Genomic DNA, 144,179 nt, shown 5'->3' on the forward strand with positions numbered 1-144,179 from the left:
AATCTCCGACTTTTAAAACGAAAAAGTAACTGAACCCACATTCCTTATACAGGTCAGGGAAACGGGATACTATTGTAACTCTGCTTAAAAAACATCAGAGAGGGAACTGAAGAAGCACCAAGTGAATTTGTCCTCCACTTTTTCGTTAACTGTCAAAGTGATTTATAACAATTCAGACAATGCCAGTCTTCCTCATTAAATCAAGTGGTGGACTTAATAAAAAATACCTTGCCTTTATCTTTATCCTTCATGCCACTGGTCAGTGTTTTCCAAGTCAAAAGGTATAACAAAACAAGGTTTGCAGGAAGAAGTAATGCCTTTTAGGAAGCCAACTGAAAAGTTACAATACCGTCTCTTTCAAACCATTATGATGACTACAGCATTTCTATCACTAGTAGTGAAAGCTGCAACACAAAAGACTTCTACCAAATTACATTTATAGTGACAATCCAATGACTGCTTTTGAAATAGCCATTTCAGTCATTTTGTGCATGTTGTCTGACTTTTGGGACTATATTAGAATATGGATATGAAAACCATGATTAAATTATACTATTCTAAGGTTCCTTCCAGATTCCTATTGTATTATTGTCAGTAGATCCATTTCCACGGGTCTTAGTAATGTTTGGATTATAAACCGTCTATAGCTTCCCCATTGAAGTCAGAGCTCCTGTGAGGTGGTCCTGCAATCATCCGTGTTTTCAGAGAGTGAGTGAAGAACAGACATAATGAGGATGGGATACATTTCCACATTAATCATCAAAAAGTTATGTCTCTAGCCTAAGATATTTGTCAACCTTCTTCTAAACACTTTGGTGAGAAACAGGCACACCTGGAAGGCAAGTCCACAGACAGTGTCTAAAAATGCATGTAGCAGATTCTCGCTTTAGAAGCGCTTCTCTCTTGTCCCACCGGTTACTGAGGAGCCTAGAAAACAAGCTCAAATAGGCTCTGATTTGAGAGGTTAACTTAGGTGAGATAAATTCTAACCAAAGCACAAGTTAATATTGTTCTATCTTTTCTAATTATTTCTTTCTAAATCTACCTTTTAGAATTATTTCTATAGTTTTAAGCTAATTTTCTTTATGCAGACCAGTTTGATATTGAATAGCTTGCCTCACCATTTACCTTGGGAGTCTTTAAAGCAATCTGGTAAAGTATTCAGTCCCTGTTGAGAACTCCTCATTTTCAGCTTTTGGCCTGTTATTCTTTCTTTACACCCTCTCTTACTATAAGAAGTAATTATTTTCCTGCAGTGCACATGAATTTCCACTAGAAAACATGCCTTATGCTTTCAACTCTCTGCTCTTCATTTAAGCTACCTAAAGAACAGAGAATATCCAACAGAAGGATATCATCTCTTTGATGCTATTGAACGATTTGTTTGGCCTTTAGTCTAAGAAGTTTGGACCTTGCTGATCCGGATGTTCCCAAGAGGTGGTTGCATCCAAATTTTCACCTCATATAACCTTTCTTAGCTTGTGAATTGACAAGATCATAGTGCATGATTGTATGGTTCCTCTTAATTAATTTGCCATTACATTTCCACAGTCTTGAGAGAGAAGAAAGAGATTTTTAGTGCTGTATTCATTTTCTAATACCTGTCCCTCGGCTGCAGTCCTGAAGTTAATGGTCACTAATAGTGTGTTCTTTGTCTGCCCAGTTAGCAGGGTCATCATTTTTCAAGAGGTCTCCAGAATGTAGAAATGATTCTTCAGTTACTGCTTTTTTTTTTTTTTTTTTTTTTTTTTAACACACACCATTTCTATGTTCCTTTTTCCTTTATAGCCTACAACTGAGATGTTTTGCTGTGCCAATATTTTATTTTCAACACAAACCGATTCTTCAGTCATCAGAGAGTGAACTTTGCATGTGACTTTTTTTATTAGACAAAGTGACAGTAGGAACTGGTATAAAATTATCCTAAGCAGAGGGTATATTTTGATCTGATTTTAGTATATACACAACTCCTAAAATATTTCTTGTGTTTTTTTCCTCCAGGGTGACATCACTGACGCTTGCAAACAGAGTAGGATAACTATGGCTTTTTAATAACAGCAAAAACATTACAATCAAAAACATTATCCAGAATGAGGTGTTCTGATTATTTTGGTGAAGAGGATACATAAATAAATGTTTGTTTTCAGTAGAATTTTGGGAGGTTTTATTACTTCTTTTTAAAAAAAAAAAATTACAAAAAGTGAAAAATGACTTTGCTATCCAGGAATAGAAATAGTCTGAACTTTGGAAATAGGAGGAAAATTAAAGGAGAGAGAGGAAAAAAAAAAAAAAAGGAAATGGGCCTTTAGACTTCATCGCCAGATTTTGGGCTGTATAATGGGAACTTGTGTGGCTTCCTTCAATGTTGTACCATGCTGGAGGAAAAACAACAGCTTGAAGTGGGCTTTGAAATACACTAGTTATGATAAAAAATATATTCATTTCAATAGGCTGAGGAAGGCTGTCATCTATTTATACATTTGTAAAGGAAATTGTTCCTTTTTCAAACACGGTGGACACCTCTATTTTTCTAAAGCAGACCTCCTTCATCGCCAAACTATTTTGTTCACCTTTAAAAGAACAATATCCATAATCAGTTGTCTTTATTTCGCAGTTTAGTGGATCAAGACATATAAAACTAATATATTTCCTTGGATATGTGTTGTTTCTGTCATATTGCTGATGAAAAGTCCACTAGAACTTCACATCTTCAGACACTGATAAAAGGGAAAAGATTTGGGGTTATATAAGTGTTCTGGAGTTTGGAATACAACTTTATAAAGAAAACGGTTTTCCACATAGCAAGGAACCGCAGTCCTACTCACAGATTTCCTACTAAAGATGTATTTAAAAGCCTTCAGAGTGCTCTAGGAAAGTTAAATTTCAGCTGACCTACATCTTGCATTATTGCTCTTGATCTTTTAAAAGCTTCCAATTCCCTTTTATAATAAAAAACCCACCAAACTTCCTATGTCATAGCTATCCCTTTCAGAAAGCTGTATAATTTAAAATATTCACCAGCAGCCTGATAAATGCAAGCGAAATCAAACATACTTTGCCAAGAATTTAGGTATTTTTCTATAAATAAATGGGAGAAGCTTGTGTTAAACAAACATGAAACTTAATCATGTGTGGTAGGATTGCTTCAGGTGCTTAGGTATTTGGTAAATACTCTGAAATAATTTTAAAAAGTAATACTGTTACATTATTGACATATTTTACATTCAGTTCTTAGATAAAAGTATACACAGGTATTCAGCCATTCAAGATCTGATCATCTGTTATTTCAAGTTCGATATGATTTATCTACCTTTCTAAAAGTACTAAGAAAGCCTATTTCTTCACATTCTATATTTTTTAGAGAGTTTACTGTTTATGCAGGCTGGTCACAGTTGAGTATAATGTATCTATGTGTCAGAAATTGGAACAGGCAGTAGACATTATAGATGAATTGCCAGGAAATTACCCCAAGTGTGCTGACTTCCCAAATTTCTTCAAATGACTTAACAGGCTTGACATGGCAGCTCAGTGTTCAGTTTGCTTAGGGGACTTTAGGAGAATCAGCGCTTCCAATCCATTGCTAAGGTTTGGGGTTTTCAAATTTACATAGCAATAAGGAGCTTAGGGAATCTGTAACTGGCAAGGAAAAAACACTTAAGTCAGTATTATTACCAATAACAGTGTTTAAGTTCATTTGTACAATTCAAATTAAAAGTCTTTACTCTTCTAAGAAAAAATTAAACAGGCGTATCGTATTATTATTGCTGAATTGTTGATAAGCAGCATCACCTTTGATCTGAAAGACTTTCAGTTCACGGCAGCACTGGCAGTAGCAGACACGCTCATTCTTGATGAGACAATGAAGTGTGTAAAGGTGACAGGCTTTATGGCAAAAGGCATCGCATACCTTCCACAAATCACTCATTTGTCTAATTCTGGATGGTATAATTCTGTGACCTATGAAATTAAAAGCAGAAACCTTGATTTTCTCTTTATAGGTCCTTGCATCATCCCAGATAGAGAATGGCTGTCATGACTACATGAAATTAAAGGCATTTTGCAAACCTAGCATTATTCTGCTGAGGTTAAGGAATTCCCCTCAAATGAAACACATGGTGGTCTAGCATCTGTGAACGTACATATACAGCTATGAGGTGAATACAATGAAACAAATGTTCTTGTTTATTTTTATATTTTATATAAATTTATAAATTTACCCTCACTACATTTTCTGCTATTATTTCACAAAGCCATTAAATTTGCAAAAAAATGAAGCAAATAAGGATTGCCCAGACTTAGTGAGCGACGGAAAAAATGGTCTCCAACCAGATTCTTATAATTTGGAAATAATCGAACTTAAGGTATGTCAAACTGTTTGTCAAACTGTTACTGTTACAACTAAAATGTTATTCATGCTGTCAGAGCTTGGCTGATTTCCAAAACAATGGTAGTCTAAAAATAGGAAAAAAAGTAACAGAAGTGAAAATTACTGAAAAATTATGCCACATGAGATAGACTGCTGAAGATACCAGGAGGTAATTGGTTTGACTATACCAATGTCCCTTTTTCACTATGATGTAACTATAGAGCAATTAGGTTATTCTTGTAAATGGCATGGTGGCTACAGCTGTAAAAAGACATCACTGCCATCTTCTGGTAGTAACTCATTTGGCTTACCAGCATGTGGGGTTTTATTTATTTATTTCTCTTTTCATAGAACACTACACAGGCATTCAGGTTTTTGTTTGCAAGATCAGAGAAATGTAAGCATTGTGCTTTAGCATTTGGAATTTGTTTTGATGAATTATTTTATGCTCCTCCAGAATTCCTGAACTGCTATATGACTTCCACTGGTGAAACATTCTGGAAATTGATTTTCCTTTGAGATCGTAGACAGTATAAGCCCAAAAATGTGAACTTAATAGCAAAATCTTTTGTTATATTTCTGTCTCAAAGTGTAGGCTACCTAATGGGTGAATGTATGGAAACAGAAACAGAAATTTCACGAAGATCAGGTTCAATTGAATGTTGGGCTAGTATAATCACACCCATTTGTATTTGCTGAGGATCTGAATCTCCTAAACTGTTTATAGTTATATATTTGTCTGTGCGACAAAATGTGCTTTCTGCTTCCTCCAGACCCATCAGTGCCTCAGCCTTACCTCTGATAACTTGGTGGATACTGTTTATCACTAATCAGCAAGCAGAAACAGAATAGCAGCAGTCTATCTTGCTCCAGGAGTTGTAGCTTGATTTGTGACATGACCTTTACTCATCTTTACCATCAAACGTCATTGCTGCTTATAACTAATAACACTGATATTAATAATTAGTTCCAATCTTACTTGACGATGTATCAGTAATGTCCTCTCCTAGAGAGCAGGAAATCACCCTGAGTGTAAAGGGGAACTATGGCGTGTAATATTAAATGCAAGACCCATTCCCCTAAATGTTTGTTTGGAAATCACTCATCACATCATTGGAATTTCCATAGATACCAATTTAAAAAATAAATGTTGCATTTTTTTCCACTCTCAAAAACCTGGCAGTTAATCCACTTACAGACATTTTTGGGTGGAAATTTAAAGACGGGGAGAAGAATATGGACTGCTTTTGCACAATGTTTCAAATATGTGAATCGTTGTGTCCGCACACAGCAACAGTGAAGTATTTCAGGTCACCTGTTCCATACAAACAAACTAAAAGTTTCTGGTGAGATGAGAAGGTTGATGGTCTGGACTGAGGTAGTCAGAGGTTGCGAAGGTTCAGTGGGAGCTCCAGGCAGCACCAAGCACTCCGGTACTTTGGCCTTCCCGAACTAGGCAGTGGGGGTGAGAACTCGCTGGCCCTGCTGGACGTGCAGTAAAGGCATCCAGAGGGTTTCCATTCATTTGGGAAGTTACCATGCCGGCAGGAACAGTGAGTTACCCTGGTGGTTTGGATGGCTCTTCAGTTTCCTGTTTTTTTTCCTTAACATTCTGCACCCTGTTAGAAACTGGACAAAAACTGGCCCAACTGTGTCTACATAGGCAAAGGTTACTTTTATGTAAATGCTGCTGTGAATAGCAGTACAATCTCCTGAGGCTGATTACTGCATTAAACCAGCATTTGGTCCAGCTTGATAGCACAGTTCTTGGGGCCTTGCAGGCTGGAGTTCAGATCTGCTGGCCACAGAGCAACCTTTATTTCTGGCCCCTACTCACCACACTGCAAAACAGGGTGAGCCTTACCTTACCTGTGGCACCTCCTTACCTGTGCTGCCTGCTTCCTCACTGAGCTGCAGCCCCAGCACCAGCATCTGTACTTGACTGGGTTTTCAGAAAGGAAAATATATTTCCCTTGTACTTCTTCTGTATTGCAAGCCTAGCCTCGATTTGCAGTCTATATCTTTAAGCATATATCCTCCATTCACGTGCTCACAGCCACTATAAGACTAGGATCACTCTTGGAGATATTTCCCTTTCAAGGCAACCAGTCAGTCCTCAGATGAAGAGATCTGAGACAGTAAATTTTTCAGTGGAGCTGTTCTCCATCAATGCAGAAGCCAACAGTCTTTAAACCCAAAGCTGGATAGTAGGTTTTCGCTGTCCATTCATGCCAGTGACAGATGCCTGGCAAACAGGAGCTGCTTGTCAGTTCCCAGACAGGAGGCACAGAATGTACACTTCTGGTAAAGGAGCAGAAAGGCTGTTGGTTGACACAAGCTTTTACACAAGCACGCATTTTCATACAACGTCATTCAAAACCTTTTACACTGCAGCGCATCCCCCAGCTGCGAGCCAGCTGGTGATTGTCAGGGAGGAAGAACCAAGGTACAGTAAAATGCTTCTCATTGTAAGCAATTTTGCAAAAATGTGTTGCAGTTTTAAAGAGCACTCCTGAAGCAGACATCTCTTTTCGTTACCTGCTGGTTTTATGGTTGGGATTCTTTTTTCATATTATCAGCCCGCTGCCAATTCAGCAATTTGTGGTTTGTTAGTATACAGTAATGTTCTGAACACTAATCTAAAAGCAAACTGAATAAAGAGATGCAAAGAAAGGGTTGCAGAACGAGCCTCCTTTTGTTGTTCATCCATCCAAGCTAGTTTTATTTTTAATAATCAGTACTTTCCAGGCTTCCAGGAAATCAGGTTAAAAATCATGGGAACCAATTCTTATCATTTAGCCATAAACAGTGTAATACTAAAAGCAAATCCAGTCCCATCAATTCAGAAGTAACTTGCTGGAAGTAGCAGGTTACTGTGCTCATTTGAGTGCTTTTGAAAATACATCAAAAAGTTAAGGAAACTCAACTGATCTTTTCTTTTCAAAATTCAGTGTGATCCTGAAGTTTGCAATAATCTCTGTCTACCACAAAATGTAGCACACTGTAATAAATAGCAGAGATGTAGAGGGAAGAACCTGTGGCATGGAAAAATCAGTGACAAAACTAATGGGAGAAATACTGGAAGGTCCCAGATTCTTGGACTATTCCTGGCTTAGCAGTCTGTATTAATGAATATGAAAGGAAAATTATGGAACTGCAGCACATAGCGAACTCTGCAATAGCTATTAAACCTTATTTCCATTTAACTTAGTCCTTTCTCCAAACTTTTTATAATCTTTTCTATATCTTTACTCTGCTTAGAAGTTGAACTGGACTGTGGCACGTACCCAGGTGTTCTTAAAGAACTGCACATTTTATTTTTAGCCTATTAATCTTAAAAACTCATTATAAAGTAATCTTCCTCCAGTGATCTTCTCTTTGCAACCAGTCCTAGTAGACTGGCAGCTAAAATAGTGGATAAAATTTCCAACATTTCTGGTTTTCTGAGTTATTCATCAATGAAAGCAGCACTTGTACCAATACAGTTATTAAAGCCTCAGTGGCTTAGCCTGCAGTTTTTCAGAACTTCAGATAAACTGGCAGTAGTTAAATTACTGTGGGTTTGTAATGGTAGCATTCAGCTTTTGTTTATAAGTTATTTCTGTACTGTGTTGGCTTTACTTCAAAGTTAACTATGAAATGCCAGGTTTTTTACTTGTGTTATTGTTTCTCCTGGTTTTACTCACAATATTCGGGGGGGGGGGGGGGATAAGAATTGGCATATACATTAATTATGGGAATATTTACATATTAAATTTGCATATTTAAAAGTAATGAAGCAAGCATAATAAATAAATCTAGAAGTCCTGATGGTTCTCCTGGTTCTATATCAACATAATCATTTTAAGATTATTAGCAACTCTGAAATAATAAGGACTTTAAACTTTCTTCATGAGCCAGATCATTAGATTATGTGAACCATCCTAACTCCAGTCTAGAATTTCTTGGATTCATTTCAATCTTTTTCCTTTCTTGGTTAATTCATATGTAAGTCAGCATTATGTGGGGCATGAACTAGAGCCCAGAGTAGCTGTCCCTCTATGCGTCGGTCCAAAAAGGTGTTTATAATCTTACTCATATTGTAGCAGTTGGATTAGTTGTGTGCTTACACTTAAAATATGTTCTAACTCCCTTCTGAGCTGGGTACCAATCCCTCTGAATACTGGGAAGAAGAATATGGAGATGTTAGGGATCTTGTGTGACGATAACTGTTTCATTGGTCTGCAGAGCTCCTTCTTCAGGTGATTGTTTTTTTATTTGTTTAGTGTATTTTTAAACCTAACAAAATTTGAGATGTATCTTCTGCTGTATCTACAAACCAGTGGGATAGGAATTCTCAGGAACTGACTGTGGTTCCCTGCTACTGGGAACCATTCTTTGCTGGTACTGGCAAAAACTGGAGGAGTCTAAAAAAAAGAGAATATTGGGGCTTTCATTCTTCCCGTGAAATATTATTCCATGATCAGTAGGATATTTTTCCTTTCAAATAGGTAATGATGCCGGCACCTTTCCAAACATTGTTCAAATCTGGCATGTATGGTACAGCAGTGCTCTGCACGTCTGGCTGTAAGAGACATGATGTCAGCTTTAGTAATACCTTCCAACTGCATTATCTTTCTGCTTTTATATTCTGCTTCCAGACTTTTGGAATTCCTCATCAGCTACTAAAACACAATGTTCAAACTAGAGACCCATTGATCATTTTAACTGCTTGAGTGGCCAGAAGTCACCCTTACTAATCACCATTGCCTTTAGTCACTATCACTGAACTAATTACGGGCTGATATTTTTGAACCCCTGAAAAATGCTGAATGGTTGAAAGTAAAAATAATACAATGCAAACAAAATGAATCCTGAAATTGCTTCATTCTTCGGTAAGAATCACAAGGTCTAATGATGTCAATATAATTACACCACTCTAGGAATGTTTGTAAAAAATAGAAATCACAAAGGAAAAAATGTAAACCCCCACTTTTTTCCACCAGTTTTTCTATGATTACAAGCCTTCAGATTTTTCTCAAAATAAAGTATCTAGTAAAACTACATGTTAAAGATCTTTAATTTTAAAATGCATTTTAGTCATTCTGACATTTATATAAAAATATATAAAGATGCCAAACCCCTTAGTACATATATGTGCATTTTTTTCAACTTTTACAAATATTAAGCAGATTTAGGAAGTGGAAAGTGACTACTGTTTGTTACGAACTGTATTCATAAATCTGCCTTGGATGGACTTAAAGTTGATATGAATAAATGACTAATGGACTTGAATTATTGAACTGGTGCTTGCTGTTCATAAATAACACACTTTTCCTTAAAGCTGACTATATTTTGTATTGCAAGCTTAGCATCTAAAAGCTACTGCATCAAAATGAGTCAGGACTAAGAAGCTTTTTCAGAAACTGCCAGAATAGATGTCATATATTAAAAAAAAAGCAGTGTTTCTATGGCACAAGTATAGGCACATTCCTTATGACATGTTTATCTGTAAAATATGATTCTTCTGGATTTTACTATGTCTCTTCAAGACTTCTTTCACAAATTCAACAGGCTGGACAAACATTATACTTTCAAATAGAGTAGCTTGATAAGAATTGAAATTAGTATTTCAATATGTGTCCCATCTATTGCAGTGCTTTTCTAGAACTGAGCAAATAAATATTAATCAAACCTTGCAACACTCATTAAAGTCATGTATGGCATACAGAGATCATTTTGTCCACAACTGAAGTGCAGTATCCTCTCCAGTAAGCACTTTCTTTTTTTTCTTTTAGAAACCATGCATGAAATATATTTGCAACCTATTTCTTCTTGAATGTCAATAAAATAAATCCAATAACTTAAACCTGCGCTTAAAAGTTATGTAAAAATTGTTGGAAGGCAGCATAGCTTCTTGTATACAGCCATCTCTGTAATCTTTTATCCTGTGTAAGACTGCATAGAGATCTAAACAGCTGTTTGTTTTAGAAAAGCATTTTTCTTCCTGCTCTCTGTTTGTTTCTGAAACCGTTCTCCAGGCTGCAATAAGGGTTATTCCTCTACACTCGTTTTTTGTACTTTGATTAGTGAAAGAATTATTCTCGATTAGATTTTTTATAACATGAGAAAACAGTTCTTATAAAGGTGTCACTGATGCTTTTGCTTATTCTTTTTTAACTTCTGTCTAATAATTTCTGCAAGCTCTGAACATTGCTACCTTTCATGTGTGTAAACAATAGCACGTGTCTATGAGTACTATTTTCATGAACAAATTTCAGGAAATAACTTTGCAAGGGACAGTTGTGTGAGCTTTATTCAAGAAGCAAGCAGCCACTGGACTCTACAAAAAGCATTTTTGAAAGCAATGTACAAAGCTGACTGAGTCTACAGCCAGTCTCTAGAGCTATTTTCTCCTTTGCTCTTCCATACACATTGATCCATTCCAGATTTATTACCAATGAACTTCCCAAATGTCATTGTCTCCAATTAGAGATGATGAAACTTGATGAACGTTTTCGTACATATACCCCATTCTCTTAATCTGGTACATTTTGTCATTCTGACAGCTAAATAAATCAGATAATTTTGGCACGGCTTGAATTGCCATTTAAAGTCTCATGGTTCTGTTACCTTCTACTGCTCACATCCATTTTTATTAGCATATAACAAAATCTTTTCCATTTCGCTCATCACCATCTCAGTCTTTAAGAAATGGAGACTAGCAAATTTGTTCGAATATTATTATTAAAGGTTTATGCCAAGGACATTTCAGTAAAAGGGAGATCCAGCACTGGTGACACAGTTGTACCATTCCTGAAATGGAGTACTTAAATTTTTCTTTCTTCTGCTTCAATATTCTGATCAGCCCTGGAGAACAGAACTGTTGTTGTAACAGTGCAAGGTTAACAGTTATACTCAACGATCTTAAAGGTCTTTTCCAAGCTAGATTCTAAAGGTATATTCTGCTTCCATTTATCCATGGAGGTTTAGCTGAGGCACCATCTGCTGGTGGTTCTGACAGCAGCTACCAAGTGAAATATCCATCATGGACATGGATAAACATTTCAGGCTCTTTTGGGGTAAGATCTTCTCTGAGTTATGGGTCAAAGTGATATTTGGGCATTGCTTATGACCTTTTTTGTGACTGAGCTGATGCAAGTGGCTCTGCAGATGGATAAAAATTTACCTTGGCTGCTCCTTTCAGGATAAGAAAAAAGTACTCTGAATGTTTTATGAGTTACTTAACATGTCTATTGTAGGTGTTGAAAATTTTTACAGATTAATCTTGTTAGAATATTGATTGAAAATTTTCTTTAAAAATTAAAACATTCTGTAATGTGAGTCAATATTGCTGTTGTTTTGTGTCTGAGGAAAAGAGAAATTTACTTGTAACACTCCCTTTCAAACTCCTTTTGAAAAGAGGGTTAAATTATTTTTCTTTCCAAACCTATTGTTATTATATGATATAATTGATTTATTTAAAATATAAAATAATTAAATCTTTAAACTTTGTTAGAAAAATTTTCACTGATCTGAATTTTTTTCCTGTCAGTCACAGTTTTGAAACTTGGCACCCATTTCTCATATCGGAAGAAAAACAAGTATTACAATCTCACAACAGTCTGTGGAAAAAAGTGTCTTTTCTCTTCCCATTTCTTCTACAGCTTGGGAGGGCAGTAAGTTTGGACACAACCACTTTCTAAATATAAGCATATCTAAATAGTGTAGTTGTACCCAGAATATACTAGTTAGAAAGACTCCTGTTTGCTTACTCTGGTGTCTTAACCTAAATCTGCTTTGCCACCTGTAAAAAGGTCAGGTCTTTTTGCATATGATTCCCCACAAAAGTCTAACCTGGATTTAGCACAGGAATTCAGAAACAAGTGATTAACAGTAACAAATATACAGAATATAGTGCAATGAAAAGACATGAGCAAAAGTGATACTTAATATGTAATGTTTTTAATGGCACTATTCTCTTTAATATTATCTTAAGTGTGGTAAACCAGCAAAGTTTTCTGAATCGGGCTATAGTGAGTCAGAGTTCCAATGAAAACTGGTTTAACATCATTGTCAAGAAGCAGCAAACTATAACAGTCACTTCTTTACACAGAAACTTATAAAATTCTCATATTGGACAGAACTGCAAACATATAAAAATAGGAGTTATTAACAAATAAAATACTCTGTCAGAATAGCTCAAGTACTGGGATTCAGGATTAGGGAAGAACTAATCTAAGCCAGGGTCTTCGGCACTGCACCAAGTCCCAGTGACTCAGCTAGCAGCTAGGAAAATGAAGGCAGACAGCTGGAAGTGCGTGGAGAAAATCCACCCTCCCAGCCTGCAGAAAATAAAAATAAAACCAGACTATTCTGTGATAATTACTCCAGTATAGTGCCCTGCTTTCCACTCCATGGAGACCCTGGTGCACAGAAACTGTTTATCTGGCCCCATGCTTCTCATCGCCCCTCACTGGCCACATACATGACCAATGAAAATACCTGATAGTGTTGACATGGTTCAGGTTTCCTACTCAGCTACTTTTCCTGGGTGTCTTCCCTTTGCTGTCATCAGTACTCTACCAGATCTGCAGCAAAGGTGGAAGCCAAAGCCTGCTACTCCTCCTAATGGTTTTAAGTGAAAGACAATTAAAAAAGACAGATTATTTTTTCTTAGGAACAAACTATTGCATAAGACATCTGTATTTAATTAAAAACAGAAAAGACACACAAGGTCAGAAGATCTATTTCCACCATAGTCTTTTTCACAGACTTGGAGATTCCCCAGAGCTGGGGGGTATCTGTCCCGCAGCAATTCACAGCACTGCTGCAGGGGACGGTGGTGTATTTGCAAGGAGTGGATGGCTGAAAATGCCCAAGTCTTACTCACAGAGGTGAAATCTGTGCTTAGAGGATCCCTTCTGATCAAGGAGATCAAATCTAAGCATTTTGGCCAAATGTATCTGCCCACGGTGCAGAGTTTAGCCTGTAAACAGCAGTGTTTACAAACACGGGGCTTTCATGCCTCACTACCTAAATGATGAAGTACTCAGTCTCCTCCTTAAAAGCTTAAACCTATCCCAAACAATTCTCTTTGATTCTGGTAAAAATTCAGAGCAGGACAGTTTGGTCTGTACAGTCTTAGCACTTTATATTGTTAAATTGTCTTCCGATATCTATACTCCCCCCACCTCCTGCCCTCCTTTAATGTTCAAATTGCTTGTCTGTTTTTCTGGAATGAATAACAAGAAACTCAGTGGGAAGAAAAACAAATTTGTTAGAGCCTTTGTACATGTTTCTTTTTTAAAGTTTCCTGTTGGCTTAGGCACATTGTGTTCCTCTGTATCACATCCTTTTAGAGCCATATGTGGAAGCAATAAAGTATATCCCTGCCTTCAAAGATACAGAGCATTTGTTTAGCTGACTGACTAAGGAAAATACTATGAACTCATTAACAAATATGGTTATATGTGGTCACTTAATCATAGAGAGCAGGCTGCAGAGCAGAGCACAGGAAATATTAGTCAGCACAGGCAATGGATAACTGTCAGTTACTGATCTCAGGATATCTTGCCAGGGGATGGCAGACAGCAGGTTAGCAATAAAATACATCACGTCTGCCAGCAGTTTCCATTAAGATCAGATTTCCAACCCTAGAAATGTTTGCAGATAAAGGTGATGATTGCTGACTAAATGCAAAAGGAGAGTTTTCTTCCTTAAACACAAGATACTGCCTATTACAGCCACAGCTCATGTAGAAAGAAAAATACACGGGATCAGGAAACCTGTTTTTCCAAATGCCTTTTCCACCAGTTCAGAGACACATACATGTGTACCTGCACTGCACATTGGTGGGTAGTCCTATCTAAAGGAAGAATGAAATTTAAAAACTCCTTTTGAAGTATCTTCCCATTTGCTCTTCGTATTGCATTAGTGTGCATCAATCAAGAATGAAGTGTTTTTCTCACGCTGCACAACGACGATATGCACTGAAAAGAGACTTATTTTGCAGGACTATGAAGTGCACATGCCTTGAACACTTCACAACCAAAACATTTGATGATAATATCTTTTTTCTTCTTGGTAGTAACGAAAGGATTTATGTTTTCATGACAGATGCCGTCTCACATAAGTAATGCCTGAGAATAATCAGGCTAACAGATTTGCTTGTCCTGTGGAAAGAGATGAAGTTTACGAGGGAAGTAAGACATGTAATAGCCCAATTATGCTACAGAAGAAAAACTTAAAAAGAAACAGCCTTGTCCAGACTTGGATGAAATACACAGAATCAGTATTTCTTTCTAAACTTCCATTATTTTTACAGGTAGAATTAGAAAGAGTTTCATTAAGCATTGAAAATTATGATTACATTTTATAACGTCTGCTTTTTGGGACCTGAGTTGTGTGAGTTTGGAAAGACTTGCAAATATTTGTGACTTTTTCTGTCTTCTCAATCTGTAAATTTTGGCAAAGCTCATATTTTTTTCTGGGTTTTATTAACTTATGTTAGATCGACAATTTTCAATCTCTGACATAAAGTAATAGTTACCTTCGTAGTAAGAATTGTCTGTGTGTCCTGACAGCAGCCCCTTAGTGCCTCTGCCCTGAAACCTGCCTCCTGGCATGGGCAGTGCTGAGATGCCACGTCCCTTCGGGGGGCTGTCAAGCTGTGCAAAACCACTGCCTGTAAAACCTCAGCTTTATCTGCTTCAGAAGCTGGAATGTGTGTTGATGAGTGAGTTCAGGAAGATAACACTAGGTCCCCCAAGCAAATCATAAAAGTGTAACCCCCACAGGCTAGCTACTGTGCTAGTAAATCTCTACATGAAAACGTCACCAAGTCTCACCATAAATCTCTACATGCACATCACCAGGTCTCAACATAAAAATGTGATTAGTCAGACTAAACAGAGAGGTCTCTACCGCACCTTGCCTTCACAGTCAATAGTCAACAGAGATTAATATAAACAGTGGAGTGCAGGACACAGTTCATGTCATTTTAAATAAGCTGTCTAAAATTTGCTAAAGAAATTAATCCTTAAGTACACATTATATTTTCTTCTTTTGACTATAAAGGCAGACAGCTCAAAAAAGGAAACCAAAGGTTAAAAAGAATGACCAGAAAACTTAAAGAGGGACTCAAGCTGGCATCTTGAGGTTTCTTAGTATTGATAATCATTAATCATTAATAGTGCTATTAATAATAGTTACTTATAGTAATTAATAATTTTGTTTTTAAATTCCCTTTTTTCTCTACCTCAGTGACTATGGACAGTTTTATTGAAGTTTGTGATACAGGTGGCAATTCATTCACTATCCTTCACAGAGAGCTCGAAACTATAACTGAATCCAAAGAAGACCACGAAGAAATGGATTGTTCTGTGTCTGGGGTTGTAGTCACAAGGTTTGTGGTGAATATCAAAAAGGTCACAGAGGTATAGCAACCAAAAGCAGATCATCTTTCTTAAACTGAAACCTTATGAAAACAAGAGCTACATACATGTATATCTTTATGTTTTATATGTCCTAAGATTTATGGTTGACCCAACTTCATCTGAGGATAGTAACCAATGGTCATTTTCATTTATTTTAGCAAAATCTTGATATTTTTTATTATAGATTGCTTTGAGTGTGGCAACACTGTGCTAAGTCTGAGCTATGATGCATATTCCATGATGTATCATTTTTCTTTGGTTGCCCTTGTCTGTTCAGCTGCTCTACTTGCTCAGCTGCTGCTCTGTCATTGAAAAGAACTGTCACCAGTTCCATTATAAAGTGCAGATACCATGATAGAAATATATACCAGTAACTTTTCTACAAAGATTTTAAAAGATCTCATCTCTAGTGTTATTTTGCACACATTTTACTACGAATGAAATTTTACAGATCATTAGTCCAGAATGTGAGCTAGTTGTTTGACAAAATGAATTAAAAAATCTAGGTTTATTTAATGTAGAAAAGTATGATCTGCACATGTGCTGTAATTATTTTTTGTTAGAAATTCATAAGCGCTATTTATCAGCAGACTTGCACTGCATAATTAAAACCTCTGTTATATGGTACTGTACGGACGTGAGTACTACGCAGCCTAAAATCTCTAAATTAGCTGTTGAAATATAATGCATGTATATGGACAAATGAAAGAGTTCTGCAAAAATAGAAAGCTGCTCAAACACCTACTGTCATCAAAATACAGGAAGCTTCTTACCAAGAAATGACAGCTTGTGTTAAACTGTGCGTTGCCCTTGTACTGAATAAAGGAAATAGAGAAATTATCTTTACAGCTATGAAAAACAACCTTGAATTTCAAAATAGTCACAAATATAATTATGTTTCATTTTATTACACTGAAGGGTTTGTTACATATATTGTATAACTTTTTGTTGTTGTGAGAGAGAGAGAGAGCAAGAGGTCATTTATGGCTTCTAAAATTACATACTATGCTCCACTATGTTGAACTCAGTCCTAAATATATGTAACTTATGGAAGTCAGTACAAATAGTCTGTCTGACATCATGCACAGTTCTGGCTGTTCGTTTACCCACCTTTCCAAAACAAATGAAAGACTTCATTTTTTTCCTCCCTCTTCCTTTAACTACTACACAGACATGAGATAAGTAGGCTTGAGTCGTAAGAACTGCCCTCCCTGTACGCCAATAACAAACATCCTCTTTGTTTTCAAAAGTTTACAAAAGCCAAGTTTCAGTTCAGGATGAGGATGTCAACTTCCCTTTAAGAGCAAAAAAACCAAGGAAAAAATAACAGTACCTTTGAGAAAAAAAAAAATCATTAGTTTAAACACCATCTAAAGATAGTGTTGGGTTTCTTCTTTTGCTTTTGCTTTCAATATTTTATTGAGGCTTTCCCTATCAAAGTGCTCAGGCAGTGCCAGAAATATTTTCCTTTAAGGTTTAAAATTCCTGGTATACCATAACAGAGCCTTGAAGAAATAACACATAATTATGCTCTGCTTTCTTTAAACACAAAAACAATGAATCTGCATTCTGACCATGATTTCTAGGAATGAAGAATATGTGTATGTGTGTGTTTTCTGAATAGGGCACTTATTAAGATTTTAATTTGCTGTCAAGGACAACTTACCATATCAAGATGAAACTATTTTATGATTCATTTACCAAGTGTGACTGAGGCAGCTGAGATTAATTTAATCTGTGGTTGTGAGCATTAGTATTCATAAAGAATCAGAAGCACAAATAGAAGCATTCAGTCTTTCTTTTCTCTGAAGGGATAGGTTTTCTGTTGTCTCTGTAGTGAGGATCACACTGGGTTGTAGATTTTTAAACATCTTTATGTTAAAATAGAAACACTGAACTGAACTAATAACACTTGCAAAGATCTACTGCTGCTCCTTAGAGACAGGCTTGAGTGAAATATTGTCAAAAATATATACAAGTGTAATATTTACACCTAGAAAGGAGTGTTTAACCCCAACAGTCCCTGTCATTTCTCATTTAGCCCAGGAATGAAATGTTTGGACAGTGTCTAATCTTAATTTGTAATGGATTTAGAATGGATTGGGGAAAGGATGGGAAATAGTTAACTTACAGTAAACTTTCATTTTTATGTGTTCCATATCCTGCAGAGCACAAGAGCAAGACCAATTGTAAATTTTGCCAAATCAACAATATATAAGAAAATTTGTTTCATAAAAGCAGAACAGTATCATTGCTTAATGCACATGAAACTACAATGTAATTAGTGTTTTATTGGTCACAGGAGCACAGCTGAGCCAGGACTGAAAGTAAAATTTCTATGACCTAGCTAACATTTTTTCCCTAAATAGGAATGCAAAGGCAGGCAGGGCTTTATGAACCAAAAGACCTCCTTCATTATCTATCCACAGCTCTTTGAACTCAAACTGCTTCTGTGACGGCAGAGGCTGAGGGAGGAGGATGCAATTCTCTTCTTGCGCACCTACCCAGCACAAAAACTGACAGCTGCTATGGCTGCATCACTGTGAGCCACAACATGGTCTCAAAAGTGCCAAGGCTAGCCTGTCAAAGAGAACATGAAGGGACAGATGTTCTGGTTGATTATATGATTTGCACATTGATGTAACTCCTTTGACCTTAAGATTTCTCCTGATACCTACAAGGGTGATGAGAAAAAATGTTGGTAGCAGCACTAGTCAAGAAAACAATATTTTAAAAAGGGAATTGTACAGAGTACCTACTGAGGACTTTCCCCAAAGACGCTGGTCTCTTATAGGTCTTCAAGTACGTAAACTAATGCCTGTTAAATATACCTTCAGATGCCAGCAGAATAAGAGATATAACAACTCAGACTGTGGCAGAATTTATTAAACAAGAAATTACTAGAACCTACAGAAGTTATAGATTTGAACAGGAAATGCATTCAAGAATATAATGATTTAATGACTTCATATTTTATCTAAGGTTTTTCTTTTATTCCAGTGCCAATTTTGCATTTCAATCTAGACAACCTTCAGCAACTGCATGTATATTTTAAAGCTCTGGCTCACAGAATACCAGACTGATTTTGAAACAGAGCTCACTGGGAATACAAATATTGAGGGCTGTTGGTTGTGTAAAGCAAGTTAATTAAGTAAAATACTGATTCTTTAACTTCTGTAGACATAGCCATATGACACTAATAATAGTTTGGAGACAGGAGACAGCAGAGGAGACAGTGAAGGAGTTTCTAGGCTGAAAAGTAAAATACATGTACTCATTTAAGAGAAACTCATTTAATTGTCTGGGTGTATTTAAATAACCAAGGACGTAATTGTTGTATTGTAGGTCTTCAAAAGGAATAATAAATGAAGTTATACAGTAATAGGTAAGCAGATTAATTCAATAAAATCTAATATTTCACAGCTAAATTGTGTGCCTATTTTTATCCACCTTACATACATTAATCCTAGACTACATGAAAAATTCTACCTTTGACAATTCACAGTATGCAGTGAGATGCCTTTTTTTCCCCATATTCATCCTCATATCCCATACATCTATTACAACTTCAGTTAAAAACAATATCTGAATTCACAACATAGGAAATATCTTCTATCTTCAAAGAAAATCAACCTGGTTAATTTTTATGTTCTTTCCTTATTTCTATATCTATAACTGTACATTATAACACTGGTGGGAATTACTAGGAACTTCTAGTTCAACCTTTTGTGTAAAATAGGACACAGACCCTTGCTGAATTAACTCCTATTTATAGAAGACCATAGGAGAAGGAAGGAATCGATCTAGATTTTGCAATATTTGTAAGCCATGGTTTTCCCCAAAGACATCACCACCAAAAAAAGGATTTGTGTTATCATTTTGAAGCTAACATTCAACAGCTACAGCAAGATGGACCATCCAGTCTTTTCTTTGCCTTTAGCTTTTCTGTTTCACTCTAGCAAACTTCCATAGGACTTGCATGTATAAAGAGAAAATAAGTAGTGCCTTGCTGTCACACATCAGCAGGATTCATTGGTGAAAGTATTTGGCTTAAAACCAGAAGTCTTATTCTTATATTTAAAGACTGACATCTCTTTTTAAAAGATCATCATCCAGACTGCATTGAAATTAAGACTCAAATGTTTTCTTGAACTGGGATCAAAACAGCCTGAGTAGTAAGATAATAAAAATGAATGCAATTGTCCTTTAAGAATACTATCTGCTGTACGAAACTAAGGCACTTCACCACATGATAGTGGTAGATTCCTTAAAAAGAGTGAAGGAAAGCAGTTCCTCAACCAAATGCTGATCTAAATTTTGGGTTGGGTTTGGAGTGGTTTGGTTTTTTTGTTCCGTTTTGTTTTGAATACTTTTTTACTCAAAGAAATTATCTAGCCACTAACACTGTCAACAGATTGGAAATTCTGGCCCTAGGTCAATCTGTCAGAAATTACAACAATGCCTCTGCTGTGTGAGGAGGGAGTGAAATCTGTCTCACAAACATCTTCAAAAATCTTTCCGTTAATGCCTCTACTATTTCTGATGGAACAGTAATTGAATTTTGAACCACAGAAAGATCCGCCAAGAGTTTTGGTTTTGGAGTGCTGCACTCCAAAATAGGAAAGTGCCACTGGAAAGCTGAAAACAGTTGGATGTTTTAATCTGTAGCTATTTTTCCATCATCCTTATTATAATGTACTCTATAAATGTTATTTGGGGAAAACTGCTTAGTACAGTTAAAAATAATGAAAAGAGCAGCTAAATAAAGTAATTATTTTTTTTAACCCCTCCTATAATGTGTACATATATCTTTATTTAAGATATTTGATTTTATGTTTCATTAATTGAAGTAAAGGCAAGGTGATTTTCCTTAATTTGCACCTGCTTTAGTATGTTTACCAGTTCCCCATTCCAAACCTACTGAACTCAGCAGAAAAAAATGCCCAGGATTTCAAGTGAATTTTGATAAAAACTTATTGAACTTTTCACCTGACTTGGAAGTTTAGTTATTTCAGTGAGAACATAACCATAGAATTATAGACTCATAGAATGGTTTGGGGTGGAAGGGACTTTAAAGATCACCTAGTTCAAACCCCACTGCCATGGGCAGGGACACCTGCCACTAGACCAGGCTGCTCAAAGCCCCATCCAGCCTGGCCTTGAGCAAAGCCAGGGATGGGGCATCCACAGCTTCTTTCAGGAACCAATTCCAGTGTCTCACCACCCTCACAGTAAGGAATTTCTTCCTAATATCTAATCTAAATCTACCCCTTTTTAGTTTGAAACCATTACCTCTTGTCCTATCACTACAAGCCCTACTAAAAAGTTTGTCCCCACCTTTCTTATAATTACTAGTCACAGTGAAAAGATACATTTGAAATACTGTGCTCCCCTACAGATTGGTAGGGGTTGTTTGCTTGGGGTTTTTTTCTATATTGATGCATATGACTAAGAAAGAGAAGCCAAATATTCATGGTGGGAAACTTAATCCTTAGAAAGATGTCTTTAAAAAAAAAAGTATTGGAGTTCACTTACTTAAAGTTAGCAGAACATCAGTTCCCAGTATTATTCTTGAACCATATGAATAGGGTAAATTTTAAATATTTTACTTTTGAGTTCAGTACTATATGGTGTTTAAAAAGGCAACTGCATCTAAAGTAGTTCACAGTAGAAGAAGTAAGTATAATAAACAACAGTAGAAAACTATGGCAAGGAAAGAATTTTAAAATATCTGTCTAAAATTTATCCAAGAGAACGTAAAGGGAAGACTAGATCTCAGTAAGTGGTTTTTTTTGGATACAACCTTTAAGTGGTTAAGTCCATGATAATGATCAACAAAAATGCTGTTAAAAATTAGATAGATATCTCAATTTCTGCCAGAAGACTTTCTAAAGACTTTCTGCAGCACAGGGCCAGAATTGCTGTGACCTTGGCTGTGTTCATCATCTTGCCTATGGAACAGAGCCACATTCCTCTTCCTGATCCTGCCCCAGCAACACAGCTACCTATTTATTTAAGAAATTTGAAAATCAAGCATAGTAATAGGTGTATAAAGACTGTTATGGATTTACAGCTTGAATTTTCCCATTTCAGGCAGCTTCAGGCTGAATCTCAAGGTGAAAACTGAGGTTTTTTGCACCACAAATCTAAATGTAGGTTCCTCATTTGGCTAAAATTCCATTTTGCAAATGTATGTTGTCTTTAGCTCCTGCCAACAGTACCTTCTCAAGATCTAGAATGGCTTCAGAGGATTCATTAGACAATAAAGACAACATATGAACCCGTGGCTGAAAGCTGAAATTCAGTCTGTTTAGGGAGCAAAGACAGCTCACTTTTTTAACAGCAATTTGTCTCCTAAGAAATTCGGTAGTTGAAAATTTTCTACTTATCTAGTTATAGCTTAAAGCATTGGATAACTGGGCTTAAAAGCATTGGCAGGTAACATGAAGCAGGGCTGAAAGGGGCAGCTGACATCTTTGCAGAGATGTCACAAGAAGTCAGATACACAAAAAGGGGCAAGAAGCAAAGACTGAGCAGGAGTCACCTGTTTTGCTCTGCAAAACTTTTTGCTCTGCAAAACTTTTAAGTAGCCAATGTATTTGAATATGTACTTCCACTGTTAAATGTGGCATCTGTAGACAGGCCACATGATGCTTCTCAGGCCTCTCCCTTTTGGAGACATATCAATTTCAAAGACCAACTTTATATTCTTAGCTCTGCTGGCAAATCACATAGTCATTACTCTATGCATGACTTTATTGATAAAATATAAGTAACAATTGGTACAAACCTATCTATTTGTGGATCACTATATATATATATAAAATAAAAAGATTCTGCAAAACTATAATTTGCTCTTCTTATGACAGTTCCCTTCCAACGGTCTCATTTCATCACTATGTGTACTTCCTTTTCAGCTGTGACTAAATCCTCCTCTATCATTTCCAGTGCGACCTTCCACACTTAACACAAATCTGTGCTAAGCTGTATGCATTAGAATGCAAAGCATGCATTCTAAGGTAAATTTCTTAAAAAAAAAAAAAAAATAATCCTAAAGAGCAACAGTAAAAGTATTAACATGGCTAAACCTGATCTCATTAAGTGCAGAGGTTGTGCTACAATACAGGTAACTTCACAAGGATATAGTACTGCTAAATCAATGTATTTCCTAATATTTTTGTTGGTCTAACATATCTGCCAGTGACCAGAAAAATAGGAAAAAATCCATAGGGCTGACACACCAAATTGACAGCATAGTTATCAGAAAATAAAACTTTCTTAAGCATGTAAGCTAACTTCCATTTTCCCTCGCTGACAGTGATGTTGCTGTGCAGTCAGAGGGGAGGGATGAGTTACAATGTAGTGACTTCAGTGATTCCGTTGTAACACTTCAGTGTTCTGACTCACTCAAATATCATACAAAGAAAACAATTTTCCATGTTCTTTTTCTTTTCCTCCAGATGTGTCCATAGCCTTTACACAAAGCCTAAGTTTCAAGTAAATGTAATATTCCCCTTGGTCATTTTGCCTTCACATAGTTTTTAGTCTAGACATAGACTATTAATGTCTATTTACTTTGGGCCATGTTTTGATGCTCCAGTTCAATAATACTGTACATCATGAATGACATTTTGACACCATTCTTAGTTTTTTGCAGCTTACTTGCATGACAACAGATTTTAATACTTTCTCAATTAACTCAATGGGGCAATGTGAATATCCTGGTGTGTGAGTGAGTTAGATCTGGACAAGCCTTGAAGCAGCTAAGGGATCCAGATCCTTACAATCTGGACCCACCAACATAATTTACACCCACGTTATTTATGTGGCATTTACAGAAAAAAATGCAATCCTCAGAAACCAAAGTCTGTGGTATATTATACAAATAAATCTGGTTTAACTCAAGGCAGTTAGCAATTTGGCAGTTAAATATTTCTTTTAGGGACCACTGTAACATTCAAAGAATGAAAGCAAAATCCTCTTGTCCTGATAGAAAAGTCTCAATCCGCACACATTTCCAGCAACACGGAGGCTCTCTTTTCCCTATTTTATCCAGATAATGAAGGTTCTGGATGTTACCAACTGCTAAATCCTGTCATTTCAGGATCATCCTATTGTACTGGAGAATGTTGTTACACATTGCATTGGTCTGCAGCAATTCCAGAAGACAGATTTTGCAACCTGAGTCAGTCCAGCTGAGTCCAGCTGTGTCTGAGCTCACAATTTACCTTGTACACAATAAAAGCCATGATTAGAAAAAAAAACTCACCTCAGGTCTCAGATCCAAATTTCACTTAGCTCTAGGTGACAGAGAACTATACATTTACATGCATCCTGTTTGCAGACTTTCTGCACCCACCAATTTTTGTAAGCTATGTTTGGATTTTGCTTTGACTTTTAGAACATTATTCATTTTACTTTCTATTACCTTCCAGGCAACATTGAATTTTTATGATTTTTTCCTGACAGCTTTGATCTTGATATTTAGACCTCTATGTCAGCAGAAGTCTTAAACCCATAGTTTGTATATGCAAATGTTTATAAACTTTTACATCCTCATTTACTAATTTTTACATTAACAACTTTTACATCTATCTAAAGGAGAAGTTTGTCCTGGCATGTCATGCATACTCACCTACTTAAAAGGCAATTTATTTGAGTAGTGTATTATCTGTATTGTGCAACTTAGTGGACTTCTCACTAATATTTGGAATTAATTTCCTTAGGTCATGCAATCCAATTTTCTCTTACTGCTAAAAAATTCTTTGAGTAGATTGTCACATGTCAAGACTGATACTTCAGACTTTACCTCCAGGGTTCTGTAAGCATCCATACTGAGAAGAGAAATACTACAAAGAGTCAAATAGGTTTGTTTCTCCTTACAAATATGTATTCTGTAGCCCAACAAGAAGGCTACAAGTGTGCTCTGTTTCAGAGCGGGAAAATGGCCAAGAAACATTTCAGGGTCCTTAAAAATCTACAAAACCTCTTTATTGCACATGGAGAAGTGTCATGTTGGGTGCATAATCATGCATTGGGTAGACTGTCTGCAGCAGAGTATCAAGGCAGAAAAGGCTTTATGGCTGCACTAGAACTGGCATCGAGATTATTATGGGCAGACACTTTGGCAAAAGCAGTACTGGACAGGCAAAGGAACCATGCTGAGCAAGACAGGAGGAAGCATGCCAGACCTGTTTGTAAAGCAAATGAAAATATTATAATGGAATGGCAGAGGTGGACAAAGACACAAACTTCTCAGTAATGAAAAATCAGGAGGAACTGTTAGTAGTACAAGTTTAAAATACTCAGACTGAAGTTCAAAGACGGAAAGATGAAACTGGAAGTGGAAATAAACTGAAAGAGAGCTCTGAGCTTTTTCCACACAAATAGTAGGGATCGTATGACACAGCATTGAGACATATGGGTATAATAAGGAAATATGATGTAACAGGGATAACTGAAAGTTGACTATATTAGGAAACTGACTGGATTATGTAAATACTCCAAGGCCACTAAGTTTATAGAAAGGATAGTTTATATAATAAGAAATATTTATAGACTTGGACCTCATGGTTATGTAGAAAGAACAAGACAGAAACAATTGCAAATGTCAGTTATACCTAGTTCTTACACAAACAAATGCAAAATTTTTTTATCAGTCCAAAATATCTCCAAGTTCAAGGTACACAAGCCTTACTTCAAAGAATACCAAAAAAATGGTTACCTGATAGTATATTTTATTTTTAACACAACATTTTTATTATGTTTGTCAGTTTATATTTTTATCTGGTTTATTTTCTGGTAAAAATCTTGTAGTTTATTTTTTTCTGAGAAGTGTGAGAATTTTATGATACTATATTACCTGCCTTCCTACTGAGGAGTGTCTGGACCAATTGTCTTAATTTCATAAACAATACAACAGTTTGTCATGCCTCTGTGCTCAGCTGCCTGATGTACGAGTGTTGCTCAGATGTCTATCCAAAGTCTTAATGAAACCTAAAACATCAAATGGAATGAAAACATAAATTTGCCATGATTCAGCAATCCTTCAGATGTATATATAACTTCCATATAGAACTTAGCCTGTCATGTAAGCCTTCATCCAGGCACCTTTCCTATCCAGCAATACACTCTTACATTTTTAAGCCTCACTGAAGTCAGTAGATAGTAACCTTCCTGTTCAAATTGCTAAGAACTTCTTAGACATCAACTAATGTGCTTTACTAATTAACATTTCAACATGAGTGAATGAGTTTGGTGACACAGAGACAAGAAACAAAACTTTTCACCTCTAAGATCTCTGTCATCTCTAGATGTAGATGACTACTAGCGACTGCTATGATTGTTGTTATTCACAGATAGAAGTAAAACAAATAGCCAGTTTCAACTTCATTCCTACAGAATCTGCACCAGAAAATACTTAAAGTCCTTCTGTTTTCAAAAGAAGCAGCACAGAGAACATCATATTCCAGCGGTAAGTGACTTTCTCCAGCCCATGCCAGTAACATTACCTCTAAATCTCAAAAAAAGCTCTACATTTGAAAATGCTGGAGATACTCTATTATTTAAGAACAAAAGTGAGTAACAGTTTTTTCGAAGAAACATATGCAAAAGAATTAATTAACCAGCTGTTGGTAATTTCAGTAATCTTATTTATATTGCTACAACAGTTTATGATATGCAGCTTCTTATTCCTCACTCTAGCACACCAGCTGCAACTCAAATATTTGGGTTTTTTTCAGCAAGTGTAACTGATGATATGTCCAGTCCTGAGAGTTGAATGCAACTAGACAAACTTTTCAAAATAAAAGATTACCATTGCCACTGAAAAATTTCTGAGTTCAATGTACTTTAGAAAAATATAAGATGGGAGAGAAAAGCTGTCCACGTGTTAGGGTCACTAGCAAATATGGAAAATAATATCATACACTGACATCAGCCATAAGTTTTCTGAAATATCCTAGCATAGATGAACTTCCTAGCATAATGGGTAGGAAAAGTATCTCAAGATTTTCTTCAGAATAATATTTGAAAAATCTGAAAGTATAAAATCGGAAGGAAATATCCTATGAATAAAAATATTAGCTTTCTTAGGTGTCAGAATTCATGTGCTAGAATCTAAAATATAAGGAGTTTACTGAGAGAAAACTTAGAGAGGAAAGGTTTCAAAGGAATCTCGTCAAAAGGAATTGCATACTTTTCTGTTCTTGTTTATAAAGGCTATTACAGCTAGTTTGGTTTGGTTTGGGGGGGAGAAGGGGGGGGATGTGCTGTGCTTAACAAATAATTTCCTGCTGCTATAACTCTACTTGCAAGATATAATCAATCTCAATCACATTTGAGTAGTGTCACCACAGGGCATTTAAGTAGGCCAGCATATGGTTAACATTTGTCTGCATTAATAAAATATCCACAAAACCTTCCAAAATTTCATGGACCGTCAGTCACATCAAACTTAGCTAAAGCTTTCATGACAAATTTATAATGTGGGACAAATGACTTGTAAATTGTACATGTTTTGAGTAGCCCTGTAAAAATGAGAAACAGAAATCAAAGTTTTAGTGATTGCATGCCAAATTCTGAATAAAGTCATGAGAACCAAGAGGGCAAATGCCATCCAGGAAGGCCTGTGGTGACATTAGCTAAATGGATGACATTATATTAGAGAAAACTGTGGTTGTTGCAGGTTATAACCAAAGCAAAGATAGGGTGAAGAAATCCTACGTTCCTTGTAGGAAACTGGTCAGTGAATCCAAGGACATCTGCAAACATACAATTCAAGCCTCTCAGACAATGACAGTCTTGCTATCAACATTTGGCTTTAGAGTCAAGAGAACTTGGCCTTCCTGTCAAAATCTTATCTACATCCACTAGCCATCCTGTCACTCTTGGGGGCTTTTGAGACATCAGTACCATTCAAAGAAAACCTCCTCCACTCTTCATAATCAGTACAGAGAATTTTTCTGTGCCTGTGCGTTATATTTGTTAATCTCTCTGCTCTTAGCAAAAAAAAGAGAAAAAAAAAGACAAAGAAAATTCAACTGTTCTACCAACACTGTCTGTAACCTGCTAATCAAAAAAGCAAATAGGCAGATTCAGATACTCAAGACAACAGCAACTGAAAACAAGATGTCATACAAAACAAATGTAACTGCTGGGCACCGCAGGGCAAGTAAAGCCCTTAGTTCCCAAAGTAGCTCTTACTCATAAATTGCCATTGCCAAATATCTGTGCACTCCTTAGGTATCTGGCTGTTGTCAGTAGTAGTGTGGGTAATTCAGGGATAAGTCCAGTATTATTTGGCTCAATATTTTGAAACTTACATTTGAGTCCAAAGTACTAAACTGTATCTCCCAAGGCTGAAGTAGTTACATCAGTTCAAATAAGATTTACAGGGTAGGTCAGCTGGAGACAGAATGGGTCAGAAACAGATGCCAAGATTAGTTCATTTTAAGAGTAAAACAGCTGTTACATTCCTTCACCCACATCTTTCCACAAAAAGTGTCAGCCCTCAGTCACAAAATGAAAAGGACAAACCAAAAGAAAATCCACACAAGGGAACAAAATACACTGAGGAGACAAGCAGCAGGAAGGCATAATCAAAAAATACCACTAAGGGCTCATCTGAGGACTTGTAAAGAAGAAATGTATTTCACCTGAAGACTTTTCTTTATAGATTGAATAACAAAATTTTGTATTCAAATAGATCGATGGGGCCAGGATCTAAGAAGGAAGTTCAAGAGACCTTAATATATTTAAGTAACTGTTGCCTCTCATGTCAAAACTGTTTCTTTCTTCTTTTTTTTTTTTTTTTTTTGTTTTCTTTAGGTTTTCTCAGTGCAATTGTTTTGGATATATTGTACAGGCAGAATTCAAGCATAAGATGGAAAAGGAACAAGTTAATTGTATTCTTCTGTATCCTCTTTCTCATTTAATACTATTAATAGTTTTAGCCGTCTAAAAGTATTCTTGTGAGGCTAACATAAACCAGTTCAGATTCCAATGGACCCAGTGGTAAAATGTCCAACCTTTAGGACTGTATTTTAAACAACAGTGAGTATGAAAGTGCTGGGAGGGGTGGAAGAAAGGAGAAATTAAAGTGAAAGAGTAATAACCATATGGTGGGGCTTTTTTTAGAAAATGGGTTTCAGAAAAACAACCTTTATTTAAACAAATGCTAGTAGAAGTAGAATGCCCATCAGGGCACTGAGAAAAACTGGACTGAAAATAGTAAACTAAGAGGATGAATCAAACTTCTCACAGGGTTTGGTACAGCTTGTTGTTTCCTTCTGGTCAACCAAAGTTAAATAAAGGAACTTGATAAGGAACCATTTGAGGCATATTTATTTTACACAAGAGCCAATATTTTTAAATAATACTGAGAAGTAACTGTATTAGGCTTGTTAGTATATGCTCTTCTGCTAAACATAGCTGTAGTGGGGAGGGGTGTGTGGGGAAGTCTACAAGTGCTCAGAGACGGTGCTAGCAGCTTGAGAGAGTTGGTTTTTTTTAGACATAAACACTGGTGTAAGTAAGTGAGCTTCTTTACTTATATTTGTTACGACCATAACAATTATGGCAACAAGAGGTTCGGGGGGGGCGGGCGTATTTGCAAAACATTGTTATTGAGCCTTATGGTAAATCTTATTCAATAGTAAATGTTTCATGTGCATGAGTACATGGGGGAGAAGATTTCTAACACAGTAGCAAAAAGAAAAATATCTTCTCAATCTAGAGCACCCATCCTAGCCTGAAATTAAGTTTTCTGTGTGTTCAGATGACTGTGAAGAGAAAATAAGTGTTTTTCTTAGTCAAAGACTACAAAAGTGAAACAAGCAGCCAATCTTCACCGCCCTATATTTGCTGGTGGATCTGGTATTTTTCTCCCTGGTATTCTATAGGCTTTTCTAATTTAATTTCTCAAATTTTCTGTAGCTCTTATTTGCATGATACAAGAGGAAAGATGTCAGTTTTATATTCCCTGGTTCTTGTCCCTCTTCCCCTGCTTTGCAAGTCCAGCTTTCCTTTTCATTTTTTTTCCCATTTATTAAATATTCATTTTCCCAGCAGCATAAACATCATACACAATAGGAATTTAATAATAAGAACTGAATAAAGAATAAAATCTACTCAGAAGCTGTAGCATTTAGTATCTTCTGAAAGCAACTGGATGCAACAGGCAGCCCTATAAAAACAGTGTGACTATGACATATATTTAGTAAGTATACCTGTGATGAAAAAATGGCAGCATTGTTTGTATAATGGGCACCCAAAAAGTCTTCACGGACATCTTAATAGGGACATGAAGATGGAGACAAAAGGTTCACCCAGCCCTGCAACCCGTCTCTGACCTCAGCCAGTAAAGGGATGCCTAGGGGTGACTGGAGCAGTAGATGCAGGACAGGTGACATTTCTTTGAAGCACGCTCAGCTGCCAGCAATCTCTATCTCAGGGACCTCCTGAGTCAGAAGTGATTACATGTATATTTAGGAGATCCAGTGGATTTCCCTTACATAACATTATAGGATTAAATCAAGGCTAATGCAAGACTGGGCTGCTCAGGGCTTTCTCCAGGTGGGTTTTGAGTGTCTCCAAAACCAGGTGGTTGCACAGCCTCTCCCAGCAGCCTGTGGCAGTTTGCCCTTGCTGTGAAATATTTTCCCTTGTAACTAACTAACTATGACTTTTCTTGCTGCAACCCTTAACTGCTGGTCTTTATCTTCTGGCTGTCCATACCTTTATGTTTTGGCTCTATTTCCACTCTTTTTTGGCACACAAGTGCACGATGCTTTCCTCTTCTCTAGGCTGAACAAATCCAAGTGGCTCAGCCTGTCCTCACACACCATGTGCTCCAGCCCCACAGCTATCTTGGTGGCCCTTCACTAGATGTGCTCCAGTACACCAGGGTATGTCTTAATGAACTTGCCTAATCCTGTAAATGTTTAGCATCCTTTGCATCTTATGGCAAGAAGTTATACAGTTTAACAGAGCACTGAATAGCCTTCTCCTTCGGTTTTCTTGAATCTGCCAGACAGCAGTAACATCCTGCCTAGTTTTTACATTAGAAGTCAGACTGAGCATTCACACTTCTCACCCTTTCTTACATGTTATAGACTTCAATCATACCTTTCTTCAGGCAACTCTTTTTTGATATTTTGGTCACATGCCACTTAGCAGTGAAAGGCCACAGGGCACAACACTGAATTCCACAGTAGGATGTCATGTAGTCCACTGTGGCTTAAAGTCCAGGCCACTGTGTTTTAAAAGTTGTCCTTAATCTTGTTTTTGCTTTTTTTCACGTTTGGACTGACAGGGGAGTAAAAATTGTTACCACAGATCTAACTGTGCATTTGCTGAGGTTTAAGTGACAGTGTGCTCATTGCAATTTACCACATTTTAAGAGTACATAGGTAGTGTACTCCTTAGTGCATCCTTCCCCCATCACCCTATAGTAGCTGTTGCTATGTCATTATTTTCTAGGCAAACCTATTTAGTTCCTTTACACAGCAATGAACAGAAGGAATAAGATACTACAACTTTTCACCCTTACTCCCTGCAGCCACTCTCACTCATGCAAAGCATGTAAGCTAGGAAAAGATGCTCCCATCTCATCCTTTCTGCATTAATCCTAGTTGAATTCCTGTCTCTTGTCTTCAGTGATAACTGAAGTTTCCTACACATGTTAACTGTTAATTTTCTTTAGCTAAAGCAATTCAGAGCAGCCATTGTTTCCCAACGGAATTGTCGTTTCTAAAGAATACTCAAAATTAAAGATAAATCTTGACTGTAATTTGCCTTGTTTCTGCTGTCTAATAAATAACTCAGTGGCTATGCACCTGCCCTGTCAAAAAGTGTATCTAAGAATTCCCTAAGGAAAAATCTTAACTGAATATTTCAGCATCTTGATGTACAACTACCTTTATCTGTCCCACACTGTTCCTCTACTGAATAACCCAAGGGATACTACAGTCTGCCACGCTGGTGGTGTGACTACTCTGAAATGTGCGGGGCTGGGCTGAGAAATGTGTCAGCAGAAGAGCTCTGAAAGGAAAGCTCCACATTAAATAATTTATTACAATAAAGTCAGTTAGTTGGTGTGAGCTTCTAAAATAAAATTACTACAAAACCCCACTCCCATCAGACTGAAAAGCGAATGCCAAGTCATATTTTGCAAAGACAAAGAAACACTGTCCTTATGTCCACATGAACATAATCCAGTCCATGCTAGCTGAGTTTCCTCTTCAAAGTCTGAAAAAAATTTAAGACAAATTAGATTGCTTGGATTTGTTTGGGTTTTTTCCCTTTTATAAGGCTCCAAGCAAATTAACTCCACGACTTTATCTCATTCCTTGCTTTCTGTCCTGGGTAGCTAGTCATCACCAAGATATGGACAAGCAAATAGACCTTTGATTCTTGTTCCTTAGTGCATTGTTCACTGCTGGAAATCAGAACTGAGCTTTTTTTATCTCAAAATGAACACTGCCGGGTCCTGGAAGCTCCACAGGCTGGGTAATTCAGCAGGAGCCAGGCTTTATAGACTGCACTGCTGATTCACTTAAACCTTGTAACCTGGCCTGGTTTTCAGCATTGGATTCAAAGAAATATCTCTGCAGCAGAAGCAGAGAGAAGGAACCTCAGAATTCCAAGTTTACTGACAAGATTGCTTAGAGCAGAGATCTCTCTGCTCTTCTCTTCTCTTCTTAGAGCAGAGATCTTCTCCACAGTTCTTATTTTATGCAGAAAGGCAGATCAATTGACTCTTGAGTGTATACTTCTTTCAATTTAAACCAATCCAAGTCTAAATCAGATACCTTCTAATCACTGCTCATCTTTTTTCTGTTTTTAAAGATAACATGGCCAAGAATCTGAAGCACAAAATAACTACCTTGTGTGTTGCTATCATATATATGGCCATGCCCAGCACATATTTGATTGCAAAATTAAGAACTAGAGAAGAAATCTGGAAAAGGAAAATATTAAGATTCAGCCAAGTGATCTGAATAAAACTGGTTTACAGTAGGTGAAAATTTCTAACAGCTTCATCTGTGGAGACTGCTGGCAAAACAACCTAAAACTCAGAATCGCAGTCAGGTAACAGAGGTTTAAAATGGTATCAACAAAGCCAGAGTAACTCCCCATGTGCCCATTCTTAGCTGGTGGCAATTGTGGAAAGGTACAATTTAGGGTAGCCTTCAGTGAAAAAGGCATATTTGCTGCAACTATTAGCATGTATATGTGGAGTTACAGGGGCTCAGCTGTCACCCATACGCTCTGTAAAACCTCTGGCCCTTGGTTCTTTATCTGCACCCTAATTCCTTGAGAAGAGTTCACATAACAAATAGAAAAAAATAGCAAAATTTCATGGAATTAATATGGGAAAAATACAGTTTTGACACTGTTGGAGTTTTTTTTTTTGCCCACTGGGAATGCATTATATAAACTGAAAAGGAGAAATAAAGCTGGAAAGATAATGTCTCCCATCAGAATTCTGCATCTGTGAGAGAAGTGTGCAGTGTGACAGCCAGCAGTAAGGGAACGTGATGACTGATGTGCCACAGGAATAACGAATTCTGTCATTTCCCTCACGGTGCAAGTGCCACAGCTCATTCCTATTCTCTCTGCATTCACGGGGTATATACCCATAGTCAGCACAGACCAGAAAAAAAAAAAAAAAATTTTTGCTTGGTTTGTCCAGGTCAGAGATTGTGTTTGCTGCCTGAAAACTCTATTTATACAAAACAGTTCAGTATATTAAAGATGGCTTTGTTCTCATATACTTATATAAAAAAAAAATTATTTTGAGTGTAGTTAATATACTCTTGAAAGGTTTTTTTCTAAAAACTACAGTCAAATTTTTATTCATGCTTGCTGTAAAAGTCATGCTGAAATATTTTTCAAGTTACTTTATATTATTGTTTTAATATGAAATAGATGTGTAGATCTATTTCAAAACAAATATATTAGTAATCTACTGTATTTTGGAATGAAATATATTTAATCAACAGAACTCATGACCCAGTATTATGACCAATTAATTTTGCATCAAATATATGCCATGAAAAATATAATCCTGGATTCCAAGTAGAAGGAACACAATTGCTAAAAGGCCACAAGAGGGAGTAAAGAGTTACTTTAAGAAATTTCAAGTTTGTGAAAATGTAAACCCCTGTATGAGCATGTATCCTGCGTGCAGTGAGCAGCAAAGGTAGCACAGGCAGAACTGGAAGATGGTTCCAGGAACCTTCAGTGTTATGTGGCTTAATAACATCTGTCAGTGCTCTAATGGGACGTTAGAAACTGAGACAAATTAATTATTCAGTTGATTTTTCCTCTCTGTTCTTTTTTTATACATCGAGAGAAGCAGCTTAAATCTATACAGACAGACTTTATTCAAGTTAGCAATAGCTTGAAAAAACAGCTTTCTTGTCTACCTGTGTAAGGTCACATTTTGTGTGCTGCTGCATTGAAGCTTTTGCTTTGTTTGACTGAAGCATCACCACAATGCAATCTATATAACAACTGTTAGGAAACATATCATAAATTTCATAAAGTTGACTATTTTTGTGATCCATCTAACCATAAAATCAGCAACTACAGATCCCCTTTCTACAGTAAAGACAGGACTGTCTTCCTACTTTTTCTCTTTATGCAGGTTCTTTAGTGTTCAAAACAGTTTAGTGTAGTCCAGTTCTGCATTTTGTCTCCCTGTGAGCTGCACGTGTTCAGTACATGTTCAGGCTTGTCAATAGGACAAGTAAACCAAATTTTGTAGTCTCAAAGGCTTTTGGAGCAACACTTTCTGTAGTGATCACCAGGAGCTTCATCCAGCTTTGCCAAGTGAAGCTTGGCAGCTTGAAGCATCGGCTCCCTACAGAGACTGCTTCTCAGTGTAGCAGCACTGGGGTGAACCCTGCCAGCCCAGCACCACTGGCACCTTCATGCTGCTTCACTCCAGCCCTGACACAGAGCAGGGATGCACACAAACACCACAGAGGTCAGTGTGTCATGCAGGCTAGCAATTCCTCAGCTCAGCAAATCGCTGGTGGTGTTCACAAAATGCCATAAGGATACAGCAGTCAGGTTATTGCCAGAGCAGGTGGAGAGAGAAATGAGGAAGCAACATATGGTCCTTGTATGCTGGCTGCACTGCCTCAGACCTACCAGGAGCCTGTCTGCAGCTCTTGCCACAGGCTAGGAAAGGACAGGAGCACAGAAGGGGAGACGTCCACCTTGCAGTCTCCAAGACACAATTTTTCTCACTCTTTCCCACCCACTGCCTGGGAAGATCTGGCAGAACCAGTGCTGTACTAACCAGCTTGATGGTACCGCTTCAAGGGTGAGAAATATGGCAAAACTCTTCATCTCTCCACTTGGCTTTCTTAGATGTGCTATGGTTTCTCTGGGCTTTTTATTTATTTCTTTTTTTACTGAAGGTCTGAATTTTCCTATAGGTGTTGGAATGGTCTGTGGCTTCTGTTGTGTGGCCATGCAAAGGTGTTCTTTGGTACTGCTGTTCTGAACTCCCTAAGTGTCTTCACTTGATGTCCTGTCCTCAGCTAGAGGAGTGGGCAATTTAGGTTCACTTTCCAATGCAGAACCACTTGGGTCAGAATTTGTCTTTTTTATAAGATATGAAAGCAAAAGTGACTGATAAATTGAAATGTGTATGAAGTGTCTTTTCGGTAATTGTTCTCCATGTTAAATTTATTTTTGTTTCATTTATTATTTGGTATGTCATGTAATTATGATTTAGGGATTGTTTCAGTCTTTGTGCAGTCCTGAATGCAGTCTTGTTTTTCTGTGCATTTGCTTTAGCATGAAAGTAGCTGTTTCTACCTTCATTCACCATCACATCTGAAATAAGCTTTTCCATGATAGTGAAGAAAACTGGCTGAAGTGTTTCTCTAGTGAAACTGCTAAACCTCTACGGATGACAACAGCTTTTCTTAGAGCAATTGTTACTCCTAGATCAGCACCTCTCAAGTCCTGATGACATTTCTGCAGGCTATATAATATTTTTTTTGCTGACTGTGCCTGGAAGCCCAGCTGTGAACATGTGAGAGAAAGCAATGCTATTGTGTTTCCACTTCCTCCCCATCAGCAAGCAAGGGTTGTGTCAGACCCCAATGGTACGCTGCTGTCTGGGAAGAAAATCAAATTTTCAGCACCAAGGTTTCCTAAGGTGATTATGCAAAGCTTGGCTAAGATTACTCAGGAAAGGGGAGGGGGGTGGGGAATGTATCACTGCATAGAAGTAGCAGATGATTATCATTAATTGAATGCATGTATTTGGCAACAAGGAAAGATAGTACACACTGTGCTATAACATACCAGATGGCTTCCCAGAGAGACTCTTCTTTACATATTAAGATGTTGGGAACAACACCAGACTAAGCAAACACAGAGATATTTTCTTGAGACTTAATGAAAGCTAAATATCCCCATATTAAATTTCTCAGCTAAGTCCTAAAATACTTTTTTTTAGAATGTGTGTGATAAAGGTGTCCTGTATCTACTATGCAGACTACCTGCAAGAGTGCTAGTGAGAAGGAGCTGGAAACCTGTCCAGGAAAGAAGCAGGTAGACCACACTGGTGAGTGCTTGTGAAATTGCTTGGAAAAAATGCCAATTCAGTCTAAAGAGTGTCACCTAAGCAACAGGTTTGTTAGGCATACTCGTTTTTTCCAAGACAAGTAACATGGACCTACCTTGGCACAAAGGTGAGCAGGATTAGTTTTCTCCAACAGAAAATGTCTTCCTTTGGGAAGTATAAAATAGATCACGGGGTGACAAGGTAGCTTACAGGCAGACTTGAGTGCTGACAAACACCTGTGATTTCTCCTCAGCCTGCAGAGCAGCCTGTTCAGGTGAGTAAATTAGTGAATGATGGAGGAGGCTTCTGGTTTTTCCTGTCCCACAGAGACAGACTTCACTTACAGCTTTGGGCCATTGTCCTGCAGGTAACTCATCATGTTCACTATATGTGATGGAAAAGGACTCAGACTGATGAGTCTCAGATGGGAAGCACTCTAATAATGGTGGTCAGTGGAAACACCTGAAGATGCTGTGGTGAGAGTTAAAGGACTCTTTTGGGGCAACTCTTGAAACTGTTAGAGGAGCAATTCTCAGGAGAGACCTAATTTCATGTAAGCCTACTTTGATGAAGTCTGAAGGTGGACCTGTCTGGTTTACATGTTACCTCTCACTTACAAAGTGTATAATATTTTTCTTTACCCTAATCGCTGTAATTGGCAGAGGGGAAACAATCTGAAGTGTCAGACTGGATGTTTAATGCTTCCAACCGTGGTCATTCCTACTGTTCTTCAGATGTCTATGTTCATATTACTGCTAACGTTTTGGGCTTTATTCCTCTGTATCTGTGCATTTACAGGGAAGAGCTGGGCTTGCAGAGCCTGTTCCCTTATTCTTTGTGTCTGAAAGAAGTACAGTACTTTTAGAGTACTTAAAATTGTTTATTGAAAAGAGGAGGGCAGTCCAGGGAACAGCTAGAAGAGGTTTTACATCAGCTATCGAAAAGTTATCTAATGTGTGCTAGATATAACAGAAATATCCCTAGATTTAACTGCACCATTATCTCCTTTTGACTACAGGCAGAACTATAGGCTATACAGCTTCAGCTTTGTTGTTACATAAGAAAGATTTTGGAAATGTAGGATTTCCCCTTCTAAATCCAAGATCAATAGACTTGTAAAAAGTTATCTTCTTATAGATTAGAGAGGACAGGATAAATTATTCATAGGGTCAGATAGAAAACAATGAATCCAAAGAAGTCATGACGATCATAAGGAGTTCTAGGGTTCGGCATGTAGGAAATCAGGTTATAATAAGTAGAAATTTGTGTCTTGCATCATTTTTGCAGATAATCTACTTACATGCTTTTCTGTTGTGCAGTCAGTAATAACAACTAGGAAAAACTGAATCCATACATATAATGAAAAGATGTTTAGTTCCAAGGCAAGCACTGTAAAAGAGTTACCTCTATTTTTGCTTTTGTTGGTTTCCCTGTTGAAATTTGCTAGTAAACTCAGTGGATATGATTGAAATAATTCTGATGTAGGTTTTTTTGTTGTTGTTGTTGTTTTTTTACTCAGTCAGTGCCTGCAGATATAGAGTGCTTGGAGCACTATCTTTTAAAAGACACCCTATTTATTTGTAGTTTAGTGCTGTATATATGATCCTAAATCTCAGACTTCTGAGATTTGCCACAAGTTTTTGTTTGGCTTTAATAGTGTGTAAAATGTATGGAGAAGTAGGAGAATTAAAATGAAATTTAAGACATTTCCTAGGTAGGAGTCTCTAAGTGACATAACCAGGGACTAACACACTCATCATCATAGAGTTCCTTGTTTATTTTACCATAGAAGATAAGTTAGGCTATAGGTAGCGTTATGAATTTTGACATTTTTTGCCAGTGTAAGAGATTGCATAGTGTATCAAGCTTTGAGTTATGGTTAATGAGGCCTTCTACTGCTATAAGACTTAGAGATTGCAAATACAGTAAACGGAAGAATTATTTGAGAGCTTTTAAAGATAATGATAGCTCAATGTGATTGACTAATACCAAATATTCCTTGGAAACATTTCCATTGGGATTTTTGGTTCTCTGTGAGAGACAGAAAAACTGAAAATGTGCATTTTTATCCAAAAGCAAAGTTATTTTTCACTGGAATTTAAATGAGAAAAACATATCTGGTACACAGGAGAAGGGAATAAATCTTGAAACCTCATAAACTAAGAAAAAAAATCCTGTTGCCAAACTACGCTCAGACCCTGTCTTCAGCTTCTATAGGATGTGAAGGGTCTTTTTATCACTTACATTGTGTTTGATGAGTATACTAAATTCTTACTTTAATTGTAAGCCAGCCATATGAAGTGAAATAGTCCCACATTTTTACCTTGTCTACTTACTTACGTGTTGTATGATGTAGGACTACTATATCAAAGTACTTAAAACCCTGTCAAGATAGTTACAACCCACGTGTTACAGGGAATTAACTGCGTTGATCAGGTAACTAATTTTCTCAGCAAATAGCACAGGAAACAACTCTGTAAACTGCTAGTACTGCTCACTGTTTATTGAAACACTGCAAGCACAATCCCCCCGAATCAGCAGTTGTGACCATGAACAAATGCTGAAGGGAAAAACTGTAATAATCTACTACCGTGAAGGATTGCTCATCTCTGAACCTTTAGGTTTCAAACTTGCTTAATCATAATAGGCCATAAATATGTGCTTTGTTCCCTACCACTGGCTCCTAGCCATAAGGTTTAATCTTGTCTGCCTCACAGTTTAGGAAGACACAGGCCAGATAGCAAAATCTGCTGTATCCACAAGTCATTTACTTGCTTGCAGTATAGGTTTTGCTAGATCTTAATAGGAGTGCACCCCAGATATCTGGGGAAGTGTTTGACCTGCTTGAGGGTAGGAAGACTCTGTAGAAGGATCTGGACAGGCTGGATCAATGGGCCAAGGCAAACTCTTTGAGATTCAACAAGGCTCAGTGCCAGGCCCTGCACTTGAGTCACAACAACCCCATGCAGCACTATGGGCTGGGGAAGGGTGGCTGGGAAGCTGCCTGGAGAACAAGGAACTGTGGGTACTGGCTGATGCTGAACATGAGCCATCAGTGTGCCCAGGTGGCCAAGAAGGCCAACAGCATCCTGGCCTGTATCTGAAACAGTGTGGCCAGCAGGACAAGGGCAGCGATCCTCCCCCTGCACTCAGCACTGGTGAGGCCGCACCTTGAACCCTGTGTTCAGTTCTGGGCCCCTCACTGCAGGAGGGACGCAGAGGGGCTGGAGCGTGTCCAGAGACGGGCAGCGGGGCTGGTGAAGGGTCTGGAGCACAAGTCTGATGAGGAGCAGCTGGGGGAACTGGGGTGGTTTGGTCTGGAGAAAAGGAGGTTCAGGGGGGACCTTATTGCTCCCTACAACTCCCTGACAAGAGGCTGTAGGCAGGTGGGGTCGGTCTTTTCTCACAGCTGACAGGTGACAGGACAAGAGGAAACAGCCTCAAGTTATGCCAGGGGATGTTTAGATTGATGTTAAGAAAAATTTCTTCACAGGGATGGTCAAGCATTGGAACAAGCTGCCCAGGGAGGTGGTGGGAGCACCATCCATGGAAGTGTTTAAAAACCACATAGAGGCGGTGCTTAGGGACATGGTTTAGTGATGGAGTTGGCAGCCCTGTGTTAATGGTTGGACATGATGATCTTAAAGGTCTTTTCCAACCAAAATGATTCTATGATTCTATGATTGTACTGTGCAAGTGCAAATGGACCAACAGATCCTCAGTTACAAAACTTCTTCAGGAGGCAACAACTGTAGGCAGGAGCTGTTCTGCTTCTATTGCAGAAATTGATTGCCTTGGCACAGAAAGGTTTTAACTCAGATGATCTCCACTACAAGTTCCTATTGCTCTTAATGTCCCCTAGTAGGCTTTCATAAAATTAAGAAATATTTTCAGAGAAGAGCAATCACATTAACAGCGGGAAAAACATATTGTTTAGCCAATATGCCACCTTAACTCAGAATATGTAGGATAATGGTGACAAACAGAAGCAGAGTTGTTTGGTGTGGATGAAACAGTGATTGACTATATTAGGTGTTGCCAGAAAAAAAAAAAAAAAAAAAAAAGGCGAAATTATTTTTATCCTTAATAATTGCTTCAATTACTGGTTAGAAATTCATGTTCTTTTTCATCATTTCTAAAAACAACAGGTTAATTTTTGATCCTATTACTTCCCAGTAAATACAGAATATATTGTCTGAAATGTACTGTTTTTCAGAAGTTGTGCCAAGTTACATAGCAGGAAAAACGGTTTTCTTAAGTGTCACATTTCAGTGTGTTGATAAGGCAGAATCAAGTGCCATAGTAAAAAAAAAAAAAAAAAAAAAAAAAAGCGCACTATAAGGAACATGTTTTTGCGATTCTTATCGTAAAGATCCTGTGATACTTTTCCCCTCACATAATAGCCTATAGTAACTGAACATAAACCGGATACATTCAGAAACTATACATTTAGAAAACCACGAGATGGCACTAAATACCTGTTAATAGAGCCAGCCGGGCAACGAGCGTCTGTTCAGACTTGTCACATGAAGGAAGGACTGAAGGTGCTTGTGCCATCGGTATGACATAATCTTCTGTAATAGTGATGCTCTCATTCACTCTTTTTTTTTTTTTCCTTTCAGTCTTGCCTGATTCAGAATAATGAAGATCAGCAGTTTCAAATTAATCAAACTTCAAGATATTATTTGTCAGAACATTTTGGTTTGCATGATTACATAAATTAACATATGATACACACAAGGCTAAGGCTCCAGCCTGCATATAAACTAGGGGAAAATACCTATAACTAAAATGCATTTCTTGGAAATAGTAGTTTCTTCCACCCTGGCTAATAAAGAAGAAATTATCTGTGGTTACAAGTAACAATGAATCTCTCCAAGTTTTTGTTTGCTGAACCTTCTGATACAGCTTGGTATGATCAGTCCTCAAGGACAGCCCTGGTTCTGTCTCTCTTAAAAATGTTCAATCATTTTGGAGGATGATTTAGAAGGAAAAAAATCATACGATAGCAAAGAACAATGGTTTAGTTTCTTTCAGGGTCAATAGACGAGCTGTTAAAGAGGACAAACCTGACAAATGTTTTGTGCCAGGTCTGTGAGCACGTTCCCATGGTGGATCACAATATGAATGCCATAGTTCCTTTCCTATGACCGTATGCAAGGTGCCAGGAATAGAAAGAGTTCAACATAAAGAAAATAGCTTCACAAGGCAAAACAGATTTACTACACTGACTGTATCACATACATGAGTATGTCATAGTCTGGTATTTATTGATAGACTCAGATAAAGAGGAAGAGAAGTAAGTAGTCTTTCACTCCAGCTTTGCTTGCTTTTGACATAAGCAAATTAGCAATGGGAGATTCAGAAAGATAGTATTTTTTTCCTAACCAGTGGTAATACGAACTTTTAATTCTAAAATTTTTACATGCTGCTGTTTTTCTGAAGAAAAATCTGATTTAGTTCATAAAGGGTAGGTCTTCCTATCAAAAGAATCCAATGAGAATGCTGATTCTTCACTGGGAATTCAGGTATATTTTACTGAACATATAAAATGACAACATAATGACAATTCCAGCTTCCTAAGTCCCAGTATAAAAGAGGCAGATTAACTGTCTCCAGAACTGGCTGATACTATATACATTTCCCCCCACCTCTCCCCCAGAAGGCATAGTTGAGTGTTCAGCTGGTCCTGTTGACTGGAAAAGATTTCCCTCTGATTTTTATTCCTGGGGGCTGTTTGAAGAAAACTCAGAGGAACAACTACCTGACTTTTAAAGCACTTTGTCAAATGGCTGATGTTTATCTTCCCATAAACTGGTTAAAATCAGCAGACTCAGATCTCATAAGCATCTTGTGGGTTAGCAGCAGAAAGCAACACAGCCACAATCTAGTAGAAATCTCAAGCATTCTGTGCAAAAAGACTTTTCAAAATGTGTTTTCCAGTTGGTTGAAAACAGTAGATGGAAATAAGAGATATTTTACTCTGTTCTTTTTGAATATTTATATGGCAGGTCTATTGTTTCCTTCATACCTTTTTAATGGGCTGATACCAAATTACTTCAAAGAGGTTGCATTTACGTTGCTGCGACCAGTTCACAGTTCAGCTGGATCTCAGGCTTTACACTGGTGGCAGGAATAGATTACAAAGACAAAACGTTCACGATTTTGCCCCTCTCTCCCTGTCAACAGATCTGTGCTCCCACCCCTCACCTGTTTTGTCCCTGTATTGCTGCTTATCCTAAACATCTTTCTTCTCTATAATAACAACTGGTTCCTCCATTGGTATTTAAACACTGAAATCCAGAAAGAGGGCCAGGAAAGTGTTCTGGAGATATATGAATGACATTTTGAAAAGATAATACAACAAAAGTACAAAGAATTGCCACCTACAACTCAACTGAAACACACATGTAAAAAAATAAACCTTATCTGAGGTATGTGTATTTGGAATTGGAACCTTTGTATTTACCGATACAAAAGCTTAGCAGCAACCAGACCCATTGTGGGACCACAGGAGGAGCAGCTGTAGATTCTTTATGTTGTCTTTTTAATTAATATCTCCCTGCCTTTGGTTTATTTGCACAGCAGCAAAGCTTTAAAAGATGTGTGTTGCTGCTTCAGCATTAAGTGAAGGATGAAATCCATTTTCTGTTTACCTTGACCTTTGCTTGGCTGTACATTTAGCTATACAAAAATTTTAACCTTCTTCTAAAGTAGCTTCTTAAAAAGATTTGTATTTCTTTTTTGAGACTCTTGGGTGGAGGGGATGTATAGGGTATGTCTATATTTTTTTCCAGTCCCTTAATCTATTAATGAAACACTTGGGCACACTCAGTCAACATTGTCTTGAGACATTTGGGGACTCACAGCCAGCTGCTTGTTGGCTGGATCAATATCAAAGGCAAATCTGGAGCAAGGCAGACTTTGGAGGGCCAAAGGAGGCTGTATAGAAAGAACCAAACCTGGAGAAATGAGGCCGCAGAACTGTGGAGCTTTCTTTCAATTAGTCACGCTGCACCACTTAAGTATATTTTTTCCTAACTCTACATACTTTACTTTTTTGCCTTTCAACAGGACAGTGTAGCCAAATTAAATAGAAATTACCATACTTACTAAATGGCAATTAGGGTTTGTTTGCTGCATTGCATTTCTTTCAAATTAATTTACTATATTGGTGACGAGTTAAACCATTTGATATGGTTGAATGTGCACATTAATATAATTTAAAGACCATAATGATTACCCATTTTATTACTTCTGTATTGTAATGCTGAATTAATTTATACCAGTTATAGCTGATTATTATGCTTATTAACATCAGTAAGTGCTCTTTAACAATCAGTTGAGATCTAACACTAACTGCCTTGTTAGAGCTAAATTAAATGCTGGAGACACTCTGCTTGCTCTGTTACCATATCCAGTTTCACTGCAGTTTTCTTCCTTCTACCTAGTAACCACAGAAGCTGGATTAACTGCAGCAATTATATGCCTCATTAGCAATAAACAATACTAGCTGGCTGTTGGTGGTTATTGTGCCACAGGTGCATGTAGCCATTACGGCTGTCTCAGCAGACAGAGGGGGATTCAGCAAAACCTCCTCTCTCTGGAGTGCCTAATCTGCAGTAAATAGAAGGTGTTTCAGCCTGCTAATGATGAGGCATGAGAGACAATGTTGACATACTCCATAAAACTGCAGAACAAGGCAAAATAAAAAAGTATGGTTGCTGCCTCTTTATGACAAACTAAAGATCCAGGACATCTACTTTTTAAAATTTATATATCAACAAACTGCAATGCCCACAGTTAATGTAAAATATGTAGAAACTATGTTTTTAATGTTCTTGACTTTTGCCTATACTGAATAGTGAATGCTGTACCACTTATCTAAAGGATGACGCACCTATGTTTAGTTAAAGTCGGGAAATGTCCAAGGACCCTTATTGCAACATGACGGATGCAGAGACTGCTAAGTCCTTGGGTTGGTTATTTTTAGAAGGGACATTTTGTCTTAGATTCCTGTTGTACATGCAACGTGGCAAAGATGGAGACTTTAAACATGGTCGCTAAGGAATGGAGTCTGAGCAGAGACAACTCCTCAAGGACATTGCACAGGCATGAGATATATAAATGAATTCTCAGAATTGTAATGAATATGTAAACTGTTTCCTGGAAAACTAATGAATAGGTATGAGTAGCTTGTATAAAGGGGGGGGGGCTGAAAAATCCCCTCGGTGTGCATGACTTTGGTGGAGTGATCCCACACACACCCAGTGCTGCCAAATAAAGATAACCTCCACTCGCCTGCATACTGCTGACTGATTCTTCGAATCAATACTAAATAGTTTCATGTGAAGAAATACGGCTACTTCCACCTGTATCAGAACAATCTAACCACTGATGAAATGCAAGGGGTTTTTAACTAGAAAAGTCAAGGCTGATATCAGAATTTTAAAATCATGCTGGAACTTGCAAAAGTTCTCTCCATTTCAGGAAAGCGTAGACATGTGTTCTGGTCCCTGCTCCAAATCCTTGTTTCCTTCATTTTCCTCACTGAGTTCTTGATGTGAAATAAAAATAAAGCTGAGATGAACTATACTGAGAGACAATATAGATGAAAGATTTTGCCATAAGAGCCTTTGCTGAAGCTGCTGTGATGGGAGATGTTGCAGATACAATAGCAGAGCAAAGGCAACTAAGGTGATCCCACAGGTTCCTGACACCTTGGTAAAGCCAAACCAGTAACCTGCTGTCTGCCTGGGACCCTGTAGCAAACACCTCCTGTGCAAATGGAGAAGTCCAATTTCTGCAGAAAGGTACTGGATTATTAGCTAGTCAAAATATTAAATAAAATCTGGTGACTGGAGATGCTGAATAAGGATATAGCACTTGGGGGAACCCTTGTCAATTATTTATAAAATATAAGGCTGTAGAAAATATAACATATATTGTGTTTCATAAAGCCAGAGTAAACGGGGTTTCATCGGGGATTATATGTGGTTGAAACTTCACATGGTATTTGCATGTCCAATTGGTGTACCATAAAGTTTTTAAACAGTCTTTTCACATGCGTATCCCAGTTCTAACAGTCTGCTTTCTCTGTATCTGTATTTTTCTGTGTGTCTGTGTATCTTTAATCAGTGTACAGACATGTTGCTAGCATGAGATAGTGATAAGATACAAGATGGCAGGAGAAGCAGACAATGGGCAAAGGTGCACAGAGCAATGGAAGAGAAAGCAAATAGTAACTACATTATCATTTCAGTTAGGTCTAATTTTTAAATGACAGATGCAGGCCCTTTCTGAGCCTAGCTCAGCTAAATAAGCCTGTAAATGCATATCCTTCTTTTTTGTCAGTTAAAGAGGAAAAGCTGCAGGTCTCTATGGCAAGGAGTGAATGCTAGTGCAAGGTACTAAAGACAAGAGTATTTTCTCTGGTGATATTACCCATTTCCAGCTTCTCTGTCTAGGATCACGCACCCAAAGCATACCCCTGGGATGGCTGCAGTAAGAATCCGGATACTCCTTTCCACTTCATCCTGAAATCTAATAACATCATGCACCACTGTATTTCCAGAAGGGTAAGAAAACATGCACAAAAAGCAGCTGCAGGAAGGCAGTCACCAGCTCCAAACTAGAGCAGGAGAGTCTAATCTCAGATCCGAAATAAATAAATAAATAAAAATATGAACTGCTGTCAAACACCTAAGTATACTTAAGCCACTCTATAATTGGGTTTGACAATGAGCCACATATGCCAAAATTAATCGTGATGCTAGTCTGTGTAAAAGAGAATGGCCTAGAAGGGCCAAAGAAATCTTACACTAATTAGAAGCAAGAATATAAATTGAACCCTGTATTTAGTGTGGAAGGCAATTCCTGTGCAGGATAAGTGACCCTCAGAAACCATGCCTAACCTTGCAAGGAGGAAGATGTTAAAGGATTCACTGCTGTTCCTAATAGCAATGGTGTGGAGGGTGCCTGAGCCTTTGGGCAGAAATGCTTGAAAAGCTGGAAATGGGGTTTGCAAAAAGCAAAGTACAAGTTAAATCCTTACAAATAAAAGCATAGAATAAAGTAATCAGGCCATCAAAAAGAAAAAATAATCATACTTGTGAAATACAGAAGTTTAATGAATTCTTTGACGCAGAAGTAGGAAATTGGATAATTAGGGGATCAACTGAGGAATAGGAGAGAAAACATTTATAGAAAACATACTGACACTCTGTTTTCATCACAGGATGTGGAGTTGGTTATATTTAAGGTGATAAAGATGATCAAGAGGAAAATCTGTTTTCTGGATTTTGTTAGCAAGAAGTCATGGAAGGTTTGAGACTTAAAGTTTGGATATACCACCATCTGCCACTACAAGCACAGAGGAACCCTTTCAGTCCGTATGCAGCTTCCAGACAGACCTGTCAAAGCTGGCAGGTTCACGGGCAGTAAGTTTCATATGTCTCATTTTTGGACCTATCATACATGCTCAGTAGATCTGCATGTACGTGACAAGCCTGCTGTATCACAGACAAATCCGGACAGTGCAAAGCTTTCCCCTTGGTATGCAGCAGAGCTGCTCTTTATAGACACCATGGTCATTTGTCTGGGATTTTTGAACATCTGGTAGCCCGGGCTGCTAGCCATCCTGAAATCTAGCAGTCTACCATCAAGATCCAGAAAGTTGGCAAGTGTGAAACATTTTTTCTTTTCTTCTGTAAGCGCGAGTTTTCCTCACAATTCTTTTAAAATACAGCACTCATTGCTGGCCTCTGAACATCTGCTCTCAGCTGGAGCAAAGAGGACACCAGGCTGCTACTACCGGGCATTTAATTGAGGTATATAATTCCCTTTTGGAGAAAGTGTGCTGGCAGCTGTTCCTTGGTAGCTCCCGACTTATGTGTTTACATGCATCATATTCACAGACTTCTTTATCCTCCAGTATTTGTCTAAGATTCAAAATATGACTTGGACCTGTCCTGGACACAGTGTGATTAGACTCTGTGGTGCCCTTCCTCTGACAAGCTGCCCAGATTTCATTTTTAGCTGGCTAAGTCCTACTGAATATCATGTATTTTCCAGTTGTTATATGAACTCCAGATGTTTCAATGAAGAGGCATATCTTGTTTGACAGACTATTGCCACTGTATCTTGCCTTACTGGTTGATTTTTGTTATGCATCCTATATCCTTAATATGTGATGAAGAGGTATAACTTAGTGGGTCAGATCATCAGATTCATACTTATACCAGTCCACTGATGCCAGGCTGTTTTACCCCTCTTGCGTGTCAGCCTTCTCCTTTCACTCCTTTCTTTTTGTTCCTTGTTTTACAGCAGCAGCTGCAGCCTTCAGCTGAAATGAGGCTCTCAGTGCATTAAGCATAATAGAAATGCATGAAGTAGACCACCACTCTTCCAGAAAGTTCAGATCCATGTTCAGACTGCCTAAGTCTCACAAAAGTCCTCATGTCCAGTGATTTCAAATGTTTATTTCAAAGTCATAGTTGTCTTTATTTGGATTCAGAAGCAAAAACTGAAACACCCAGCATCCTCTGATAGGTCTGAGGCAGAGCACAGAATACAAATGTTTCCTACTTTGAGATTTAAGTCCCATGCACTGTTATTTGTGTTCCCGCTTTCATCCAAGGATGTTAATATTTCCATATGAAAATTGTATGGTTTTCTTTAATCCTGTGTGGAGCAGTATTTAATGATGTCTCCCTACCAGCTTGCAGGCTTGCTGCATTTCCAATGTCAACTCAAGAAAAAAAAAAAAAAAAAGGCCTTTACCAGAGCCTGGCTGTTTAACCATGCTCTCCTCATGCTCTCATATGCACACTGCAGGCCTTCCTGCAAGCTGGTGATTGACAGGTTCCTGCAATCTTTGGAGACAGCCAGAGAAAGAGAATGAGAGACACACGTTCAGAAAGAGTTTCATTTAGTGTGTCAGAAATAAAAACAGCCCTTGAAATCTCTTTGGGAAAGGGGAGGGGGGGGGGGGATGACCAAACTGGTTTGCAAACAGCTGAAACTTCATCCCTTCCTTTTTCTCTCCCTCCATGTAGCACCCTTATATTTCAATGCTAAGTGCTTTTTAAATTCCTCCTGGGGTGACTTTATTTACATATTATAATGTGAAGTAATGAAGGGAAAGGGATGTTATGCAAAGCAATTGCCTCTCATTCCCCTCTCCTGAGTGCAAGGGCCAAGCACATTTCCTGCCATCTGTTTAACTCCATCTCCTGATGCTCATAATGAACCTGGCAGCACCGGGCAGATGGAAATAACTGGCAGGCATAGCTGTTTACTTGTAACGGCAGCCCTAATTTGTTAGACTTGCCAGGCAAGTCCCCAGTGGTCAGATATTTCATAGTGATGGAGGGTTATTAAAAGAGCTCAGGTGAAGAAAGCTCTTCCCAGCATATGGGCCAGAGCTGAAGGCTGAATTTTGCTGCTGTGCCAAAACAGCAGCAGAGCTCGACACTGCTATTAGCTGAATTGGGGCCAGGCTCGCTGACCTTGTCTGGTGACAATTCTCACTTGGTCCCACACTGACCTGGGTTTCGTTAGCTATACCGCCATCTGCCACAGATCATACTTATCTCAACTTAAGACCTCACTAAAGAACAAGAGGAGAAAAGTGATTAGGTTTCTGTGTGTTGGCTACAAGGCCATTTGCCTGGTAAAAGGCACACAGGCAGCTATCCCAGTGAAAAAGCCTTTTTTAGAAAATAAAAGGATAACTGAATAATGTGTGGATGTCATGAGAACACTCTAGGGAGTTGCTGGTTTGTTTATCACTCTACAGCAGTCGTATCTTTTCTCACCACCACCACCCCACCACCTCCCAGAAAATAATAAATATATATTTAGTGTCTAAATATAGTTTATATTTAGAACAACTGAAGTTGGTTCATTAATTAAAAAAATAAAAGCAGAAAGCGAGAGAGGATTAAAGAAATGGGAACCTTAGAGTCATTTAATACACGGGACTTAAAGGAACAATTCTTTTTCTGTTACAGGATTACTTTCCCTTTGTTAATTATATTACACCTGGGGCAAATTTTTGATGGTCTCATCAAATCTGGGGTAGACCATAGCTGAAATAAAAAAGAAGACAATTTTTTACAGAAGTAATTCCTGTTTCATAGAAATGTCTGACTAATCTGTTACATTCCAGCCAACCGAGCATTTCAAAATCATATTTTAAAGTACTTCATACAAGATGCAGATATAGTTTAGAAGTGAAGGCCAAGAGTATATAGAGATGCCTTCACATTTTTCTGGTTTAAAGACTGTATTTCACTGTGCAGACTATGTAGATGCACAATTACCCATTCTGCCAACGCGTCTGGCATTCCCTACAGTGAACTGTGGCCCCTTTGCATGCAAATGCTCCTTGCTGTTCTGGAACTACCAGGTTTTGAGGCTTGCTTGAAAGGTAAGGAAAATAAAGTTGCAGCATTCACTTTAAAAAACATAAGTATTTCAAGGGATGTAAACTTTTGAAAATAAAGGTATGTTCATCAGCCACATGGTCATCACCAGCCTAAGTCAGTATCCAGTAAATGCAATAAGCTGTATCAGTAGTGGTTTTTTGGATAAACTAATCAGCAAGTAACTCTGATTCCATGTGGTAAAACATAAGCTTGAAACAATCATTTGATATGGTGATGGAGAGACAGAATTCATCATGGCTTTACTGAGGTGTATTGCCTAAGACATAGCACTTTCCTTTTCTTCCTTCTTTCTCTTAGTATGTCATATTGTCTCCTGCAATGTCATGTCGCATGTGTAGTGCCAATATACTTCATCCAGGCAGAGCCTGACTAACTTTTTTGTGTAGGAAGGATGAGTTGATCTTGGACAGATATGTTTAACTGTGACTGACTTCAAAACAAGCACCCACCCAGGTAACCAGTATGATTTATTTCTCTTTTTATAGAAAGCAAGTCTCCATATTTTATGGCTGTTTTAAGACATTAATGAAAACATTAGACCTGAAAGTTACAACTCATCTCATTTGAAATGTTCAAGCATGATACACTTGAAATCCCGGTGTCATAGGCTGTGATCCTGCTGGCAGGTTTTTATGCAGTATTTGAGACATACACTGTTTTTTTAACAGCAGTAAGGGACTCCAGTTTCTTACCTGTATATCAAATGAGTTCCCCAATATATCACCTTTAAAACACATGCCAGAATCTTTGCTAGTATATTTAATAAATTTAATAATTTTCTTTAACTTAATTTTAATAAGGCTAATAATTCCTAGTAAATTTAAGAGTCACCTCCTCTTAGCTTTCACTGCCTGTCTACTTCAATCTGTGCATTAACTTTTAGCTGTCAGCTTATATTAATATCTTAGATTTCAGAGAGAAATGCAGATAAAAAGAGAAATATCATATGGAAAACATTTTTTCCTCTCTCCGCCCCGCCCCCCCCCCCCCCCCCCCAGCCCCCCAGTATCTGGGAAATTATTTATTCTTTTGGGGAAATATAACATCACAGAAAATTCATGCCCATTTCCATAATAAGGGAAAGAGAACTTTCCATTTAGCAGAAAGATAAGCCAACTGAAACCCACTGTTTCTGCTCTGGTAGACTTGTCATTTTGATAAATCAAAGGAGCTTTTAATCCAGGAATAAAATCTTATGTTTTAATGAATTTATATAATTCTTTTCTATTATTTCTTTTTTTTAGGAGAAAAAACAAAACCACCACCACCCCAAAAAAAAAACAACAACCAAACCCAAAAATGAAACCCCAACAAACCAAAAGAACACCAAACCCCAAAACCAATGAAAAAAAAAAGAACCTCAAATTTAAGTTATGGGTGTTTTAATCTTGGCATGTCAGAAGCCATATGTTCGCCTAACATCTGATCTTTGCCATGCTGCCCTTTGCTATTTCTGAATATAGCATAGGGGAGAAACTCCTTGTTAATGCTCCATGCTCCTAAGTGTGGGACTACTGCGCAAGTAGAGCTCTGCTGTTGACTTCTTCCCTTTCAATATAAGGGCCTTCATGGTGCAAAGTGATTAAATAATAAGCTTCTTGTTAGCAGATTATCACAGAAATCAGCCCCAGCACACCCATTTTGCAGAAAGGCCAACCTAGCAAGGTTCCTTCGTGAGCTTTCAAAGGAACCAGGAGGTTTGCAAGATATTCCATGTACTGAAGCACTTGAGCCCTGCTAATCCTGTAACCGGCTGCTCTTCTCCTAAAGCTACAGAAAACTTCTGAGCTTCTTATTCCATGCAATATACTACATCAACTGGAAATTTTAGCTTTCATGCTTATTTAAATAGAGTCATAATTCTTAAAGCGAAATCTCCATGAATTTTAAGTTTTCACTAAGATATCATATGTTTTTAAATAGCCATAAGTTAAAAAAAAAAAAAAGAAAAAAAAAAAAAAGAAAAATCTTCATAGCAGAGAATCTTCATGTTTCCAAAAGAGAAAATAAAAAAGAATATGTATTTGGCATCAAGACTGCTGCAAAATCATATGATTGAGTGCCTTCAAGTTACACAAGTTTTTCTACTATTTTACCTCACAAGTCAGTCAGAGGACATTGCTGTATTAAACTGTCAGGTGTTACTCCAAAGTCAAGAATCTTTCTGTGGCAAATACATAGCTAAGATATAAGCAAGAAATTCTCTGCTCTGAGGGTGGTGAAGCACTGGAGCAGGTTGCCCAGAGAAGCTGTGGATGCTCTATCCCTGGCAGTGCTCAAGGCCAGGTTAGATGTCTGGGGCTTTGAGCAGCCTGGTGTAGTGGCAGGTGTCCCTGCCTATGGCAAGGGAGTTGCAACTAGGTGATCTTTAAGGTCCCTTCCAACCCAAACTGTTCTGTGAGTCTATCATTCTGTGTGTTACAGCAAAAATAGTACAGACAGTTTTGACAAATATGGAAAATATCTCTCACATTCTTAAAGAAATAAACAGTAGAAAAACCTGGCCGCTGCTGAATGTTTGCCCAGACATTAAAGATTTCTGAGTATGAATAACTGTCTTATATTATTTTTCATACAATATGTAGTCAATGCTACTTAAAGAGAAACGGATTTTGCGATTAATAAAGGCTATTAATATTTTTATTTGATTTCTTGTTTTTCATTAGTTATTCCACCATTTAAAACAGTATTTGGGAAGGACCTAGTTCAAATCATCAAGTTAGCTCTGCATCACTGATGAATAGGTCTAGCTAGTTAAATGCGAACTAAATTATATCCAGTCCTGCAATATGCTTCGTATTTCTCTCTTACCTGTGGAAAATGTCAAAGGGAATGCAAAGTATAGTTGGTCACTGCTAATTATTTTCTTGTGAATGAACTTCCATGAATGTGATACCCTTAAAAACATTCAGGATACTGCTAGCAAAATAGCTTGGTGCTTTTAGGACTGCTGAGTTCCACTTTCTGTCTGAACAGGTATTTAGAAATAGTAGCCAAAAAAAGATATCTGCAAAAATTAATGGAGATAGGTGCAAACACACAGGGAGGAATACAGCAGAAAATGTATGAATACTTTGGAAAAATTACTTAAGACCAAGTCGTCCAAAGGAAATGACCTGTCATTCAAGGTAAATAACATACTTCATTAATTTTTTTGCAGGCTGGCCAGGTTTATATTCACAACTCTGTGTGTCAATTTTTCTTTAAAAGCAAACATTTGCCTTCATTTTGAATTCAGATTTTTAATCAGTTCTGTCAAATTTCAGGTATTATCACTATATATATGTGTGTGTTTATATGTGTATATGTATGTGTCTATATATATGTCAGCAAAATTATTAGTAACTATTCAGGACACTGAGTTAATAACAGAAAGGTAGTTTTCTTCCTGAGGTGGTGTTGGCTTGCACTGTACATATAAACGGTTTCTCGTGTAACTCATCACAGTGTTATTAAAGTAACACAGTGTGCTGATTTTGGCTGTGGTAGAGTTAATTTTCCTCACAGTAGCTAGGATAGGGCTATTTTGGATTTTTGCTGGAAACAGTGTTGATAATACAGGGATGTTTTAGTTCCTGCTGAGCAGTGCATACACCAATTCAAGGCTTTTTTGCCTCTCACCCCATCCCACCAGTGCAAAGGCTGGGGGTGCACAAGGAGCTGCGAGGGTACATAGCCAGGACAGCTGGCTCCAACTGACCCAAGGGATATTCCATGCCATATGGCAGCATGCTTAGCATATAAAGATGACGGAAGAAGAAGAAAAGAGGGAACTTTCAGAGTTATGGCATTTGCCTTCTTCCCAAGTAACTATTATGTGTGATGGGGACCTGTTTTCCTGGAGATGGCTGAACACCTGCCTGCCGATTGGAAGTGGTGAATGAATTCCCTGTTTTCCTTTGCTGGCACGCATGGCTTTTGCTTTACCTATTGAACTGTCTTTATCCCAACCCATGAGTTTTTTCACTTTTACTCTTCTGATTCTCTCACCCATTCCACTGGGGGAAGTGAGCAAGCCACTGTGTAGGGCTTAGTCACTGACTGGGGGGGGTTAAACCACGATACACAGTGAAACTGGGTTATTAAACAGCAAATGAAAAAAAAATAAATGCCAAAGCTTGTGAGTGAACTCAGTAAATTAAGGTGTTTATAAAATAAAATACCTTAATAACCTATTCATTTACAAATTTGTAGCATTCTTCAATTATTGTTGGTACTACCATAAAATACATTGGTCCAGAAAACAAAAGGTGTGTGCATTAAGTATAGAGAAACTATATTCATAACCCAAAAGCTCAAACTCTGTTTCATGCTTTTGGTGATTAAGCAGAGGTATGTACAATGTCACTTACTTATAATACTATAGGCTATGGTGTAATGTAGTTCTAGTCAAGCTCCCATTGAATATTGCTTGAGTATTTGCTTAATATAGATAACAGGGATGTGTACACCACTATTTAAAAATAAGTTGTTTGACAGTATCTCCATAAATTGTCTTTTTCTAAAAAGCACAGAAAGTGCCTAGCAATTCTTACTAACTTGAAGACCCCTAAATATTCATTAGCAAACCCACTAATTTAAGAAAATACTTTTCTTTCAGAAAGTAGCAAGAAGAATATTTTAAATAATTCCTGCATGGGTGTTCTTGCTTCTCCACAACTTTTCATTCTTCTTAATAGGTCCACACCATTTGTCACAGCATGGAAGGTGATAGGGCACTTTCCAGACTTTAGTATTGAATGACCAAAGAAAGAGGAAGCCAATATTTAAATATATTTTCTTTTCTTCTCCATGTTTTTGTTCTGTACAGGAATTTGAACAACTGGATAAAGCTTCATGTCTAACCTATAATAGCTTCCTCATTTCATTGACAGTTGTTTTCCTAAGTATTCCCAAAGGTCAATCAACCTCTGTAGGAACTTTTTCACTCCCGCATACTTTGAAAAGGAAGGCAATAGTTTCTAAATTATAACTTGAAACCCCAGGGGGGAAGAAGTATATATCCCCCATCATAGGTGGTGAACACTAGAGTTCATGAAAATGGGGAACCAGAGGTCAGAGGAAGAAAAGCAAGGTAAATGCTCCTTGGATAAATCTGACATGGCTGGCCATTTCTCAAAGCTTATTGGTATCTCCTGTTGAACTTGCAGTATGAGTACCCATTTGTTGGTAGAGGTATCATTACGCATTTCTGGAAAGACATACGCATCTTGCCTTGCAGATGTCCCTTCCCTTACAAGAACTGTAAGAAAACACTATCTTAATTCACCTACAGCACAGTTGGTCTTAAGACCACCATACTGTCAATACATGAGATAGGCTCAGGATTTAACTCATGTATTTGAGGGGGAAAAAAATGTTATCCCATTTTTTTAATGGGATTTATAATGATACCCGATTTATATTAATTATATAAATATTAATATAAATTAATATATTAATCATATAAATCATTAATATAAAATTATTTATAATAATACGTGAATATACATTCAGTGTGGTACTTGCACCCTGGAACTGAGAAGTATCTCCACAGTCTATTGGGTAATATTTTGCCTCTTTCCTTAGAGCAGAATACTGCTGTGTACCAGGAGATGTTTTTTGTTGTCACCTTTTCCTGGCTAAGCTAGTCTACAAGTCTCTCAGTGTGCACATAAGATGATCCAAGACCAAAATTCCAGCTTTGATTTTGGTTTTCTTTATTTTCCAGTCACATATCCCAGTGACATATTTGGTGGGGCTGTTTTCCAATACAGTGTCATCAGTACTGGTAATGGAATATGACAAATTCATGTAACAGTGGCAAGCAGGCTCAGGCAAGTAATTCTTTAAAGAAGTAGGCTGATCTTAGAACTCTTTCTTATGATGCAGTCTCATTACTCAACCCTGGAGCTACCTGTGAGCTCATCCTAAGAGCTCCTACGGTGAAGAATAGAAATATTCTTTTTTAAGTAGGATTTATTGAGATTGGCTAAATTTAGGCTAGTCTTATAAATGTAGTAGAGCTCTAGGGTTGAATTAGTCTCATCCGATTTTACTTGTCTAAAACTCAGGACTCCAGTGTTAGTCAGTTGTTCAGGCTGCCTATATAGCTGTCCTGGTTTCAGCTGGGGTAAAGTTAATTTCCTTAGTAGCTGGTACAGTACTGCGTTTTGGATTTGGTGTGAGAGCAATGCCGATAACACACTGATGTTTTTAGGTTTTGCTAAGTTACATTTATACTAAGTCAAGGTCTTTTCAGTTTCACAGGCCCTGCCAGTGAAGAGGGCTGGAGGGGCACAAGATATTGGGAGGGGGCACAGCCAGGACAGCTGACCTGAACTAGCCAAAGGGATATTCCATACCATACGATGTCATGCTCAGTATATAAACTGGGGGGAGTTGGCCGGGGCTGGCTGATCACTGCTCAGGGACTAGTCGGGCATCAGTCAGCTGGTGGTGAGTAATCATATTGTGCATCACTTGTCTTCTTTTATCCCTTCCCTTTGGATTTCATTCTTGTCCCATTCTTCCTCCTTTTCTTTATAACTGTTATAAATATTATTGTTTTATTATATTTCATTTCAATTATTAAATTGTTCTTATCTCAACCTTCAAGTTTTACATTCCTTTCCGATTCTTTTCTCCATCCCTCAGGGTGGGGGGAAGTGAGCGAGTGGCTGTGTGGTTCATAGTTACCAGCTGGGGTTAAACTATAACAATAGTCAATGGAAAAGATTTCCTCCCAGAACTTGTCTCTGAAGAGGAATAGTTCAGCCTTTGGAGATGTCTGTATCTCTCTGATAACTGTAGCACAGGCTGGACGCTTTAATCACTATAGTTAGGGTATACCTGTCTTCCTTAATCAGGGCACCCCAAACGCCTATGCAAAAACATCATGTTCCAGTTACAGGGCAGCTAATTTATTTTCCACTAATGTAAGATACATACTTTTTTTTTTTTTTTTCTTTTAGATTTTACAAGGCAATTATTCAGAGGGCAATACCCAGTGCAGGCAGTTGTCATAACTTGGTGAAATCACTACAGACTTTGGAGGAAGTGAGAATTACCCTTGGTAAAAGGTGCTTCAGAGACACACAGGAATTTATATTCTGTTGCACAGAGCATTACCTATGCAGAGTCATCCTGAGAAACGTAACTATAAACTGAGGCTTTTGAGAGCTTGCATGACATTAATGTCAAAGCTAGGTCTGGGTTACTAATTCAGACCCATGGTGGACAATACAGTCACAATAGCTCAGTTGCTCTGGAGACTAAGAAAATTCTAATATTCAGAGATAACATGAATATTATAATGTTGATTATCTGTATTATAAAACGGAAAGTGTATTGTAATTTCCTTTGGCAGCGTGGTTAGCATAGGAGGAATAATCTCAAAGGAATAGTGTTCTCTGTGACCATGTGCATGGATAGGTGGCTGTCAAGTTTATACTGCATTGTCTTCAAGCTGGCATCATGCCAGCCCTCAGGCAGGCAGGAGGAAGATATATGTGGAAAGAGGTAGTCAAATTGCTTCCCTATGGCTGCTTTATAAACATACATATGTTAAACACATTTATTAGGGCAGTCATCAGCAGCAAGTGCAAGGGCCCTTCTTCTCCCTCATGAGGGATAGCTGTTGCTTACATAGGAGTGAGAAGTTGGAAGCTGGCCCAGAAATCTGGAAAGCATATTCTGCCGGATTCCCCATGGAGGATCACTTTGCTGCCAACGTATCTTGCTCTGGGGTTTCAACACACCATCAATCTGGAACCTGGCAGCGACCATTCCCCAGCTCACCTCGTCTCATGCAGCGAGCAGACACAGTGCAACTATTTGTCTCAGATTGCAGCCCGGCCACTCATGGAAGGGAAGGGGGAGGGATGGAAACAACAAGCCTCCGGCAGAGCTGCGGTCTTGGTTGTGCAACTCCAGCGAGTTGCTTGTTGCAGCAACATGGCTATTAGAATGACAAGCTCGCTGCTTTTCATGGGACCACAAGCCATGGCAAGTGTTGCTGTTTGCACAGCAATATGGCCCTGAGAGAGGAGGAGGAGGAAGAGCCCAACTGGAGCTTTCAGACAAAGTGTTGTTATTTACAGTGTAAGCTGTGCTTATAGTTTGAAGACTCCAGAGAATTTTAGAAATCTCAATTAAATCTCAAATAACTTCTACTTAGAAGTGCAGCTGTTTTTCAGAGAGCGTTATGCTCCTTTTGGGAAGTTACTGATCTCCTTTCCGGGAGACCTTTACAAATGTGGAGGGAACATCAGTGATCCACATTACATTGATGAGGGACAGTAAGTGAAGTCAGCACATTCCCAGTGTGGTCAGCCCTGCACACATTCACAAGGTGGTGGGAAGCTTACAGTCCTTGGTGGAGGTCAGGTTGCTTGTTTTGTCCTTGCTCCCTTCCTCCTTGCTGTATTTCCATGACATATTTCCACGCGCATAAAAAAAAGACCCCACAATAACCAAGAGAGCTAGAAGTTTAGCTCTAAAAGCCAGTGATTCTTGATTTTCCTCCTCTTCCTCAAGAGCAGCTGATTATGCTCCTCATTTTAGCTGTGTTTGCTACTTCTGACTGACCCTCCTGAGTATAAAGCCCCTGGCGGTATAATTACTAGTTCAGTGTAGAACTGCTATCCAGTCATTAGTACAGCTGCAAATACTTGCTTTGGATTTAGTCCTAGCCACTTGAATATTAACACGCATTGAAATTTTTCTGTAGCTTAAGGCACATCATTACCATTGTCCTCTGCTTGCAATAAACCTGTTGTGTCTCCCAGTTCATACCACATAGTTTTTGAGAACTACATACAAATCTAGGCACTGGCTGCGCAACGCAGTTATGAGACTGGCCAAAGTTCGTACTTTCAATTAATCTAAACCAAAAAGTGGGAAGTGGTCCATCGGAGGGCGAGCGCTGTTCCACCTAAGCAGAACCAAAATACTTGTATAGCTTTGTAGCCTGCTTAGACTTTTACACTTCTCGTTTCACGCTATGAATTGGAGTGTGAAGCTGGACGCAAACATGCTAGAGGCTTAAGGCAAGGCGACACGCAGGCAAAGCGCAGTCCTCTGCTCGCTCTTCAAGACAGATGGGTGTGAGGTAGCTCCAATTTGAAGTCCATCCAGTTGCATTAGCTCATGCTGTGATTGAGCTAATTAGTTCTACTAAAAGCTTGAATCTGACAGTGCCCAGCTGGGGAGGCATGGCCTGAGAAAGGTGAATCCAGCTCAAACCCTGAAGTTGTATAGTAATTCAAATGGATGTTGCTTTTCCCTATAAAACACAAACCTGAGGGTCAGATCTGTAGTGGGGAACATTGATTTCAATCTGATGTCTGCTGGAATAAACAGACTGCTCCCAGAGGAGAATCTGTGTTTAACTCTTCCTCTTTCCAAAAGAGAAAAACGTAAATGAAAACAATAAATTCCTTATGTGTGACTGACTAAAGGCAGAAAAAGGATTTTTTTTCACCCATTTTGTTACTAGATATCACCAGCGAATTATCTAATTTTGATATATGTGTGGTCTGTATCAATAGGCTGTGTCTGACATTTTAAAATAGTTTCATTTTGTAACATATGCTCTGGACAGGAATCATCCCCTGTAACATATGGCTTACAGAAACACAGGAAAATAGTGGGTTTGTATGCGAATTCTGTGTTAAAATCAGGAATTACCTCCACCTCCCACACCGCCTTGAATAACTTGTTAGTTAAGGCTAAAAAAACCCGCACATTGAAAAAAAAAATAAAAATTCCTACACTTGGACAGTCCCAAATATATCTACATACTTCTTTTGCCTATTGTAACTCACAAATAAGTGAAGGAAAAGGAATTTTGGAAATACAGAATCATGCAGACCACTGAAGTAACTTGTTTTATATCTTTTCCTCTGCTTACATACACACACGTACACATGTAGGTATTTTAAGGGTAGCAGAAATGGAAAAAGAGAGCTTTCAAGTAAAATCCGAGTTTGCTTTCTGCATTTGCATCTGGGATTCATGTCTGAACTATAAAGATGGTTTATCCCTAAATGATAAGTTTCATGGTTTTGTTCCAGGTGTGTAGTTTGGATAATTGATCTTATTTTTTAGGAAATTCACATGATCTATAAAAAAAGTCTAAAGAAAGAGAAGATGCAAAGAATACCTTAGAAAGTAGTCTTGTTACATTTGGAAGTCTTAAAAAGCAGGTCAGTCTTTGGATTTGACAGAGACAGCTTTGAGTCAGAAATTAAAGGTTTACAATGGAACTGGGTGACATCAGTGCAAGTCTTACAGTAATGGTTATTCTTAATTTATTTCTTGTTCAGAACAAAATGAGTTCCTTGTAATGAGATATGTGGGAATTTCAGAGTCCAATTTCAGTTAAACTTCTGCCAGATAAAAACTATAAAATTTGAGGTTTCAAATTACAGGATAAAAATGCTTCTGTAGAGGCTGGATTTTATCTTGGAACTAATATGTGAAGTGAGCCAAAAACTCTTATGTTTTGTAGGTACCCAATATTATGCTGGAGCAATGAGTCTTCAGTTGAAGATAAATTTTATCCTCCAATATAATTGCAAAGGCAAATTTCACCCTTCTAAAAGAAACAGATGCTTGAAAAGAAACAAGTGCCCTTGAAATGTTCAGAAGCCACATCTTAGAGTAGAAGATGCTTTTTCCTTTGAAAGTTGAAGGAGTAATGAAGGTATTGTAAAGGTATAGAACTAGGCCTTTCACTGCTGTGGTTTCTTGTAATTTCAGTAACTTCAAGTAATTCGTGCAAATTTACACTCAGAAATGTTTTCTATGCTATTTCAAAAAATTGCCATGATACTGAACTTTAGAAGCATCCATGGGTTCTTTTGGTCCTTAAAATAGTTTGCCCTTACACCTCAAAATTACTTTATGTCAGCAAGGCTTATAAAAAGCCTATTATTCATCTTTCGTGTAAGAATTTTTATGTCTACATTTTTAAAGGAATCTTGAAATAAAAGCTTAATTATAAATGACTTAATGTCGGCATGTTATATTTTACAGCTTATAAAAAGTCCTAAAGATAGTGTTAAATAAGAAACAGCTGTAGACTTTATTTCTTTTTCATACTTTTCTCGTGCCATCCAGAAACCTATTTTTCATTTTTTGGTGTATATATAGCGTTCACAGAATTGACAGAGTTGCTCTTGAAAGTGGTTCCCCAAGCGTGTTCAAAACTTTCAGGGTCTGGATCGGCGGCACTTCCAGACTCTAAATGAACATCCAGGCTGCTCAGGCCGATTTCATGTAGGGTACATATCCTGTGGTGTTCCACTGAGAGGTGTATATAATATAACGACCCACCTGCCATTTTCAATTTTCTCCCCAAATCTGTGCATCACATTTTGGATATTTTTTTTATTTATTTTTTATTTGGAGACTTCTTTGGAGATATCTTTGTTTTCTAATTTCATTTTTAGTTTTTCTTCTCGCAGAACTGTCACAGAAAAAGCATGTCTTTCCTATACAGACATCAAAAAGCTCTTTCTGTCTCAGCATCTGCCTAAGTGCTAGTGACCAGCTCACTTTCTTCTTCATCCCTGAGACAAGAGCAGAGAGTGGCTCTCTCCAAGCCCCAGGGAGGCCCCCTTGCCTCTGTGACTTCAGCTTTACATTACAAATAAGCTCAACAACTTTCTGCTGCCAAAAATCTTGCTGTCCCTCTTTCCTTCCTAGCTGTTCCTTTCTCCATTTCTTCCTGCCAGAGGAAATTAAAAGTAACTCAATTCCTGTTCTTTATATATTCCACTGCATCAGTTTTTCCCAAACTAACCAAGCTTTCGTACCCAAACCTCACAAACTGATACTGAATTCACACCTTCCTTTAGACTTTGGTGACCTTGACACATGTTTTTCTTCCAAAAAATCTTGTTGGATCGTGATATCCTTAACATTGTTCTCCACGGTGTCCCAGTCTATGATTCAAATGATTCTATGTGAGCCTTGAATGCCTTAATTCCTCCCTCCACCTTTCACTACAAACTGCTGCATGGGACTCTTCCTTTTGCTACACACCTCCTTGGACTATTTTGGAAAGAATGTAGAAATTCAGTTTCCATCTCTGTGCTGACAATCTGTAGAGATACGTCTCTCATTCAGACTGCCTCCTGTTCAGTGTAAAGTCTCAGGCTGTCTCCGATACCTCATCCCAGCTGTTTAAATATCAGCTCAGGCACAGCAGGGCTAAAAAAGTCTTTCTCCCAGCCCTCACTCTGACTCACTTCTGCTTGATTATGCTAAACAGTAATGAACTATCCTGCAAGAGGTATGCTTAATTTTCAAATATTTGTTCTTTCACAACTTCTCAAAGGCACAGCATTTCATGTCCTCTCTACCAACCAAAATTTTCACCCAGGTTCTCAGTTAGCTTAGTGTTTTCCCTCGGATATTCACAGGGGCTCTGCCTCTGCATACCAATCTGGGATGACTCTGCAAAGATGATTTTCCTGGTGTGCAGCATTGATCCTACCACCCTTTCTTTTTTACATCTACCAGTTCCCCAGCCTGTTTTGCATCAGCTCTGAGCCATTTGTCCTCAAGTCCTCACAGAATATTGCTATCCTGAAAAGATTTTTCAAGCTTTAACCACAAAAGACTTTGTTCGGGCTTTGCAACTTTGTGCAAATGTTTTGAAATGTCTTCCAAATCATTTGGCCCACCTCATTATATTTGCTGTTTGAGTGGTGCAACAGTCTCAGGACTTAGGTAGAGGTTGTGTAAGCATCACTGAGGTCACAAGCTGACAGATTTTTATCTTTTGTGGATACATTTTTCATAAGCACCCCTCCTGAAGCACCTATATCTCACAAAAAGGCAAAGGAAAAAAGCACCCATGTTGAGTGGTGCAGTTTACACGCATTCAGTTCTAAAGCAGGAACACCAAATTTCTTTTGCAATAGGTTTACTCAACCAGATACAAATATGCTGGCATACATTCAAATAGAGCAAACATTATAGTCATATACAACTACAATTGATTATTTTACATATGCAGAATGCCCTCTCAAACTCTGTATATGTGAAACAGCCTCCACAGTTTACAACTGTCGTAAATCAATGCTGATACAAAACTACCCTGGGCTTGACTCTTTCTAATCATGAATTTAGGCACTTTCCCGGCACACCTACATTATAGCAATACTGACATTTGACTTTTTCCTTGATGAAAGGAGAAAAGTAAGAGCCTGTTGAGAGAGACTTTTCACCTCCCTTTGCACCATGGACACAGGGATTTTGGAGGGTCCCATTCTTGAGTTTCACGACTTAGGTAACTGCTATCAATTAGATCAATAAGCTTGGATCTTACAGGTTTCAGTAAAACTATCATCAAACATTATTTTCCTTTGCTTTTTCTGAAACAAATAATGTATTTTTTAAACAGGCAGTATACAGATCTACTTTTTTGTTTTTGCTAGACAGAAGTCACTGCATAGAGGACTCTCAGTAGTATGTCACCTAGTTTTAATCAGAGGTGGTTTAGTGTGTAGCTGGTGCTGCTTTTCTATAATATTATGTTCACACTGGGTTTGTGAATATCTGCATCTCTTTCTCTCCCTGTATAAAACCATGATAGTACTTTTCACCTAGAAATCTTGAGTGTAGCTAAAGTCAAATTTATATGATAGTCTAAACCTTGCAATATTCAATTAATTATATTATTGTGATGAAAAAAACTTGGAAAATACCCTTTCTTTCTTAAAGAACAAATAAGTATGTTCCTATTTAGGAGTCTCCTGGCCTCCATAATTTAATTAATTTCAATTATGAGATACACATTAAGAGAATACTTGAAAAAGACACCAAACTAATTCTTTTCTCCCCTCTTCATCCTAAAATCTAAATTTATTTCTGTTTTTCATATTGCACATGCTGGTATATATGAACTTTATATGCCATTTTGGAAAATACAAGTTGTAGGCTTCTTTTAATTTTCCACAATATTTATGCTTTTAGACTAGGTATAAATGAATTATAAAAGACGTGTCAGCAATCTTTCAGAAGGAAATATTTTTTTTTCCTGTGTGTATATATCCCTTTTTGGTTTTTAATTGTGTGTCTGCATTTTCAGTTACAACAAAGTGCTGAATTACCCCAAGAGAAGGGAGTTTGCTTTGCAGTCATGACTAGAAATACTGAATTATTCCAGGAGAAGAAAGCTTACTCCTCTCAGGATTCCAGTCCAGTTTTGCAGACACAAAAGGAGATAATCACTCAAATGTGCATGTGTCCTTACTGCAACTGAGTCCAAACTTGGAACCTTTTGAGGTTTGCCTGTCTATATGAGAGGCCTTATTAGTTAAAATTGCACATAGCAGCTTGAGAAAGCATTTTATGTCCTCTGGCTAGGAGTAGCTCAGCACACACTTATATGACTAAGTAGTTACTGAAGTTGCAGGACTGCTAACCTTAGTGATTTTTTCATTAGGCACACAGTTCTTCCAGTAAACATTCCCCTTTCTTTTTTTTTTCCTTTTTTTATGGTTCTCTGCCTCATATGGCTACAAATGCAAAACCAGGACTCTTGTTATTATAGGAAACGTGTGTTTCAAACAATATAAATCTCTCAAATTCTGATGGTGCACTCCACTTTCCTAATAATTAGTCATGCTTACAGTTCAGTAAAAGCCACTTCAGTCACCCAGTAAGACTACAGCACTATGTTTCCTGGCAATGGATGACTAAATGGTAAATTACCATTAGTGTAAGACCTACAGTAAGACTAAAATATTTTCAGCTTTTCAACTGTTAAGAAATAAAATAAGGAAAGTTTAGAACCATATGTTTTTGAGGCTTTTACACTGATAGTAATCTTCATTTGAAATCAGCTTTTGTTTCCTAGGGCAGAGATGAATATAATGTGTGGGGGGGTTTAATTTTGATTTCTATTCAGAGTGTGATAATTCACCTGCTAACACAGCACAAGAAGAAAGATTATCCTGGCCTGGGCAGGGGAACGCAAACCTCTTCAAAGTTTGTGACTCACAGAACTAGGAGACCAGCTATGGACGTTATTAATCCTTTTTTGGTTTACATTAATCCTTAAGGCTACACAGACACCTGATAAGATCGAGTTCCTGCCCTAATGGCAAGTATTGCATTATTCTTCTCCGCTTCTAGGTATAGGAATCAAGATCCATGGAGGCCTTGTTTTGAAAATATTCCCTTTGAGCAATTTTCATCCAGTGGAAAATAATTTTGGTCTCATCTCTTGGTAGTAAAATATCCCATCTGTTAATTACTCCTTTCCAGACTTCAGGGCCTGAGAAATCATTGCCAACACCAAGATTATCACTTACATCCACCCAGAACTGCAGTTTCTGATTTTCACTGTTGTACCTGTTTAAGTAGGAGAAGTTGCCTTGATTTTGTTTCTGACTAGAGAACCACAGTTTGAAATCCAACATAAATAATTCTGCCTTGAAGGATTAACTGGACTTCCTATATCTTTCAAAGAATGGAGCTATATGAAATGTTCTATGATTTCTGCCAGGTACATAATACGTCATTCAATGATGTAAGGAATCTAAAGTTTCCTATAGTGTCACATTCTGTGACTTACAGGGCTTTTGCCGAAGTATTTGAGAAGATTTTGTCTTTGTATGTTTGGGATAATGTTAGCATAAAACTGTTTGCAGGTTAGCCTTTGGGTGATCACAGAAAACCATCACTGCAACAATTCAAGTTGACCAAAGGTTTACTCTTTGTTTTAGCCTGGGTTTCCAGAGATGCTTCAGAGTTGGACAGTTTTCTTTGCAAGTAGGCAAAAAAGTCTAAAATATTTATACCAACAAATAGTTTTATTTTTTCTCAGACAATGGGAAGACTTGATATTTCTAGCACAGAGAAAATAGTAACTACTGACTGTGAAGCTGGACAATGGTGTTCACCAAAACCGTGGAACAGCTGTAGTCCTTCTCTGTGTTAAACGGAGACTGGAATTCTAATAGTCTGACCAAAACCACTCTTACAAATGTGTTAGTCAAGGTTCAGTGATCATCTTTGCCTTCAATTTTTTTAAAAAACACACTAAATATATAGTATACATTTCCAATGAATTGCACTGTTTTTTCTTCTCTTGAAGATACTTTGTCAATGAAAAGCTGATATTTATTTACTGATTTACACTACTGAGTTGTTTAAGATAAGAAAGGAATTTTATCATTTATAAGATTACCACATACTAAAACATTGCTTCTTCTGACTTATATTTTTACTTTGCAATAATGCCACTAGAAGCTAGTGATTTGTGTTGGTTTTGTTTCTTTTTGAGTTGCAAGGGTTTTTTGTGGGTGGGGTGGAGGGGAATGATAGTGCACGGTTCAAGAAGGATTAGTGTTTTGGATGGGATGTTTTGTCTTGAAAAACAATAAATTATATGTGCTTAGCCTATTTAATTAAAAATTACATAGAGTTAATTTAGAAATGTAACAGTGAGTGCTTCCCACTTTTTATTTACTTTTTAAAATATAGAATACTGTAATGGTTGAAAACTAAGAATAAAACCCAATAAAATCATAAGGTAGGTTTGAATATACAGTAGTTAAAATAAATATGAATTATATTTCATTCCTCTTTTTGTCTGGGTTTTTTCAGCCTTAGAGATAAATTTAATTTATATTCACAAACAATTTACACTTGAATTATGTCTAAATATAATATTTTTAACAAAAATAGTGGAGTGTCATGAAATTACACAGTTCCAAGAGATTATTGCTTAAGAGAAGCAGCGTAAACTCATGACAAAACCAGAAGGGTTAGCAGCAATACATACAGGTTCGCTTAATAAATCAGCTAAGCACCTCATTGCTTACAAAACCAGAAAACTTCTGTCTTTTCCTTGCACATAACTCAAAAGGCTTAGAATAAATTAGAACTGATTTTATACACAACATACCATTTAACACTGAAAGGCAGCCACCAAGATTTCTGTATCGAGAGTCAGAAAATGTTCAGATGGGGAGGGTTTTGACCTTTTTTCAAAGAAATTAAAAAGAAAACTATTCTCTTACAGTTGTAAAATTTCCAGTGGAAGACTAAAGTCATCTTTGTTTTTCCATGTTTAAACAGTAAATTTCTCAAACAGTAGATGTTTATGTAAAAAACCTTTTTCAGTTCAAACGGAACATTAACTTCTAGGGGAACTGTCAAAGAAGATAAGAACGTACCAAATCCTTGCTCTCAAGCCTGCTTTGAGATGTATGTGAGCACAGTTTCTATTCCATAGTGAAGAAGTTTGGCCTATATTTTTTAATGTATGCAAATGAGAGTGGGAGAGTCAATATAGCGTTTGGCAAGTTTCCCATGGACATGGAAACAACTGAGGCACGGGCTTTCAAGATAATTTTCAGTATGAAACATTAAAATCAAGCCAGTCTGCCGATTTACACTTATTTTTACTGCAGCAATAAACTTACGTACTTGTTCCCGTTGAGGAATAGAACAGCGTCTGGGTTATCACGCTGTCTTGTAAAAAGTGGTGAAGACAACAAGGCTTTCTTCTGGGAGACACGGCTGATGGTGATGATGTACATACAAAGTATGCGAGACAGGTAATGCTACAAAGATAGAAACTAAAGAATAGCCTTGTCAGTTCGTGCTGTTGCATTTTGTAATATGTCAGAGTCACAGACTACAGAAAAATAAGCTGAGGTGCATGTACACCACCATACTTTAGTGATTTCTCTGTCTGTTTCTGTAGAGATTTCAAGCTGCTACAAGACTTTAAAGTACCACAGAGCAGCTGAAGCCATGGTTCAGTTCCAGTTCCGTAATGACTTTAACACGCCTCTCCAAGGAAGACCACGAGACCCGTAAAGTCTGCACGGCTGGTTTCTCGCAAGGCAGGTAGCAGAGGGAAATCTGGAGGGAAGAGGACGGAGCAGGAAGCACAGCCCCCCCCGCCCCTCCGGCCATCGGGGCAGCTGTGGGCAGCGCGAGGGGCTGGCGGCCGTCGGGGCACAGCTGTGCCGCACCGCGGGGCGCGCGCCGGGCCCTGCCTTCCAGCTGCGCGCAGCTTTGTGCCGAAACCCGCGTCCCCTCTTCGCACGTCTTTATTCTGCCAGCTTGAGGAGCGGAGGGAAATAATAAAAGAAAGACGGAGAGAGGGTCAGGCGTCCTTTTCAGGTGCAAGCTGCTGCTAGCGGCGCAGCGAACGCCGGGGGGCGGGGGGGGACGGGACAAAAAAGAGAGAAATGAATACATAAGTGACAACAAATAGGGAGAGAAAAACCCCGATGTTTTCCTTAATCCTGGATTAAACACAAAGGACTACTTACTTCCCCATCTGCCCGCCTGAACGTCTTTCCAGAGCCGGGCGGCGCTCCGCGATGGGCGCCCCCCGCCACGCGCGGGGCTGCTCCCGCCGCCGCCACGCGGTGTCGCCCTCGAGCCGTCCTGCGCGAGCGCGGCGCCGCGCCCGGCCCCGCCCACGGCCCCGCCGCGCCCACGCGCCCACAGCGGCCGCCGCCTCCCGGGCGCGGGCGGAACGTGGGGCCGCGGGGGACAGCGACCGGCCTCGGCCCCGACCCGCCGCTCCGCCTGGGTCACCGGTGCCTCGCAGGGAACAGCCGAGCGCAGCCGGGCGTCACGGCGGCAGAAATGCCGAATGCCCGTCCGTGAAAGCTCTGTTACTTGGCGGGGTTGGGTGGTGCGGAGTGCCTGCTGTCTGCTGCGGGTGGCAGCGAGGCAGAATGCCGGGCTGGCAGCACGTCGCAAGGATGTATGCCTAACCTACAGCTCAGCCTCCCGATCGCTTTTAAAACCACACAGTAACACAGAGGGGAAAATCAAATTTGCCGTGATAGAATGCCTTGGTGGAAAAGAAATCAAATTTACCACACACTTGAAAAACATTTGGCCAGCACCAAAACCCAAGGTCCAGGAGCTTACATTATTTTTTTTAATCCAAAATATTTGCAAGAGTTCCTGGTCCTAACGTGTCCTAACTACACTTACCTTGTGGAAATGGTCCTGTCACAAGAATTATTTAACCTAAGCCTGTTACTTAGCAGTAAACTGAAAACAGTAGGAAGAGCTCGCCAGCTGTGGGTAATCATTTGTCCGAAGCAGTCGGACTTCTCCAGGACTCATCTCCAGGCACCGAAGCAGCTCCGCTTCACTCAGAGAGTCATCTAGCTTGGCCGTGCTAGCCTGCGCTTCACCTAAACATCTGGTTTGTTGTCAGGGACTCCCAAAATTTCAAGCACGTGAACAACAAATCCTGCAAAGTAACTACTGGTACTTGTATGGATAGCTGACAAAGTATTTTCTGACTGAAACCTTAAGATTTTAATGAACATGCACCTTCAAGCAGTTCCAAGGAAACCGGCACTTGTCACCCCAACCACAGCCATTCAGGCAATGAACACTAGCCACGGCAGTCCTTCTAGATCCAGGAGCCCCTCTGCATAGACCAGCAAAAGAAGCTGCAGCCTCCTAGTCTTTGATACAGCTGCTGTGACTTTCTCAGTATTTTCTGAAAGTCCGTTTGTAAGCCAAGATAAGCTGTAATGCTGGAAAGAGTTCAGAATTAGACAAATTAAATCCTTATGTCCATAGTAACATCCTCCCTGAAAATCCATTAGATGAAGTTGTCCTTATTCTGAAGAGTCGGGTACACCCTGCATTGAAAGATGAGTCTGACCTCATTCCTGATCTTTAGAAAAAGGGTCTACAATGCTGAGGTATCCAATATGGTTACAGCAGTCAATCACATGATTTTACCAGGACAATTAGACCCTTGGTCTTACAAGCAGTGTCCTTGTATTTTAAACCTGAAATATTTTCAACAACAGTACGTTCACATTGGAAGTAGCTTCTCTGCATGTTACAAGAAATGATGATTTAATTCTCCTATGCTATGAAAAATGCTCACGGTTTCATAGAAAATTTTCTGAGAGGCTCTGTAGTACAAAAATTAAATATTCATTACTACTAACTAACCGCTTTGGCTCAGTCTTGTCTCTGCTGCTGCCTCCAGACCTGTCCATATTTATTAAATTCACTGTATTTAATATTTCAGTCTTATCTGAAACTTATTTCTCTTCATGATGATATCTTTTACTTTTACTCCATATTTACATTACTCTATCAGGTCTGCTCACTATATCCACTTTGCATTTTTTTTTTTTTTCCCAAATCCTCTATAAATCCATATTAAAGATTTTGTATTTTAGTTTCCTGTACCTTTCTTTACTGAAACACCTACTGCATTACATCTAACATATTTGCTTTACAGCAGTTTCTGACAGTATTCTCTTAAATTTAGTGTCTGTGTGCTATACCAAGCGTTAAATTCCAGACTAATCCAAACTGAATAATCGGAATTAGCCAGATCTACTATTCATATAACATTTGGTATCATTTGAAAAGCCATTCATTTCCCACACTTCAAATCATTGAAACTCAGCCTATTTTTCTCAACAGATTCACAAACATTAGCCTATCACAATGACTTTCACTTAAGTTTTGAATTTGTAAGGAAACCTGAAACCAGAAGAGTCATGGGTGGTTTCTTGTTTCACGGTGAATGTTTTACACAGCTGTAGTGGGTAAAAAGTTGATGAATAAGGTCTACCAGTGGTGTGTCATTCTTTGTGGTGACTCAGAGTCTGAAAATCACGAGAAGGTTGCTGAACAGATAACCTGCTGCGTTTTGGACACTATGTATGAAGCTAGCTCCATCTTCATAAAGCTGAGTGATGTCATATCTTCATAGATGCAGAACCACAGACCTATCACGGTCCCTGAACTTCTGCTTGCATGCATTTCTCACTGGTTCTGTAGCACAGACAACATGCAGAGGGTTCTCTTCAGTCAGTCCATTTGGCTCCTCTCTCCACCTCTTCCTGACATTGTACAGCAGGCTTACAGTCTTGATCTGAGGACATAGGAATACTTACTCCCAAATTGAAACATTGCATTTGAGAAATTGCCCATAGAAATGGCACAGGAATCAACTGCAATCTTCTGGAAAAATAATTCAAGTTATTGGAAAGCGATGGCTTCAGTTTTTACATACAATCCATCTCATGAAGTGTTATGCTCCCAGTGACACTAGAGGAAAATCTTTACATAGAAAATGTCAATGCAATCATTTTAAAGGAACATTTATTATTAGGGTAAAGGAAGGAGAAAAAAAAAAAATCAAGGGCTTCTTTCTTAAATGACAAGTGAATTCATAGCTAAGCATCTGCTCAGAGAGGAAAATACTGAGGTCAGATCTTGGCCTTGGTTTTAAAGTGGGCCTAGGGAGCTATATATCTGCTTTACAAGCAGCAAATATGTGTCTAGTGACAATACCTTCTGCCTTGTTTCCATTTTTTTTCTTCAGAGTGGAAGTTTTTCAGCTGTTTTATATTAGAACCAGGATGAGGCTTAGGTCAGTCAGGAAAAACCCCTCTGAGAATGATAGAGGGCTTTGCAGTGAAAGATTCCCAAATCTACATATGTGTGCCCAAACAAAAGGGGAAGAGGGAAGAAATAAACATCAATTTTCTACCAATACTGCTTTCTCATGACTTTCCTATCAAAAATAGGACTAAAAATAAAATTATTCCATGGTCATATGGGTCATCTTTACAAAATGCTTCTGTATTTAGAAATAAATCATAATTCCTTATTTTAATATGCATCATACTACTTGTTTTGTAAATGGAGAGAAGATACTCCAGGAATGGGAACATTCAATAAGCAATTGTACATCCGGATGACCTGACAACAGACTGCTGTTCTGTGTGGGAATACGCATTTGGAAAGGGATACTGGAATCACTGGATGACTGGAGTTGTTTTGGCTAGCGGATGATACGCATCAGCTTCTCAGCTGCTGTAAATCAATGTTGCTCCACGACGATGATTTACATCAGCTGTGCAACTGGCCCAATGTTTCTCACATGAATGGTATGTTAACTTGCCAATGAACATGTTGGTTGCAGTAATGATATTCCTGGCAGGCTGATCAGTACACTGATAGATCTGTGACCTGTAGAGGGAAGCATGTCTGTCATTCTATCAAGAGTAAACAACTCATAGTGGAAATGAAAAACAGAAACCAAAGCCTGGGGTCAGGCAACGAAATTGTCTAGTAAAACGTACTGAGGCCTGATCTGCTAAAGAATTTGGAGCTAAATTTGGAATACAGCACTTTGCTACAGGCAGAAAAATCTTTGTCTGTTCACTGTTTTATTGGCATGTAAATGTGTTTCAGTGACTTTAATGTAAATATAGCAAAAGCATGGAGGGTTTGTAGATAGAATTCTAGACAATTGCTTTAGTTGTGATGGTTTTAGTAGCTTTCCTACTTAAGAGATTTGTTACTTTTGCTTGGTTTTTTTTCCTCTTTTTTTCACTATGAAAATCAACATGCTGTTCTGGAGAAACACTAGCTGCAACATTGTTTGCTGAAGAGAACAATGGTTCTGAATTTTTCCATTTTTACCTTCTCAGGTATTTCCAGCAGAAATCAAAGAGGCGAAAAGACTTCTTCATGTATGATGAAACTCTAATATTATAAAACCAGTTTTGCAACATGTATCATACAGGAATGCATGCTTTTTCTGGCAAAAAAAATCAAAAGCCTGATAATACCCACTTTCAGGTTTCATTACAAGCTCAGTGAATCCTTCTCTGAAAGGCCCTAAACTTCAAAGATTTAGCTAACATTTGAGAATTGAACCGAGGTCTGAGGAGAAAGAGGCTAATTTTTTTTTTTTTTTTTTTTTTTTTTTTTTGCATTTCATAGTGACTGGAGTTTTGGTGGCGTCAGTGAAAGAGAATGAAAATCTTTGTCTGAATTTTGTTCTGAAGTTTTGAATTTTCTTGGATAAAGGAGCTGAAACTGAAGAAAATATCTTCAGTATTCTCCTTTCAAGGGATTGCGTGGAGAAGTCATCTAAGCAGAGCCCTGGATGTCCATCCTCTGGGCACCCGAAGCTTGTGGATGAGGCAGGGAAGCCATGAAGAAATGCTTTCCACTAGCTATTTGGATGAGGTAGTCCATGGGAAATCTAGATACAGCTGTTTCCATTGTCTAACTATATCAGCATCAGCCTTCCATAAGAACATGTTTATCACAAGCTCATAGACAGACATCTATCCAGACTAGTCCAAAGGTGTTAGGCCTCCAGGCTCTGACATGGTTATCTCTTACCTGTGTGCTTATCTCTGTCCCTTTTCAGCAATGTACGTGCTAAAATCTGGACTACATGCTCTAAAATAATCCTGAAAGGCATACCATAGCCACTTTCTGGCATAGACAACCACATATAATTGCATAAGACTATACTACTGTTCTGGTACCTGTTTCAATACAAAATTTGTCTTTGTAACGTTAAGAGAAGTGTGCAATTTTGTCTTTACTCCACTTGCCCTCCTGTAGTTTGAACACTGCATAATAATAAACCCAAACCAGTGCAGACTGTAAAGCAAAGAGGTAATATCTCTTTGTGAGGGAGATTTTGAACTGAACTTACTAAAGTTTCTTAAACCACAGCAGGTGTTTAAGTATGCTATCACCCCTTAAAAGACTGAGTGTTGGGGAGCTGCAAAGCAAAGTGAAACTTTTGAAAAACGCATCCTGTGTTAAAAACAGCAATGCAATGCTACCCAAGAAGTTTTGACATACCATTCATTGATTTATTTTGAATATTGATTAATCAGTCTACCTTACTAGTGTTCATATAGAACTATAAGACCTGATTTAACATTTTTTAAAAGCATTTAGATCTCTGAAAACATTTGTTTGGTACCCAAGCTCATTTAACTTTATTGCCCATAAGTAAGTACATTTTATACTGATATTCTGTCACTTCATATTAAAAAAAAAAGTAATTAATAATTGAGTACTTATCACAAATGACCAAAAATTGATTTCAACAGGATTTTTGAAAATGCTTTAACACTGTTGTTAAAAGTTTGATCCTGCTACCAAAGAAAAAAGAAAAAAAAAGTAAAAAAAAAATATGTATTTGCTAACTAAGTTTTAAACCCACTACTTTGCATTCAAAATTGTTCATTAAAAGTCTTCAGCTTTTCTTCATAGTTTAAAAATATGACAGATTGGTGTCATATTAGGTATATTGCAAAGCAGTGCTGCTCTTTCTGAGGCCCTGGCGAGGAATGGTTCATCCCATCTGAAAATATTATTTGCAGATAACAGGTAACCAAATCTGTAAGTATGATTACCTAAACCTAATAATAGAAAATATTTGCAAGGCAAAACACAATTATCAGCAAAACACGATTATCAGCAAAGCCTGAAAACTGTTCACAAGTTATTTTTGTTCTTTTGTTTATTGGCAATACAATACAAATGCTGGTTTAGACAGATTAAAAATGGCATGTCTAGTAACTCCGTGTAAGAAATTATTAAAAGCTGAAGTCTTCTTAACTGGAGAATAAATAAATATAGTAAAAATTGATATCGATAGTAATTATGTCTAAACGGCCATTTTGCATACATCACTTGGACAAAAATACGGCTACAATATTTCTCCTGAGTAGGAAGTATTTCACATAGATTGTTGGTTTTAACTTTCAATTTTTAAGATAGAAAAAGGAAAATTCAGTGAAAAGCAATTTAGCTTTAAAGCTATTTTGCTGTTCTGCTGTATTTCCCTTTACAACATCTGCATTCTCAACATAAACTGCATTAGCACAGAAAGTGAAAATATTAGCAGATCTGACACATTGTCGATGCTTATGATGTCATGTTATAAATTACCAAATATGGAAGCTTTTTAAGCATCTTGCCTCATGCTTAACTGAATATGGCAAAATTCAAGATGTTCATATATGTCAACATAAAAAGAATCACATGAAAAAAAGGTCTCACTGTCATTAAATCTAATGTGAATAATAATTTCCTTCCGGGCACTGACATTCTCAAAAGGTCCGTTGTTTCTTAAGGTGACCTGAAAGTATTTGTCATGGCTTTTTCTATGGGACTTAATAACTTCAGAGACAGATCGAATGAGAGGCCTGGTCAAGATGGCTGTCTTGCTTGAAAAATACAGGAGGTTTCTTCTTCATTTAAAGAAAATCAGGATTACATCTCCATGTAACAAAAATGTTTCCAAATGGAAAGCCAAAATCTACATAAATTGTAAAAAAAAAAACCACCACCAAAGACCAAAACAACAAAACCCACAAAAACTGCCACGTTTATTTCACTATTGATATAGAGTATAAATTAAGGCCTCAGAAGAAGAGGGAAAGTGCATCTTTATATTCGGCAGCCTTGGCATCAGAAGAAAGTGCTATATTGTTCTTCACACAAACCGTCCCCATTAGAGCTCAAGATGTTCTTTTCCTTTTAATCCTCATTTGTACCCCTTAGCCATTTGTTTAGAATTAAATTAACTGCAATTTGGAAAATGTGGATGAAAGGTAGTGCATTGAGTAGCTATCACATGTTTCCTGAATAGTGCCTGTTCTGCCTCTTTCACAGCCATTCATTGTGCCTGAAAGGGTGTAGTGTGTGAATTGTTGGACTGTCACTCTGCAGCAAAGTCTAGTAGCCAGTATTGCCATGGAAACAGCAGGAAAAAGACAATTAACAAAATGGTTCTGATTTTCCTTATTTCTTGGGGGAAGGGGTGTTCATTAGTGATTTTTTTGTTTTCTTTTGTTATTTTCCAAGAAGAAACACAGGGGAAGGGGAGGAATCTTCTTGTTAAATTAGATATTGTCATCACTGCAGGCCTAGTTAATACAACATAAATGTGTGTTTGTGTAATAAAATGTGAGGTTTTAAGTGTTGTCTAGTTTTATTCCTTTCTTTCCCATCACAGGAAAGCCTTAAAATATTCTTAGGTGAGCAACTGTTAATGAGCAGAGCCTGTGAGTTTAACCCTCACACATTCATTGGATTTTTAATTAGTCCCTCTCAGAATCACTCCTATGACAGAAACACAATATAGGCCTGAGAGGGATTTAAACCAAAAGGGGGCTCTCTTTAGATTTTTACCATTAGTTTAAAATCAAATAAGTTGAAGGAAAGTGCTTTGGGCTGCTGTAAAAGGCAGATTTTTGTGCCTGAAGGACATTCCAATGCAGGGGTCTGACTATAATTTCAATATACATTCACATTCTGCATCCAGAAGCGGGCAAAACAAAGGGGAGTAACTCAGGCTAGTAAACACACCTCTGCCTTTACAACTGTCATTTCTACATAGTATTACTGACCTTCACACATTGTAATTAAAGGGGGGAAAATGATGCAAATTCCATGCTAACATCTTATCTCAAAATTCCTCAAAAGACTCAGCTCCAGGTTGTGTTCATGTTGCATAGATCTAGGAACTTTGGAAACAAAATGAACTCTCCTCCCGCTTTATACAGATACAGTCAAGATCAGTATCAGCCTCATTTTTACCTATTGATCCTTTCGATAGTAGGAGCAATACACATAGCAGGAAAACCGATGGAAAGCACTGTGATTAGACAAGCCCTACCTCTTTATGCTTGTTTAGGTGTATGACAACATAACTGTGTCTACTACTGGTAGGTTTCACCACTGATACACTAAAAAAGACACATAATTGTCTACAGTATTTGCCAAAAACACCTTGGTAATTGCATGTTGCAATATATGAAGCCTGTTGTTGGAACAGAGCTGTCCTGTACTGTGTATTTGAATAGCACTTGTGCCTTTGGGAATAAGGACTCTCCTGGATCTCTAGCCTCCACTGAAGTACATTTAATAAACAATAGGAACAGCTTTTTTTTTTAAGGAAGAATTTGCTATGAAGTTGTACATTTACTCTTTGAATAGCCACATGGTAAAGAGATTTACCTGCTTTGCTGTCTAACACACTGTCATGCCTCTCATATTTTCTTTATGTCAGATATGGTATTTGTTTCAAATCCACATTTATCTCTGCTTCACTTTATTGTGCTTTTATTTTCAGGCATTGTTTTAAATAGCAGTGCTGATTCTTGAAAGAGTGATGGCTGCTGGTGAGTAACTTGCAGAGAATTATTTACAGGAGCGTGATGTATTTGAAGAAAGGTGAACAGTGCAGGAATAAAATGACAGAATACATACTAAGAACACAGTACAAAGATTTGGAATGGGTTTAAAGAGGAAAGGAGAACAAGTGGAAAAAATTACATGCGAAGTCCTGATCACTGTTTGTCTGTCCTACATAAATACAGAAGTCCTTTGAAATAAACCACTAGAAAAGTGGAGGGGAAGCCTAGGGAACATATGCTGAAGGCATACCCTGACTGAAAGGATATACTCTAGAAGTATTCAAATAGATGGTTAACAGGGGAAATGGAGAAAAAAACCCCAATATTAAAAAAATACAGTTGAGTCAGCCATTGGGTTATCTGAGAATGAACACTGAATTGTCTCATACTTAATAAATCTGTGAAGCAAAAAGTGGGAGGGGAGGCATGGACGTTTCTTTGATCCACACCAGTGTAACTAATGTCATGTTTTGCATTACTAGGTTACAGGAGATCCAACGTACATGCAATTGTAAGTGGAATTCAGTACTAAAGACATACAAAATTATGTTAATGTCATATTATGGACAAAACTTTTTTCTGTTTTTATTTTTTAGTCTTTGATGAAGGAAATTTCTGTAGCCCCTGAGCTCTGATTGGAGAGCCTTTCAGCAATTTTATTAATACTGGTTTCTGAAATATGTTCATTTCCAATAACAAGCAATCATTGTTGTTGATCTACCTGTTTGGCTTTAGATTACAACATAGACATCAGCAGAAACCTAAGAAATCCAAAGAGCAAACTCTTTACTTAGAAGCAAGCAATCCTAAAACAGGCTTTTCCCCCACTTCACTGACATTATGATTTCAACAATGCTCCATTCACTCCCACAAACTGTTTTACTTTTATTATCAGTTGAGGTAATTGGTGTTTTCGTTGGGCTCAGCATGTTCCTTGCTTCACTTAGTCCTTAGCATTAACACTAATGCCTTTGGAATCTAATGCTTTGTAGGTTTTCCTGGGGTTTAACTTCTGCAGGAGTGAAGCACAGGCTCTAGCATCTTCCTTAAGCATCACATCAACTAGAGAAGACTTTTAATCCAAATGATGGGAAAGGGGGGAAAAAAACACCAGGTAAAAATCTGAAGTTTGTTGTAAGCTTACTTAAGCCCTAGTCAAATAAACAATGTTTATTTGTTTGATAAGTATGCAGAGTAATTAAAGGTAAAAGTAATTAATGAACTTCTCTAGGGACACTCTGCCAAAGTGTGTGCATATTCGCTGCCTTCTTGGAATGGTGGACTCAAATATCCAAACGATTCACAGAGGTCAAATATTTGGGTATGTGTGGAAAGTCACATTATTTAAACTGGTATGCATGTATGTAATTCTCATAACTAAATGTGGAAATGTATATAATAAATTGCTTAAGGCTCACTGTGAAAAGAGCCTTTAGATTTTTTGATACTTCTTCTTTGGAATCTGCAAACAAGGCTAAGAAGTTTCCCAGAGCAACTTTTCTGGTGTAATTTATCATTTCTAACTGAGTTGGAGATACTGAAAAAGCCTTGTATTTGTGCACTTAACTTGTAGGCACAGACAAAAAGGAGAAGGGAAGTGTGGGAGAAATACTGTTGAGCTCTTGCTTTGCTAAATGCAGAAGTTAGTAAAACTTATACAAGCCTCCAGAACTCCAAGATACACATTAGGCTTAACCCTTAATTGGCTCAATTGTTCCATCCAATCCAACTTGCTTATATAAGTAAAACCTGAGCTTTTTCAGATGTTTTGATTTCTGGAGACCCCATTTGAAGACTGAAAGCTTACACAGAATTCATGTGCAATAAAACTGGTAAATACGAGGAGTTATTTGGCATAAATACCTTTTTTTCCACAATGCACAACATCCATTAGGCAAGGTAATAGGGCATTATTATTACATTGACTATAAAGGTAGTGTGACATAAATTTTGGTCAACTTGGCCATCATATGCTGTTGACAGCAGCCATAGTCTCTTTCCAGATAATAAAGAGTACCACAGGGTCTTTATTGCTGAAACGAAAGAGGACTTTCAGTTTGCATTTTGTTAGTACATCAGCTCACAATACCAGCAGTTTTTTCCTGACATTATACAGGGGCATTAGTTAAGCATTGGCACTGATGAAAGGGACATTAGCTTAACAACTTTCTGCAAGTTTGCTTTGACTCTAAACTTCTCACAGAGCCTGAAAGTTTTGTAACTTCAGTTCATCATGGAGGCTGCAATAATGTGACTGACAGCTGACAAAATGACTTTACATTTTAATCATTTGTTTTGCAACCTATTGTGATAACAATATGGTCAGTCAGCAGTTGCCTGAGTCCACATGCATTAGTCTGTCACTTACATCTATCATATTTTTAGTCAAGGAAAATTATTAAGAAAATATGAACATAGCTAACTGTGCATGTATTTAGGCTGGACAACATAACTGATTTCAGCCCTACCCAGAAAATGCTTATAGGGTATTTAGTTTGCAATGTGTAACAATCAAGATGCCAGACATTAAAGCTTCAAAAAGACATGTTTTGTGTGTGGTTTGGATTTCAGCAAGTGGCGAAGGACCAGGATTTGTAATTAGACATTCATCCCAGAAAATGTATATACCAGAAATATCTCTGTATGAGATCAGTATGATAATTTTTCAGCGTGAGTATAAATAACACTTACACTTTCCTGCAAGTGTTATGCACAAAACACTTGAGGTAAGTAGACAGATACATAGACAGATAAATGTGCACATACAAATCTTCACCAGTTGCTCATCTAAACTATTACTGAATTATCTCAGTTTTTCTCCAGAACAAAAAGAGCCACAATATCAAATATATATTACATTTGTTCATGTAATTAGTGGTTGAGAAGAGAAGAGAGACCTATTAATGCAGCCTGACTACTAGCTTCATTAGATAACAAGGACTCTGCAGAGGAAAGACATTGGCACTGAATTCACCAGAGGAAATCCAAGCTTTGGTCAGAGCTTGCAACTTATTTGGTGCTGCAGAACATTTTTGTAGGTCACAAAGACCAATAAAACTTAGTTCTAGTTAGTTCTACTGCTCACAAAAATCATTATTATCTTTATTATTACTAGCGCTTGTGCCTTAGATAAGAATGAACCTGTATTTTAAAAAGTTGAAGTCAGCAGAACCAAATGCTAAATTCCATACCCTCTCAGTATAAGAACCAAGGGGATTAATCAAACAGCATACTCCAGCACTTCATTGAGCTCAGGTTTTAGACATCATTTTCTTATAATGTCTGTATAGTTACCAAAGGTCTTCTCTTTATGGGCCTGAGGAACACAGCCACCAGCAAGTGGTTGGCTTTACTTATCATGTATGTCTGAACAGCTGGGCAGCCTTTCCTATTGGGAAACAGTACCCTTTTTTCACAGGATCGATTTCTCATCATGCCATAACTTAACCAGACTATTAGAAGCAAGTATCTATAACATTTTGGGAATCTAGTTTCTTGAAGATACATGCTTCCCTTTCAGAGAATGATTTCAAGGCATGCATACCTGGTTTTGCTTTAATAACTTCATGTCACACAAAGTTACCATGTCCTTAGAGACAAAGATCTCTGCTCTGTTTTAGTCAGCAACACTAAAGAAAAAATAAGCTGTGGGAAAAATTGTACTTCTTTTTATCCATCACGGTCTCTGATAGCGTCTTTTTGGTTGTTTGGGTTTTTTTAACATTATTTTGGACTCCAGTGAACTTTCAAGAGTCTCATCAGTAACAAAGCCTGAAGGCAATGTTTAGGTAGTAACATCTTGCAATTATTACTGTTTATAAACTGCTTATAACAAAAAGATAGCTATATTAAAAGAATGACATAAAATATTGTCAGGAACAGCAAAACAGCCAGAATCTTCAGTCTGTTACCATGACCTCTTATGCACATGCTGTAGGTAAAAATTGTGTCAGGTTTGACAATGCTTTCATCAATGCAAGCTTCACGAGACTCTTACCCTTCAGGCAAGTATCCTCTGCAGGAGGAAAGACCTCAAGCCGGTCAGTTGGTCCCTGTCTGTAGAAGATTAACTAGTAGCAGATAGTCTCCAAAGAAAACTGTAAACTTAAATTCAACTTGACATAATTGCTTTCTTCTTTTGTTTCCATTTTCATTTTATTTTCAGTTTTCTTTTCTTTTAACTTTTCTGTTTACTTTTCTTCTTTTTTTCCCAAGAAGACTGCCCACAAAATACTTCTGTTCTTACTCTTCTCTGTTGAAAAGAACCTTGCATCTTTTCATGGAAATCTGTGCAGTGATGCTATTCACATATTAGATGATCTTTTGCATTAATTTGATCATTTTTAGGGTGAGTGAAGTAGCCCATCTACTTCCACTGAGGGGGCATACTGTGAACACTACCGCATTATCAGTTTGCCCCATATTTGTGAAGGAACATTCCACTTTGCATGTGGTAGAGTAGACACCTCCCAGGTCTAGCCATGAATGTGTGGGAAAAGTTCCTCCTTAGTATTTAAAATTTACTTCTCATGTGCACTAAGGCTATTTTTCACCATACAGGCACAGGAAAGTGTCACGATGAGTGATATTTTAAAGGACCCTTATAATGCTACAATGATGTAAAGTAGCCGTAATGTGAATGAGAGTTATTCCCCAAGGGTATGGATGAAACATCAAACACTTGCAGAGATCTGGCAGGGATCCAGGAGAGGAGTTGATTGTAAAAGGATCACAAAGGTAGTTTTTATGTGTCAGTGGCACATATGTAGGATTCCATGCCAGCAGAAGTCCAAAGACTTGCTGTCACAATCCTATCCATGTTAAAAAAAAAAAAAAAAGAGAATTAATTCCATTTTTTTTTAAAAAAAATAAGTCTCTTGCTCATTTATGTGGAGGTGCTGTGTTAACAGAAAGCATTACCTATTAAATGTGCTTCCACCATCCTGTAGATTTTTATTATTTTCTCAAAGAGCAATGCCACTCCAAAGAAACATTCCTATGTAATTATATATTCAGTTAAAATAAAGCTGCCTTAACAACAGCTGAATTCTCCATAATTGTTTGATGTCATGAAAAACAAACAAGTCCCCAAAGAATAATGAGTCAACATCTGTTCTTTCCCCCTCTTCCCCTCCCAGTTCTCCTGGTAGCTGAGGGAACCTTCATTAGGGGCTGCTCAAACAATGTTGGGCCAACTTTATCCTTGGTGTAATTTCAGTGGAGTGAGTGCAGCTGCACAGGATGTTAATCTGGTCTCATTCTTTTAAATCAAAATTTAAATGTGCCGGACTCAGTAATGTTAGAACCAATGGCTATAAAACTTTTATGAATCCGTTTTTCAGCCTCTATCTAGTCAGAATCCAGCAGAAATTTAGACCTTATATAACACTGCATTTGTCTGCATTCAATGTTATGTTTATGCAGATGAAGTGACTCATCCAATCATATAAACCTTGTAAATTGAAATTTTAGACCAGTATCAGCATTTGAACCTTCAAGTAACGTCTAACTGTAGACTAATATAAGTAGATTAAGAGAGAGATTTGATTAAAGAACAGAAGACCTAGGCATTACCCCAAATTCATAGAACTTAAAATGGAAGTGTTTCTCTATTTTCAGGGTCCTTTAGTTGTTGATATTCGGGGATGGGGGGTGGGAGGTGGGTTGGGGTGTGGGCAGAGGGAAGGAATTCTTTGTACACCTCTGTTCCAACATGAAATCAAAAGCAGGATAAGCAGGATTGGTTAAAATGGCTTTTTTACTCCATCTGGACCTGTCCAAGAAAACAGTTCCAGTGACATGTAAAATTATGTCTTTAGTCCAGTTTTATAGACTTCAGTGCTGGAGACTTCACAATTCAGTGCAGATTTTTTTCCAGTCTTTCCAGGCCTTTTACCATTTGGATATTTTTCTGACACCTACTATGTCTGTCTCTCAATTCGTTTTAAGCACATTTCTTCCTGTCACAGCCATCATGGGCTGGAGAGAAGGGTATTTTCTCCCCTACAACAGTTTTGAAGATGATTGTCCGACTCTGTTCTTCATGCTGGAACTGTTTTTCCATGAATCTCATATGCAGTTCATGATTTAATCTTCCATGTCCTCTCCTGAAGAAGTAAATCCACTTCTGATTCTTCATTCCATGTTACACTGTGCAGTCAATGATTCTTAAATTGAGCACTTTCCACTGGGCTTTATTCCATTTCATTATATTTTTCTCCAGTCTGCTATTGCGATTTTTGATATCAGTCTTGTTTCCCAATGTATGTGAAAGTCCCTGTCACCTCCATGCCACTTGTGGTCTTAATGCGGGTTTGTGTCTACTCAGGTCATTGGCAAAAGCTTAAGTAGGAACAGGTCTGGACAGACCCCAAAAGTACAGTTAATTGTGTGCTTTTGCTTGACAGTCACTCACTAATCTATAGCCTCTGAGCTAAATCTTGACTTTCTTCTCTCAGCCATGTTTATCTGAACACCTACATTTCAGAATTGCTAACAATTTCCAGAAGGTTTAATGACCTGGATGCATTTCACCTTCTAAAATCAGGCCTTATGTCTCTACTCTGACAGTTATTACATCTTTTCATATTCCATATTAATTACTACACATAGGATGTCAGACATAAAAGTTTGTATTTTTTATTCATTGCTTTTGTTGACTACAGTGTTCCATTTCTTTACACAATTAAACTGCATTTGTATTTTATAGCTTTTAAAGAAGAGAAAGTTGTTTGCAAAGATTTTTTTTCCTTTTGTTTTCCAGGGTTCCTATAGCCTAGTAGAGGACTTTGACTATGAAATGTTACCCTATTTATGCTTGGTTTTTAAGTTATCTATGGAGAATATTGTGTAATGTCCTCTCTAGGTAAATTAACATACAGTGAACTTTTATCAGCATGGATTACTTGCTGTGCAATGGAGGACTTTTCCAACACACACCAGAGCTCCACAAGGGACAAGAGTAAATGAAATAGGAGGCAGCAACAATAAGATTATGGAAACAATGCCAATTTGTAAATGAAAAGCTTTGAATCTTTCTTTTCTTCCCCTCCCCCGCCCCTGAAGCGTAGTGCCCATGGGCATTTCTAAGTAAATCTGGGCAGGCCTACAGATAAATCAAAACTCAGACAAGCCAAGGACTTGGCTATTCTCTCTATATAAGCAAAAATGCAAGCCAAGCTGCTAAAGTTGGCTGCCCATTAAAAAAAAAAAAAAAAGACAAGAAAAGAAAAATTCTATGTAAAGACATATACATTCAATGTGACCATGAGGAAATCATACCAAAGGATTGTCTTTATCCACTGATGTGAAGCCAAGGCAAAGCTTGTAACTCAACAGGATCTCAAATTAAATTTCCTCTAAACCAAGCCTAAGTTAAAGTTCTGTAGATTTATATAATTAAAGTTGGATAACAGGAACTTTATCATCAACATAATCAGGTCCCAGGAACAAGTAAATCAGCTCTTTATTGGAATAAACATTTCGTACACAGCATAGAATTACACCTTTTACAGAAAAGGAAGTTAGAGAGACAGGGAAGGATGAAAGAGGAGCCTGTTAGAGACCTGATAATTAAAAGGATCTTTTTCAAACAAAACCAGAAGATTATGCCTTGAGTTAGAGAAATATCAATGCTCATATATGCACTTACTATCAACAAAGGTCCGTGCATTTAAGTAATTGCTTAAGTCTTCGCTTATGAAGAAAAATAAGATGAGCTATAAGCAGAAATGTTTTCAAAGCAGAATATTGTTCATGAATTTCCATAAAAAAATAGCAACTGTTCAGAAGTGTCCCTTTTAAATTATCATGGACTAAATCAGAGACTACAACTAAAACGTAGCCACTCTGAAAAATAATGGTAGTGGAGGCTGCTGTGCTTTATGTGTGTTGTTCACATTTACTCTGCAAATATACAGTTCAGTTTAATTAGCATGTGATTGAAAGTGTTGACGTCTTGTGTTCTATGTTGCTAAATGGATTTCCTCATGCTGGGGAATATGTAAATTCCTTGAAGAATTGTTTATGCTACCAGAGCGGCTTTTAAGTAATTTTGATGACAAGAATTAAAGTAGGCAGTCAACATAGTTATTTTGAGGATTTAATATAGTTGTGAACACAAGAGTGTAAATAACTTTTTCAAGGAGCTGAAGCAGTCTGTGAAAACAGCTGTACAGAGTTGGTTGTTTTTTTTCTTTTTTCTTTTTTTCTTTTTTTTTTTTTCATTTCATGTAACAGTAGAATTTAATTGCAGCTTTTGTCCCTTCTCATTTCTGGCATCCAAAAATAAGATGAATAAATGTAAAAGAACCCAAACCTCTCCTTCGAAGCACTGAATACCATTTTGAAAAGAAAGATTTAAGTATTTCTGTATGATTCTTCTCTTGGCTGTAAAAACATAAAATGTTTGTAGCTTCAGTTATTTCACAAAGTATATTTCTGATTCACTGTGGTTGCATAAGAGAGAAATAAGAATTAAAGTGTAAATTACACTTCTTTGAAAGCTACATATATTTAATTGTCAAAATGTCAGAGACAAAGTACTGTTGAAAGTTTGCATAGTTCAGACAAATCCAGAAATGTATGGGCACTGAAATTTCCACTCCACAGAAAGATCTGCAGCTTCAGAGTCAGTTTATTCTCAACTACAGCAAAAAAACCAAAGACCTGTCCAAAAAAACATAATTTCCAGGAATAAAAAAATAAGATTGATTAAAAAAAAATAAAATGTTAGGCTGCCATGTTTTTCAGGCTTATATTTTGAAAAACACTTTTAAAGGGCAAGTATTTTCAATATGAAAAAGCTGAAAATACTTCTGACATGAAAATGTCAAATACCTTTACTATTTGTTTTCAAATTGGAAATGTTATAAATGAAAACAACAGCATTTGGAGAGTTCTCTAGTTCTATCCTAATGTATGGACATTGATAATCATGAGCTCTATGGGAGCATGTAAGAGCAAGCAGCATCAACAACAGCCATCAATATAAACCAAAGAGTTTTGGGAGGTTACTGGCAACCCTTCCTCATTTTTAAGGGTGACTTCTTTCCTTGTCCCCAACACTGACCCACCGAAGTCCCATAAATATATTACTGCTGGAGAGGTTTGTACCTTTACAGGCAGAAGAGTATGCTGTAATAAGGCTTAATCTAAACTGAAGCATTCACCTAACTTGAATCTTTTAAAGTTTCCAGTCATGAGGTCTAAGACAGCTTCCTAAACTCCCTTAGAACAATACAGAGAACAATGTGCTTCTAGAGACTGTTCATCTGTTGTAGCCAGATGCTTATAGTAAAGAAGATATTTTTTTTTTTTTCATTAGGTCTGTTCGTAGAGGGGTTTGGACCAATAGATGCTGAACTTTCTTGTGGGTAAATTTAGGTGAAGTTAGTCTCCCTGTAAATGTCAGAATAAACCATGTAGGAAAGAAAATCCCTTTCCAGTGTATTAGCCAGATAACACACCTTTAAATCCATTGTGCTCATGGCATCACATCACACTAATTGATAATGGTGTTGAACGAAAATTATTTTTGCTCAAATATAAAGTTACTCTATCTCAACAAAATGCATATTTATACTAGGTAAGTACTACATTTGCAGGGCCCTGTTCTTTTCTTCAAAACTGTGAATGTCCTTCTGCTTGTGAGACTGAATCCCTGCCTTTTACATATGGTGAAGCAGAGGAGAGTGGAGTTGCATCCCCAGCCTTGTCACCCATTCCCATCATCAGTCACCCTGGTGGGCGTTCTTCAGTAATTATTCTCATCGATAATGTGATTTTAAATAAAGCTCCAATATAATCATAACTAGCACTATTCTTTGAACAAAGGATAGTTCAAAGAGGGAGTGGAAAAAAATTAACACCATGTTGTCTTGTTATGACAACATAAATCAGATTGTGATAAAGGAGAGGGAAAAAGTTAAGGGAAGATAAGGAAAACAGAAAAGACTGCATAATGGATCAGGTCTCTCAACTACTTCTAGAAAATGTGAACCCAGAAAACCAAGGAGATCCAGCCCATCAAAATCAGTGAAAAGTCTATTGACTTAAGTGGTGCCACATCACAGGCTCTTTTTATCCTTAACCCTTATAAGACAACTGTCTAACTGCATGAAAGAAACCTCTGCTCTACTAAGTCACAGATTAATTTAAAATTAAGGAATTTCTGCTAGTACTTAAGTTTCTCTGTATCTCTTACCAGACAGATCTATAAAGAATAGCTTAGCAGGTGATAAGAAGTAGAATAGAGGATGAAAATATATCCAAGTGCAGACAGCATTTTGTTTTAATTTTATCAATATCTTGGAAACAAAGACAGACATAAACATCCAGTCAGAATACTAATGATAAGAAACAAAAATAATGTTCTTTGTATTTGCAGCTAATTTTTCTTTTGTTCACATGGAAAACTCTACAGCTTATGGATTGCAACATCCAATCCTGTCTGACATTTTATGGACATTAGCTTTGCTTCAAAAGCCATTTCCTTAAAACTGCAAGCTTTGAATATCCAGTTTCTGAGGTTAATATATTATACAAAATGTACAGAACAATTCTTGATTTTCAATAGATACTGAATTCATGAGGTTTGGAAAGTGAGGAAGAAAAAAATCCTACCATTAATCCTTTAGTGTTGATCATTCGGATATGTTCGCTTTTAAATTTGGTAGAAGAAAGTCCAGAGATGCTTTAAAAAGCGGGTTGACTTTTACTAATATGTTGAAGAAAGATTCAGCAGTAGCCAGCATGATCAGCTGATTTTTATTTCCTTTAACTGTTTCAAGACACAAACTATGTCTGCTAGGTAACATAGTCACCCATACACTGGTTCCCAATACAAGACAGAAGTCACAGAAATGCAATGAAATGTCAGTGTGCTACAGGAACTGGCTTGATCCTGGCTACCTTTAGTGACTCAAGCAGGACTCTTATTTATGACTGAACAAATCACAGATTATTCCACTACAGAAGTATTCAGACAAACTACTGGTTCCCACTGCATAGAAGTAAATACAATTTAATTTTAGAGTCTTGTCTTTTCAAAATATCAGCTTTTGTACCTGTACTACAAGAACAGCTGGAGTATGGGAAAAATTTGAAGTGTTAATTGATTTTGTTTGAATCCCGTTACCCTCTGTTTGGTGTGAATTTTTAAGTTGTCAAAACATTAAGTTATATAAGGAATGGAGCAGAGAATAAACAAAAAGATAATTCTATTGATATCAGAGGTGTGTATCTTCAGCTAACATACTATGTTCACACTGGTTATCCCATCTCAGACTGCTGAAAAATAAGGGGAACAATAAAAGAGCAATAAAAATAAAGAAAAAGCCTGTTCTCAGAAAAGGAAAACTAGCCTTGTTTTCCTCAGAAAAGAGATTAAAATGTGGAATTTCTGTCACAGAAAATTTGTTGAGTTCAATAATTTAAGTACATTGAAGTAGACTGAAAAAACAGATATGTATAGGAGGATCAAGAGTATTTTGGGTGATGGTAGTTATCCCCAAAAATGTTAAAAGGAGCATTTTTAGTTGTGCTTCGCAAGTGTAACTATTAGAAATTAAGATCTAATGTGGGGAAGCAAATTATTTGCTGCTTCTGTGAAGTCATGTCACCTTCCTCAGAATCACCAGGTATAGACAGTTAATACAGATAATGTTTTGGAATGATGGAGTAAGATCCAATGTAGCAATTCCTGTATTTACAAGTACCTAGGAAAATATCAAAAGAATAAGATAAGACACACTGCCCAAAAGCTCTGACTACATCCTATGGATCAGGTATTTGTTCACGTGTAATTCCGATTATGGTCTGAAGTGAAAAATAATGTCGCCACGGGATTACATGGAGTTTTCTCTTGCCAAGCATTCATACATTAAAGTCAGGAAGAATAAAAGAAAGTGATAATTAACCAGGTCAAGATTAATTCCTCTTCCACTGTCATGCTGGGTCTAGCTTCAGTGCAATGCATCACTCTCATATCAAAAATACTAGAAAGCAGATTTTAGGCAACAACTTAGCTCAAGTGTATTTCTGTTGTAAAAAATAGGTTTTCCTTCAGAAGTTTGAAACTGAAGTTTTGTCCTGAACTTCTGTCTGAAGCTATTTCACCTCCAGAATAATATTTTTGACCCATAAGAAAAGATAAATGGTTTCTTACCAGTAAACAAAACAGAAAGTAAGAAGTGAATGTAGAAATGAATAATGATGCTTGAGAAAAAACACACTTTCCTTTTCTAAGACAAGAACATATTACATCACTACAGAGTAGTATGTCAATGTTTAGAAATAATTACCCAGTTACACTGCTAGCTGATAATATTGCAATGAATATAGGCAAACACATGGATTAAAAACTCACTGTTACAACCCCCTTAAAGTTGACTGTGCAATATAAAGCACAACACTTTGCAACATAGCAAGTCAGATGACTTCTACCTTACGAAAATTTACCCAAGAGACAAAAACAATTTATTGAATCTTACACATATAAACTTGAGCAGTGAACTGTCAGAACTTCAGGAATCTTTTTTTCTTTGTTTGGAATATTTCTTACTGTTTGCAGGCATCTAAACATAGGAAATTTCTGGGATTTTGTAACAGTTCTTGAATGTCTTCTTTTAATTGTGGGATCTTTCAATATTATTTAGTATTATTACTATTATTTTAATATTATTAACTTTAATGCACAAAGAGTGTGGAATCTGTTGCCAATTTGCTGGATACCATGACTAAATATTGTAATTAATTTATTCCTTGTTTATTTTAATTTTTTTCTCTGTGGATGCAAAATAAGTAACCAGTGGATCCCAATTACATGGGAAATTCCAGCTGCAGGGACACTGATTGGTTAGTAGAAATTTGTGGGAAAAAAGGCACAATTAGAAATTAATCTTTCATTGTCAGTTTATGCGGTTTTTAATCCTAGTTCTGCATGTAGAAAAAATTTCGCTTGAATGTAAAGACTGTTGAATTTCTCATTGTTTCTTCATATCTTTTATTCTTGAATCTCATTCTTTGCAACTTATCCATGCATTGCTTGCGCTCTGTAATGATATCCAGATCATGAATCAGCTTATGAAGAGTGATACACATGGATGAAATATTAATCTCAGAATATTCATTCCTATTCATTCAGAAATATTCATTCCAGATTCCTGGAATCTGCTGGGATCATTTAGGGCATTTAATAATTAAATACATAATAAATACACAAAATGTTTCCATTACAGTAATATTCCAAACAAGAAGAAGGTGGAGAATCAAGAGAAGCAGATCATCATACAACACAGCAGATGCTGGAAATCTGTGTTAGATAATCTGCTGTTTATTAGCTTCTATTTTACTACTTCTCTCCCAAAAGAGACACAGCTGTTTTATGCCTCACTTACTTTCTCTAGTAGCAGATCAACACTGGACTTGGGAAAACAAGCTACATCAGCCACATAACTCAAATATCATGAAGCAGAGGTACAGGTAAGGGACAAATATAATTATTTTATATTGTTTGTTTGGGTTTTTTTAATGAAAATAAAATATATTATTTTATTTGACAAAGGATGGAGGATAAACTATGCAATCTTCAGGCTTCTGTAGCTGTATCGTGATCACCTAACATTGTGATCAGTTAGAATAGTTAAAATAGCTATGATTTTTGTTTGTAATGGCATCATAAAATTATCTGGTTTGGAAATTCCCTATTTAAACATCCATTTACATAGTGGCATTTTATAAATTGTCATAACAGTTTGTTTAGTACCTGTAATCTATTGCTGGATGAGAAAGACAATCATTACGTTTTCAAGGATATGGGGGTCTGGCTTTTATGTTAATTCTGACAACCTTGTATTATAAAAATATGTTTAATCACAGCTCTGATTACTTAAGTTGACACTGGTAAAAATTACCTATTTAAGAAAATGCTGAGCCTTCTTAAAGCTGTATTTAACTTGGCAATAATAGCTTTTAAAAGAAGCAGTACTGGCTGCAGACAGACAAGTAAGTTAAATTCATCTGTATTGATAAAGAGTCACTGATTTGAGTGGATTTGACCACAAAGATGAAGTTGGCCCAAAGTGCCAGTCACTTGCTCTCTTCTTGCCAAGAGAATTTCAGCCCAAAAGAAAGAAAACATTCCCCTTTTATGGTCTAGACTGAAAGTCTCCATAGATTTAGAGAAGTACTCAAGTATCTCTCCTTGTCAATATTCCCTTTCTCCTGCCTATGAGAAACCTGAAATATGTCAAGCAGAACAACCATCAAATTACCAGTAGTTAAGTGAAAATTGTTTCCTGTCCTTAGTGCTATAAAGAGTCCTCAGTATTTCTTTCAGATCTGGAATAGTAAAAGGAAGGATGAAAGTGTGCAGAATTAATTCATCTGTAATCCATTTTGTAATCTGTTTTTATCTCTGCCAGTTGACTGAGAGCATGTTTTCTCAGTCTAGGAAGATGAGTCACTAACGTACTTTATTTTGCTTCCTTCTCACCCTCACCCTTACCTCCAAATGTATACAAGAGAGACTGAGTCACACCACAGTCTGCACTCATACCTACGTAGTCCTTACACTGTTAAGTACTGTACGAAAATTTTAAGGAACAGGACATTGTAAGGACTACAAGCACGTCTAAATACTCATATAGTGTATGTCTTCATAACGTCTCCCAAACATTCAGACTGTACATGACCAAACTTGATTACTGACAGCCTGTAACTGGATTATAACAAATCTTTTCAAGGTTTACAGGGTATTTTTTTGGAAAGAAAAATATGAAACCGTATTACTCATTTTGTGCAACTAATTGTCATGTAATTACTGGTGCTTCCCATGTGTGCTTCATCAGCTCCAATTTCATAAAGTTAGCTTTAAAGGTAGTGAAACAGGAGGCAAAAGCAGGTTTTGGTCAGCCTGAGAAAACAACATCCCTGCTGGATTACAATGCAAAGGGACAAGTGGAAAAACAGGTTTGCTAGCTGACAGTAACTGAGAAAAGCTTTTGCCTGGATCTGAAAGAAATGGAGAACCAAAACTTATTTAATCCTGTAGAAAGTCAGATTTCCTGTCTTTTATATTGTTGCCTTTAAGAGAAGATATTAAAAAAAAAAAAAAAAAAAAAAAAAAAGGAAACAAAATCCTGTAGTGTTTTTGAAGCTGAAAGAGAAGTATATATTGTCTAGTAAAATGCCAGCCAGGTATTTTTCCCCACTTCTGAGCTTTGGTTCTCATCCAAGACATAACAAACCAAGAACAAACCAAGCAAATAAAAATGTGAAGATGCCATACCACTTTTGTTTCCCATTTCATAAGGAATTCTAAATCATACTGGTGAGAGAGAAGGATGCTAATCAAGCTGAATCATCTATGGTAAAATGTACAGTTTATATCAAAATCTGCAAACTCTTTTGTTGTTGTTCAAGTGTTGCAGCTGAACTACTCTTGAAGCTTTAGAAAATAATCCTGTGATTGCTCTTCAGCCTGCACAAAGTAACTGTAATTGTAAAGTTTGATCCTGCTTCTTTTGAATGAATAAGAAACATTATCTGAATTTCAATGGAAACAGAGCCACACCCTTAATTACATGAATTGTAAGGTGCTTTCTTCAAAGTGTAAACTTTACATTAGTGATAGCCAGGGAAATCTTCAGTATTTGGCTTCATAGTGAGGATGTAAAAGACAAAAGCTAGGTCTCAAAGGAAGTGCATGTATTTTTAATATTACAAAACACGTATTTTAGGATTTCTAAAGCTCAGGAAAAGGATATTTTTTTTTTTTTTTTCAAATAAGAGAGATGGCACTACATGCAAATCTTAATGTCCTGTTCAGAGTGTCAAAGGATACTTCAAAAGTTATATCCTTCCCAAACCTGTCTTTCACCTGCACAAAATGGCTTTCAGGGTTTCCTGCCAAGGGATGCCAAATTGCTAATTTCCTATAGAAAAGCTGTTTGTTTGAACATGAAAACATGGATCAGCCTTTAATTGTACACCAGCAAAAGACCATCACAGTGACCACTTTCTGGACCTCCTGCTTGATAAAGTAATTCAGTTGTGACTGGAAAAAGAGTGCAAAGTGTTTACAGTTGTCAGCACAGTGCTGCAGTCAACCTAAAAACATGTCAGGAATTCTAAGGGAAATTAATCAGCAAAAGGAGAAATTATCAACTGTATTGAAAGAATAAAAGTAACTAATGCTCTTATAGCTTATTTTAAAATGCAAGAAAAAAATCCTTAAGAGGGGAACATGAAGGGAGTTAAAAGCAAACAGACATTTCCCAGGCAACTAATTATAATTTAATTACAATATTGTCAAGAAAAATATACATTATATTTTATGTGAATGTATACCATATAAACTTTATGCTTAATAGTCACTTTCAATAACAAAAACAGATTGGTATAAAATATTACCTGAGTGCCCAATGCCTCATGAAGGGAAACTAAAAAGATTGTCTAAGATTTCCATGAAAATATCTAGAATAAAAAGGAATAAAAATTAATAACATCATTTAGGGCTACTTTTATACTAGCTTCTGAACGTTCTTATCTTTTCAGATTACAGTGGCTGCAAAAAGGACTTGGAGAAGACTTCTCTGAAGGGATTTACAGTAGATCTGCTTCTGATGTATGAAGCACGTATTTAACAATACACGGCATTGCTTCTAGATATGTCTGCACTGCAGTCAGGTGTCTTTTAAATCTCAGTTGCTTAGATATTGAGAGGAACAAAAGTGTGGGAAGTGTCTTCAGCATAACCCACAAAAAGTTCACAGGAGGTCCTAGGTATATATTTGGCAGCTAAAACCCATACCGCTTAAATCTCTTGATCACAGTATAGCCATGCTTTGGGGTAAAAATACATCGCATTCACCAACTAGAATCTACACCAAAACAACTGCTAATTGTCTGTCTTTTCTGTACTGAAAGGGCCAGCTACAATGAAAGCACACTGGGAAGTTTCTGTCACCTAATTTTGTCTAAACTGATTCCCTTAGACTTGCCGTACAGCCTGGGCACCTCCAGAGGTGTGTCCCTCCACTCCTTCTGCTCATCTGTGTTGCCATGAACTGAAGCACATTGCAAATTTTTTGTTTTTCCCTACACCAGCCAAGAAGTAAATCCGGGGAGTCTTGTTTCGGCCTTGGCTGTCTAAGTTAAGGCAAAATAACTGCAGGGAGTACAGCAGCACAAAGCTTTGATAACAGGAGGCTGAACAACTGGAAACTGGTGAGAGGGAATCTAGTTTTGGACTTAGAAAGAGTCTGTATAAAAGAATTCAGATTATATTGTCACAAAAAATGCATCTGTTTAGTTACACATTTTCATTTGTTACGATGTGTATATACCTGAAACACAGTTCCTTTTCCTACAGCAATTGCTTCCTCTGCTGGGGCTTAATTATCCTACAATCATAGTACAAATTACCCAAGTGAGATGGTGACATGTTTTACTTTATCAAATTTCTGACAAAGTCCCTGGGATGTAATCAGCTTAACACAATGCAAGTGTAGTCTAGATGATTACATCACTGATCAATTTGATTCCTAACTGAAATCTCAGGAAAAAAAAGGTTTTTTGTGAATAAACTGTGATATATTCAGATCAGATCTGCAGATGTTAAAAAAATAAAGCATAAAAAAAGCCCCTAATGCATCTTCCCAGGTGGGGTGATAACAGGCTGTAAATACTGGCTTTCACTTCCCAAAGCTGATGAGTTTCAAGTTCAAAGTACATATATGAAGAGCAGAAGGTGTTCTAGGAAGCATATGCAGAGATACAGATCAGTCTGAAGAGTTGTCTGCACTTCAGACATGAAGAAAGACTGCATAGCCAACAATTGGTTAGTTTTTCCCAGCTATAGGCAATGATCTAATAAAAAGATATTTTTTTTCACCTACAAATCTTGCCTTCCTCTAAAAGTCTGTATACACATTATAAGCTGTTTGCTCTTGTAGTCATTGAAGGGAGTTATTCACCTCACCTAACATTAGCCAGCAGAGTTAGATATCTGCTCTAAATTGATGTTTGTCCTAAACAAAACCTGACAAAGTGGGGAAAAAATACATAATATGATGACTTGCTATTTTTGGAGAGCAAACTCCTGACTTCCTCTAGTAAAGCACTGTGTGATTTACACAGAGATCAGTCTATCACACTGCTTGCATGCGAACATAGAGCAATCAGAAAGAAAAGCTTGGAAAAATCTTCCTCTTCTCTTTTTGGCTTTATAATCTTAGTTGCATATACCCAGACATATTTATGAAACAATTCAGTCTCCAGTTGTATATAGTAATGCACATGTTCTAGTCTACAATAAGTACAAGAGATATCAAAATGTACAATTATAGAGTTACAGCTATAATAAGAGCTAGTAATAAGTAGTAAAGCGCAGTAACAGTGTCATGAAGGAAAGAGAGAAAAGATTCCCATCTTATTTCATTACAAAAGCCCTCCAGCTGGTTTTCTTGGCTAGAAGCAGAAGAAAAGCTACATGGAGGATGAAGCTTAAACTGACAACCTTGAAAATCTAATGCTGCTTGCAACAAAATGCATAAAATCTATAGAAAAACTGGATTGTGCCAAGTGATTCATTATTTTAATGACTTCCTGCTTTAAGGCACATCCTCTCTTTTCCTTCATGCAAGCTGCTCCAACCTCTGTTAAGGATTTAGCCTTAAAATGAAGCTTTTATAACTTTCTGGATCTTTGTCATGTTGGCATATGGGTCATTCTCTTTATGTGAACACAAGAAGAAGGCGGAAAACAGTTGTCCTGTGGGATAAGGAAAAATTCAAACCTGAACTGGTTCTGAAATAGAACGAGTTGCTTTTTCCCTTAGGTGCTGAATGCTGGCAGGTAGCAAGTATGGAGGAAGCCTGCACAGGTTTCAATGCTCTCTGTTCCAGCAGATGTCACAAAGAGGTAATGGTGTTTGTAGGATGGCCAAATAGGAGACAAGCTGGTATTTTTTAATCACAGAACTATGGAAAAGCTTTTCCTAGCTACCAAAGTAGTGTTTCACCACTAAAAATTTTTTTAGCTTCCAAAAAGGACATTACTTTGGAGCCACGTCTGGAAATAAACTCCTGTTTTCCACTGCATTTCAAAGGTTATGGTAATATATACTCTTCATAGGAAACTGTATGGAGATCAGGAGACAAGCTGAGTGATATTGCTAAGGAAATAGTGAAGGTTTAAAAAAAAAAAAAGCAATGTATTCATTTTCATAAAATGTATATTTCTAAAGAAAAAACTACAAGAATTTTTGAATGCTGCAAAGATTTAAACCTTAGAGACAGATGATTTATTATTACTATTTTTATTGTTATTATTATTGACAGTCTTCTAATTATTAACCTGAAAAAACCCCTACACATTTGGAGTATAAAAGAATAAAGAAAACTGTGGAATTGCAAGTGAATATCATGCTTCTGTGAGCTATTTGAGACAAGGAACACCTCTCTGCTGTGTGGCTGTGCAGGACCAAACTACATTGAAGTCTCAGTCCATGGCAGTTACTCTGGTGTTCCTGCAACATCCATTAACAGAATCAATTGTAAACAAAAGATGGATTATTACATCAGGTCACAGATTAGTTCCCATATGGTTTTAATAAGAACAAAGCAAAAGCTACATTTATATTTGCTGTTATTCAACGTACTCTTTAGCAAACATACAATTTGCATGAATTGTTCTTGTATTTTAGTTAACGGGCAGCGTTTGAGGTCAGAGATGGGAGTAAGTTATGTAAGTAGAAAGGAAAGGACACAGGGCAAAAAGTTTCCGCTACAAAACTAAGGCTTTCCTCTCCAAACCAGGGGTGCAGCCTGCAAACCCAACAGTACAGCCAGAAGTTGAGGGGTCTGCAACAGAAATATCCAACTAATAGTGCAAGAGCAGTATGAACAGATGGTGCTATAGCAGTCTCATATTCTTTATTTGTCCACCCACCAGCACCTGCTATCTAATTCCCTTTCATTATTCAGTTTCGTAGTAGCAAATTATTACATTCTCACCTGTCATTTGTTTTGATACCACATCAAGGCCCCCTATACTCACAGTCTGGGTTTATATACCAAACTTTGTGTCAATTTAGGACTCCTGATTTCTACAGTTGTGAGAAAAGAGGCAGGCCCTCAGCTTCATTAAAAATATATAACCCAATGTGCAAGCATTCTCTGCCCTTTAAAAAACCATAGAGGTAAACATATTACTAATTAAAAGAGAAACAGAAAAATGTACGTGTGCTATGGAAGGGTAATAAACTTACTGTCTCACTTGTGCTGTCTGTAGCCTCATAGACTTGTCAACACTTTAACTAGAAATGCCCAAAACCCTGAAGATGCCTTGAAGAACACAAATTCAGCTCCTTCAAGTTTGTGGGTTTTTGTTTGGTTTTTTGTTTTTTGTTTTTTGTTTTTTGTTTTTTTTTTAACATGGGTATGGTCCTGACAAGCATCTGTGTCTCATCAAGGATTTGTCTTCATAAGGAGGTCCTTGGTAAGCCCCTAATTGTGGGTTATGACTGTCCAAATTTTGAAGATTGCCAATGTCAGCAGTTTGTAAAAGCATCACAGCCTCTCAATTATGGAAAGGTCAGTAGGACCCTATTACAGTCAAACATTCTCTGCAGGCTTCATAATTCAAACCTCTATTACTCCCTGCTCTCTAGTCTTCTTCCTTATTGCTTTTCCAAATACCCTGTATGAATAAAGGGATCATCGTTTCAGTGCAGTGGAGCTACCCCTTGGATGGAAGAAATCAGTTCTGGGCCAGTAGCACTAGAGTACACAATGATTTCCAGCAGCCAAAAGCTGCCCTTGGACACGAGTCAGTGGAAACATGCACATTCAGTGGTAGACTCTGGCCCCAGAAGGAGAAGCAAAATGTAACTAGAGCAGCTGAAACTGCCAAAGGGATTTAGGTTGGCAGAATGTATTTAACCTAATTTGACATGTGGTCAGGACACAAAAAGCTAATAGCTCATTGCTTTAAAAAGCTGGTTCTTTGTTTAATACAAATGTTCATGGTATTGCCTTCATATCTTATCTGTCAGCTCCAAAGTAAAAATAAATCCTAGTTTCCATAATGCTAGTATCTGTGAACATTCACTGTTTTGACTTGTTGCAAATCACGACATCGATGAAACCACCCACATGCAGGTCCTCCTTGAAGGTTCCCCACTTACTGCCCTGGCCTTCAAACCTGATGTTCCCTGTGGAAGCACTGCTACAGTGCGAGTCAGATGTAAGAGCAGCCTCACAGGAGCAGAGAGGTGCCTCTGATTCTGCTAAGGCCCTGAGGAAGCACATCCTTACAGAAGAGACCGCCTGCCACACCAGACCGAAACACCAGATTGCACAGTGTCAGAAAAGGATGGAAATGTACATATCATCAAAATTGCAGAGTGTCTGTATCAACAGCTTTGAAAATATAACACACTGCCAAAATCCTGTTTAATGAAATCCAATAGGATTTTTGCTTAATAATTCCATTTTTTATATAATAATCAGGCCATATATTAATTCTCATTTCCATTATTTCACTTCTCTCTTCAAAGTAGTTGTCATAATCTTCATTCATTTTAAGTCTCTACCATGTCAATGCATTTACTAGTGTCTCTGCTTACATCTGTGCATAGTACTACTGATGTCAAAAATAAAGGTTATAAATAGTAAATATGGAAAGGGTTGACTAGGGTCTTCTGAGAATGTGTAATATTTGGCTTCTGAAATATTTGTAACTGGTAATAACTTACAATAAGAAAGCTAGACTTTCTGAATTGAGCAAACTTTTCCTGGTGTATGAATATATATGTTTCTTCATTCTCCTTTGAAGATTTTTTTATTTGGTGAATAAATATGACACTATTGCAGTCAGATTGTATACAGTCTTTCAAACTGAAAGCAAAGTCACTTCTAAGAAAATTATTAAATGTAATTATAGTAATCACACTTCTTGCCTGTAAACAAATACTTTCTTCAGGACTCCGTATCATTAGTGGAAGATGGTCTCTAACGATATTCACATTTAGAAGTGATTTGCTTAGAGTAAGCTAAGGCTCTTAGAAGCAACTCACCTCTCTGAATACCATGAAGCCCAGTAACAGAGGGCTGATTCTTCCCAGGGTGCTGTGTACAAGCTTTTCCACTTTTCTCTGTACCTATTACCAGTACCTCTGCTTAATGCAGCGCCTTTGTGGACCCCATTTAGAAGTGCTTAATTCTCCCTACATATGAAATACAGATTTTAGATAACTATCTCAAACTTTCATTTACACAAAATGTCAGGGTGCCTATAACTTATACACAACCTATAGGTTGCCCTGGTAACAGAAAGCAAAATTTAGACTCTCAAATTTTACTTTGAAAGACTCCGTTCATAATCTTATTTTTAAGTTGGTTTATACGAGGAAACATTTGACCAATTTACCTGTAGTTTTGCTGAAAAGTTCGCCAGATGAAACTTGAAAATTTTGATAGCAAAGAAACTTTATTGCTCAATTTAAAAGAGAGATCAGTGTAAATGTTTTACAAACCATAACAATGTGACATTAATACTTGATACAGAAAAAATAAAACAACTGATATATGAATACACAGCTGGATAATTCTAAAGATGTACACTCTTAACTTCATAGATAAATTCCTAGATCTACAACCACAAATGTTTTAAGAAGTTGAAATTCCACTTCTGCTTTTTAAAATACAGTATTTCAAGACAAAACCCATGTTAGAAGCCAATTCTAAATCTCACAGTTTTCCTTATCCTGACCTCATTGTTCCTTGCCAAGGCTTGGCCTTGATATGTGCTATTTAAAAAGCAAACAAAGAGCATGAACTTGCTCATACTCTGCCAACATTGCAGCCTACAGGTCAGCAAAAACCTTCATCTGAAGCCAATGAACTTCTCAGGACCATTGGCTATTGACCAGAGGGGCCAATTAGCTGTTGCACAGTCTCAGTGATTCTTTGTCAATAATTTATAAATTTAGAGAGCAGGCAGGTTTTTGCTACTGGTTTAAAATCAAAGTGCTGGTTCTCAGAAAGTCTGTGCCACTTAGCTGAATTCAATAGACCAGCATGGATCTAAACCCACTGAGGGTCTAATACTAATAGGTACATCATATTTTCAAATATATTACTTCCTTCAAAACATGAAATGTAGTTCATTGTTGAAAAAAAATTAATTACTAATTAGGCATCCATATTCTTCATATAGTGAAAGAGTTACTCTGTTTTTCTTTCCAGGTAGTATGGGAAGGTGGCTGCTAGCTGTCATTGGAAAGAGCATAGATCAATTTCACAGCAAAGGCAGGCACCTAATGAATCTGTTTTCTGCCTCATGACAGTAGAAACCAATATTTTATGGCATTTTTGGTCCTCTTCTGGTTGCACCATGTGGTTTTCCTGACTACCAAAGAAATAAATTTATTTCAGATGACATAGACTGCTTTTGTGTTGGTTGAATATTATTTAATTTGAAATGTTTTATTACCCATAGAATATATTGAACAAATGGATGTAAGATGACTTTGTCCATACAGGCAGAACACAAGTAACATGGGTACCAGAGCCTCCATGGCCTCACTGAGGTCACTTATGCCTACTCCCTCCTGAACAATGTGTTAATTCACTTGTTTGCCAAAATTGGGGCAGATTATAGTGCATTCTGGGATGCAAAAGGATGCCATTACTTAGCTGGGTTGAGTTTACTTACTTATTTGGCATAGGTCAGTAATGGTATCAACCAAAAATTTTTAGACTGTGCTGCACAGAAAGTTTGGGGTTTGGCTTCAAAGCTGGCTGGGCACATACTTCTGCTCTTTCCAGCTGCTGCTGCAATCTCCAATTTTTTTTGGCCAGAGTATGTGTAAAAGCCCATCAGTCTTTCATGCTGATCACTTGAAAACAAATTAGAGTATTCATGCATTCCACATTAATTTTGCATATAGACAATTACTTTTTTTGCCACTGTTGAATATTCTCTACAGTGGTTAATATGGCAGAGATTCACCCTTATGCCCATGGAGGAAAAAAAAGGAACAATCCAGAAGCCTCATCTAAGAATTAAGGTAAATAAGTTCCCAGACTGTCATTTATTAGCATTACAAACCTGTGGTTACCTTAAAAAGAGATGACAGGCAAAAGGTTTCAGGAGGCCCAAAGAAGAGTATGCCCAGCTTTTGACATGCAGTTGATGGGGTCCAGGTCCAATAGAGTATAATTGTTTTCTGTTAGAGTTTCCATTTAATATCAGCCAAGAAATCTTGGGTTTCCTTAAATATGTGACCCAGGAGAAACTGATTCAGTTTGAAGGCACAGTAATCCTTTCCTTAAGCTACTGTATCTGGATATCTCTGGCAAACTGTGTCTGGTTATTATACTCAAGCCTAGGATGAGACCTGACTAAACTCATTTTCATGAGGTGTAAAAATAATGTATTTAGCTCAGTGCACTGCTGAAATCCTGGCATTGCTGACTCCACAAAGATTCTCTTCATATTTCACAGTTAGAAGATAAATTTGCTTTAAAAAAAAAATACTTGTTTTTTTTAAAGAGAGCTTGATGGGTTTAAGGCTATGTCTTTTTCCATCAAAATCAAAAGTTAACTTGGAAATATATAAAAGACTGTAAATTAAATTTAGTGAATACCATTTTATGATCCATCCTGATGCATATAATCACCATAGGTACAAAATACATCTGTGGTGAAGAAGTGGAAAATTGGAACATTATGGAGTTTCCACCAGGCTCCCTTGTTAGTGAATCTAAACTAATCTTCAGTGAATTCCTGAGAAAGCATGAAGAGGTTTCTTCTCCTAAAAAATAGTGCTGAGCAAGTGAAAATGGAGCCAGAACAGACACTGCCACTTTGCTTTACGGTTTTAGATATGTTATTTAATTTGATTGCTGCAAAGACAAAACTAAACAATGATGGCAGCTGATCCTCCCTGGAGTATCTGGTAATCTATATTAAGTAAACTTAATATAGAATGTAAACAAAAGCCTTTGAATGAAAAGTTTTTCCATACTGGTGGTCAAACTGAATTATCTGGACATGCTCACAACACATAATACTCTAGTTAAACCATGGCTAAGCTTACCCACTGTAACAGCAGTATAGTGTATTCATATGTGACATGATTTTAAATTAACGGGCCAAAAACCTGCAGCCAGTCATCTGTGGCAGCACGGAGCTCAGTATAGGTCTGACCTAGGTATTTGTCCAGAGTTTTGGGCAGGTTTTTCAGGCTGCTTCATGCCATACTACCAACTTCTTTTAACCCTTCTTTGATCAAGCTATACCACTGAGTCTCCTAGATGGGTATTATAAAAATATAACATGAGTAAGGGCTTCAGGAGGGCACAAAATGGATCACGGTCTCACACCACAGCAGACAGAAATGAGGACGGAAAAGGAAGATCTCATTGTGTCACCCCAGGCCCCCTCCAGCAGCGCAGCAGGACACTGGGGGGACACCCAAATGACCTGCCCCACGAAGGCAGGGTGATGCTCTCTGGTATGAAACCACCAGAATCTAGAGAGGGTCACACATCACAAAAGTATTGTTACCCTAATGGGTTACTAGTTCTACCATATACGAAAGATAACTGGAGGCTTTAAACACTGCAGTCAGCAAAACAATCTATACCTAATTAGAGTGCCAAGAGCTTGATGTTTCTAACCCTGTTTCCCCATGAAAATCTCTCATGGATTCACAGCGCTTCTGTAGTGAATGTATGTCTGTACCACAAAATTGTTGGAGAGATAACTGTTTCAGTATATTCGTCCAAATACACGAGACCTATAATTTTACACCAAATTGGCCCTAAATGCCGGCAAAAGCATTGCCTGTGCTGAGGCATTCTCTAAGGGCTTGCCTTCACTGCACAGAAAGTCAGACCCTCCCACTGTCAACAAAGTAAAGCCCTCTGACCTAGGGCTTTAAATATGGACTAATTTATCTGGCTAGGATTACCTGCTGAGAAAACCATTGAGAACTAATGATCTGTCCTTTCCTCTTTGCAACACTGAAAGGCAGGCTGGGGAGCATGGGGCCAGATTCCAGCTAGAACTGGGTAGAATGAAAGAGGTGGAGGGAGGTGTCTACAAAGCCACAGGGAGAAATTAAGATAACAGAGAGAGGCACCAGAATACAAGGCACTGGCAGAAGTTGCTGAGGCAAAACTGTTCTGAGGCACCAAAAAGATGTATTTTCAGTTTTAAAATAACTTTTCCAACAGCAGGAGAGGAAGAACAGTCCATTGGTGAGACCATTAGAAAAACTGGATTCAAGTAGCTGTTCTGCCACAGATTTTCCCTGAGGCAGTCAGTTGGCTGTTTGTTATGCCTCAGAGATAAAAATGTAGCTACATTGCCTTTTTTCCCCCAGCTGCAAAATTGGGAATGACAGTTCTTTACTATTCTCAACAGAATACACTAATGACTTTGAATTGCTCTAACATTACGGTAATAGGAGCTGTAGAAGTACCTAAGCCAACATGCTTTTTTTTCTTACTAATAAACATAATTTATTTTAAGGAAGTTGCTTTATTACCTATACATAAGTCTACAAAAAGAAGAGACTTCAGCTTCCATTGAGACCTGCAGAGTACAAGTGTTTGCCATCAACTTTTTGTCCTAAAGTGAGACTGTAAAAATATAAAATTCTATATTAATGTAAGGAAGTTATAGAAACTTCCTCTAAATGTGACACAGACAGCTTAAGCTCCAAACCTGGAAGAATGAAATTGCAGATGACAGAACTTGCTGCTGTTAAGATACCTGCCTTCCCAATGGCAGCTACCAAGGATCACTGTCTGCAAGTTTTTCTGGAATTACCAAGAATGCACAAAAAGAAACAAGAATGATTTGACAATGGCATTATTTATGCTTTTAGATTTCCTATGTGAGCACAGAAAAATCTCATTTTCATTCAACTGACCAAAGAATGAGTAAAGGATATAATGATTAATGCTATGTTTGCTTTGGGACAATTTCTGGAGTGTCAGAGAAATATGTGCAACAAAGCAGTGGTGTGACTGGGATTATTTCATAAGAAAAGATTAAGCACACTGTAGTGTTGGGGTTTTTTTCTCTAAAAAAGATGAACATATACCATCCAGGGCACATAAATCCTTATTTTAGGTTTAATTTTCTTAATTGTTTGAAGAATCAATGAGTCAGGGAAGAATTACCAAGGCTAGTTACTATACTTTAACTGCTTTGAAGCATCAGATAGAAATGCAGAGAAAATAATGCAAGAGGGATTTAGTTCTCTGTGGAACTATCTAGACATACTAGTCTATTAATTTATGAAGCAAGAATAAAACATTACTTTCTGGGATGGAGTGAAATATAATTACTAATTGAGTAATACGTTAAAGTCTCAAATGGAGATGCATACCTGGGCTTGCTGAGCATACAGAACAGAGGGAACAGAATCTCCTGTTCTGGCTGTGCTTGTAGCTAATGCTGTCAGCCAATTTCCAGCGGAGCCAGTGGCTGTGTGTCATTTGACTTGAAGGAGACTTGGATCAGGCCCTAGGCATCTACGTGGATGTGGTCCATCAACAGTCAGTTTTGTCCTTTTGCTGTTGGAAAGTGGATTATGCTATTTAACTTTTAATAGCTCTGGAGTAGCTTGACACCCTCAGATGAGAAAGATATATATAAATGCAGAGACAGGAGTATGAAGTGGAAACCTACTCAGGATTTCTGCTTTTTTTGTGCTACTGATTGTTTTGATTAGGCAGTTGGTGATCCATTATGCCTAGCTAAACCAGTAATTAGCTTTGCACGACTATGAAAATGCCAGTCCCTAAGTAACTTCTGTAGAATAAAACACTAATTACTTTTTCCTTCTTCTAGCTGGCCGTCTGCTCAAATTACCATTGTTATATTGTAAATATCTACAAGAAGCAGGGGAATACATGAAAAAAATTCTTTTACGTTTTCATTTGTTTTTCACCCCCTAAAATATAGATGTAACAAGGAAACAGCAGATCTGATTAAGTTTATTATGTTTTGCATAGAGACCACAACTGATTTCCATTCAAAAATGAACTACTGTATAGCTATATAGCTCAAAAGGCAGTCTTGTGCACAAGGCCATTTGTAAAAGAAATTATTTTCCTGATTCTGTGTTTCTCATTCTGCACATCCTGACATTGAACTGGCAAGACAACACGTCTCCCCAGCAAGCCAGAGTCTGAAGGTGAGATTGGTTACTGAGGCAGCCGATGCTTCATGCCCTGAAGGAGAAGCTCTGTGCTCCCTGGGGAGTATGTTTCCTCAGTTAGCTCTCAGTTTAGGTAAGCTTACTTGGTTCTAGCTTCAAATGCATCCTGAAGCATTAGGGAAATGAGAATATATATAAACATATTTTTAAGAGCATAAGACTTATTACCAGGACTAATAAAAGCTGGTAACAATAAAAACACAAGGTTCTTCTCTGCAAAATACAGAAAAGCAAACTCCTGTGGGTATTCCCAGTTGAGATGGTGAGACCCTGTCCTTTCTCCCAGAATTACTGAAGCAAAACATTTCTCTACAAGTACACTATGATTGTATCCTGCTCATTTCCCTTTCCCTTGGATTCTTCTACTTCCATCTGCATAGACAGGCCAGAAATACAGGATCAGACCCTTTTCAATGGTAATTCGCTGACGTTCATGACACCAAGTTTTAGACCATGATCTGTAAGTGGTGCAGCACAAAACCAAACCTCTGACCCTGGGATCTGGCCCATATGCTAACAAATGTGCTGGAATTCATCTAAGGGTATAAAATATAAAACATACTTCCATCTAGTATTCAGCAAGATAGAGTCATATCTATATATGATCTCAGTATTTTTTATTAGCATAAAAAGGTTAAATACCTAATTATTCTAAAATCTTCCAGAACACTTTTAGCTTTACCATGTTACAAAAATATTTTTTAAAAATCTGTTGTTTACTATTGAACAACTAGACATTGACCTTTAAAGGCTGAGTTTATACGAGACAAATTCTAAGGGTTTTTTAATACAACAAACCCAAGAAACTTGAGAAAAGAAGAAAAATCCTTATCATGAACATTTTCCTTTTCCATTTCCCCCTGCTTCATCCATTGGACTGCATAGGAGATCACCCCCTTAACAGAAAGAAAAAGCATATGTCAACTTGCCTCACCTACAGAGCCTTCAGGCAAAATGCGTCACTTTTGGGGGACTGTCAAGGACTGAATAAATCAGAGATAAGTGGGTTAAAATGTCAGCATCCATTGGGACCAAAGTAAATCTACCACATTTTTTCATCCAAGTGAAATACTAACTGCAGTACCACCAGTACTTCATTCATACATTTAGGAAGACAACGTAAAACTCTTAATGATTAACTGTAATCATTTTTTTGAGAGAAAATAAAAAACTACAAAATGTTGTTGGCTTTTGGTGTGTCGTGTGTCCCATCCTGTCCCACCCCCCCCACCCCCCCCCCCCCCCCCGAAATAACTCTGTGGAAGATGTCTTGTACAAAAGGTCAGATAAGCATGATGTGAAAGATGGAGTTAAAAGGCTTTCAAACTTTGTTTATTAATAGATATAACCATTTCACCTCTGCTACATCTGTCACCACTAGGTTAAATATCATCTGTCTTACTGGTCACCTGACTTCTTGTTATTAGTACAGGAAAATGCCACAAAAAGCACTCAACACTCACAAATCCATTACAAAAAAACGTAAGAGAAGAATTGCCTGAGCCCTCCTAACTCCTAATAAAACATAACCTAACATGGAGTAACTAAAGGCACTGAGGGTAGCCTCTAGCTTTAAAAGTGTTCACTAGGCCATTGATCATTGCAGACAACATGCAGTGACCTCACACAAACACAATGTAAACTCCCAAACTCATTGATGGCATTCCTAGCACTCTGTCTGAATTTATATTGCTTCTCTGTAAACTGTTTGACATAAGCAGTGAAAGATGGAAACAGAAAAGGGCCTCCTCAACATGATGAGCATACCACCAAATGCAGCTGGATGCAAGTGAATTAACTTGTAGCTTACTTTGATGTTCAAAAACTCATGCCAAGATGTGTGTTAATAGAATTTTTGTAAGATTCTTGGAAGTATATTTTTCCTTCTTGATAGCCAAAAAATATGCTAGTGTATAAAAATTCCCCGAGTCTTTTTTTAGGAGATGAAGAAAAGAAATGGAAAAATATACTGGTTTATTGTACATTTGTCAGGCAGAATGTTATTGCTATGTAAGTCAAATATTGCACTCAGAAAGGCATGGGATGTATGTCTGTGGTTGTGTATATATATGTGTTCATCCTTTCTCTCCCTGTATCTCAATCCTTCTTTCCCTTCCTTCCTTCCTCCCTTCCTCCCTCCTTCCTCCCTCCCTTCCCTCCCTCTTCCTTTAAGCACCAAGAATTCACAAGTGCAAAACCCTCAGTCTATTTGCACTTACTTTCGCTAAGCGCGTTTCAAACACTGAACAAATGTGTCTGTCTTACACTCCAAAATTATATAAATTATTGTAAGGCAAAGGCCAAAATAATACACAGAAACAGAGCAGGAAGCTGGAGGAAATAGCAGAATAACATCAGTTAGCTTTTTAACTGTTCAAACTATATATTTTTTAAAAGTTTCAGTATTGATTTATACCTAAAATAATGGACTCTTTTGCTTGGATTATTGTAGACTGAAACCTCAAGGACTGTTCTTTTTGAAGAGAGATGCTGCAGAAGTTTTGAAGACAAATTATTTTTGACATTTTAGACATTGTGCATCTGCAGTGAGTAAGTGTACAGGAAGAAGATATTACTGGAAATTTCTCCCTTCTGTTTCTGAGCCATACTAGTACTAGTAATAGGTAAGTTCTTTCCCTGTTCCCAAAAGAAGGAAGAAATCAAAGAGAAATAATGACGATGCATCTGAATGTGGTTTTTACTCTGCTCCTGGAATGACAAAGATGCCTTTCTTTGCAAAGTTACATTACAACTCATTGCTAACAGGTTGTGAAATGCTGTTTGATTCTTTTTAGCATAGACTGCTACCATTATGCACACTCCAGGAACAGTTATATGCAAACTTGTGCAAGTCTGGTGATTTTGCACAATTCTAACTGAAGTGTCAAAACAAAAACAAACAACACAAGGCGACATTTCCTTCCTGTGCAGTAAAAATATAAAGAATCCAGCAGCATCTAATAGCTTAGAGGTTTTCAGCAAAGTTACAGCTTTTAGACCATGAGAAAATACCTAGGTTGGTGCTTCCATTTACTACAGAAGACTACAGTGATAAGAAACTGTAAGAAGCACATCTGAGAAGCACAGGCATATGTATGAGAACAGTTGCTACAAAGGCAGGTAAATGTATCATACTGGTGTATAATTTTAAACTGAAGTAACAGAAAAATTTCTCTTTCAACTGGGCATGTAGGACACTGAGACTAAATATCTTCTGCAGTTTCATACTGTTGTTTTCCTCTTCACCCCTCACCAAAGAGCTCAGCCTGAAGTTGGTAGCGGTGGCTATGAATGGACCTTGAGTAGCCCATGGACTTTGCTTGCTTCAACCAGCAGCTGTCCTTGCTCTGAAGTGGAGCACATCTTGTGCTCCTCTGGGTCTAGATGTCAGCACCCCTTTTTGGAGCATTTTCCGGGCTTTCATGAGAGGATTTTCCCTCTAGTGGGATCCAGTATTCAGCAGATAAAGAAAATAAACACTTCCCCCCCCCCCCCCCCCCCCAGCAATCTAATTTGATTCAAGTAGACTAGCTAATAATTTTGACCCATCAGCTTAGGTTTAGGAACCTACATGTTCCAATGAGAATTTGGGGAGGTAAAACCCCTCTGGTTTGATTTTCAGTCCATTGACTCCTGCTGGCATAGCACTCATCCACTGTTTCCAGAATATCCTCTCTTCCAGAAAGACAAAGGATTTGATCCTCTTTCAAATATCAGCTTTTTGTAAATCTATCCAGCTTATTTTAACTACATTTTCAAAGCCTCATCATGGTTTAACCTCAGCAGGCAACCAAGTACCACGTAGCTGTTCATTCACTCCCCATTCCCCCCTCAGTGGGATGGGGAGGAGAATTTGGAAAAATGTAAAACATGAGGGTTGAGATAAGAATAATTTAATAATTGACATAAAATGAAATAATAACAACAATTGTAATGAAAAGGAGAGAGAAAGGGAGAGGAATACAATTCAAAGGGAATGGAAAAATACACCAAGTGATGCACAATACAATTGCTCAGCACCTGCTGATCGATGCCGAACCGGTCCCCAAGTAGTGATTCACTGGCCCTGGCAAACTCACCCAGTTTATATACTGAGCATGACATCGTATGGTATGGAATATCCCCTTGGCTAGTTCAGGTCAGCTGTCCTGGCTGTGTTCCCTCCCAGTTTCTTGTGCCCCTCCAGCCCTCTCACTGACAGGGCCTGAGAAACTGAAAATTCCTTGACTTAGTACAAACATTACTTAGCAACAACTAAAAACACCAGTGTGTTATCAACATTGTTCTCATACTAAACCCAAAATACAGCATTGTACCAGCTACTGAGAAGAAAATTTACTCTATCCCAGCTGAAACCAGGGCAGGCCTGTGTCTGCCTTTCTCCACTCCTTAGAAATCTAGTCATTATCCATTCTTAGTTAGCTATCATGAACTTCTCCCTGGGCCAGCTCAACTCCTTTAGTCCTTTCCTTCTTTTGCTTGCTATAAACCTACACATGCATTTTCTCCCTCTCAAGAAAAAAAACCAAACCCAAAACCCCCAGAAAAGACCAAAACAAAAGAAGTAAACACTCAGTGTGATCAAATATTCTTCCATACACCGCAGCCTGTCATGTGAGTAGGTCCTGTCTGCAACTGTCACATAAACAGGTTTTGGAAATATAGTACAAACTGTTTTCAAAATTACTTTGGGATAGAACATTTTATCTGAAAGAGTTGTCAAGAGTCAAGTTTCAAGTACAACAGGATTCTGAGCCATGGGATTGACAGTGATTAATTGTATCACCAAAACTGGTGGGCACTCTCAGAGAGCTGGAGGGGCACTCAGACAGTGGGGCTTCGTGGGAGGCGTAGGCTTTGATATATCCGATGGCTCCTGAAGGTACTAGCTACTGGCTCTGAAGTGAACCACAGCCTGTACGCATTCCTCTAGCTCTGCTGGAGTGACACTTCCTTTGGCCGCCTTGTCTCTCAGCCCAGGTTCTGCTGCCATGCCCATTCCTAGAGAAATAGCTAACATCTTGTATTGGTCCTCTACTCTCAGTTCTTGCCTTGGCTTGACACACAATCATAGAACCACAAAATGGTTGAGGTTGGAGGGGACCTCTGGAAGTCATCTGGCCCACCTCCCCTGCTCAGACACACACACGCAGAGCCAGTTGTCCAGGACCATGCCCAGACAGCTTTTGAGTATCTCCACAGACAGACTTCACACCCTCTCTGGGCAACTTGTGCCAGTGCTTAGTCACCCTCACAGTAATAAAAGTGTTTCCTAACATTCAGAGAGAACCTTCCATGTTTCACTTTGTGCCCGTTGCCTCTGGTCCTGCCACTGGGCACCACTGAGAAGAGCCTGGCTCCATTCTCTTTGCACCCTGCCTTCAGGTATTTTTATACATGGATACGATTCCCCCCCTTGAGTTTTCTCTTCTCCAGGCTAAACAGATCTCTCAGTCATTCCTCACAGCAAAAAGACGCCAGCACTGTAACTGTCAGTGTGGCCCTTCACGGGACTTTCTCCAGTACGCTCATTTCTCTCCAGTACTGGGACTTTAGAACTGGACACCGTCACTGCTCCAGGCGTGGCCTCGGTGGTGCAGAGCAGCTGGGGAAAAACATCTCCCCCGACCTGCAGGCAACAACATTGCTGCAGGCCCGGAGCCCTGGCCCTCTCTGCCGCAAGGGCTCTGTTCAACATGGCGCCCCAGCAGCACCGCCGCCACCCCGTTTCCCGCCAGCCTGCTCTCCCGCTGGGCGGGCGGCCGCCGCACACAGGCGTGGCTCCTCCCCGCGGCAGGGCGGGCGGCCGCCGCCGCACACAGGAGTGCCCCCCCCCGGCGGCAGGGCTTTGTCGCTTCGCTCCCAGCGGCACCCGGCGCAGCTCCTGCTGACCCCTTTCCGCGGCGCCGAGCGCCCGCTGGCTGGCGGCACCGCGGGCGTGCGGCTGCTGCGCTCGGGAAGGCGTCAAAAACACAACTGCGTTGGCCGGGAATCGAACCCGGGTCAACTGCTTGGAAGGCAGCTATGCTCACCACTATACCACCAACGCGCTGTTGGTAAACATTCTCTGCTGCTTTCTTCCTACACTTCTAGTATCCATCCGCTCCTGGTTTAACCATGAGCTTCATTAACTATCTACCACAAGCACAAAGAAGAGCTACTGAGCGAAACATTCCAGTTTCAGCTGTCAAAGCCACTAGAAAACTTTCTTTTCTTTTCTTTTTTTTTTTCCTCCTCTTTTTTATAACAATAAAAACACTAAGGTATTTTTCAGCAAAATATTTCAAACACCCTGATTTATGGAAATTTAATTTGGAATTTAATGAAATTCCAAATAAAGTTACTAAAACCTTCGGAAACGGCACTGCAAATAATAGTACAACTGGGGAAAAGGTGAGCTAACACCCTCATTTCACCATTTTTAGTAAAATACTCTTGCCAACATTACATTGAACTATGATGAGCTTTTTATTCCATGTTTGAAAGGTTAGGTGGAAAAAATTATAGTGAATGATGTATGTTGTCCTTTTCCTCAGCTACTTCTTTAATATTTCCTCAGATAACTCCTTGATATATGAAGATATTTTTCTTGTCAGTATCATCAAAAGAAACACAAGATCACATGGAAAATGCAGCTGAAAAACTGATTAGATTTAGAAAAGGATGGTATTTGAAAGAGGCCTATCTGAAACACAAATTTGAAATTCTGAATCTCAAACTTAAGTACATTTTTATCACATAACATATGATGAAAGGTTTTCTATTACAGTGAAGTAAGAAAAACTACTTTAGAGGGACAAATTCTCTAAACTGCTGTGAGGATATCCTATGTATAACCCAGGGCATTCTAGGGCATCTGTGATTTGTCTTGTGAGGACGTCCTGTTTACAGGCAGACCTGGTTCCTCACATGCAGGAATGGATCACTTTTCTCAGCAAGCTTATGGTGGAAAACATTCTGTGCCAGTTCTCAGTTCCTTAATAAAGAGACTGCAACGGTTATCAGAAAAGTTGTAAGACCTTATATTGGTTAGATGTCCATTGAACTCCTGATTCCTGACCCTTTCTGTCACTTAGCATGCTCCTGAGGAATTAATGGGTCCATAGCAAGTCTCCCAGTCCTGTGCCGTTTGACCCAGAATCATCTAGTGTTTGTATAGGTGAAATTTTATGCAACCTTAGAGAAAAGTCTATGGAGCACAGCTACACCATAGTAAGGATATCAAGTTGTCCCTATTTTTCTCCTCGCTTTAAAAACCAGCAAAACCAGCCATGATTCTATTTAGAAGGCTCTGGAAATAGCTTGTGAGCACATACTGTTGAGTGTATTTATAACTAAAGCTTAACAAAACAAGCTAAGAGTGCTCTGCCGAGCTATGTAAAGTCTGTTTTCACTTGATGTGACATGCATTGTACACATATTGCCTTGCAAACGCACACTTCAGTTATATGGTGCATGCACAGTAAACCACCTCTTTTAGCACCAGATTTTCTGTGCACTTGTGGAACCCTTTTACATGGGGCCTTGGCCCCGAGCCAGTAGGCTAATGATTTAAGAAGATGATACTACAGGACACATCAAATTAACTAATCATAATCACTTCCGAAAAACGCATATCTTATCATAATAATTTTCATGCTTTTCCTCATGTCACCATAAATATTTTCTAGTAAAACTGCAAAGGCATGGATAATAAATCTAAGCCTAGCAACAGTTGTTTCCAACATTACTGAAGAGTATGGTTTAACAATCACCACAAAAGCTATTCTTTACATACTTCCCTGCAGAAATATTCCATGGAATCTGAAAGTCTGTGGACTACCACTTGAAAATCATTACCTTACTGTTTAGGAAACTTGAGTAACTTCAGTAAAGAAGTCATTCTGGAAGAAGCGCGGATATTTTTCTTACCAGGAATGATATTTCTCTTTCTTAAAATTGTAGCATTAACTATGTCTTCTTTGTGATCTCACCAACCCTTATTTTAAGGCAATTCAGGGTGAAAAGGATGATTTTAAAACTGTGTGGTAGAAGTGGAAAGAGAGATAACCCCCCCTTTGAATTGAGAAAACGCACCAGATGAGGATCGCCTGCTCCAAGAAAGCTGGAAGCTGAAGTGGTTGGGCAAAACGGACAGAGAAGCCGTTGGGCTGGGGGAGCTTGGTGAAAGGCAGCCACCTGGGTCTCAGTTTGAAAAGCTGCTTAAACACACATGAAATTCGTAAAGAATTTAAGCACCCAAAGTTGCAGATAAGCTGAGAGGGATGCATTCCCAAAGTCAGAGTAGTCTTATCCTGCTTAAGGAATTCTAGAAACACTTCTGAACATCTGTAGGCGCCTGGAAATCTGTTGAAATCTGACCCCAGTGCTCCAGTCCCAAATGCAAAGCCTCCTTAACTTCAGTTATTCTTGTATGCTCAGACAATACACACATACTGCCAAATCAGGAGCTCTACATAAAATTTCTCCTGATTATTTCTTGGCTTGTGGGTTGGTTTGTTTTTTTTTTTTTTCCCCCCTTCTCTTTCTCATACACACATATGTACACAGGTTCCAGTAGCATTTGATGTACAAGCAGACCAAATTAACCCTTATTATGTCTTATCAGAACAACATGACTGTGCAATGGTAGCCTTTCCTAATCTGGTTTTAATTCACAAGCAACAAATCTGTTGACTGTGAGTATACTGCATAGACCAGAGAGGAAGTACTTTTCTGGACATAATTCAAAGGATTCCTACCATGCACATAATGACACACTCTCTGATTTCTTATTAAAGATTTCCTTTGTTTGGATTTACATCAATTTAGTTGCATATGTGATTGCTTTTGCCGCAATATCTTCTTCAACTATTTAGTGCATCATCACACTAACCTCTCAATTAACCCTTGTTTCAAAGACTGCTTAGTGCAGGTGCAACAACATTGCTTTTCTGACAAAGGATATGCCTTGCTCACAGCTAGCGATCCAGAGTTACAGCACTCTCCAAACTATCAAGCTGCAACAAAGTCTTTTACCATCTCATACCAGCACACTCTTCATACAGTCCCTCTGCTGCCTTCTCCTCATCTTGCCTTATCCAAGGCATGTGTTCTCTTCTCTTGCTTCTCCCTCTCTCCCCTTCTTCCTCGGCTGCTCTCTCTTCATTGACTCTCAACCATTTAACAGAACCAGCCACAGCTGCACCTTATCTACATCAGCCAAACCTCTGCCCCTGAAGCCAGCCCACAGCTGGATATTATCAACCCAGCTTCATTCATCTGCAATCCACTTCTGTTATTACCGAGGATCTGGGCATGCAACATAATGATTTTTGGTTTTAGTGCAAGGCTTCAGGTAATTGTGTAATTGAGGCATTGCAGATTCACAACCTGTAGACACCTAAAAGTTAGTCAAACATAAGAAAATAAAACTTAGGTCTAACCAACACTGAATTTGTCCAGTTTTCTGTTAATAAGCTTCTTCCCAGAGTATAGGTCTTGGTTTAGTTGATCTGGAAGGATAATATACCTATTATCCAATCCAAAAGGTCCAATTGATTCCTTAGTCCATATCAGAGTAAGATGTTAAAAATAGTAAGAATATATCTCAAAAGATTTCAGAACACTTTAGTGCTATCATCTGTCACAGATGAGTGGTTTAGACCATTTGAAGAATCATCATCAAAGGTAATAGCAAAAATTATATTTTTAATTTTAATTGGTGGAAGTGCAACTTGAAAAAGTTCAGTGGCAAGGTTCATTCTATAGCTTATTAGATAAATTATACTAAGAAGAATAAAATTTAAAATTAAGCTGGAATGTTTTACACAAAGACTAAAAAGGAAAAGGGGTAAGGAAGATCCTCCCATTGAGTCACAGAGTAGATCCCCTTGCTTTCTAAACTCTTAATAGAGGTTAGGTGTGGCCAGATCCAATCTTAGTCTCAAGATTGGTCAATAGTTTCTATTTAAAGCATGTCTAAGGTTTGTTCACAGTGTAAGGTTGATCATAGGATTTTAGCAACACTTAATCATTGAGTAATTTATAATTTCCAAAGTGAATCAAATAGAATTTACTATAATCACAACAGTAACTTAATTACAGATCCAAGATAGTGATACACTATACTTATTATGAGGTATCTAAATCAGTTCATATGCACATACACACAGACACAAAAGAACAGGTGTATATATATATATATAAATGTACAAAGGTATACCTGTTAAAAGTTCCCCTCGAGTTCAGTGATATACTCATGGTGAATGCCTTTGCATTTTTCAGCGTCAAAGGACTGAGCCTCAAGAAGCAGGAAAATCAGTCCAGGCTCTGCCATCAGCTTTTGGTGCCAGTCCCCCTGGTATTGCAGACTTGGGAGTTTGCAAGCTTGGAGGCATCCCACGCAGAGGGAGATGCTGTACACAGCCCGCTGCAGTCCAGAGGAGCTCAAAGGGCTTTGCTTAGGACTGCTGTTTATAGGGTTGGAGATGATTTGGTTTAGTCAACAGTAATTTTCAGTCTTGGCTGCAATCCCAGTAGGTAATTACTGATTTTTTTATTTTTTTTTATTCCATTGACAGTGGTACCCTACCACTCGGATTCAGACAAAGAATGTTCCCAGGCTTGTTAGGGGATGTTATGGTTCAGATACGGAATGCCCCAAGGCTGTCAGGTGGTGTTGTAGTTCAGATAAGGAATGTTTCTGATACAGCCAGTGCAGTTCCCCACTTCAGCCGTGCAAGAGTTGCTAGTACAGTCAAGGGAACTTAGCCGCCCAACTTACTACACAGAGGCTAAGGTCTAGCAGGGATTGCGGATATCATAGAGCGGCCCGGGGAGGCAACGAGGTGAACCGCCACACCTCCTGAGCAGAAGCTGCCTGTTACCTATCACAACTTTCCCGAACTTCTCCAGTAAATAAACAGCATTGAATTTTCAAAATATAAGACATTGAAGTTTCAGAAGAGAAAACTGCCTAAAGTATGTTAGGCAAATGCTACAGACACATGATCTTCTGGAATTTACTCGAAAACTTTATGTATTTTGACCTAATAAAAGTTTTAGAAGTAATTTACTCAGGTAAGCCAAGTTAAATTAAAAAATAATAATCAACCTTCATGAGGCTTTTGCTTGAAATACTTCTTTCTTATTACTGTTCTTTGTTATATAACCTGATTGTCTTAGATACTGACTTCAGTTTTCCAAATGCTGCTTTCCAATCAAATTATTCACAGTTATATACTTTGCTGTATCAAGGTCAGTCTCCTGGAGTGGTCAGTCTTTAACATACAATAAAGATAACATACATGCAAAGACATGTTTATCTTTCTCAAAGAAAGCAACAACTCAAATTTAGGAATACTTTAAAATGGGCTATGAAGATGGCATTCAAAATTCTTGACTTGTTGCTGTCCAAGTAGTCTTGCAAATACTTTTTAACATTTATAGCACTCGTTAGCTTGGTTGCTTTTTTCATTTCTAATGGCCATAAATTACATTTTCTCTGCTTAATAAAATGACATGATTCTGGATTTAATAGAAAATATTCTAGTAATTCTATGTTTTCACAATAAGATTACTGAGCCTTTTTTTTAACATCTAGAGAAATGTTTGACTTTACAAAAAGAAATTAAGCATTCTTTTCTCCAACAATAACTAGCAGAAATTTAATAACAAGCAATAAGGTTCTGTCTCTGGTGTATGTAAAATTCAGAATATTATAACTAATAGTAAGCTGTTAACTTGAAAAAATAAAATCAACTTTCTTGAGAAATGCAATTGTTAGTACTAAGGAGAGCCCACTGTTCTGGATGCAGTGAAGCCCCAACTGGTATAGTATGGCTAAAATAAAGAACTGACCAGTGAGCTTTTTAGTCATCCCAAGGATGAAATCAACTGTCCACAAAATAATAAACAATCGTTTAAAAAATCCTAAATAATTCCAAATTTATTATTGCTTTTGAATTATCAGGGGATAGGAAGTTAAATGGAAACCTAAACTGAGATTTTTTTCATGCACTCACTTGGCTTCAGAAGCTGGGATACTATGTAGAAATGTGCATAGGCACCTTCAGAGGATGATTCATCTCAGCCTGGGATGTCTAAAATAAACTGGTGAATCATATTCTGGAGGTACTTTTTTCTTTCTATTGATGTTAAAAATATGAAGGTTAGCTCAAACCTACAAGTTTTACAAAAGGTGGCATTCATATAACAAACATTTTTAAATTAATGATAAATCACAAAATGACAACTGTCAGTTTCTCTCGGTCTAAATATTTTATTCTGGCAGTTATGTTATTTTGAAATTTGGAATATTATATGGGAAGACAAAGTTTAAGGTTCATTAATCTATGGATACTGGTGATTTTTTGTGCAGACCAGATACAAGACATTCAACAGTGATTTAGATGTTTTCAGGACAAACACAATGGCTGCCGCAGAAATTATTTAATATTTAGAAATGTGCTACTCAATCAGCAAGAACATCACTGGCTCTCTGTGGTGACTCAGGAAAACCGAATGTCACTGAACTTGCTCTGTTTGAAGAGAACATAAACAAGCAATTAAAAAAATCTAAACCAAAACAGGATTATTTAAAAACAAGGGTGGTTTTTTTTTTCCTTTGAATTCATGTGGCTGATTCAAAAAAGCCACTAAACCCTTGTCACTATTCCAGACTTATTAGCCAGACCTGAAGTCCTTAAGTAGATATGTTGCAGACACTTTTACCCTTCTGCTTGTATTCTTTTACATAACAATGTCTGAGATGATCAGATTTATAGATACAGTAACACCAAATAGTAGTAAAAGGACTTCTTTATTTCTACAGATTGAAAATGTAGAAGTCATGTACATAGTTTAGCATTATATATTATTAAAGAAGCCCAAAGATTCAGTATGGTATTTTCCCTGGTTTTTTTTACCCTTCAGCACACTCTGGTTCTTCATTCCCATTCCTCCTTTCTTCAGACAGCTTTCTTGGCATTTTTTTAAAGAAGACAAGGCACACCCACAGCCTCCACCTAATGTCAGAAGACATCACTGGAAGATTTGACAGTGAAGGCTGAATACAAAGACCTGATTGAGAATGGGAATTTATTTTTTTTAGTAGCAGAAGGATTCAGACTCCATAAGCAGAGATTCAGATTTATTTTGTCAAATTATTTTATCCTTTTCTCTCTTACTATCTCTGGTTACGGAAAGTTTATGCTTTTGCTTTAGGCTAGGTTATCTGGATTAATTTTGGCCACAGAAATAATTCATCTTTTTATTTTTCCTTATACAATTTCTCTTTGCTATATAATGTTGGACATGTATACAGTGATCTGGGGTCTAAGATTCTGCTTTAGTCCATCTCCGTCTTTCTGGGAGTTGAAAGGGAATAGTAGGGCATTACTGAATAAGTTCTGCCTCTCCAGGGAAATATGCACATGGAAATATGTATAACGTTGTGCTTGCGTTTAGTTGAGTAGGGATTTCTTTTTTTCCCATCACCTTCTAAAAAGGTTGGTATATTTCATTTTTTACAGTCAGTCCAAAAGATTACGCTTTCCAGAACCCTGTCAAATGAACATGATTGATGCACCAGTGGAAAATAAATATGGGGGAAATTACTCTGGAGTATTTATGCATTAAATAAACTAAAATTCTTTATCCCAGAGGCTTACAGAAAAACGAGCAATTAAGCCACTTGATTTTTGTACTTCAATGTAGAAATTGAATTCTGTGGAAATCGAGTGCAGTATTTAAGGTGGTTGTGGGTATTTCTCTGTGCTAGGCCTTTTTAATGACTTTTGTTCTGAGATTTAAAGTGTGCATTGGATCATACAACCATTCCTGGTCAGTACTGTTAGTTTAAGTAATTTTGATGGGAAAAAGTTCTAGAAGAAAATTTCATGTCATAATGCATACTCATTTGGACAGAAAAGATTTTATTGTGTCAAATTCTTGCTGCAATTCAGGAATGTTCGGTCTTAACACAGTTAGGACAGACTTAAGACTGAATTTATAAATGGGCACAATAATAATTTTATCACCCATAATTCATGCCTTTTATTATTTCAATTTCTGTGCAAGTTAATTTGGAATTCAAGTTTTTCAGCTGTCAATATTCTGCATCTGAAGTATGGCAGAGCCACTCTGAGATTTGGTTAAGCTAATATAGCTTTGTATACCAATAAGTACATGATTTTAATCAAAACATTCTGTGCAACTATTGTATAGTTTTAAATTGGAATTTATTGTCTAAAAATTAAATTACATTACAAGTCATACCAACATTCCATTGGATTAACTGTAAATGTTTTTTAAAAAAGATTTAGGTACATTGGATATCTTTTCTTTCTTCTATTGTGATTTGGTCTAGAACTTTACTATTTTGATAACTAATCCTCCAGCTACTTTGATTCACCAAGTTATCATACATTAGCTGAGCTGTAGAATTGTTTGCTTGTTCTTCATGCATTGGCCATGATTCACAAAAGCAAATCACACCATGGAGTATAATCCATATTCATTGCAAATCAAGTTGACCTGCATTTGCTTTGACTAAAAGCAGATATATGGAGTTTTCACAGATCAGATGCTATACAATAGGTTGAAGTCACCATTATCTAATTTATTTGTCATTTTCTATCTCTGTTTGTGGGTAAAAAGGTAACACCATACATGTTAAGCCAAGAATTTATTGTTAGCCCTACTAAAATCTAGCTAAAATACAAAAAAAGTTATCATTATTAGTCCAGTTACACTGATATTAACATTTACAAAATTTATCAAATGTTCAACATTCTTCTGTTCCAAATTTCCTACTTAATATAAATCAAATGTGATTAATAATACCATTAAAACTTGTTACACAAAGTTTATTTTCTACACTTTTTCTATGGATATACTGTTTTCCATCACAGCTCTCTATCCTAAGGCCAGCATAGCAAATCTTCCTCAGAAAAAGATAGCTGCAGACTCAACATCATCCCTGAAGAGAGTGATGTTGATGATGGGATTTCTTCTTTCCCATTGCTGGGAGCAGTATGTTGTTAATGGTTCCTTTCACTTTCCCCTAGGCTCCAGGTGGGGATATTTTTACACATTCTTATAGATAAAACATTTTCATACTTTGTTCTTTCTTCACGTTATACCTAACCTGAGTTTAGTAATTATGGTATGTTTTACCTACCTCAGATCCTTATTCTTTATTCCCTTTGCTACCCCTACACCAGTTTTGCTCAGCTCCCCGGACTGCATTTCTTGAACTGGCCATTGTGTAGTTTTTGTATGCCCAGGGTCTCCAGCATCATTCTGTGCCCTGTCTTTTACTGCCCTGTGCTCATCCACACAGCATCCTGGGTTCCCATTGCCATCACACCACACTCGTATTGCTCTAACACTGCATCGTTATGATGAAGTCACATCTTTTGTTCTGCAACGAAAAACTACTTTTAAAAACTACCTGTAGGAAAATTATGTTTACATCATAGAATATTATTCAAAGATAAGCACAAGTTAAACAATTCAGGATATAGATATCTGTTCATTGGGGAGATGTTAAAGCTTAACATCACAAAAGGCCAAGGCAAGTTCAGATAAGGTCTGGCAAGTCATCATACCAGATTTTCTCTATTATTAATTGGTCTATCATATCTAGCTTAGTGCCTCTAAAAGCTTCACATTTTCTGCTAGCCTTATGTCTCCACACAATGAAATATGAAGGAAATATATGGGCCTCATGACTGTGTTAGTTGAAGATGTGCAATACATTCTCTGATGCCTTTTATCAGAGTCTCTTGACTTTCAAACATACAGAGTCTCCCAAATGCTCCAGAGGAAAGGATTATTTTCTATAGTCCTACCAGTAGTGAAGCAGAGAGATTTTAATTAGATAGCATACCACATGAGTAATAATATTAAGAAGAGTATTCTGAAAGTATTTATGCCTTGCATGCCAAGGTAATGATTATTAGAATAAAACAGATGCTGTAGCCACTTCTCTCCAAAGACACACACACACACACACCTTGCCATGCCTTATTTTGGCAAGGTGTTCTATCTGAGAGCTTGTTGACCTTTATTTCTTTTCTTTGCTGTTTGACATTCAGTGTAGGTTCTGCAGTTCTGTTCATGAATGCCAAGCCAACAAATTCTTCTGACTTTTCATATTATAGTAAGTTTTCTTTGCCTAAAGTTTCCATCTAAGGACTGCTATGTCTAATATTCAGGATCATTTCTCAAAATGATTCAGCGGCACTGCCTGATTCCTTTGTAACCTGTAAACAGAAAGTAAAATGTCTCCATAATACCTGATTTCTGTCCCACATTGTAGAGGTTGTTTGACTTTAATCAATGTTATCTAGGTTTAACTCCCTCCATATTTTATTTTTTCTCCATTTTATATCATCTGCTGTAGTTTTGCCAAATAAGCCATAGCCAGTGAGTTCATGATATGGAAGGAACAGTTAATACAGGATTAGATGAAATATCAAGTGGGTGAGCACATTATGCTAACAAACATTCCTTTTTTTTCCTCCCTGAATCCATATGTGCACCTGTTTCAGGATAAATCCCTTTTCTCCCGTTGAGTTCCTGTTGTGTTTGGCACAGACTGGAAACATGCAATGGAAGGGCAATGTGCTAATTTTTCAGAGATACCTCGTATGCATATATTCCTCTGAAGTTAGCAGGAACTGCAGGTGCTCAACCTAATCCCCTGTTCTAGAAAGTTTATTATTTTTAAAGATCAGATAGAGACCTTCAGTCTTAGCTGACCTTTGCTTTGATGGATTCCTTCATCCTCTGGAAACAAAAGGAAGTCTAATGAAGAAACATTGTTTATTTGTCTTAGAAATAAACCACACACACACACACACAAAACACCAAAAAAACCCAACACCAAAAAACCCCAAACCACCCAACCCACACCAAATAAACCACACAGATAGAAGGGAAAGAAATACCTAGGATTCAAAAACCCTGGATAAATGTGAAACTTCTACAAAGCAGATAATTCTGAAGAAAGAAGTATTTCAAGAACATTACAGTGAAGCAGCTTCTCTACAATGATTTCTCTAACACACCTGAAATGCTTTTCTGACATATTCAAGCTTTGCTCCTAACAGCTGAAGAAATATAAAAGAAAAAACGACAAACAGTAAGAATGACAGCATAAAATGAAAAGATACTGTATGAAATGAAATGAAATGAAATAAAAAACAATAATCAAAGAAGAAACTAGAGAAGAGAAAGCAACAGAACAAATTCATTCCCTCTGGGATTGCAGCTAACTAAATAGGCTTAAACCAGAGGACATGTCTTACTGTCATTATATTTTGAATGTTTCTCACTTCGTTCCTTCATTTCTTTTTGAAGCCGAAAGAAGAGAGGAACAAAAAGGTAAAAACCAAGAAGGAAGACAGATAGTACTACCCATGAGTAAAAATTCTACATGTAATGAAAATTTAGATCATAAAAAGTAGTTATTATTAAGATCTCACTGAAACTACTGACACTGCTCTTCAGACAAAGCAGACTTTCTGTACTTTGTGTTCTGGGCAGTGACAGGAATGGTGTCTTGCTTTCCTGTAGTAGTCTTATGCAGAAGTAACATGCTTTTTATGTCTAGTACTAAGCTTGTTATGAAAAACATGGTAACCTATTGCTGGCTACATATTCTGTGCCAGACTTGCTACTGATTTGCCACTGCCAGTCCAGTTAGAGCACACACTTTGGGAGTGCTCTGGGCACTGGTTATTCATGCCTGAGCAGCCCCCACACACACACACTTTGGGAGTGTTCTGGGCACTGCTTGTTCATGCCTGATCAACCATCCCACACAATCTGCCACAATATTCTTGTACTGAAAGCAGGATTTTACAGTTTGGATGGGTAGACAACTGGACGGATAAAGACTGATCAGACAGTGAGGCTCAGCAGGCAGAGGTTAATGGCGGTTGGTAAAAAGTATCACAGGGGTCTTTCGTTACAGCTGTTCTTAGTAACTTTAGGAGGAAGACGGCAAATGAGTGCACTCTGTATACAGTTTTCACAGGCTCTGTATAGATTTTATGGTTTGAGCTGGTGGCACAAGTGAGTGCACTCTGACCAGGTTTGCAGGTTACACCCAACTAGGGGATGAGGTAATATACCCAAAGGCAAGGCTGTCATCCAGAAAGACCTAGACAGGCTGGAGGAATAGGCCAGCAGGAGCCTTATGAAATCCAGCTGGGACCACTGCCCAGGCCTGCACAGGGGAGGGAGGACCCCCTTGCATTGGTGCAGGAGTGGGCCGAGGCAGCTCGGGAGGAGGTCTATGGGAAGGGCCCTGGGGCCTGGTGGGAGCAACAAGGCCTCACAGTGTGCAGGCCTGTGTGAGCAGGTCATGGCTGGCGACAGAGGAAAGGGATTGTCCCATCTGCTCAGCACTTATTAGACTACATCCAGATACTACATTCAGTTTTAACCCCCCAATATGGGAAAGACATTAATAAACTAGAGTCAATTTAGCAAAGACCACTGAGGTGGATGAGGCTGGATCATTTACCCTATGCAAAGCAGCTGAGGGAGCTGGGACTGTTCTGCCTGGAGAAGGGAGGTTTGGATGAGAAGGGACTTCAGGCCCAAAAGCAGTCTTCCCCCAGTACATAGGGGAGGTCTGTGAAAGGTGAGGTTGGCCTACAGCATTGTGTGGCGTGAGCTCAAGACACAATAAGGAACTCAGTCTGGGTACAGGGAAATCTTTTCTCAAAGAAAATAATTGAACAGAGAAATAGGTTGCCCAGTGAGGCTCTGCAATCTCCATCCTTGGCAGTTTGCAAACTCTATCTGGTTAAAGGCTTGAGTAACCTGCTCTGTTGTCAGAGCTAACCTTGTTTTGAGCAGGAGGCTACACAAGACACTCCCTGAGGTCCTCTACAACCTGAATTACCTGTAACATACAGTCAGAGAGACTCTTTCCAAAAATGGTTAAGAATTTTGTCAAAACTTTTCTTATTATCTGGAGAAAAAGAGCAATTAAAGAATAATTTCATGAAAATATTTTTATGAATAAGAAATAAGAATTGTTTGTGAAATTACAGAGTTTTTTAATGGAAACTATAATTTCTTACAGTGTCTTAGCAAAGCTAAGAAGCTTTACTTCAGAGGCATGTTAAGAAGCCTTAGTGCTTTTTTTTTTTTTGATGTTTTGAGACCATTGAGTAGAAAGTCTCTCCTTCCAGAGGTGTAAAGGACTGTTAAGATCATTAGTCTGAAATTTGACTGGCTTCCTATCCAGAGAATATGATTTTGTTTATTTTACATGGTCTTTGTAGAAATTGCTAAAAAACTCATGTAAGAAATTAATAAATATGAAAATTTTAACTCTTGGCTCCATTTTTGCCTGCTGGACATCTGTCTGAGTTTTGGGAGGAATACTTTTGGAAGGAATATTTCAGCAAAGCACTTTCTCTCCTTTCCAAGAAAAAATTGTACATTTATATGTACTGTTAGATAAAAAATGCTATGACATTGTGAGCTGCTATACGATTCCAGTGGTATGAGGCTGCCTGTGTCAGGGATGATCCTTTTGTGCCCTATAAAAAGTGAAACCTAAGTGAGAAAATTAGTAGGAGCAAGGAAAGAAAGAATGAATCTGAACAGGGAAAGAAAAGAAAGCACAGCAGAAGGATTTATAATATGAGTACAAATTTGATGTTCCTGCTGATGCCTATGATCTTGCTGAAACTAGTACAGATGGTAATATCATCTGTTACTTAGTATAATGAAGATATTTTTCAGTATCAAGGTGCCAAAAATCCTTTGATGGTAAGGTGACTCTATGCTGTATCAGGTTTGATCATACCACAGTCACTGGCTAAATCAGTTGCCCTTTCCTTCACAGGTATTAATTTCTGTAGCCAGTTTTATGTTGTAAATAGAATTGCAATTTTGTTACATGGAAAAATATGGAATATTTCACATAACATCTGCAGCTACAATAGATAGGATAACCTTGTATATGTCTGATCACAGGTACTGATAGTAATTTTTTGCCTTCACTCACAGTATTTTAAAATCAATACTTCTCTCAGAGTCCTAATTTCCTGGCTTTTATTCCCTCTTACTTGCAGGTGAAATTTTTTTTCCTGAGAAAAGTGCTGTACTAAGATGACTAAATATAGGGCTTATTGTTGAATACTTAAGCACAGTTTTAATAAGAGGTCATTAAATCTGATGGATGGGGCCTTTACAAACAATGTCATCTGTCACTCTGTGCTCAGTGAAAGGAACTAGAAGAACAGCTGGTTTCAGTTCTCATGAGTTTCACTTTTTCCTTATTTCTGAATCACGTGGGATAAATTCCTATATTTCTAATCTGGCTTTTTAGTCACAGCTGAAACACAAAGGAGAATTCATACCCAGTCTGATATGTTTTGTCTAGTTTTGAGCTGAAAGCACAGAAAGCTGTGAGGCTTGAACACATATTTTCTCAGAATTTCTCTATCTGCCCATTTTGTTTTAATTATGTAGAAATCTGCAAACATTGCTAAATTATCCAGTCAAACCTTGCTAACTACTAAGTATCAAAAAGGCTGCAAATGAGTTTGCTTTGCCCTGATTGCAAGTTTATTTATATTATGAATCCAGCATGGAGGGTGGGGAAAAAAAAAAAAAAAAAGTATAACAGATCAGCTTTTAGAAAATATATTCTCCACCACATACAAGGTGCCTCATCCGTCACATTAGTGAAAGCCTACCTAGCTAATTATTGACTCATTGCTGCTTATTCCTGTGAGAACAACCTCAGTGTCAACAATGTATCATTTACTCTGTAGACCCTGGAATAATGGTTAACTTGTAATTCTGTCACTAATAAACCAAACTCTTTGAAATAAGTCAAAGACAAAAATAAATGCCAAACAAGAAAAAAAAGACATCATTGTCCTAATTAGTCTAAAGAAGTCTACATAATGAAGTGCAAAAAAAAGTATAAAATATCGACTGAAAACTAGCAGGAAGTAAAATATAGATTAGACTCTGGAAGTTTTTAGTGATTGGGCCTAATGTAACATACCCTTGTACTGGCAGGTTCACTTCCTCCTCCCACCTTTCCTAAAATATCTTCCTTGTAAAATGTGAATGTAACAGAACATTTTATAACCTGTAGTTGACTTTTAATATCAGTAAAGTCAGGTTACCTGGACCTAAAAAGTATAACTAACCATACCTTTGAACAAAGAAAGTTGCAGTAAGTTGTCAATGAACTTTCATGCTATCCATTCAATTGTAAATCGTTATTATGGAATTATTATTATTGAATATAAACAAAGATATCAGAGTCTGAATGAAGCATGAAGTTATTTATGAGGATGGGAATGAGGCTAATTGTGCTGATTTACTATGTTTGAGATAGTATATATATATATAAAACTACAATCTATTCAATATTTATTAGTTTTATATTATTCATTTGGTGATCGTATTACCCACTAGAAATATACAGAAAAATAGTATGTTCTCATTTGATAGACATTTCTGTATCTAATATTAAATAGGTCAAATTTACCTAGTTTCTCTGCTGAAGATTTTGCAACATAAGCTGCACATAAAATAGTAATTCAATACTCTCAGTTTTTCTTCCCCCAAAAGAGCTGAGAAACTGAAAATCATAGGGTGATCTTAAGCATTACATAAAAAATAACCCCCATCCTATGTGGTAATAACCTCCATGATGTCAAAGCCACAGATTTTCCCTAAATTCATGGAAATTTGTGGTTTAACCAATTCATTGTACAGACACGAGCCAAACATAGTATTTGTCTCTAACCTTCCCCAAAATATATTAGGTAGCACTAAGATCTGACATTTCCAAAAAAGTGCAAAAGCACAGATCAAACTATTTTCTTTCTAACTTTTCAAAACCTTCTGTTTCTTTGTCTTACTAAAAAGAAAAAAAAAAAAGTCAAGTCAGTCTTCCACCAAACCATACTTACTGGTGCCTAGCCCCTGAGTCATGTCTCACTAATCACAAACTGATTTCCAAGGCAACGATGATGGAGTCAGTGAAGGAATCATAGAAGTGATCCCCCACAAGACTCCTTTCTCACTCAGAAAGTATTTCTGCCTAGAAAGTATATTTACAAAGCAGACTGCAGACACTCCATTTTGCTATACCATTTATCACACCACAGATTGCAGGTTGCAGCAGTAATTTTATTACCTTCTTCATCTTCCATTCCCACACTCTTTCTAAATTGTGCCATCAGCTGACCTTGCTTACAAACACAAAAACTGTTCTCCAGCTGCATAATTTTAAAACATATCAAAACATTAGTAAGGATGCGATATTTCAGAATTTTTAAAAATTGAAATAATCTGAGGTTACAGTATTGGAGGGGTTTTCCATGCTAACAGTTACCCTATCATAGCTGCTAGGTACCATGGTTATGTCTTCTTCCACTTCTAAATTTAAAATAAATACCTTTTATGTGGAAAGAAGGGGTCTAACCTTCACAAACTGTGTATTGTCTTCTTTCTCTGATACTATACATAATTATCTTAGACTCAGGCAAAGCAGTGAAGAACTTTTTACTTTATATTATTTACCCTTTCTCCTGAACTCTGATGCTAGAACGACCCTTTGCTCTTTACTGAGTCTCTCCAGTAAGATAGGAATCAGTGACAGAAAACATACAGACAATCACTTGTTTTATCTGCCAGTGTAGAAATAAGGCTCACCTCCCACGAAGAAAATAGAAAAGTATGTGCCACAAAACTGAACATGGTGTACTCGTGCTTTAAAAAAGGGTAACTACTTAAGTCTTTCTGAACAACCTACTTCTAGCATTGCCTGTATATTGGGTCCAGGCTTTGCAACCCTGATGATCTTTTTTGCAGTTGTTTGATATGAAGCTCTGGTTTACTCTGAAGAAAATAAGAAATCTCCTATTGCAGGGTCACACTGATATCCTCCTGGCCTACAAGCAACTTTGGGATCTTATTATAGTACTCCAATGAATATCTGCCTGGTCATTAGGTGCAAACGTAGAGAGACATCTTTGTTCCACAGCTGTCCACTCACTGCAGGGAAGGGATGTGAGAGGTATTAGGATTTAGGAATCCCAGTTCTATTTCAATTAGAGACAACGCTGTCACTGTTTTCACAAGCCCAAACTCCTGCCTGTGACTCTTGTCTTCATCCAAATCCAAGGCTTTCTCCAGTACTGTCAATAACATTTCTGTTTGGCTCCAAGCATGTCACAGTGACTTAAGAACCATAATTAGTCTCACACATAAATCTGGATGCAGATGTGCTCCTAGCAGGATTGCCAAAGCTGAGCAACATACATGACTGCTCTTACATGGTGTGAATAAGGCACATGCCACAACAGAGTGATAGCAGGGAGGAAGCTTTACAGGCTTTTAGTAGACCTCCTCCGATATTCTATTTATTTTTTATTCTGTTCTGGGGTGCTGTGTATGATCTCAGATAGGAAGCTGAGACAAAAGTAGTGGTTAACAGCTACCACATAACATTGCCCTCATCTTTATGGTTCTGCAAGGCTGAATGCACAATTTTGCATGTAGTTCATATACAGTTGCCATGCCTATGCACAACTGAGACTACAAGTAACAAAGGCAGGATACAAGGAATGCAATTTAAATAATCTGAAACTGTTTTGAAGAAGGCATCTGGAAACTGTCTGGGAATAACCCATCAACATAAGAGACTTCTGTAAAAAAACACCAAGGAACAGCTTCCCCACTGAAGCAGAAGTTAGGAACCCTAACTGCATCAGATAAAGATCCAAGCTGAGTTAACAATCACATTCATGAACTGAAAGTCTAACTAAGGTTCCAGATCAAAGGTAAAAGCAAAGAGCAGGAAACACATAGATTTGTACAAACAATGGATGTTTATAAGAATTACAAACGGTAAGGTAAGTAAGCGGTAAAATCTGTGAGAGACAAAAATCAAAACAGCTCAGAGGTAGTAGGAAAATAATGTGAAGACAGAGGCTAGAGAGGATACATTTTAAAAAATTAGGTAAAAAGGAGCAGGGGACAAGTTTAAAAAGCCCAGAACAGGCTCATCATGATCTCATCCCAGGAAGAAGGTATCTCTGAAAATGGCAACTGCAAAGTATGTGGGCTCAGGTCTCTAGTGGATCCAGGAGCTGTACAGAGCAAGATTTTAATTTATATTATTATATACAGAATATATGTATATATTATTGTATTAAGAAAAAACTGTAATTTTTTAAAAAATGTTTGAAATTAATAGCAAAGTGGAGAGAAGCAAATTATTTTTGGAACCTGATATCAAGCCAGAACAATATTCCTTCTTTTAAATCATGGATAGCTTGAAGTGACCCACTATTATGGTAGCTACATATGGAAATGTAGGATTTGTTTTTAACTGCCAGCTGAATAGAAAACAGAGCTAGCTGTCTGCCCAATATGATACATAATGTTTGGTATAAAAGGCATGCAGGTCCAGTTATCACACTTCTGTAGCTTGTTTATTGTATCTGGATGTTTGAAAGTAAGACAAGAATGACACCTAAGATAAGATGATGTCATATATAGGTGATCTATATTTACAAACTATTAATAATGGTACACAACCATATGATAGAAAGCTGGTAATTAAGAACCAAGAATAACTTAAGATATATAGCATTTGCAATGGACTGATAGACAACTTGTTACTTTGTGGTGTTTCACCACTAGCACACAGCACTGTATTTCAGTTGTGTTGTATTGCACTTGTACAGAAACAACCCCAGTAACAAATGCTGTTTGGAATAAAATCTGTGACTGTCAGACCCGGAGCGACTCTGCATGGATGGGGAAGGTCAAGACTGGAGCTGCCTCTTAACACTAGAAATCAGCAAATGCTTGTACCTGGTGACTTACCAGAAGTGATTGAACTGCTGATCAGTCACTGCTAGTGGAAAAAAAATTGGAAAGAAATGTCAGACTATTACAGACTTCTACACAAGTGTTCTGAAATCCTCTGTAGGTTGGTAAAACTCAGAAATTTCAGGGACTTCTGTATTAATTATGATTCACCTATTTATTTTGTTTAAAGAAATTATTTTGTTTTGTTGGCAATCTCCTTAAAAATCTAAAGAACTAAGAGTATAAAATAGCTGTTTACTTTAGGTTGTCCTAAACAGGTGTCTTTCCTATGAAAACTCTATTTTTAACTTTGTTCCATGAAATTTTTTTTCCTTTAAAAAAATCTTAAAAGACATACCATTTCCTGTTAAGTTATCCTTGCCTTAATAACCCTATTCCTTAATAATTAAATATAGTTTACACTTATATTTTCTAGTGGGTGGGAAATGAAAGTAATTTCAGCATTTTTATTAGCATCTGTTATCAATGTGGTACTTAATAGTCAACAATTTTGTGCATGATCTGTAGTCACACACACTCTTTTGAAATTCAAGACACTAGGAAAGTTACTTAAAAACAATTTAAATTATTTTTTATTTTGAAATTAATTATTCTATTAATTAAATATCAATAAAATTGTATTAATTAAAAATAAAATGCAATTTCACAGAAAAACTTTTATTATTCACACAAATTAGGGATTCAGGCCTATATTTAATAAAATTTGAATCAGAAATAGCAAAGAAAACTATTCTAATTTAATTATTACTCTTTTCAATCAGAGCAAGTGCATGACAAGATAGTTTCTCTTTAATTCATTCCAGAGATACTTTCAGTGATTTATTTCTGTTTTGCCATGTGCTGTTCTCTGACATCAGCTTCTGACTTGATCTATCTGACCCACTTTGTTATTGAATTTATCCAAATGTAATCTGGGCCAGGGAGAAAATGATTTCTCATTTATAAGGCAATCACTGGTGTGAGAACTCCCCTGACATTGCTACATGTCCTCAGTCATGATTACAAATACATTACTAACCTAAGTTGTGAGAGAAACTCACAAGTGCAAATACATAATTAATCAAAGTTGGGAGAGAAACAGAGCAAGATGTATTTCAGCTTTGTTTTCAGACTTAGAAAGATAAAAAAATCAAGTAACTTATATATGTTTTAGCTATGCTTGTTTTCATTATGGTCATTTGCATATTTTTCTGCTGAAAGAAATACTCCAGACAGCTAGCTGAATTATGCTTGCCATAGTGGGAGGATGCTAATTCGCCCCAGCTGATATTCTGACATGATACCGTAAATGGGGCAGATGTGACCACCAGGCCAGCCAGTACCAATAAGACCATACACAAGCAATCGTATTTTCTCTGACTGTAGTGTAGACAGTAATAGCCTACTCAGTGTAAATCTTTTCCTATCCTACTAATCCTGCTGAGTGTTCACAAGGACTGAATCAATTGCTTATTCATCATAGAGATTAATTTCAGCTGGTGCTGCTTTGCTGACTGCAAAGGAAAACAAAACAAAACACAACAATCTTTAACTGAAGAAGTCTCAGCTCTCTTGTTCCATGCAGATGGTGCTGTTTACCAGTTATCTCTCAGTGCAGGAAGGAGACCAAAGCCTAGATGAATTACAGCTGGTTCAAACTAATCCAGACAGAAGCTGAAGTTAATGAGGAGAAGAACAGTAATTTGTTGAATTCTGTGATTACCATGATCTCATAGCTAGTCAAGCTATAGCCCTACTAATAGTCTACTCCGCATGCAAAAACTGCATCTTTGATACCCAAACTATAGTGTTGCCAAGAAAGTTTTCATTGTGAAGCGATTACAGACTAACCCCTCTCTAATTTCTGATTGGGAAAAAGCACCTTATCTTTCCCCTTGAGAATGAACCTCCTTTTTTCCTCTGTCAGGTAGGACATTACAACTGACTGGGCTGATCCACTACCTGGGTTGGAAGGGTAGGTCATGCAGGAACTGAAAATAACACATTATGAACAGGCAGCTGCTGAGAGAAGAGACAGGCAAGTGACTACAGTCCAGGTACTCTGTATCTCAGGGTTATAACTGGGTGTCCCTCACTTCATCCAGACAGATCTAAACTTTGTGTCAGGAAGGTACCAAATCTTGGTTGCTTTGTTTGAGTCCTCACTCACCAAGTGACACTTCTCAGTACATCTGCAGGTGAATACAAACAACATGTAAGATGACATCACTTGTATCAGGAAGGGTCTAGATAGCCCCATGCCATGCGAGGTGCACGCTTCTTCATAGCACAGCAGCTTGAAGGAAGAATATGGTAATATGACCAAATAAAATATATCTTGCTGTGGATAAGTGAAGAGCAAATGAAAGACCTAATTATCAGTTGCACACATATCTGTGGTTTCTGGGTGTAAAGGAGTTGTCTCTTGGTGAGCTTCTACATGAAGCTGCTGGCTGCCAGCAGAGCTGTGCTGCAAACTGGAGCCACATCTGTGTACATAAGACCTTCTGCTTTTCAAAAGCAGCATTTCTAAAGGTTAGTAGACAAATATCCCCCTTTTCTATTGTAAATTCAGCATATAAAATGCACTGTTATTCTCGACAGAGTAAATTACTAATATTTTCTTAGCCACCAAAGTGAGTATAAATGTTAGTTTTGCATGAAAAAAGATGCACAGATTTTCATACACTTACTTTGCTTCAGGTACTCAGGTGTTACTTACTGGAATATGCTGACCGCAAATCATAATCTTTCAGTCATTTGAATATCCTTTTCTTTCATAGCCCGAGAATTTATAGAGACCTTAGCAACTACAAGAATATTTTTATTTGCTGATTAATGAAGACATATTAGAACTCTTAGACTTAAATGCCATTACTGGAAGAAGGCAAAAACCTGACTCATACTAAAGAAATACATGAGAAATCAAACAGTGATGGAAGGAGGCTTAGGCAAGACACATAACAGTCACTTTATTGACTTCCAAGAAATTGCAAGAGTTAGAGAACTGATAGAGATAAAAAAAAAGAAAACCTTCTAGTACCCATTTCAGGGACACTAAGTCAGACAAACTCTGTCAGGAGTCATTGATCCTGCTCTTGAGCAAAGCAGGGGACAAGATGATCTCCAAAGGTCTCTTTCCAGCCCCATTTTCCAGCGTGTGGTGTGGTGAGACCCAAATTTCCTTGGGAGGATCAGGTGACAGAGCAGCAGGACAGAGCAGCCTCCTTCCTGTGAAGCTAGCCATCAAGCTTGGGAAAACTATTTGCAGAGCTGCCAGTGTAGACAATTTTAATAAGCAGAATTATTATTGCTTTGATTATTATTTTTTTCCCCATTATGCTTTGTTGCAAGCCTATGCTGAATACCTTCAGGCAAGGTAAGTCCTCAAGGGTAATATTAGAAATCTTACTAGATTAATGCACAATTTCACTGAGGTTGTTGCTGCCTGCAGATGAGAGTAAATTTTTTAATCCTGATCATACTGAGTCTGAAGTACAACTTTAGAAGTCTGAAAGTGAGGGGGAGCAAGGACCATTTTGCAGAGAGCCCTGCTCTTTCTTTTCTGCAGAGTATCCATATTACATTGTGAGTTGCCTGATTTTAATTTCCTATTTCAGTAAAAACAAAAGATCCAATTATATGCAGTTCTTCATTTATCCAAAAGGAAGTTGTTAGGGAGAAAAAAATAATCACACACACAAAAAACCCATAACAACATATAAAAGACCAGAGTTTCCTGAAAAATGTAATTTTATATCCTCAAGTTGTGTTCCTTTGTAAAGAATTAAAATGTTGGCATTTCTTGACAGGCAGAGTGATTACTTGATAAGATTACACAGATAAAGTGACATTCATCATTTTTCACACATAATTAAATACAACAAAAGTAATATTTTAAATAGATAAGCAAGCACACAATGGGTAATTATGTGTATGGAGCTTTCTGTCTTACAGTGTATAGTGCTTAATTAGACCTTAAGGGACAGTGCAAATTTGCTAATCATATGTGCAAGTCATAGCCAACATTTTGTACCAAAGTTCCAGACTCCTGCCTACATCTGCACATAATTTGCTTATTAGTTTAAATGCACAGTTTCAACTCTTTAACATTCCGTTTTGATTGGTTTTGCTATTTTAATGGGATAATAGCATCATTCATAATCAATGTTCTCCAAATGTAAATGATTTTAATTGTTCACACATAATAGCGCTCTCTATTAAAAACACATACTGATGCGTAGTTGAGAAAATTAATTTGCTGTGTTTGTTACTATAATGAAATAAAAGTTTTTCCAATTTAATGAATTCAGCAGTAGATTTCATAACTTCATTATGAACACAAACTCAATTTTCTGGGGGTAACTTACCATTAGTTCAAATGAAAAGATTCATTCTATGGAAAATTCAGGAGTCACTGGTTCTATTTCTTGGGGTCATTCCAATTAATAAAAGGAGAAATATTTAACAATGCCATAGAGTGAGTATTGTGACATGCAATTGAAATAATTCTTCCTGCGTCTTGAATTTCAGAGTTTCCCTGGCTGAATTGCTATTTTTTAAAAAGTTTCCCAAGGGAGGAAACAGGAAAAAATAGTGACAACATCATTTAACTATTTTAATACTAGATTATTTAACTTCCTTTTGTATCTTCTATCATGAACTTGAAATCAGTGGCCTTGGTTTTGTTCAGCAGATCAACAGATTTGCAGAGCTCATCACAATTCAGCTTGAAGAAAATGAATTACCACATTGAAAAACTATACACTTTGAATGCACAGATGTAGGAAACATCGATTCTGAGGCTTACTTAATGAGTAGCACACTTAGTTACTTCACCACTGTTGGGTATAAAACTGGATATTAGTACTGAACTCTTGCTCAGTAGTATGAAACAGATTATGGTAGGCCAAAATTGACAATAAATTTAATCCGATAGCTGACATCTGACATATAGTTTGGGGCCTTATTTTGCTAGCTGTGATAGGTTGACCTTGGCTGGATGCCAGATGCCCACCAAACTGCTCTATCACTCCCCTCCTCAACCAGACAGGGGAGAGAAAATATAATGAAAGGCTCATGGGCTGAGATAAGGACAGGGAGAGATCATTCAGCTACTACTGTTACGGGCAAAACAGACTTAACTTGGGAAAATCAGTTTAATTTATTACCATTGAAATCAGAAAAATCACATTCCTCCACCTCTCCCTTCTTCCTGGGCTTAACTTAATTCCCAGTTTCTCTACCTCCTCCCCTGCAGTGGCACAGGGGACAGGGAATGGGGTTGTGGTCAGTTCATCACATGTTGTCTCTGCCAGTCCTTCCTCTTCACACTCTTCCCTTGCTTCAGTGTGGGGTCTCTCCCATGGGACACAGATCTCCCTAAACTTCTCCAACATGAGCCCTTCCCACAGGCTGCAGCTCTTCACACACTGCTCCAGCATGGGTTGCTCCCACGAGGTGCAGCCCCTCAGAAATCAACTGCTTGAGCATGGCTCCCCACGGGACCACAGGTCCTGCCAGCAAACCTGCTTCAGCATGGACTTACCATGGGGTCACAGCCTGCTCCGGGCATCCCCCTGCTCCAGCGTGGGGTCCTCCAGGGGCTGCAGGTGGGGATCTGCCCCACCATGGGCTCCCTGGGCTGAGGGCACAGCTGCCTCACCGTGGGCTTCACCAGGGGCTGCCGGGGAACCTCTGCTCTGGTGCCTGGAGCCCCCCCGCCTCCTCCTGCACCGACCTGGGGGGCTGCAGGGCTGCTGCTCTCGCACAGTCTCACTCCTCTCTTCTGCTAGAGCAGATTTTTTTTTTTTCCTTTTAATATGCTATCCCAGAGGCACTAACACTATTGCTTATTAGCTCAGCCTTGGCCAGCAGCAGGTCTATCTCGGAGCTGGCTGGCATTGGCTCCATTGGACATGGGGGAAGCTTCTGGCATCTTCTTATAGAAGCCACACCTGTAGCCCCCCCTGCTACCAAAACTTTGCCATGCAAACCCACTACATTTGGACTTACAATCAAGTTACTAATCTTTGGAGCTCTGAGAATGAAACCCTAGGGCTACTAGAAAAGTAATGAGTTAGCATGGCTAAATGAGAAGTCTATTCTTGAATGCTGATTTCTCAAACATTCCTGAACTATTCTGTATGTCCCGTTTCCAATTATCTTTTTCTTTAACTTTTTTTTTTTTTTTTAAATTTAATGAGGAATTTTCATAGATTTCTGGCCTCCTGAAATCCTTCCTGGAAAGCAAATCCTGGATTAAAGATTGTAGGTCTCAATTAGTCAACTGTTTCATATGTGTGTTTTATGCAACTTAACATTCCTGCTCATATTCTCCACTCTGCCTTTCTGGAACATATAATTTAGTTAAGTATTAGATTCAAAGCACAGATATGAAACAGTTTATGTAGCAGGTCAGGATTAATCGTATAATCATCAGGCCTTCACACAGAACTATGACTTTCACAGCCTTTTTTTCTTCTTTTTTTTTTTTGTTATCATGTTTTTTCAGTTTGGGGACTTTAATTCATACCTAACTATAAAGCATATGGGTTGTTCTTAATGAAATCAAGTAATACAAAGTTCCACCTCATTAAAATTATATTGCCAAACTCCAAGCTAAAGGCAGTTTACTATATTGAGTTATTCCTGTGATTCAAGAAAGGCTGAAACTGTTGAATTTACAGGGGAACATTCAATACCAACGTTAGAGGGCTGAGCTATGTATATGTTGAACAAGTGGATGGTGAATTCCAGGGAGGAAAAATAAGTCATTGTGTTCAGCTCTGAATGTGATATTGGATAGTTCACAAGGTACCTCATTCTCATTCATCTTCCTGACATCGTGACTGGTTTTGTAAATTTAGTGAGTTAGAGCAGTTAATAGAATTATCCTGACATTTTAACATTTAGCCAGAGTGAATGGAAGCTTCAGATGACTTTTTTTTTTTTTTTTTTTTTTTGGTGTGTATGTGTGTGTGCTTAAGAAAAATGACACACTCTTGGACACTCCCTAATTCTTTGAGAGTGTGATAAAATTTTTCTATTTATAGGAAAATGATACCACTTCAGTAGACTACTATAAATGTATGTGGTATTTGCAGATTATTGCATTGAGAGGTTTGCATTGAAAGGTCATCTTCAAGTATCTCCCAGTCTTTCATAAAACTCCAGTTTTCCATGGAATCTGGTTATTAGCACCAAAGCAATGCATTATTTAGCTACATATGAATTTTATCTCACAGTAATCCAATTTATTAACTACGCGGTTAAATGAAAAACAATCCTCTCCTGAGCGTAGTCCAAAGGCATAGATTTAAAGTTATATTATCACTCATAACTAACTCAAACTTTAACATATAAGTACATATAATAAATAAGCAAACTGTGTGCTCCAACGTTGAGTTTACTTTGCTCTCATTTCTTTCCCCAAGGCATAAAGAAAATTTACTTCAACTTATTATATTACCACCCTTTTCACCTCTCTCCAAATCCATCCATGAATGGACCTTTCTTTTTCCCGTCATTACAATTCCATAAACATCTGTTTGCTTCTCTCTTTAGCCCATACAAAGAATCCAGCATATGAAAAATATTGAAAGAAGTGGGTTTTATTCATTTTAATTGGAGAATTGTGAGAAGGAAAATGCCTGCATAACCAAGCTGCCTGTGTTACAAATTGCATGTTAGACTAGAGGATGATTTCTGGCAGGATCTTTATATTTTCTTTTTCCCCAAAACACCCAGCGTCCTAGTTCTTAAAAATAACAAAAAGAGTCTTGGTGATGACAAGGAAAAGAAAGTTGCTTATAAAAGTTTCCTGTTACTGTTACTTGTGTACGGTTAGCAGACAGGGGTGAGGGTAAAATAAGATCACAAATGATGATATAAATAAGAAATTAAATGTCAGTGCCATAATGAGACCTTTAAGGAAATCGTTGGACTTTCAGATGAGAGCAGAAATATATTTCTTTCCTTCTTATAGTAGGATTAGAAACTAATGTTTCACATAAGCAAAAGCCACTGTCTAACATGAGCCACCCTTCGTAATGCTGCACTTCCTGAGATTGATTTACACACAGAGGTAGAAGGAAATTTAGATTTTATACTTTGTGCTTCTTTGCCTTTTGTCCTTTGGGGAGAGGGAATCAGCCTCCAGGCTCCAGTGGATTTCCAGCTAAACTCTACAAAACTTTGTAGTACATTTTAAAAGTAAGTTTTGTGTAGGATCTATAATAAGGCATTTCAGGTCAATTCATTAATCAGTTCTCTTAGGAATGCTTTAATTACAGTGCTCTGAAACCAGAGGGAAAAATGGTAAATACTGTAGAACCAACAGACCAATATTGCTAATTAATATGGATTGCAGGAGAAAGTGTTGACTAAAAAGCCTTGGATGAATTCTCAGAGGGATAATGAATTATGATCAAGGGGGATTTATTAAAAGTAGACTTGCAAACAATACTAAAATTCTATGCACTTTCTAACACCTTTAACTCACTTTCAAACTTTTTACAAACATTAATTAATTGTCCAAACATTTTAATAGCTTGAGCAACCACTATTATCCCAACTAAATAGACTGACACCTTATCAAATTGACAGACTTGCCCAAAAGGCAATAGTATATCCATGGCAGACTTGGGAACTGATATTGCCTGTGTTTTGTTGATTTTTTTTCTTAGTTTCAGTATGCCAGACCGCTTTCCTTTAGGGCCTGATCCAAAACCTACCAAAATCAGCAAAAGCTGTTCAGCCGACCTCATGGGGCTTTGAATTGCCCACAAAGAGACATATCAGACTGTTAATCAGGGCTACTGCCAGTAGAAATATTACATTGCAATGATACAGAAAAGTTGTGGTATTGTGGGTAAGGACCAATTGTCCTTTCTCCTACTTTAGGGTAGTAGTTGAATGGCAAAAGAAAATCTCAGGGGGAAAGTACAGTTCATGATGGTTTCCCCCTGCAGCACTGGACCAGTGCCTCAGTGTGGTATGATGACATGCCATACCCCTTTTAATTTTTTTTGGTATGAAATAAAAAAGTAAGTTCTTATTAATAAATGACAACTTTTTCAAAAGTATCGATGACCACTCCAACAATCCAGCTAAATTTTAGCTATTTTGTGCCTCTTTAGAATACCTCAAAATTTTTGAGCTATTACATTAAATTATTAATTTGATCACTATTTTTTATACATATGCTTATTTATATGCCACAAAAGATTTGATTTGCTGACTAGTTTCATTTGTTTCTGCATGAGGTTTGAAATGTGCAATGATTCACTTCCAAATGTGGTTACATATTGCTTCTAGTGAGCCCTTCAAACATAAGACACGGAAGGACTAGATCTTCACATGTAAAAGACCCATAGACTGTCAAGATTTTGTATGTAAAAAGTATATTGAACAGGATGCATTTAATCATCTTCTAGTATGGGTATTATCTTACTTTTTGTAATATAAGATGTGCTGTTACCATGGTATGACTTTTGTACATTGCTTAAATTCCTTTTTCATTGAGAGGTAGTTCGGTTATATCAAAAAGCTCAGTTAATGATTTTTTTTCCTGATTTTACCTCATGTCATCAATTCTAGATGCTTTGGTTACAGGACCAAAATAGAATTGGGAAATCCAACATGATTTTCATCTGACAAATGCATATGTTATTTTGTGTACAAAAGAGTGTATAAACAGCTAGCTCTGTTTTTTGTTGTTTGGGGTTTTTTAATTTTAATAGTTTTGTGGGTTTTTCTAATAAACCATTATTTTAGCCCAAGCTCTGAATAGAAAATCTTATCTCTAGTTCTGGGAGAGTTCTTATAGCAAAAAGATTGCAGCTGATCTTGCAAAATGGAGCTCTAAATGGTCACCAGAGGGCACAAAATGCCTTTGAATAAGTAGAAGTGGGAGATGTACAGCAACATCCTCATACTTGGTCCCTGAAGCCAAGTATGTAAAATCCCATTTTTTCATGTTTAAATAGCATTTTGTTGTGTTCAAAAGTAAATAGTGCAACCTAATGTCAGGTCTTAGCTCTCATTTGAAACTGGACAGACATATTTGCCTTGGTGGATAAATCCAAATTAACATACATAGAAATTCCTGTTCTGTTCCTTTGTTTGAGAACTGACCCCCAATTTATAAAGGTGTATCTGTAGCTTTAAGGTATTCATGGAACAATTCATACTAAATAATTTTAGCCTGTGAAGGCCCCACTCATTTCAAAGGTTCACCCACTGTTGCTTCTCTACTGGTGGGGCACAAAACAAAGAGGAATTACGACCATTGTTAGTTCCCTTTCCCTGAGGTGTAAAACTGCTTTGTCACAAGCTACTTACGATGCAAATTCATAACTGTCCTTGGCTACAATCTCTAGCAGTGCTGATCTTCTAGTCTTGCTCTGTAGCTACCAAGAAGCTGAAAGCAGTAGCATGATGAGGTCTGGCAAGATATACAGCTTTTCTTTCAACTCTTTGCTTTATGCTCTCTTTGGCTAGCATATGCTATCCAAGCTTAAGTAAAGCACTGAGTCCATAAGTGATAAAATATGTTCACTGACAAGGTCTATGATTAAGACACGTGGTAAAATGTTTGATTTTTAGAATATTGCTTATGACTCTCCTTCCTCTACTGTGGCTGTGACTACCTAATCAGAAATGCAGCATGGGTAATGTATAAATTTCCCTTTGTCCATCTAAAATGAAGTGGAATAAAATATAATGAGGTCATGGGGTAAGGATTTGAACTATTGTACTGACAACAAGGTCTGGAAAAAACATGCAGTGGGTATAAATAAATCCACTGTTGAGTTTAGATGGAAGCCTGTCCAGCAAAATGTCAAGTTAGGAAAATATACTGAGCCCTTACTTCATGAATAAACTCCAGTTGTGAAAACAGTATGAGCAGAATCATATTTGTAGAATGTGGATACATAATACATTGCTCTAGTGCTAATGATTGTTTCACCGTCTGTTGTTGGCATCACTGACATTAACAGGCTATTAGTTCAAAAAGTTTCTCTTCAGTGTAGTTAAGGCCTTTGTTTATGGTGCTGAAGGTCCAAGGTTCAGTCAGCCTATGGCTATTGCACAGATACTGTACTCCAAGATGTGTGCTAATATCAGTGCTATAAGGTAAAAGAAACGAGATTCTGATGAAATCTTTTTTTAGATTTCAGTATCAAGTACTGTGAGGAATTACAAGGCAATTCCCTAAGTGACTAGGAAAGTCTTCCAAATTAAACATGCTGTTAAACTAGATTAAAATGACAAAAAACAGATAAGTCAGATTAAAGTCTGATCCTACTCCAACCTTAATTCACACTGCTGTAAAATTATATCATTACAGCATGCAGAACAGAGAATTAATGATGAAGTGCCAGCTTTAAATTTAATTTCCTCACATTTGCCAGTTTCAGATTATCTAGTGCTAACAGCATGACTGATGCTTCACAGGCATGCCTGAAAATAAATTCCTCTAATCCAGGACTTCTCCTGCCAATATCTCAGCTGTCTCATGTGGTCCACTGAGTGGGTAGATTGCGGACCCAGTAGAATAGAGGGATGTTGGAATATAACACTAAAACTAAGGACTGGTAAAATAGATACAGATTTGAGATGTGGAATTAGACAAACTCAGATTAGATGTGAAGAACTAAAATGTTCTTTTGTTTTTACTTTAAGTACCACCTCCGGAAGTGTTGCCTGAGAGAGAAGCCTTCTGATCAGAGCCAAAAATCTGGGCCTGTGTTTCTGTAATGGGTTGAAAACCATGGTAATGTATTTCAGCACACATGAGATGATGCTCATTTGTGTCTTCCTCTCACTGTAAATACAGTCACACGTGTGCACAGAAAAAGGAGAGGAAATTTAGCTACTGCCAAGTGCATGTATTTGAGGCACTGACTATATTTACTTTTCTACTTCACAGATGTGCCGTGACAGGTTATTTTTCTTGCTAGACCTCCTATAGCCTGCCTGAGTCACTCCTTGGGTCAAATGATTTTAGCTGTATGCCAGCTCCACATTCAGACCTGCCACAATCCATAGCCAATTGTGAAGGATGTTAGAACTTCATTCAAACCCTCCGTTTAGCTGAAATTTTCATTGAGACCCTCACTTTTGAAATCACAAAATAGTGTTTTCCTTGTACATGGTGACTGCTGTATGTGACTCAATAGATTTTTAGTCTGTGGGAGAATTATATAAATAAAAAAGACTAAATAAACAAGCTTAGCATTCACTAAATAAAGCAACCACAAACTATCTAGGCTATAAGTCAAACAAACAAAGAAGTCTTGTAATCTGCAGGAGACCACAGATGAACTTGGGGATAGGTTGATGGAAGAGCATTATTGAAGATCGTCTTTGTGGAGAAGGAATCACACCCCACACAAATTCCTCTTTCTATAGGATACTGCCCTTTTCTTAGGAATTTCGACTGTCCAAATTGGTTGTTATGCTGGCAAAGTGAAAACACAGAATTTTAGCCTAGACTACACAAAGCTGGAATAAAAAATCAAAAAGAAAATTACAAGTACAATGTCTCCAAAAGAAGGAATATATTGAATTTGCTTATTCATCAGCCATCTTAACCTTTGCTTTTAAATATTTGAAACCTGGGGGACAGATTGTTGTAAGAATTTATCCACTTTCTTCATTTTATTTGTATAAGCAATTAAAAAATGTTCAAGATTTAGAAAATTGTGACATACAAATATGTTTTAAAGCAGTTATTTTAGAACAAAATATGCAAATTTCATGCTACTAGTGTAAAAACCTTATTTTCTTAGTCTTAACCATCTTGTTATTTAGGATAACCTATGTTACCAATGTGTGAATGAGGAAAATTAATGTATAAGAGAGAGACAGACATAAAACCAGCCTGCTGAGCTATTTAAATTAGCATATAGGCATGTGTCCTCCTGATTAGGAGGATCCCTTAATCAGGGATGCAGGAGCATACCCTGGGAGTGAGAAAGGAAGTCTCTGTCTTTGCCGCTTCAGGCAGAAAGATAGCTAAGGTGAATGACTTTATGTCTTAAAAATTAGAGCTTTTGTAAGCAAGGATGGAGACAGGGGCTCTACATCCTGCATCTCTGAATACTGGTACACAATACATAAATCTAGGCCAACCTGTTCCCAAGAAGCATCCTAACCACTGCTTTCTTAATCAGGAAATTGGTTAGAGCCCCTGATTTTCACACCAACTTACAAGGCACGGTTAAAAGAATATCCCCAAGATTCCTGATGTACTCTGAATGTCAGAAATTGTGTTCACATCTCTTTTGGGTAGAGAAAGAAACCTGAACCTCAATTTACAGTGCCTCTTTTGATTGCTCCCACCACAGGAGCAGTTGGCAAAAGAACATTAAAAAAAGCCAAACCCTTTCTCCTTCTGTGTTTTCTGTGAGGTCCTGCCTACCAAAGCTGTTCTGAGAGAAGCTTCTGCCTCAAGGCTTTTAGAGGAGATGAATACAGTGATGCCAGTGAACACTTAGCTACACCCCATGGCCAGGGCAGGGGCAGTTCTGGATATGTCCACTGAAATCTGGCTTCCAGGCACAAGTGAAAGTTGAGTGCTAGTTTTAAGAATCTACATTTTGGATTTCAGCCTTTATGATACTTTCTCCTTCATCTTTAATCAGTCGAGTAGGAAGGCAGAAAACCCTGCCCTCGCTGAATCATAGTGTATGTACTTCAGATGTAACAGACCCAAAAGTACAGACTTTAGACCTCATTACCTTCTCGTGCTTTCCCAATTGCAACCAAAACAGGTGCTACAGAAATGAATGAGATGAGAATGTTTAAAAAGCAAGTAACATTCAAATAAAATAATAAAAAAGAAAAAAAACACATATATTTTGCAGTATTTCAGTGTAAGATCTGAAATGCATTCAAGTTTCGTTCATCTTAGCAGCTGCTTGAATGTGAACACAATCAGCTCTGATGCAGAAAACACAAGTACGTTAATTAGGAAAGACATTTATAGAATCAAAAAGGAAACTGGAAAATGCCACCTCCCCACATTTTTCTTCTACAAAAATCCTTGTTTCTCTGAAAGGTGGAATTTTTTTTGGAAGTGGGTGGGGCGGGGGGGAAGGATTTGCAAAGTCACTGCAGCCTTGTCCAAGACGAATTGCTACCTCCCTACCACAATATGAACAACAGTGTCCTTATTCATCCATTTCCTGAATGGAGAACAAGAAAAGCCAGAAGTATTCACATAAAATTGTAATTGGACCCTACAATAC

General features: G+C 37.7%; 1 non-coding gene across 1 annotated transcript; it reads right to left on the bottom strand.

Moving 5' to 3' along the window:
• Positions 1 to 111,037: 111,037 nt before the first annotated feature.
• Positions 111,038 to 111,109, bottom strand: TRNAG-UCC. The gene has a single exon. It is a non-coding gene; the product is annotated as a tRNA-Gly (tRNA).
• Between the last annotated feature and the right edge of the window lie 33,070 nt (positions 111,110 to 144,179).

This window comes from Falco rusticolus, chromosome 4 (genome assembly GCF_015220075.1).
Source record: "Falco rusticolus isolate bFalRus1 chromosome 4, bFalRus1.pri, whole genome shotgun sequence".
Taxonomy (NCBI): Eukaryota; Metazoa; Chordata; class Aves; order Falconiformes; family Falconidae; genus Falco; species Falco rusticolus.